Source organism: Hyperolius riggenbachi, chromosome 4, assembly GCF_040937935.1.
Source record: "Hyperolius riggenbachi isolate aHypRig1 chromosome 4, aHypRig1.pri, whole genome shotgun sequence".
Lineage (NCBI taxonomy): Eukaryota > Metazoa > Chordata > Amphibia > Anura > Hyperoliidae > Hyperolius > Hyperolius riggenbachi.
The window spans coordinates 218583627-218727805 of NC_090649.1; the positions used below are offsets into that span (position 1 = coordinate 218583627).

Genomic DNA, 144179 nt, shown 5'->3' on the forward strand with positions numbered 1-144179 from the left:
ATTGATTTTATGTGAAAATGTACGCAAATTTGCATGGAAAATTCGCATAGTGAAAACGCATGCGACTTTCCTATTCATTACATTGCATACACAAGGCGGTGTGCGAATTCCGATGGCTCTGCTGTGCAGATTTTTTCTGTACAAAAAAACACTCTGTTGTCCTCACAAGTGGAAACAGGCTAATTAACTTGTATTGGTTATGCGAATCTGTGTGCAGAAAACGCATGCAGATTCGCGATAATGGAAATGGGCCCTAAAGAGAGCCAAAGGTGGGTTTCTGCAATTCATATAGGACAAAGAGGCACATTCTGCATATTATCACCAGTCTCTGTGTCCTAATACTGTGCCCCAGCCTCCCCCCCCCCCCCATGCTCTGCTGTCCCCCTTATAAAAACCGTCACGCTAGCAACACACAGATTGTCGCTTGATGGCTGTTTACATTAATGCTGCCAATCTCCGCGGCTCCCCGCCGCCTGTATATCACGGCTCCCCGCTTTGTCCATAGTCCATACCTGACTTGAGTCCTGGGATGGGCTGTCTGAGGGAAGAGGAGGCGTGGCCTGTGAGATGGAAAGGCTGCCAGGCTTAATACAGTCAGAAGAAGGTGGAGCTATGCAAATCATTTGGTCTGTCCTATGTGGCATTGAGCTGGCCAACTTTGATTATGAGGAGCCTTATTTTCTAACGATTATAAGATTAACGGTACATATTTAGGTGCAGAACTTTGCTAACGAATCTATGTAACCAGACTATTGTAAAATTATAGTCTTTGTGTGTGGGGGGGGTATGTTGTTATCACCATAAGTTGAATGATAAATGCGATTTTGACTATAAAATGAAACCTATTGGTTTATTTACATGTGGATGTGTGAGGAGGTCCAGTGGCGTACCTAGGTCATTTGGCACCCGGTGCTGGGCATTAAAAGACACCCCCCCCCCAAAAAAAATGGGCGTGGCCACAACCAGATGAGGGCGGAGCTAACTGTAATTTAAAGTATTCGCTAGTATAGTTGCCCCAGTATAGCTAGCTTAGTTGCCCCCAGTATAGCTAGTACAGTTGCCCCCAGTGAAACTAGTTGCCCCCAATGAAGTTAGTATAGTTGCCCCCAGTATAGCTAGTATATAGTTGCACAAAGAAAAGCTAGTATATAGTTGCCCCCAGTATAGCTAGTGTATAGTTGCCCCCAGAATAGCTAGTGTATAGTTGCCCCCAGAATAGCTAGTGTATAGTTGTCCCCAGAATAGCTAGTGTATAGTTGCCCCCAGAATAGCTAGTGTACAGTTGCCCCAGTATAGCTAGTGTATAGTTGCCCCCAGTATAGCTAGTGTATAGTTGCCCCCAGTATAGCTAGTATATAGTTGCCCCCAGTATAGCTAGTATATAGTTGTCCCCAGTATAGCTAGTATATAGTTGCCCCCAGTATAGCTAGTATATAGTTGCCCCCAGAATAGCAAGTATATAGTTGCCCCCAGTATAGCTAGTATATAGTTGCCCCCAGTATAGCTAGTATATAGTTGCCCCAGTAGCATAGTTGCCCCCGGTATGGGGGAAGCTTGGAAGGAGGGGTGGCGGGGAGGGGGGCCAGACCCCCCACCTCCCTCACCTGGGTCCCCTCCTTCTGGCGCTTCCCCCCTCCTAATTAGCAGCAGCATATGCGGGCAGGAGCGGACAGTCTGTGTGTGTGAAGAGGAGCGGGAAAGGCGCATAGCAGAAGCGTGGTACTTGGCGGCAGGCGGCTGGTCACCGGCCAGCGTCATGCAGCAGCAAGCTGTGTGTGCTGCTGCTGTGCAGCGTCCATTGTGTGCCCCCTGACTGACGGATGGCCGCCGAGTACCACGCTCCGTGCCTGGCCATTTCATGCCGCTGCTCCCCTCCATGCTCCATCCATGCTGCCAGGCCGGTCCACACGCTGGCTGCTCAACGCAGACCCGCGCACTCCACTTCCGCTCCGGCAGCCCCAGCATGCAACAGGGGCTGGAAGCCGGAATTTAGGCGGAAGTCCCGATGCGGAGGCGGGGCCGAGTCTCCAAGACTCCAGCAAGCAAGCCAATTGCAGGAGGGGAGCGAGCGTGTGCCTGCTGCCCTGCCTCGACAACATGTAAAGAGGCTGCAATTTACCTCCGGCTCCGCTCCGTGTCATTAGTCAGCCAGCCAGGTGTTTTAAATTATATTTGGCTATTATGCTGGCTGACGTTTTTGACACCCCCCTCAGCTGTGTCACCCGGTGCGGGACGCTCCCCTGCGCCCTATTAAAGGGACGCCACTGAGGAGGTCTCAACTGTTCCTGATGACAGGTGTACTATCTCTGATATATACAGGGCCGGATTTAGGGGCAGGCCCCCGAGGCCTGGAACTAGGGCGACAGAATCTGCTACATTTCGAAGGGCGGGTGACAGGTTAACTGCACCTGTCATCTGCCATAAGAGCTGCTCGCCCACTCTGGAAATCCGCAGCCGCCCTGCTCTGACTGTCCGTCTGAGCCTGTCTGTGTGAACAGAGCAGCTCTGCGATTGCCAGCTAGGAGCAGTGCACACTGTGAGGCTGGGCTGCAGCTTCCTCCACGCAGATTCTTTCTCCCGGGTTTGCCCCGGGCAGCGGTGACTTCCTATACAGCCGGTAACACTCTCTAACTTCTTTCAATCGATGTGATGTCAGCCAGCCAGGAGTGTGGAGTGGATGTGAAGGTCTGGTGTCTCCCGGTGCAGCTGGGGCTGATTTATTATGGATGAGAATCCTAGTGTGCAGGCAGCGTGCAGCTCCAGAGTCCACTCCAGACCTTCTTCCCCCTCCTTGAAAAAAGTTTATCTGCTGTGCACAGCGATCACCTCACTCCCAGCGTGTGTGATGCCAGAGGGTCTGACAGCAGGGGAGATAAAGGCTGCTGTAAGTAGACACCATTGAAATTATTGTACCGTATGACTGATGTTCACTGTGCCGACCCCCCCACCCCGGAAACAAATGTCCTAATTTCTTAAGATAACTATACCTAGGGGGCTTCTTACCAGTCCCCATCCTCTCTTTGTTGTGATACATAAGGCTGTCACACTGGGATTCTAATGCTCTTGATCTGCCTCTGTCCACTCTGTAAGCTTCGATTCAGATGTGTACAGAAGCCACAGCCCTGTAGTCCAGCTCCTTGATCGCTGTACAGCCTGTACTTTCGCAGTTTGGCACTATGAATTCCCCAACTGGCCCTGTCGTGATTCACTGGGACCAATCACACATAGCTGGGAGTGTTCTGCACATGTGCAATTTGCGCCACATTATTTGCGCAGAACTTTCCCAGCCATGGGATTTCAATTCTAAGGTGTATGTGGCAAGCCTGGGACCACACGTGCAGTGGCGCAAGACTGGGCTCGATCACAGACTCCACTGCAGGATAATATAGGGGATCAGGAGGACGGCAATTAAGAAGATGGATTCAAGGTGGCTGGAGGAAGCCCCAGGTAAGTATAAAACCTTATACTTTGGCTTCAATTCACTAAGCTTATCAAACACTTTATCAAGCGTTTGATAATTTTTCTCATGGGTAAAATCTAATTTTGAATTCACTAAGGTGTTATAGATTTATTGAACATTTTATCGATAAAACGTTCAATAAATCTATAACACCTTAGTGAATTTTAAATTTACCCATGAGGAAAATTATCAAACGTTTGATAAAGTGTTTGATAAGCTTAGTGAATTGAGGCCTATATCTCAGGTTTCTTTTAAAGTGTACCTGAGACAGGAGAAAAGTTCTATTTTACTAACCTGGGGCTTCTTCCATTCCCTCATAGCCTTACGGGTCCCTTGGTTTCTCCTTATCTGTTACACTGTGCTGCTGTCCCCATCCAAAAGCTTGCCCACTAGACCAGTTGTGGGCTACTGCGTATGTGCAGCCCTTGTCATGCACCTCCTCAGTTGTGCTCCTGTGGACGGGAGTATTCTGCGCATGAGTAGAATACTGCCAGCCATTGGAGTACGATCAAGGAAGTGTGTAGCTTTGGCTGTGCATATGTAGTACCCCACTAGCGATTTTTAAGAGGGAAATAGCGTTAATGTTGGGGGCGGTTGGTGACAGTGGGCCTAGGGTGTAAAAAAGTACAAATCCGGCCCTGGATATATATATATACCATCTCATCCCACAAAAGTCCTGCCTGGCTTGTAATAATTCTTAATCTTCAGTATTGAGGGCAGAGGTATGTACACCCAGGTTGTCGGGGACCACATCCACCATTTTTTTATACGGTCAAAGAATAGACTTAGTAGAGTATACCAGCGTAGTGGTTATAGGCATACTGTAAGGGCCCGTTTCCACTTGTGCAATGCGTGTTTGTTAGCGAAAATGCAGAAACGTACGCAGAAGCGAATTTGCACACGTTTTCGCGTATGTTAGTAAGTATGTGAATTTTAACCATGTCAGTACCTGTGAGCTTTTAGGGCCCGTTTCCACTACAGCGAATCTGCATGCGTTTTATGTATGCTGATTTGCATACCTAATAATAAATGTAAACGCACACAGGCACTGATATAGCTAAATTCGCATCCTTATACAGGAATGCGAATTCGCAAGAACATTTGCATACAAATTTGCATGCGCATGTGAACTCGTTTATTCGTTTTCCACATAGAAGTTGCACCGCACTAGTTGAAACGGCTCTTACATTGATTTTATGCGAAAATGTATGCAAATTTGCATGGAAAATTCGCATAGCGAAAACGCATGCGAATTTCCTAATAATTACATTGCATGTGCAAGGCGGTGTGCGAATTCTGATGGCTCTGCTGTGCAGATTTTTACTGTACAGAAAAACACTCTGTTGTCCTGACAAGAGGAAACAGGATAATTAACTTGTATTGGTTATGCAAATCTGCGTGCAGAAAACACATGCAGATTCGTGATAATGGAAACGGGCCCTAAAGAGAACCAAAGGTGGGTTTCTGCAATTCATATAGGACAAAGGCACATTCTGCATACTATCACCAGCCTCTGTGTCCGTATAATGTGCCCCCAGCTGCCCCCCGTGCTCTGCTGTCCCCCCTTATAAAAACGTCACGCTAGCGACACACAGATTGTCGCCAGCTGGCTGTTTACATTGATGCTGCCTCTCTTCACGGCTCCCGCACCGCCTGTATATCGCGGCTCCCTGCCTTGTCCATAGTCTGTACCCGACTTGAGTTTGTAGAAATGCAAAAACGCATGCAGATGCGATTTGCGTACGTTTTCGCATATGTTAGCAAGTATGCAAATTTAAACATGTCAGTGCCTGTGTGCTTTTAGGGCCTGTTTCCACTACAGCAAATCTGCATGCGTTTTATGCATGCAGATTCGCATACCTAATAATAAATGTAAAAGCACACAGGTACTAATGTGGTTAAATTCGCATCCTTATACAGGAAGCGAAAACGCATGCGAATTCGCAAGAACATTTGCATACCAATTTGCATGCGCATGTGAATTCGTTTATGCGTTTTCCACATAGAAATCGCACCACACTAGTCCAAAAAGGCCCTTACATTGATTTTATGTGAAAATGTACGCAAATTTGCATGGAAAATTCGCATAGCGAAAACGCATGCGAATTTCCTATTCATTACATTGCATACACAAGGCGGTGTGCGAATTCCAATGGCTCTGCTGTGCAGATTTTTTCTGTACAAAAAAACACTCTGTTGTCCTCACAAGTGGAAACAGGCTAATTAACTTGTATTGGTTATACGAATCTGTGTGCAGAAAACGCATGCAGATTCGCGATAATGGAAATGGGCCCTAAAGAGAGCCAAAGGTGGGTTTCTGCAATTCATATAGGACAAAGAGGCACATTCTGCATATTATCACCAGCCTCTGTGTCCTAATACTGTGCCCCAGCCTCCCCCCCCCCATGCTCTGCTGTCCTCCTTATAAAAACCGTCACGCTAGCAACACACAGATTGTCGCTTGATGGCTGTTTACATTAATGCTGCCAATCTCTGCGGCTCCCCGCCGCCTGTATATCACGGCTCCCCGCCTTGTCCATAGTCCATACCTGACTTGAGTCCTGGGATGGGCTGTCTGAGGGAAGAGGAGGCGTGGCCTGTGAGATGGAAAGGCTGCCAGGCTTAATACAGTCAGAAGAAGGTGGAGCTATGCAAATCATTTGGTCTGTCCTATGTGGCATTGAGCTGGCCAACTTTGATTATGAGGAGCCTTATTTTCTAACGATTATAAGATTAACGGTACATATTTAGGTGCAGAACTTTGCTAACGAATCTATGTAGCCAGACTATTGTAAAATTATAATCTTTGTGTGTGTGTGTGTGTGTGTGGGGGGGGGGGGGGGTATGTAGTTGTCATTTTGACTATAAAATGAAAGCTATTGGTTTATATACATGTGGATGTGTGAGGAGGTCTCAGCTGTTCCTGATGACAGGTGTACTATCTCTGATATATATATACCATCTCATCCTACAAAAGTGCTGCCTGGCTTGTAATAATTCTTAATCTTCAGTATTGAGGGCAGAGGTATGTACACCCAGGTTGTCGGGACCACATCCACCATTTTTTTTATACGGTCAAAGAATAGACTTAGTAGAGTATACCAGCGTAGTGGTTATAGGCATACTGTAAGGGCCCGTTTCCACTTGTGCAATGCGTGTTTGTTAGCGAAAATGCAGAAACGTACGCAGAAGCGAATTTGCACACGTTTTCGCGTATGTTAGTAAGTATGTGAATTTTAACCATGTCAGTACCTGTGTGCTTTTAGGGCCCGTTTCCACTACAGCGAATCTGCATGCGTTTTATGTATGCTGATTTGCATACCTAATAATAAATGTAAACGCACACAGGCACTGATATAGCTAAATTCGCATCCTTATATAGAAATGCGAATTCGCAAGACCATTTGCATACAAATTTGCATGCGCATGTGAATTCGTTTATTCGTTTTCCACATAGAAATTGCACCGCACTAGTCGAAACGGCCCTTACATTGATTTTATGCGAAAATGTATGCAAATTTGCATGGAAAATTCGCATAGCGAAAACGCATTCGAATTTCCTAATAATTACATTGCATGTGCAAGGCGGTGTGCGAATTCTGATGGCTCTGCTGTGCAGATTTTTCCTGTACAGAAAAACACTCTGTTGTTCTGACAAGTGGAAACAGGCTAATTAACGTGTATTGGTTATGCGAATCTGTGTGCAGAAAACGCATGCAGATTCGCGATAATGGAAACGGGCCCTAAAGAGAACCAAAGGTGGGTTTCTGCAATTCATATAGGACAAAGAGGCACATTCTGCATACTATCACTAGCCTCTGTGTCCTTATAATGTGCCCCCAGCTGCCCCCTGTGCTCTGCTGTCCCCCCTTATAAAAACGTCACGCTAGCGACACACAGATTGTCGCCAGCTGGCTGTTTACATTGATGCTGCCTCTCTTCACGGCTCCCGCACCGCCTGTATATCGCGGCTCCCTGCCTTGTCCATAGTCTGTACCCGACTTGAGTTTGTAGAAATGCAAAAATGCATGCAGATGCGATTTCCGCACGTTTTCGCATACGTTAGCAAGTATGCAAATTTAAACATGTCAGTGCCTGTGTGCTTTTAGGGCCCGTTTCCACTACAGTGAATCTGCATGCGTTTTATGTATGCAGATTTGCATACCTAATAATAAATGTAAAAGCACACAGGCACTAATGTAGTTAAATTCGCATCCTTATACAGGAATGCGAAAACGCATGCGAATTCGCATGAAAATTTGCATACAAATTTGCATGCGCATGTGAATTCTTTTATGCTTTTTCCACATAGAAATCGCACTGCACTAGTCCAAAAAGGCCCTTATATTGAATTTATGCGAAAACGTACGCAAATTTGCATGGAAAATTCGCATAGCGAAAACGCATGTGAGTTTCCTATTAATTCCGATGGCTCTGCTGTGCAGATTTTTCTTGTACAGAAAAACGCTCTGTTGTCCTGATAAGTGGAAACAGACTTGTATTGGTTATGCGAATCTGCGTGCAGAAATCTGCAGCAAAAACGCACGCAGAAGCGAATTTGTGCACGTTTTCGCGTATGTTAGTAAGTATGTGAATTTTTTAACCATGTCAGTACCTGTGTGCTTTTAGGGCCCGTTTCCACTACAGCGAATCTGCATGTGTTTTATGTATGCTGATTTGCCTACCTAATAATAAATGTAAACGCACACAGGCACTGATATAGCTAAATTCGCATCCTTATACAGGAAGCGAAAACGCATGCGAATTCGCAAGAACATTTGCATACCAATTTGCATGCGCATGTGAATTCGTTTATGCGTTTTCCACATAGAAATCGCACCGCACTAGTCCAAAAAGGCCCTTACATTGATTTTATGTGAAAATGTACGCAAATTTGCATGGAAAATTCGCATAGCGAAAACGCATGCGAATTTCCCATTCATTACATTGCATACACAAGGCGGTGTGCGAATTCCGATGGCTCTGCTGTGCAGATTTTTTCTGTACAAAAAAACACTCTGTTGTCCTCACAAGTGGAAACAGGCTAATTAACTTGTATTGGCTATGCGAATCTGTGTGCAGAAAACGCATGCAGATTCGCGATAATGGAAATGGGCCCTAAAGAGAGCCAAAGGTGGGTTTCTGCAATTCATATAGGACAAAGAGGCACATTCTGCATATTATCACCAGCCTCTGTGTCCTAATACTGTGCCCCCCCCTTCCCCCCCCCCCACATGCTCTGCTGTCCCCCTTATAAAAATGATCACGCTAGCAACACACAGATTGTCGCTTGATGGCTGTTTACATTAATGCTGCCAATCTCCGCGGCTCCCAGCCGCCTGTATATCACGGCTCCCCGCCTTGTCCATAGTCCATACCTGACTTGAGTCCTGGGATGGGCTGTCTGAGGGAAGAGGAGGCGTGACCTGTGAGATGGAAAGGCTGCCAGGCTTAATACAGCCAGAAGAAGGTGGAGCTATGCAAATCATTTGGTCTGTCCTATGTGGCATTGAGCTGGCCAACTTTGATTATGAGGAGCCTTATTTTCTAACGATTATAAGATTAACGGTACATATTTAGGTGCAGAACTTTGCTAACGAATCTATGTAGCCAGACTATTGTAAAATTATAGTCTTTGTGTTGGGGGGGGGGGGGGGGGGGGGTATGTTGTTGTCACCATAAGTTGAATGATAAATGTGATTTTGACTATAAAATGAAACCTATTGGTATTTATACATGTGGATGTGTGAGGAGGTCTCAGCTGTTCCTGGTGACAGGTGTACTATCTCGGATATATATATACCATCTCATCCTACAAAAGTCCTGCCTGGCTTGTAATAATTCTTAATCTTCAGTACTGAGGGCAGAGGTATGTACACCCAGGTTGTCGGGGATTTTTTTATACGGTCAAAGAATAGACTTAGTAGAGTATACCAGCGTAGTGGTTATAGGCATACTGTAAGGGCCCGTTTCCACTTGTGCAATGCGTGTTTGTTAGCGAAAATGCAGAAACGTACGCAGAAGCGAATTTGCACACGTTTTCGCGTATGTTAGTAAGTATGTGAATTTTAACCATGTCAGTACCTGTGTGCTTTTAGGGCCCGTTTCCACTACAGCGAATCTGCATGCGTTTTATGTATGCTGATTTGCATACCTAATAATAAATGGAAACGCACACAGGCACTGATATAGCTAAATTTGCATCCTTATACCGGAATGCGAAAACGCATGCGAATTTGCAAGAACATTTGCATACAAATTTGTATGCGCATGTGAATTCGTTTATGCTTTTTCCACATAGAAATCGCACTGCACTAGTCCAAAAAGGCCCTTATATTGATTTTATGCGAAAATGTATGTGAATTTGCATGGAAAATTCGCATAGTGAAAACGCATGCGAATTTTCTAATAATTACATTGCATGTTCAAGGCGGTGTGCGAATTCTGATGGCTCTGCTGTGCAGATTTTTCCTGTACAGAAAAACACTCTGTTGTCCTGACAAGAGGAAACAGGCTAATTAACTTGTATTGGTTATGCAAATCTGTGTGCAGAAAACACATGCAGATTTGCGATAATGGAAACGGGCCCTAAAGAGAACCAAAGGTGGGTTTCTGCAATTCATATAGGACAAAAGCACATTCTGCATACTATCACCAGCCTCTGTGTCCTTATAATGTGCCCCCAGCTGCCCCCCGTGCTCTGCTGTCCCCCCTTATAAAAACGTCACGCTAGCGCAGTGGTTCCCAACCCATGTGCCGCGACACATAGATGTGTCGCGGCAGCTCCGGGTATGTGTCATGGCTCTCAGGGAGGGGAGCAGCACAGTGGAGGGAGAGCTGTGGGCAGCGGCGGAGAAGGGGGCTATCTCCCCCCCTTCTCTCACCTTAGGGTGCTCTGTCTCCCTCGCTCTCCCCTCCGATAATAACTGTGGCGGCGCTTGGCAGTGGGCGGGACTTACCTTCCGTGTCGCTCAAAGCGCCGGCCGGAAGTTCTGGTTCTGCAGCCGCTGCTCTGGTCTGGATCAGGCCAGAGTAGTGGCAAATCATTCCGCGCTGGCGTCGAGACGAGACCAGACGGGACAGAGACACGGAAGGTATGTTCCGCCCCTCTGCCAGCCACCGCACTTCGTTCCGGAGGAGAGAGCGAGGGAGGGAGAGCACCCTGAGGTGCCGCTCTCCTTCCCTCGCTCTCTCCTCCTGGGGGGGGGGGGGGGCACCTGGCTACATATACTGGGCACATATATCCCTGGCTGCATATACTGGGGACATATACCCCTGACTACATATACCGGGGACATATACACCTGCCTACATATACTGGGGACATATACACCTGCCTACACATACTGGGGTCATATACTCCCGACTACATATACCGGGGACATATACACCTGCCTACATATACCGGGGACATATACATCTGCCTACATATACTGGGGACATATACCCCTGCCTACATATACTGGGGACATATACCTCTGGCTTCATATACTGGGGACATATACCCCTGGCTACATATACTGGGGACATATACCTCTGGCTACATATACTGGGGACATATACTGGAGACATATATACCTGCCTACATATACTGGGGACATATACACCTGACTACATATAGTGGGGACATATACCTCTGGCTACATATACTGAGGACATATAGCCCTGCCTACATATACTGGGGACATATACACCTGACTACATATACTGGGGACATATACCTCTGGCTACATATACTGAGGACATATACCCCTGCCTACATATACTGGGGACATATACCCCTGCCTACATATACTGGGGACATATACCCCTGCCTACATATACTGGGGACATATACCCCTGCCTACATATACTGGGGACATATACACCTGCCTACATATACTGGGGACAACTGGCTGTTTGTCATTATATGCATTTACTGGTGAAAAGCTGTCTCTTATTATGTGCATTTACTGGTGAAAAGCTGTCTCTTATTATGTGCATTTACTGGTGAAAAGAGGTCTCTTATTATGTGCATTTACTGGTGAAAAGCTGTCTCTTATGTGCATTTACTGGTGAAAAGCTGTCTCTTATTATGTGCATTTACTGGTGAAAAGCTGTCTCTTATTATGTGCATTTACTGGGGAAACGCTGTCTCTCATTACGTGCATTTACTGGTGAAAGGCTGTCTGTCATTACCTGCATTTACTGGTGAAACGCTGTCTCTTATGTGCATTTAGTGGGGAAACGCTGTCTCTCATTACATGCATTTAGTCTGTGTCACGGAGATCTGAACGTTTGGTTTGATGTGTCACGACTCCAAAAAGGTTGGGAACCACTGCTATATGTTATTCCAGGTAATGTACTATGTGTGTGCCAAATTTCATTCAAGTCCGTTCAGCCATTGCTGCGCGATCAAGTAACAAACACCCAAACTTTCACTTTTATAATATTAGCAAGATCTCTACTTCTAACTCTCAGAAAGGGCTTTTGCCAGTTCAAAAGATGGCGACAGAGATTACACTGCGTCTGACGTCTTTTCAGCAGGTTGCTCGCTTTCGTGTGTTCGCAGCAGCAAAGCATGATAGTAGTGGGAAGGAAGTCCGAGTCTGATATCCGCTGCCCAGGCTCTGTACCAGGAGGAAATTTCCAGTGTAGCGCCGCCAGCTTCCTCCATCCAGCTGTCAGCTGGCAGCATGGAGCTCCTCCCCCGGGCCGCCCCCCTCACGTGTTGCCGGCTGTGTGTAGGTGCAGTGTCTGTCGGCCAGTACTGTGAATGAGAGCTGCCCCGCCATGCTGCTGTCCGCCGTGGTACACACCTACTCCCTGCGCTACATGCTGCCCGCTGCCCTCATGCTGGGCTCAGCACCCACCTACCTGCTGGCCTGGGGCTGCTGGAGGGCCATGAGCACCGTGTTTCCCGAGCGCCTGTACAGGAAGGTGGACGATCGGCTGTATGTCATCTACCAGAGCATGGTGCTGTTCTTCTTCCAGCACTACACCGGGGTGCAGGTCAGGGAGATGCTGCTGGGATGGAGGGAGGGGGTGGGGGGACACTGCTGCTGTGCATAAGGAGAAAGGTGTGTGCAGTATTGTATGGCCCTTCTCTGATGTGCTCATCATTGTGCTATATAATAAGCCAAGGCTTTGTTACAAACTATTCCTTTCCAGGTGTGGAAAGCTGAATCTATTTTCAAAACTGCCACTAGACTTTATACCTCTAGTTTTATTTAATTCACAAAAAAGTAAGGCAGAACATACATGCTCCTAGTAGTGGGTGTGAGCATGCCTCAGTGACCTTGAGGAGTAGATGCTGGCTGGCTGGAGAATGTCTTGCCATGCTGCAGTCATGCTGTGAAGTTTTATGACAGGTGGACCTTCTGACTGTTGAATGGGGCTCATTCTTTCATTGCACGCAACAATAATTGTTGTTTTTCCTAAATTCTCGATGTATCTTCTCATCCCTTATAAGTAATTGTAGACAGCGTTGTATCATATGGGTTGAAGCGACTTAAAGTTTTATAAACTGAACAGAAAAAAAGGAGCTAGTTAATAAAACCTAGCAGAATTTTCCTATGGACTTTCATGCTGGCTCACCTCAACCAAACTAGCACCAAAAAAAGTCATAACTATTCTCTTGCCTAATGGGTATCTGAACCTCAAATGAAAAAAGGACATTAATAGGTTCTTAGTGGAGTGTTGCAGTGTGATGTAATGGCCGCTTTCTGCACTGCAATGATACCCCTATGCAGTGTTCACAGTTGCATTGAGGTAAAACAGTGTGCGGCATCCCTACATACCACCAGCACTGCATTCCTGCAATAAGGTACATATTGATGCGACATGTTAACAGTGTTAGCATCAATACATATACAACCAGGGAATCTTCATGTGCTTATATTCACTTTATTCTAGACCTGCAAAATCCATTACCGAAACAGTGGTACACAAACATTTAAAACATCCTAAAAACATGATCTGACACTGGAGCTGCTACTATGTGCAATCCCACTGTCCCTGTGATGGTTTGTACCGTCTCAATCGCCCAGCCTCAGCCTATGCAAATTGATCGGTTACCCAATCACTATTGGACATATGTGGGCCCTCCACCGGCGCACACCACGAGGCCTCCGCATGCAATCTGTATAGTGCACTGTAACTGACCGCCGGCCGGCTAGCTGATGGACTTCTCTAACACAGTTCATCAAAAGACAAACACGACACTTCTGGCAATTCCTCTGGGAGACACCATTCCTGTTGCAACAGCCAACAGCCCTCTCACTTGCTGTATGTACCGCCTTGTTAGTGTCCTGTGTGACGTCATTACCCGGCAACTTGTCATATGTTTTATCCACCCCACAGGGCTGCACAATGAACAGATGAACTTTTGAATAGGGTTTACTCACAACCTTCACGCAGCCCCGTGGGCGGGGCGAAACGCGTCAGCAGGCGGGGCCTGACTGACACATGTGAGCGCTCACAATCCCGGGACGCCGGGCCACGGCAGGAACCTACGCGAGACTACGGGATGCAGCCGGTGCAGAGAGACGCCGAGGGGTGATGCAAAATTGCGTCGGGCATCCGCAACTCCAGGAGCCCTGAGCGAAGCTCCCTCGGAAGAGCGCATTACTGCGTGAAGGTTGTGAGTAAACCCTATTCAAAAGTTCATCTGTTCATTGTGCAGCCCTGTGGGGTGGATAAAACATATGACAAGTTGCCGGGTAATGACGTCACACAGGACACTAACAAGGCGGTACATACAGCAAGTGAGAGGGCTGTTGGCTGTTGCAACAGGAATGGTGTCTCCCAGAGGAATTGCCAGAAGTGTCGTGTTTGTCTTTTGATGAACTGTGTTAGAGAAGTCCATCAGCTAGCCGGCCGGCGGTCAGTTACAGTGCACTATACAGATTGCATGCGGAGGCCTCGTGGTGTGCGCCGGTGGAGGGCCCACATATGTCCAATAGTGATTGGGTAACCGATCAATTTGCATAGGCTGAGGCTGGGCGATTGAGACGGTACAAACCATCACAGGGACAGTGGGATTGCACATAGTAGCAGCTCCAGTGTCAGATCATGTTTTTAGGATGTTTTAAATGTTCGTGTACCACTGTTTCGGTAATGGATTTTGCAGGTCTAGAATAAAGTGAATATAAGCACATGAAGATTCCCTGGTTGTATATGTATTGATGCTATAATAGTCTGGTACCAGAGTATCTCCTCATACGAGTTGTGCTAATTATAAACATGTGGCCGCCTAAATGGTTTTGGAGTAAATAATATTGTATGTTAACAGTGTTCTTCCCAGAATTTTTTTTCAAACTGGGTGGCATGAAAATGTAGCCAGGTGGTGTGGTAAAGTTGCAGAGTGGGGCGAGATGAGAATGCAGGGTCGGTGCTTCTCTGCACAACTCTTACAGCAGAGGAGGTGGTGAGCCGATGACAGCCGGGTGCTCACAAAAACCAGCCAGGTGGAGCACCCGGCTAAAAGAGTCTGGAGAGAACACTAACGTAGATAATATGCAGTGCTGCTTTCCTGTTCTGTTCCCACAGTTTCAGGGAACGTAAACCAACTTACACTTTAACCCTAGCCTAGTAGTAAGCACACAGGCCTGTAAATGTATTTTTCAAGTGCTTTCTTGAGAGCGTATGTCTTTGCTATTGCTCTGATTCAAATTGCAACTACGCTGAGAGGAAACTTCTCTGTACTGAATGGGAACTTTGCACAAGACTTAACATTCTTAATGCTTTCTACCTGTTAGCTTGATTGATTAATCAGCTGTCGGGTAATTTGTTGATTTTAACTTTTTTTTTCTTCACAGGCTTGCTTTATCTTTGGGTATGATTTTCTAATGTTAAAAATGCCCAGGTGACTGAAGCGTTAAGGGGAACCTGAGGTGACAGGGATATGGAGGTGGCCATATTTATTTCCTTGTAAACAATGCCAGTTGCCTGGCAGCCCTGTTGATCTTAGTACCTTATCTGCTTCATGCTTGTTCCGGGCTAAAGTATTGGAGTCTAGAACCGGCAGGATAGCCAGGCAATTGGTATTGTTTAAAAGGGAATAAATATGGCAGCCTCCATATCACTCTCACCTCAGGTTCCCTTTAATACAATATGAAATACATATGGGACAGCCTTTTTTTTTCTATTTGCACACTGAGGATTGGAGTGACAGCCTATATCATTTTTTTTTTTAATGATAGATGTATGTTAATTGCCTGTTTCAAGCAGTGGTCACAGGACATCTGTCGTCACCAGCCAGCTAATCCACTTCTGGCTGCAGAGGGGAGCCTTGCAGCACCTCCATCTAATGAATCTGTACCCTCTCCATTCCAGCCTGACAGTGGATTGTTCTTCCCAGCTCCTGATATCAGGCCTAGTCCAAATAGGAGCATAATGGCTGTCATTTTCAGAAATAATCAGAGACTTTGATCACTGCTGGCCCAATGCCTCGCCAGGTAGTATAAATATTATGTGGGCGCATTTGGGTTGCCAGCTGGGTGTGGTCCGGCATGCTGTCCGGCTCCTCATATCAAAATACAGGACTAATGCTGGGAATACACGGGTCGATCCGGCGGCCAATTAGCCGCTGGATCGACCGCAGCCACGTCCCAGCTCGTCCGCGCGGATCGATTACCGCTCGATTCCCTGCCATTGTCTGCCCGGCGGGGATCGAGCGGGCGCGGGTCGAGCAGCATGATCGGACCAGCTGAATATTAGCTAGCCGGATCAGCTGCTCGATACACGGTACAGAAACGTACCATGTATCCCCAGCAGTACTCCCACACTTTGATCCGTTTTGGTACCACTCTGCACCGCTTAGTTACATATTATGCTGGCACACATGCAATGCAGAACAGACCAGTTCATGCATTTCTCATAGAAACCTGTGGAGGAAATGCATCTGCTCCAGACCACAATGGGCAATCGGAGCGGACATTTCACTGTTCACTCTGGTTGGTAGTTCTAAATCCAGTGTGGATGTGAAACAAGTCTTAGGTAATTTGGATGCTGTAGTTGACGATACCAAAGCGCAACTAAAAGTGCTGCTGAGCCATTTAGGGTACCTGGAGTCGGAGTTGGTGGTTTCATAAACTGAGGAGTCGGATGATTTTTGTACCGCCTCCACAGTCCTGTGTCCCAGGCCTTAAAGTATTGGAGGCAGATGATCAGCAGGACAGCCAGGCAATTTGCATTGTTCATAAGGAAATGCTTATGGCAGCCTCTAGATTTCCCTCAGTTCATGTGTACTTTACATGAGTTAAAGTGCAAGGAGCACTAGTGCATTTTTGTTCTACAATGAACTCCCAATTAGGGAGGTTTCAAAATGCAGTATGCCGTTGTGGGGGCATGGGTTAGGGAGGCCAGCATTGCTTGTCTACAGGGGCTGCTCTTATAGCTCACCATCCCTGTGGAGGTAGCCGTCACCATCTGCAGCTGGCCACACTTCAAAGAACCCAGGCTTCCAGCCGCAATGCATGTTGGGAGCTGTAGTCCGGCAGGAGATGTACACAGATCTACATACTACAGCTCCCAGCATGCATTGTCAGAGCAACCTCCTTCCTAACTGCCTGCCCATAATGCTCTTCAGACTGAATGAAAGTGAATGGTTCATTTGAGGTTACCGGGAATTGGTGTTGTTTTTTTTTCTTCTCTCCCTAAAAAACTTTTGAATATATATTTCATTTAAAATTTGATTCTATCTTAGCATATGGAAACTGTGCCTGAACAGTGCTTTAAAGTGTAGCTGTCATGCATAAAATCAAAAATCAATTCTTTATTTTTATCTGGTACACAAGTAATAAGGATGGTAACCAGGCAATCCAAAAGTTAAAATCACTTTTACAGTACTTTTCTTGTTGATAAATGATCATTCCCCAGCTTACCTAACTCTTATTTGGTACACAAAAAGGAAGTTGCAGGGCATGCTGTTTTTTTTTTTTTTTTTTACTTCTCTATTTCCTCTCAGACTTAACTAATGCAGCCTAATTGACTGAAGCCTCTTTCCCTCCTGGTTTCCCCTCCCACACCTCTGTTCCTCTTTGATTGGCCAATATTTCTCATGCTGAGACAATGCACTTTCTATTGTGAAGGGCGGGCAAATCAGGCAGAGGAGAGTATGGCAGGAAATTACATCAGGATTGGCTTCAAAATAGCCACACTTAAAATGGGAAATGCTAAGAAGGATTTTCTCTTTTTTTACAGTAGAAAAATCACTAAAAGCAAATCGTGGAAAGTGCAATACATATGTTGAGTAAGTAGAGCAAGTATTTATCTACTTATATATGTGTTTTTTTTTTTTCTGAGATAGTATGGTTGACAGCTCCTCTTTAAATACTGCAACACATATAGAACTTGCATTAGTATTCCTGAGTAATTTTTATCTGGACTGTCAGTCTCCTTTGTATGCCAATATAGAACTTGAGCAAGAAGGTAAACAGCATTGTGCAGAAATACTCCCACCAGTGCCAAAGCAAATTATGACTGTTTGCTGCTGACATTATACAGTAGTATCTGTTGATGGTAAACTTTAAGGATCCTGTTCATGTAGTTCACTGCATCAACAATATACTATATCAGAATTGGACATGCATTGTATATTCCTGCAGGCACTAGGTTGGGACCTAAAGACTGAGTTTACTATAGCCAGAGGTTTACTCAGAGTATACTATAATGAGATTCTACAGTGCTGGAGAGCAATCCACGTGTCCTTGTTTCCTGCCACTGAAATACTGGGTACACAGTTGTGGGTAGAGCTACTGATTTTCCTTTCAGGAGAGATTCCCCTGTATATTTCACTGAAGAAAGGAGCTTGTTTTGATAGTGGGGGGCTGGTTCAGATGGGTGGCTGTTGGCATCAGTCCACGTCTTTTAGCAACACAATCCACCGAGTCCCACATTAAAATTAATGGGGGGGGGGGGGTTCATTTCATATCATGTGTGTCCTTTGATTGCACAAGTACTATGACCAATTCAGGTTTCTGGAGGCACTGAAGTTTCTGAAGGTGCAAGTGCCAAGTGAGGAGCTGGTCCTTACAAAAGAAACAATTTAGCAGTGTCTACATGTTATGCAGGCATAATATAAAAATCATATTAAAAAAGAAGTCATGCACAATGGCTAGTATTAGGCTTTTGTAGGGCAGGGTGGAGAGAGGTGTTAAACTTGCTCTCTTTTGGCTACTTAATTTTAGTGCCAGGAAGCAGCTTCGCAACTCGCAACAAATGTCCAAGCATACCAGTAATTTCTTAAATGGTACCACCAATTATTATTTTTTTTTTTTTACCTGTAACGTAATGCTCTCTGTTAATGCTGCCAGGATCTGTGGGCGGAACAGTTAAAGGGTACCAGAGATGGGGCCACAAGAATAAAATATACATACCTGGGGCTTCTTCCAACCCCCTCCCTCTTATCACTCACACGCTGTCCTCTTCTGACTGCCCGTTCACCCACTACTGGCCCCGGAAAATCTGTTAGTCGGGGCCAGTTGGCACATGCGCAGTCCAGCCAGGCGGGTTCCCCTGTCTCGCTTCTGGCATCGTGAACACAGCAGGAGCATGCGCGGCCCAGTCTGTGCATGCACAGTTGGTCCTAGCCTGGAGGACTTTCCCAGGCCAATTGCAGACGAATGGGAAAACAGAAGAGGACAGCGTGGGAGCAATCAGGCCATAGAAGGCTGGAGGAATCCCCAAGTCTCTGATATCTAATGATTTGCGGGTGAGCTTTGAACACTACCACCCAGGACTGTGGATTTGGTACAAAAATCATCCAACTCCTCAGTTTATGAAACCACCAACTCTAACTCCAGGTACCCAAAAATGTATCTGACTCCACAGCCCTGCTACCACCTTCTAGTCCTGGCTGCTTTAAAGGACACCTGAAGGTAAAGGTATATGGAAACTGCCATACCTATTTCCTTTTAAAGGAACTCAGAGCTGAACTATATAAAATATAAATATATATATATTATACACACACACATATATACATATATATATATATATATATATATATATATATATATATATATATACATACACATATACATGCCTGGGGCTTCCTCCAGCCCCATACACTTGGATCACTCCCACGCCCCCGTCCTCCGCTGTCTGCAGCTTCGGGAACCGGGTCCCGCAACTGTCATCAGTCGGCTCCAGTCTACGCACAAGAAGTGCGCCTTCTACGTATCTCTCCAGCAGCTGCCTGGCAGTCGTGCTGATTCTCTGCCTCGAATACTTTTAGCCACAGACCTGGAACAAGCATGCAGCAGATCAGGTGTTTCTGACATTGTCGGATCTGACAAGATTAGCTGCACATTTGTTTCAGGTGTGATCCAGACACTACTTCAGCCAAATAGATCAGCAGAGCTGCCACGCAACTGGTATTGTTTAAAAGGAAATAAATATGGCACCCGCCATATCCCTCTCCTTACAGCTGTCCTTTAACACAGCCTTACTTTACAGTCTTGGTCAAATGTATATTTTTTTCACTCTCTACATCTGGTGTAGTGACAATGACGTTTAGACATTGCTTTGTGGTGGAGCACCTGCCTGCAGTATATTGTTAAGCATTTACTTTGCATAGCAATTATTGCTGGTTGTAAAATATTTCTATGCAGGGTGGATAGCTTCAAGTTTTCTGTTTTAACCATGTCAAAGTTTAGTCATTTGATAGTTAAAAAAAAAAAAACCTTATCACCTATTACCAAGGGTTGCGTTTATTGTCCAATTCACTTTGCCTAACAAAAGTTACTACCAAATCCTGTGTATACATTGTACCGATAAGGATTGTAATAGGCTGCATTACACTGACATGCCTGTGACTAAAATTAGTCCATATGAAAAATATGTATTTTCACATACCTACAGAAATGATTTCTTCTTGCCAGTATAATGGGTCACTGCAGTAAAAATACAGATGAAGAACGAACATTTACCGTACTTCTCACTTTACACATATATTGCACATAGAAAATGGACAACGTGTTTCTCGGGTCTGTATCAGCAAACACATGCCAAAGTGGCTGTGATAACTAATACGCGTGCCTCTTACTAAACTACCAACCAAAGAGAGAGACCATCCGGGATTATTCCCACAGTCCGAACAGGGACAGATAATCCCCCCCCCCCCCCTTATGTCCCAAAGGTGGTTGCTATCCATAGCAACTAGAAAGTGTGAGTATTACGGTATTCCTTTTTGAAACTTCCTTTGCATCAATTATCTACACTATTGGCTCCTGGTTGCCTTTGCGCTTTTTTTTGGTCTTGGGTTCTCCCTGGTACCGCCCCACCACAAGCAGATATAAAAGAACAATGCTAATCAAAATTTTATGAAAAACTGCAGTAGTAAATAGTTAAGGCAGAAGCAATAAACATATAATTGACAGACAATAATGCAGTATACAATGATCTTAGTTTTGCTGCTAGCACCAAGCTAATAAATGTGCAAGTGCTTATCTCACAAAGCTCTTGGTGATACCGGTGAGGCTAGCCAGTCTTGTTGGTAAGCCGCTGACATTCTAAACTCTGTTATACTTTTTTCCTGGCAGCACACCAACTACAGATTTCCCTCTACTGTACATAGGCTCACACTGGGCTCTTTTTATAAAAACAAAACAAAAAAACCCCACTCAATTCTGGTAGGGTTTGAGCAAATTACCGCATGCGGTAATGACATTTAGCAATTTTGGTACATTTTCAGTCATGAGTTACCGGATGTGGTACATTACAGGACTGTGGAGTCGGTACAAAAATCTTCCGACTCCTCAGTTTATGAAACCACGACTCCAACTCCTACACCAGGTACCCAAAATGACTCCGACTCCTTAGTCTAATACTTAAAGGGGCACTACAGTGAAAAACTGTAACATTTTAAATATGTGCAAACATAGACAAAGTACATTTTTTTTTCCAGAGTAAAATGAGCCATAAATGTACTTTTCTCCTATAATGCTGTCCCTTACAGTAGGCAGTAGAAATCTGACAGAAGTGACAGGTTTTGAACTAGTCCATCTCTTCATAGGGGATTCTCAGTAAGGCTTTTATTCTCTATAAAGATATTCCCTAAAAAGGTTTTAAACAATGATGCTGGCCAGCTTCCCTGCTTGCTGCACAGTTTTTTGGCAGTTGGGCAGACCAACTGCCATTCACTAAGTGCTTTTGAAAATAAATATATCCCTGAGAATTCCCTATAAAGAGATGGACTGGTCCAAAACCTGTCACTTCTGTCTGATTTCTGCTTCCTACTGTAAGTGACAGTAACATAGGAGAAAAGTCATTTATGGCTCATTTTACTCTGGAAAATAAGTAATTCTTATTTGTATATGTTTGCACATATTTTAAATTTTACAGTTTTTTTTTTTTTTTTTTTTTTTTTTTCTGTAGTGCCCCTTTAACCACTTCCCGACCGCCGTATTGACAATTGGCGGCCGGGAAGTGCACCCCGCAAGGACCGCCGTATTGACAATTGGCGGCGGTCCTTGTAGGGGCATGGGCGGAGCGATCGCGTCATCAGTGATGCGATCCTCCGCCTGGCGCCGCTCACCCGCCGCAACATCCCGCCGGCTATACGGAAGCGCCGGCGGGATGTTAACCCCGCGATCGCCGCATACAAAGTGTATAATACACTTTGTAATGTTTACAAAGTGTATTATACAGGCTGCCTCCTGCCCTGGTGGTCCCAGTGTCCGAGGGACCACCAGGGCAGGCTGCAGCCACCCTAGTCTGCACCAAGCACACTGATCCCCCCCCCCCTGCCCCAGATCGCCCACAGCACCCATCAGACCCCCCCCCTGCCCACCCCCCAGACCCCTGTTTGCACCCAATCACCCCCCTAATCACCCATCAATCACTCCCTGTCACTATCTGTCAACGCTATTTTTTTTTTTTATCCCCCACCCTGCCCCCTCCTGATCACCCCCCCACCCCTCAGATTCTCCCCAGACCCCCCCCCCCCCCCCAGACCACCCCCCCTGTTTACTGTATGCATCTATCCCCCTGATCACCCGTCAATCACCCATCAATCACCCCCTGTCACTGCCACCCATCAGCCAGCCCCTAACCTGCCCCTTGCGGGCAATCTGATCACCCCCCCACACCAATAGATCGCCCGCAGATCCGACATCAGATCACCTCCCAAATCCATTGTTTACATCTATTCTCTCCTCTAAACACCCACTAATTACCCATCAATCACCCATCAATCACCCCCTATCACCACCTGTCACTTTTACCTATCAGATCAGACCCTAATCTGCCCCTTGCGGGCACCCAATCACCCGCCCACACGCTCAGATTGCCCTCTGACCCCCCCTTATCAATTCACCAGTGCATTAATTACATCTGTTCTTCCCTGTAATAACCCACTAATCACCTGTCAATCACCTGCCAATCACCTATCACCCATCAATCACCCCCTGTCACTGCCACCCAACAATCAGCCCCTAACCTGCCCCTTGCGGGCAATCTGATCACCCACCCACACCAATAGATCGCCCGCAGATCCGACATCAGATCACCACCCAAGCGCAGCGTTTACATCTATTCTCTCCTCTAAACACCCACTAATTACCCATCAATCACCCCCTATCACCACCTGTCACTGTTACCCATCAGATCAGACCCTAATCTGCCCCTTGCGGGCACCCAATCGCCCGCCTACACGCTCAGATTGCCCTCAGACCCCCCCTTATCAATTCGCCAGTGCAATATTTACATCTGTTCTCCCCTGTAATAACCCACTGATTACCTGTCAATCACCTATCAATCACCCCCTGTCACTGCCACCCATCAATCACCCCCTGTCACTGCCACCCATCAATCACCCCCTGTCACTGCCACCCATCAATCACCCGCTATCACTGCCACCTATCAATCAGCCCCTAACCTGCCCCTTGCGGGCAAACTGATCACCCACCCACACCAATAGATCGCCCGCAGATCCGACATCAGATCACCACCCAAGCGCAGTGTTTCCATCTATTCTCTACCCTAAACACCCACTAATTACCCATCAATCACCCCCTGTCACTGCTACCTATCAGATTAGACCCCTATCTGCCCCTAGGGCACTCAATCACCCGCCCACACCCTCAGAATGCCCTCAGACCCCAGCCCTGATCACCTCGCCAGTGCATTGCTTGCATCTATTCCCCCCTCTAATCACACCTTGAGACACCCATCAATCACCTCCTGTCACCCCCTAGCACACCTACCCATCAGATCAGGCCCCAATTTGCCCAGTGTGGGCTCCTGATCACTCGGCCAATCCCTCAGATCCCCCTCAGACCCCCTTCCGATCACCTCCCCAGTGCATTGATTGCATCTATTTTCCCCTCTAACCACCCCCTGAGACACCCATCAATCACCTCCTGTCACCCCCCTAGCACTCCTATCCATCAGATCAGGCCCAATACAACCTGTCATCTAAAAGGCCACCCTGCTTATGACCGGTTCCACAAAATTCGCCCCCTCATAGACCACCTGTCATCAAAATTTGCAGATGCTTATACCCCTGAACAGTCATTTTGAGACATTTGGTTTCCAGACTACTCACGGTTTTGGGCCTGTAAAATGCCAGGGCGGTATAGGAACCCCACAAGTGACCCCATTTTAGAAAAAAAGACACCCCAAGGTATTCTGTTAGGTGTATGACGAGTTCATAGAAGATTTTATTTTTTGTCAAAAGTTAGCGGAAATTAATTTTTATTGGTTTTTTTTCACAAAGTGTCATTTTTCACTAACTTGTGACAAAAAAATAAAATCTTCTATGAACTCGCCATACACCTAACGGAATACCTTGGGGTGTCTTCTTTCTAAAATGGGGTCACTTGTGGGGTTCCTATACTGCCCTGGCATTTTAGGGGCCCTAAACCGCGAGGAGTAGTCTAGAAAACAAATGCTTAGAAATTGACCTGTGAATAGGACGTTGGGCCCCTTAGCGCACCTAGGCTGCAAAAAATTGTCACAAATGTGGTACCGCCGTACTCAGGAAAAGTAGTATAATGTGTTTTGGGGTGTATTTTTACACATACCCATGCTGGATGGGAGAAATTTCTATGTAAATGGACAATTGTGTGTAAAAAAATCAAACAATTGTCATTTACAGAGATATTTCTCCCACTTAGCATGGGTATGTGTAAAAATACACCCCAAAATGCATTATACTACTTCTCCTGAGTACGGCGGTACCACATGTGTGGCACTTTTTTACACCCTAAGTACGCTAAGGGGCCCAAAGTCCAATGAGTACCTTTAGGATTTCACAGGTCATTTTGCGACATTTGGTTTCAAGACTACTCCTCATGGTTTAGGGCCCCTAAAATGCCAGGGCAGTATAGGAACCCCACAAATGACCCCATTCTAGAAAGAAGACACCCAAAGGTATTCAGTACGGAGTATGGCGAGTTCATAGAAGATTTTATTTTTTGTCACAAGTTAGCGGAAAATGACACTTTGTGAAAAAAAACTATTAAAATCAATTTCCGCTAACTTGTGACAAAAAAATAAAAACTTCTATGAACTCACCATACTCCTAACGGAATACCTTGGGGTGTCTTCTTTCTAAAATGGGGTCATTAGTGGGGTTCCTATACTGCCCTGGCATTTTAGGGGCCCTAAACCGTGAGGAGTAGTCTTGAAACAAAAATGACCTGTGAAATCCTAAAGGTACTCATTGGACTTTGGGCCCCTTAGTGCAGTTAGGGTGCAAAAAAGTGCCACACATGTGGTATCGCCGTACTCGGGAGAAGTAGTATAATGTGTTTTGGGGTGTATTTTTACACATACCCATGCTGGGTGGGAGAAATACCTCTGTAAATGACAATCTTTTGATTTTTTTACACACAATTGTCCATTTACAGAGGTATTTCTCCCACCCAGCATGGGTATGTGTAAAAATACACCCCAAAACACATTGTACTACTTCTCCCGAGTATGGCGATACCACATGTGTGGCACTTTTTTGCACCCTAACTGCGCTAAAGGGCCCAAAGTCCAATGAGTACCTTTAGAATTTCACAGGTCATTTTGAGAAATTTCGTTTCAAGACTACTCCTCACGGTTTAGGGCCCCTAAAATGCCAGGGCAGTATAGGAACCCCACAAATGACCCCATTTTAGAAAGACACCCCAAGGTATTCCGTTAGGAGTATGGTGAGTTCATAGAAGATTTTATTTTTTGTCAAAAGTTAGCGGAAATTGATTTTAATTGTGTTTTTTCACAAAGTGTCATTTTCCGCTAACTTTTGACAAAAAATAAAATCTTCTATGAACTCACCATACTCCTAACGGAATACCTTGGGGTGTCTTCTTTCTAAAATGGGGTCATATGTGGGGTTCCTATACTGCCCTGGCATTTTAGGGGCCCTAAACCGTGAGGAGTAGTCTTGAAACGAAATTTCTCAAAATGACCTGTGAAATTCTAAAGGTACTCATTGGACTTTGGGCCCTTTAGCGCAGTTAGGGTGCAAAAAAGTGCCACACATGTGGTATCGCCGTACTCAGGAGAAGTAGTATAATGTGTTTTGTGGTGTATTTTTACACATACCCATGCTGAGTGGGAGAAAGATCTCTGTAAATGGACAATTGTGTGTAAAAAAATTAACAAATTGTCATTTACAGAGATATTTCTCCCACCCAGCATGGGTATGTGTAAAAATACACCCCAAAACACATTATACTACTTCTCCTGAGTACGGCAATACCACATGTGTGGCACTTTTTTGCAGCCTAACTGCACTAAGGGGTCCAAAGTCCAATGAGCACCTTTAGGCTTTACAGGGGTGCTTACAATTTAGCACCCCCCAAAATGTCAGGACAGTAAACACACCCCACAAATGACCCCATTTTGGAAAGTAGACCCTTCAAGGTATTCAGAGAGGGGCATGGTGAGTCCGTGGCAGATTTCATTTTTTTTTGTCGCAAGTTAGAAGAAATGGAAACTTTTTTTTTTTTCACAAAGTGTCATTTTCCCGCTTACTTGTGACAAAAAATAATATCTTCTATGAACTCACTATGCCTCTCAGTGAATACTTTGGGATGTCTTCTTTCCAAAATGGGGTCATTTGGGGGGTATTTATACTATCCTGGAATTCTAGCCCCTCATGAAACATGACAGGGGGTCAGAAAAGTCATAGATGCTTGAAAATGGGAAAATTCACTTTTTGCACCATAGTTTGTAAATGCTATAACTTTTACTCAAACCAATAAATATACACTGAATGGGTTTTTTTTTAATCAAAAACATGTTTGTCCACATTTTTCGCGCTGCATGTATACAGAAATTTTACTTTATTTGAAAACTGTCAGCACAGAAAGTTAAAAAAATCATTTTTTTGCCAAAATTCATGTCTTTTTTGCTGAATATAATAAAAAGTAAAAATCGCAGGAGCAATCAAATAGCACCAAAAGAAAGCTTTATTAGTGACAAGAAAAGGAGCCAAAATTCATTTAGGTGGTAGGTTGTATGAGCGAGCATGTTCGGAAATGCAAAAAAAATTTTTTTTTCAGAATTGCTAAAAGTAGAGAAAAATACAGCATGAGGTATTTTACCAACAAAAGAATATTTAATGCACATAGCTACCAGAATTGAGGCCTAAAGCTTCACATTTTCACTACCCACCCTCCTTCTCTTTTGAGGTAAAAGCTGTATTCATTTTTTTCAGTGTAACAATACAAGCTGTGCTATCTTTATTAGTGATAGGCATTGCTGCCATTTACAAAGAAACTTTTTTTCAGCTTACTCATTGGCTGATATATTCTTTCAGGAAAGTTAAGCCTTAAAGGGAACCTTAACTGAACGGGGGGTAAAGAGTTTTACTTACCTGGGGCTATTACCAGCCCCCTACAGCAGTCCTGTGCCCTCGGAGCCGCTCTGGAATCCTCCGGTCCCCTGCTGTCACTTAGTTTCGTTTCTGACGACTCACCAGTCGGCCGGCCGCCATGCGCATTATTGGACGCATTCCCTACTGCAATTAGCGCTGTTGTGGACCGCAACGCGTACAAAAATACGCGTTGCAGCATATCTACGCGTGCAGAACGTGTATTTTTGTACGTGTTGCGATCCGCAACAGCGCTAATTGCAGTAGGGAATGCGTCCAATAATGTGCATGGTGGCCGGCCGACTGGTGAGTCGTCAAAAACGAAACTAAGTGGCAGCGGGGAACCGGAGGATTCCAGAGCGGCTCCGAGGGCACAGGACTGCTGTAGGGGGCTGCTAATAGCCCCAGGTAAGTGAAACTCTTTACCCCCCCGTTCAGTTAAGGTTCCCTTTAAGTCGCTGTACAGACACGCTGCTCTGTCAGCTTAGCAGCAGGTTCTTTTCTATGGAGAAAGGCACCTTGCTACATGAATTTCTTTAAAAGTTCTTACCAGAAGAGTGTCATTCATTGCTGATCCAGCGTGATGAAATAAGTGACCAAACATTTTTTGCTTTGTAGCACTGCTAGAAGTGGTGACTGGGAAAGATGCACAGCTGAAGAGACCCATCTACCTTAACCCTGGGTCCTATGTTAGTGCTATGTTAGTCTATTATTATTAAGCAGAAGCATTCCCACTATTTATGTGCTATAGCTATAGTTGTGGTATCTCCAATAATGTACACAGCGTAGGCCACATTATGCTCTGGAGTTCAGTTGAGCATTGCTATAGATTATGTAATAATATGTTACTGTGGCAGCATTGCCTCTGCTATCCTTTTGCTTGTCTGGACATATAGCATTAGATGTCATTTTTATTTTGTGGAGTGCAGTAATGGCTCACCTCGTGATATTTGTAAACTACATTATTAAAGGAATTTAACAGACTGCAGTAAAAGGTTGCATTAATCAATACTAAATGAAATGTTCTGAAGTAGCAGACTTTTTTGACTTAAAGTAATTTTAAACAGTTTTGCTGAAATGTCTCTACAAAGGAGAGCAAGGCAGAAAGTTTGTATGCGAGCACTGCAAAAGGAAAGTGCTTATTCCTCACTTGAGCTGTAAAACTAGAAGTGAAACTCATTTTTATTTATTTTTTTTGCCTGATAACTCCTTTAAGTGTGTGAAGAAACTTGCAGACATGAAGTTTCATAAGTATATTTTCAGGTTTTCCTCATTTAAAAAAGTGATTTCTAGTTAGGAGTACTTTTTTTAGATCCCAGGATAACATTATTTTAAAATGGGCATGTATGGCTGCACCATACACCTCATATTTTATATTTTTATTCAACACCTGCCTAATTTTGTTTAAACAATTATTGCGCACTTTCTGTAAATCCAATAAACTTAATTTCACTCCTTAAATATCACTGTGTGTGTCTTCTATATAATATATTTAACTGACATTTTTTATCGTAACAACTCAGCTGAGCTCGGGGTAACCTGCGCAGGAGGATTTCTCAGGCCCTGCTGGGTCGCAAATTTTTTTTTTCTGCACTTAGCTAGCTGCGTATAGTACGCGATCGCCACCGATTCGCCGCTACCCGCCTTGCTCCCCCCAGACCCTTTGCGCAGTCTGGCCAATCAGTGCCAGGCAGCGTTGAGGGGTGGATCGGGACTCCCTCTGACGTCATGACGTCGGTGACGTCATCGCGATCGTCGCCATGGAGACGGGGAAGCCAAGCAGGAAATCCCGTTCTAAACGGGATTTCCTGCTTGCGCAGATCGCCGGAGGGGGGGGGGGTGGGGGATGCCGCGTTTCAGCGGCTATCATGTAGCTAGCGCTAGGCTAGCTACATGATTTAAAAAAAAAAAAAAAAAAAAAAAAAAAATGCTGCGCCGCCCCTTGCCGACATCATTGGAACGGCAAGGGGGTTAACAAGGTTGTCCAAACTTTCGCATCCCACTGTATATGGAGAATAAGGCTCCTTTTACACTTCATCCATTGCGTTGAAGCGGACAATATAATTGCAATGCGATTTTATTTCTATGGTATGTTTTTATATCAGGGCTGTGGTGTGGCAGTGTCTTTGGTAATAACGCACTGCACTGCTGAAGCCTATGACAGCCGATCACAGTGATTGGCTGTTGGGGGGGGGGGGGGGGGAGAGGGAGCTAAGGGGGGGAAAAAACACATTTTATTACAAAAATAATAAAAATATTTACAATAAAATAAACAAACCTCCTGGGAGCGATCTTTCCCCACCAACAGACAGCTCTGTCATTGGGCAGAATATGGGGGGGGGGGGGGGGGGGGAGAATCACTTGTGTGCTGAGTTGTGCGGGCCCTTAAAGCTGCAGTGGCCCATTTAGAGTAAAATGGCTTGGTCTTTAGGGGGGTTTAACACTGCAGCCCTCAAGTGGTTAAAGTGGTCCTGAACTCAAGTTCCTTTTTGCTGTAAAAGATGAGCAACATCATAATGACTTTTAAAGAGAAGCATTTCTTTGTTACAGCTGATTCAAATCCTGCAATAAATCTGCAGTGTTTACTTCCTGCTTTCATGGAAGCAAACAGTTAACAATCTGTGTTTACAAATTGTTTGCTCTGCCGAAGCAGCCACCTGATCAAATTACAGTTGTAATTAGTCACAGATGAGGGGGAATTAGGCTAAAAACTCTCTAAAGACACGCAAGGTGCATGTCTCTGTGTTTTCCTTCTGTCCTGTGTAAGAGATCAGGTCTTGAAAGGGACAGCACACATTATGCAGCAACCAACCCGACCAAGCACATCACAAGTTGAAAGTGCTTAACCGCTTCTGGACCAGTGCGGTTGAAATCTACGTCCTGCTTGTGGCTGCGCAGCTCTGACTGCTCTGACGTAGATTTCAACAATATGGCTTACATTGATGGACAGGTTCAGGAGCCAATGAAAGGGGCTCCTGACCAGCGGACAGACGGCAGAGAGAGGGACCTGCGGCGGATCAGTGCGGTGAATCGTCGGTAAGTTCTGTTTTACGGTGCCAACAGTCTCTGGTCCATAAGGGGCCAGAGATTGCTGGTACTGAAGTAGTTAAGGGAAGCCTGAACTTTATTTAAAAAAAAAACAAAAACGTTTCACTTACCTGGGGCTTCTGCCAGTCTCCTGCAGCCACCCTGTGCCCGCTGTCACAGAACAGTCCTTTGGTCTGGAGCAGTGCTTTTCGGCGCTGCTAGATTTGGGCGCAGCCATAGACTATAATAGGAATCGGTCTATAGCGGCGCTCAGTGAGTAATGTCTGCGCCATTAGAAGACTGAGCCGAGGTTGCTTAAAAATCACAATAATTTGGCCTCCAGCAATAGCTGGAAGCCGAATTATTTCATTCCCTACCATCCATGGCGGCCTGGAGGGGGAATAGTAATTAACACGGCCCGGACTTGTGCAGAAGCAGGATCAGCCTTATACCGGCTGTATCCTGCGCCGATTTCAAATGTACTCTTCCGGTCTCCCGCGGCGGCTAAGTTTTGTTATCGAAAACTTACAAGTCAATGGCCACTGCTGTGCACATCCTCATTCGTGCTCTCATCGCCGGGAGCATCCTACGCAGTGCGAGAAAACCTCATACTCTGCAACAGGAGCATGAACGAGGTCTTGCGCTGGCCAGGGCCGCACAGGTGCAGTGGCCATGGACTTGCAAGTCGGCAATAACAAAACTTAGCTGCGGCGGGGGACCGGAAGAGGATCGCTCCGTGACTGCAAGTTCAGGTTTCCTTTTAAGGTGGATGCACCTGGTCTTTCAAATCTCAGTTTAAGTATGAACTTTGCATAGAATTATTCATGTTTACTGAGATGTTTACAATTGCGATTCTAATGTATTTTTGTTATATTAGCAGTTGAAAGAGTAACAGTAGTAAAAATAATATAATGAACAAAATTGCACTTTTTTTTTTTTTTTCACAATCATTTTATAAATTATTTACTCAGTGTTTGCTCATTGTAAAATCTTCCCTCACCCCGATTTAATGCTTGGCAGTTGGAAACAGCCATTATTTCCCACAATGCAACAGTTATTCAGTAAACTGTCATGGTCATGACATAACCCCGTGGGAGGGGTTTCACCACAATATCAGCCATACAGATGTCCCTGATTTATTTGAGAGAAGGTAGATTTCTCTTGGGAAAGGGGCTATTGGCTCCTGATTACCCTGGGTTAAAGTTCCTCTTTAAGTTCTTTTATTTGTTTTTATTTATTTTATTTTTTTTATGTCATTTTTATAAGTTCCTCTTTAAGTTCAACATTGGCTGTTTGTCTTTTGTAGTTGTGAGCTGCCTTTTGCTGGTATGTCTGTTTTATAGCAGATTCTATACATGGAGATTGTTCATAGATTGAGTTGGTGAGGTCAATAGCACTTTAGTTCAGTTACACTTGCATTGACTTGTATGGTTTTATTACTAGTCACTATTTGTAGTGTGTATCTCTAGCACTATGTTATCAATATATCTTCCTTTCACATTTTCTGGTTGGTTGAATGCTGTATTGATTTGGCTTTTGTTTGTGTTGTAGAATAATGCCTTGAAAAAGAGACCCAGCGTGATCTTTTAAACGCTGACTTGTTTTGCTTTGCTATCAGAGCTGAAGAGGTGAATAAGTGGAAAATTGGTTATGGCAGGTCATAACCAAAATCAGTGTCAGTTCTTCCTCATTGTTTGGGTACTTTTGTTAAAGAGACTCCGTAACAAAAATTTCATCCGGTTTTCTTCCATCCTACAAGTTCCAAAATCTATTCTAATGTGCTCTGGCTTACTGCAGCACGTTCTACTATCACCATCTCTAATAAATCAACTTATCTCTCTCTCTTGTCAGACTTGTCAGCCTGTGTCTGGAAGGCTGCCAAGTTCTTCAGTGTTGTGGTTCTGTGATGCATCTCCCCCCTCCAGGCCCCTCTCTGCACACTGCCTGTGTGTTATTTAGATTAGTGCAGCTTCTCTCTGTTCTATTATCTTTTACAAGCTGGATAAATCCTCCTCTGAGCTGGCTGGGCTTTCACATACTGAGGAATTACATACAGGCAGAGCTGTCTGCACTCTGCAGGAAGAAACAGCCTGACACTTCAGTGGAAGATAGCTGCAGGGGGAAAGAAACACACAAATGATCTCTTGAGATTAAAAAGGAAGCCTGTATACAGCCTGCTTGTGTATGGATGTATTTTCTATGTGTGGACATACTGTACATCAACCTACTTCCTGTTTTGGTGGCCATTTTGTTTGTTTATAAACAAACTTTTAAAAACTGTTTTTAACCACTTTTAATGCGGCGGGGAGCAGCAAAATTGTGACAGAGGGTAATAGAAGATGTCCCCTAACGCACTGGTATGTTTACTTTTGTGCGATTTTAACAATACAGATTCTCTTTAATATATGGATCGTTATGTAACGGGCCCTGAACAGTGGCGTGCCCTGAAAGCCCACAACCCGAACCTGATGATGTTGTGTATTCTGTGCTTAAATGGTGACTACACTTGCCCCAAGTACTTCCAAACACTGCCGAGGAGTCCAGAAGCCGCGTAACGTAAGTGGGGGACATCAGTAGAACGGGTGCCTTAGTGAGGGTTGGAAAGGCTTGAAGTTCCAGGGCTTTCCCTTTTCTATTTTTTTTTTATTCAACACCACTTCATAATTGCCTTTTGCCTAAATTCTGTGCAGATTTATAGTATAAATGTGTAGAGATATTTGAATGTTTGTATATCAGTATGTGCTACTTGTACATTAATTGCATGTAAAAAGAACATTGCATGTTCTATTCATTCATGTAATGCATTATGTATCCTTAATACAACGGCATCTGCAGGTTTTAACCACTTCGCATCCAGACCTTGTTTCCCACTTATGGACCAAAGCAGTTTTGAGGGCCCGTTTCCACTGGTGCGGTGCGAATCGCCGCAGTAAAAATTTGCATGCGGATGCGAATTTCGCATGTGGGTGTATGCGAATTTTCGTGCGAATTCGCATGAAAATTTGCATGAATGACGCTGTATGCGAATTTAACCGTGGCGGTGTGCATTTCCATTGATTTCCATGCGAATTTGCATGAAAATTCGCATACCAAAGCCGCAGGCAATTTCCCTATTAAATACATTAGCAGCGATTAGCAATGCATTCCACACGCAGGCGAATTCTGAGGGCTCTGCCGTGCAGAAAAATCCTGCACAGAAAAACGCTCAAGAAAACTGACAAGTGGAAACAGGCCCACCCACTTGTATTGGCTGTGCGAATCTGCATGCAGGAAACGCATGCAGATTCGCGATAGTGGAAACGGGCCCTGACAGATTAGCTGTGTCCTTATTTAATCAGAAATAACTTTATCCCTACTTATGACACAGAAATGAAATTTATATTGTTTTTTCAAGACAAACTCGGCTTTCATTGCATGTCATTTTTTCCTTCGAACAATTTTGTTTTCTATGAATTTTAATGAGAACACAAGGAAAAAAAATATAAACACATTTCTCAGTTTTACCAATTCCAGTTTAAAAATAAAAAGTGCTACTGTAGATAAAAAACACAAATTTTGTTTGGCTGTTTTTACCGCTTATCACAAAACTTAGATTATGTTCCTGCCACAATTTATGGTGCAGATATTTGATTCTGAAATAATGCTACAGTGTATTTTTCACTATGAACTGAGAAAATAAAAGTATTTTTAATCGTAAAAATCAATGTCATTAGCTCAGGAAATGTGTATTCACATTCCATTCACCAATTAGCGCTGCATCAGATAGTTCCAGAAATGTGCACAGGAGTAAGCCCAATCCTACACAGCACTGCTTCTTCTACAAGACTTATATCTACTGACTTGTGGCTTAGATGACGTCAGAGGATGTAGATATACTGTAGTGGTGGATAAAGTTTAGAGACACTGAAGCAAAAAAAAAAATGATTAATTGGTTGTAGAGTACTGATAATTACTAGAACATTAGTAGCAAAGAAAATATTCTCATATTTTTATTTTCACTTATAGTTTTTTTTTTTTATAATATTGCATCACTCTCTAATATTTGCAGTTTACACAGTACTCAGCATTGTAAATGATTTTACAGAGCAGGCTAGTGAACTATCGAACTGTTCTGTGCAGAAAAGAAAACAGTACAGTGCCAGACACTTGAGATAATAAGCTTCAGAAGACAGAGCTCTCTGCGTCTTTGAAAGACGTGGAGCTCAATGGCTTTTTTTTTTTTTTTTTTTACTTACCTGGTGCTTTCTCCAGCCCCTCGCAGCTGTCTGTCCTACGCAGACAGCTCGTTTCACAGCCACCGGCCCAGGGTCCCCGCACAGTGCAGAGAATGATCTCAGGGTCGTCCTTACTGCGCCTGTGTGACGCGCCACTGTCAATCAAGCCCATGAACGACATGGCTTGATTGACAGCGGCACTTCATGCAGGCACAGTAAGGATGAGCTTGTCCTCTGCACCATGCGGGGACCCTGGGCCGGCGGCTGTGAAACGAGCTGTCTGCGTAGGACAGACAGCTGTGAGGCGCTGGAGAAAGCCCCAGGTAAGTAAATCAGATTTGGTATCATTGTGCCTGATGATTCCTTTAAAGCATACCTGAAGTGAGAGGCAAATGGAGGCCGACATATTTATTTCCTTTTAAACATCGCACATTGCCTGACTGTCCTGCTGGTCCTCTGCCTTTAATACTTTTAGCAATCTACCATGAACAAGCAGATCAGATGTTTCTGACTGAGGTCTGACTAGATTAGCCACATGCTTGTTTCAGGTGTGTGACTCACACTACTGCAGCCAAAGAGACCAGCAGGATTGTCAGACAACTGGTATTGTTTACTTAAAGCGAAATAATTGTAAGCCTTCATGTTCCTCTCAGTTCAGGTGTACTTTAAATCATAAATTTACTTGCAAAACTTGTTTGAGATGTATATTGTTAATCTTGAGGTGATATTTGGGTCATATCTGATGTTAGTGGGATCCCACGTGGCTAGTGAACTGGCAGTGGATTACATACATATGGTTAACCTTTTCGGGACCGCGTGCATTAGATTCTACGCCGCACTTGTGGCTGTTCTAGCCTGATGCGGCGCGACGCGATCGTGCGCACCCGGAGGGGAAGATTAAGCTGTCATATGACAGCCGACATCTCCCCCGAGTGATCAGCAGCCATCGCGTATGGCTGCTGATCACGTGATCCCTACGATCGCCATCGGATCGTAGTGATCAGTTTGACAGCTGCGGCGGCAGGGAGGAAAAGAAGAGGATCCACTCACCTCCCTGCCGTTCGAGCGACGATCGGCACCCCCCTCCGGCCGGCATCTCCGCTCCATCTGACGTCAGTGCCGGGTCCCGGCTTGATGACGTCATCAAGCCCGACCCGGAACTGATCGTCAGACAGAACGGAGATGCCGGCCGGAGAAGAGGGTCCCGTGCGGCTCATCGCTGGAGCCTGGAAGGTAAGTGAAGGCTGCTGGCAGAAGGGGGGGCACTGGCCACCATTGGGGGACACCAATTCAGCCAGCCACACACGCGATCCGGCCGCCTACCCCCCCCCCCCAACGCGCGCACCCCCCTCCCGCGCAAAATGCCTTGGTCCTTAAGGGGGGGTAGGCGGCTGGTCCCGAAAAGGTTAATTGTGTGTTGTTTTATATACATACCGTATACACAATTCAAGACTAGATTTTCAGAATTGCCTGTGATTTGACTTCCAACCCAGAATCCCTTAGTAAATCCACCAGCTGTCTTCATAGTATGCATAGAATGCTGCTTTACAAGTACAGACAGTCCCCTACTGACAAGTGACCCGAGGACAACAACGTTTCATGCATACAAAGAAAGATCTCTCTATGTACAAATTATACAGTACTGTTTAGGTATTACATATTTTTGTTTTTACATGTCACAGCATTGTATAAACTTTTGCAGCAGGTTAGAAAAAACAAAACAATTAAAATCACAGTGAAAATAACTACAATAACATTGATTAATGCTAAAGCAGCGCAGCTTAATGAGCAGTAGTGAGTGCTAAGCATGCCTTACATAGCAGAGCACGCTGCCATGTGAGGAGTGTGCCTTCCTTAGTTATGCGCATTGCTTCCTTGGCAATGTGCTTAACATTAACTGTGGGTGGTCATTGTTATGTAAATTAATACATTAGCGGCCGCGAGCAGGGCCGGCCCTAGACTTTTTGCCGCCTGAGGCAAATTTTGAAAAAATTGCCACCACCCCCTCCTCCCCACCAGGGGGGCACTCTGGGGGGCCGCCGAGCTGGAGGGGTAGCTGGCAGGACAGGGGTATTGGGCCTAGCGGCGGGGAGGGGGGTCCGACCCTCGCCTGGGTCCCCCGATCTGCGCTCCTCTCCAGCCTTAAATAGAAGCAGCCGCTATTTGTAAGAGGCACGGGCGGGGAGGACTCACCTCTTCCCAGCGTGCGCTCCACTGACGTCACTTCCTGCAGCGTTGCAGGAAGTGACGTCAGTGGAGCGCACGCTGGAACGAGGAAGAGGTGAGTCCTCCCCGCCTGTGCCTCTTACGAGTAGCGGCTGCTTCTATTTAAGGCTGGAGGGGAGCGCAGATCGGGGGACCCAGGCGAGGGTCGGACCCCCCTCCCCGCCGCTAGGCCCAATACCCCCGTCCTGCCAGCTACCCCTCCAGCTCGGCGGCAGGCTCCCCGCACCCACGGACGGACGGGTGCCGCCCCTGGAAATTTGCCGCCTGAGGCAAAAGTTTCACCCCGCCTCATGAGCGGGCCGGCCCTGGCCGCGAGTGAAGTATCACTTCCACAATACTTCACAGAAGCAGGACCACTCGCAGTTAATGTTACGCGCATTGCTAAGGAAGCAATGGTGTAACTAAGGAAGGCACAGTCCTTACATGGCAGTGAGCGCTGCTATGCAAGACTTGCATAGCGCGCACCACTGCTCATTAAGCTGCCCTATATGTCCAAATCCAGAGTTGTCCCAAAGTAAATCCCATATTTGTATTTCACTATTTACAACACATGGCTTGACTCAGAAACAACCTCCCGAAACAGATGCTTACCTGAGGAAAATGTATGCGTGCTCTAACACCAAGTTTTAACCCTAACAAGTCTGGCTCTGCAAATCTGGCTCAATTGGCTATTCATGAGGCAATGCTCATGCAAATATGCATTTGCTTTCGCACGCCAAACTATGCAGGGTCAAAAAACGAATACCGCAAAGCGGTCGCCCTGCGGGAATTAGTTCATGCCACATTAGCGCTATCCAGGAGCACCAGGGGGAGGCTTCCCAATGCCCCCATACAACCGGGGGACCGCGGGGTCCCAGGCACTCTCACCGCCTGGGAACCACAGTAGCCTAAGGAGAAGGAAGGCTCTGGGTCCTATTGAGCCTTTTCCCTCCTTAGCCAGTCCCCATTGAAGCGCTGGCTCCCTGGGAGCAGTATTCAACCAATTTTATCAAATGCTGCTCTCTGCTCCCAAAAGGAGGCTTCAGAAGTCTTCAGGAGCCCGAGTGCTCCTGAAGACGGGCTGCTCTGTACTGCGCATGCGCGAGCCAACTTGCGCGTGCGCAGTATGGAGCCTTCTGAAGGACTCAGTTTCCAAAGACTTCGAAAGTCCCCCGATCCGGGGGATTCAAACCGGGGAGCTGCTGCAATGAGGGGATCGAGAGAGGAAAGGGAAAGCTCTATGGGATCCAGAGCCTTCCCTCTCTTTAGGTAAGTATCTTTTTTTTTTTTTTTTTTTTTTTTGTGTGTGTGTGATTCCAATTGACTTTAAATCATCATCTCTACACAAACTGCTACTTTATTGTTATAAATCACCTTTTGCTCCGGCACCAGCAAACTCATCAGCAAGAGTTTGCAAACACGACTCCTCACACAGCAAGCAGGAGATAGACTTTTCTCAGGCTTCTTCAATGTTTACAGAGTTTATTCAGGAAACAGGTTTACAGATAGATACAGGTCATCACATCCTAGCAAGCAAAGCAGATCTTCATGTTTCTTGGCGTTACAGCTCTTGCCTAACTCCCTGCGGAAGTTACGCAGGTATTCTTATATCTACTCTATGTTACACTAGACTACCTATGTACAGCATACATCATATCAGGTTACAGAAAGGAATGAACATACTTAGAGGTCCCAGTCAGTATTGAAGCATAGCAGGAATCAGAGAGCTCCCTTTGTCAGCTCGTCCGGCTATTAATACCGACTAGGAAAGAGTTAAATGTGATCTCATCTTCGCCACGACTATTGGCTGAGCCCCCTCGTGGTGCCATAATACACACCTACTCGATTAATATTCAATGAGGCTTCTGCCCCACTTACAAGGAATTTGTTGTTTAGTAAATATGGCTGATGTTTACTGTTCTAGTGGTGTACATACACAGCTCAGGGAGACCTGTGGCCTTGTCCATAGAACAGCTTCTTGGTATGTTCTGGTTCTGCTGACAGAACTGCAGATTTTCTCTCTTAAGAGAAAATCCCCTTAAAGGGCAGGTCTGCTCCCCAAGCCTTTTTGACTTAATCAGTCCAAATAACTGAGGCCTACTTAAATTATAACAATCCCCCCCTAAAAAGTCTTGACCTGCAGATCCCCGCTTCTGAACCCTACAGTACCTGGTTTTGTTTCTTTATGTTTCACTTTTCGATGTCCGTGCTCACACAACTTCTCTGCTCTAGGCGGTTATCCCTGGGAGAGAGGGCAAGACCTCGTGGTCTTCCTGTAACCAGGCTCTCTGGGGATGCCCTACTTCTATGTCCCTCTATACCACATGCTCAGCATTTGCGTCACTTGCGTATCACTCACAAACTTGCATGACCACAGAAAAGTGAAACTCGTTTGTCTGTTACACAACGGAGCAGTGCCAGGTGCCTTCTAAAAGAGCGCCTTTATACAATCAGCTCAATCACCGGTACTGCTACACCTATACCCGTAACCCTGTACATCCCTTAATTTAAAAATATTGGTTCATGAGATTGTTTGAGGCACCAATCTCTTGACCAGGTTAATTTGTTTTACGTAATTTTAACACAACTTCACCTGGATAATGATGCCTAAAGTTGTCATCCCCATCCAGACAACCAGTGGGTGTAGGAAGAACTTTTGAACTGCAGAGGCCCAGTCCGAGTGTCCCTGGAACATCACCGGAAACCTTTTCCACCAGGTCAGACTGGAACTCACCTGCTTATTTTTGTGTTCTGCCTCGTTAAGATCACCTGGATCATGGTGAAATCTTACCTCTAACTTAGTGTACTGTTTGTTTAACCGTTGTAACAAAGTGTGGTCGTCTTGGATCAAACCCTGTTCCCCTTTGTCCCATGTCGTGTTCTCTTTCAGGAGTGGAACTTCCCGTGAAACTTTGAATTTTAGAGTTCTCTTAACCATTTGAGAAATAACGTCATCAAACCTGGATGACTGGATCCATATGGGATCTCCGCTCACCCAATATGTTCCCCTTGACAGATCCCCCTTATCGGAACAATTATGAACATGTACCTTGAATGTGTCCTTAGACATGATGCTAAAAAAACAAACCTTTCCTTCAGCCACCGGAACTATCGGTTTGGCTTCAGGGCGGATCTTTTGAATGGTAGCCTCGCATTCTGTGTTATTGAGCCAGCAGGCTTCTTCACTAAATTTGGCTTGCCCCGGCCACCACAGGTACCTCTGTGAGAATTGCCCGCATGAGGACAACTCTACTCGTTTCACCTCCCCGTCTAGCACCAAAAAAGGTTGACCTCTCAGGTCATGGTGTAAGACACGTGTTGAGGTGAGAACTAAGGAAGTGGCGGTGCCTAAAGGAATGTTGCACCGTTTCCATTTGTTCACCCAAACATCTCGAAGCTTCCATGCAAAAGATCCTTCTCCAGAAAAATCGATATACCTCCTTGTCCAATCTCAGTTGTACAGGATCTTTTAGCATCTCTCTGACAAAATATGTCCCCAACTGTCCTGATTATGTCCTGAGGCACAATATGCACCTGAGGTCGGGAAGACTGTACTCTCTGCAATCTTTCAATTAAAAGTACCTCTTCACTTACCCAACTAGTATGAGGATAAGTGGCTGCATATGGACTGTGTAATATCGTCCCCTGTTGTGACCCGTGTAATTTGAATGGGGTTCCCTGTGTTGGCTTTCCCTCCCCCGGGACCGCTCTCCCCACCCTCTCGGTCACCTGGAAATGTGGCTCGATCTCGATTTTTACTTCTTGTTTCGAGAACCACCACCCCTCGGCTTTCCAGCCTTTACGTGTGTATAGTTGTTTCAGAGGCACTCTCTGTTGGTAGTTCCAGAGTGTGATGATGTCCCCAGCGTCTCTCCGGCAGGAGAATTGACGCCTCCTGCTCGTTCCTCTCCAATCTGGAACCATCTCACTCTGGATAACCAAGACAAGGTACCCCTGAATCACACACTCCACCTTTCGCATGTACCCATTGTACTGCAATGTACCCTTTAACAAAACTTTGGATCGGTGCATCGTTTCTGGGAGTGTGGCATTCAATAGCGGATTTACACTGCCATTCAATTCCCACTGCCCGCACACCTGACCCTTCATTCCTTTCACCCACATTGTGCCATGAAATTTGTTTTCTCCTGGCACAAGTGCTCTTTCCTTCCATCCCTGCTTGGTCCATCTGTGCCAAGCGGAGGGAGGTGTGAAAAGATCAGTACCTTTGTCACCCAACATCAACATGTTTGGGCCTTGTATTCTCATTAACCCCTTATTATTCATGAGAATGTCCTCTCTTCGTTCTCCTAGGACAAAATGGCAACCTAGGATCACCATCAGCACGGTACTCTTCATTAGGAAAGCACCTCCTTGGGAAAGAAAAACATTAGCACTTTGCATTATGCTTTGCTCAGACAGTTTTGTTAGTCTCTTTCCGATCTCCGAAATCTCGTTTTTTAGTCTCTTTTCAATTTCAGGAATCTCACTTTTTAGTCTCTTTCCAATCTCAGGAATCTCGTGTTTTAGTCTCTTTCCAATTTCAGGAATCTCGTGTTTTAGTCTCTTTCCAATTTCAGGAATCTCGCTGTTCTCCAACCTCAGATTGGCATCTGGAACCTTTCGCTTATCCGACTGACATCTCCATCTTTGCTGCCAGCACTGCAACTGTCTCCAGTCCATATTGCCAAACTCCTGAAATCGAAATACAAACAAATCAATTCTTATTAATGATTTGGGATTCGCCCTGCGGCTTGTACTCTGTACACTTTAAATTGATCAATATATACCGTAATTGATCTCGTTGCTTTATGGTTCTCATGAACTCTGTTTACTCTTTTTGGTAGATTGGAGTTAAACCTCTCTCCCCTACCTAAGTACTATCCGAAGTACTTACCTGTGTAAAATATGCTCCCGCGGACTTCACCTTTGGAAGCTCTCACCTCATTGCAAGCTCCCTCCTCATCCCCCCCTATCAGTACATGCGCGGCCGTCGCATGCACAGATTACGGATGCCACACCTGTTGTTGTTTTGCAGGTGAGCCTGTAATGCTCTTACTCATTTTCGCATTTACTTATCTAGAACCTCATTGCGATACCAGCTCTGCTAGAAGTTCTGTGTGTTGTACCCTCTGATCAATGTTTGCCGTGCCACTACCCCCAGACAACAAAAAAATGGCTGCCTCCCTGTAGGAAGGAGCACTCTGCACTTAAACTACACAGGGTGCAGGGCTAAGCATTCCAGCCTCAAATGCCTGTATGCAGATCCCTGAATGCCCCCTTGGTAGGTAGTCAAATGGCAAACACTGTACTGATACACTGTCACTCTGTAAATGGCAATTGCTGCATCCCTATAATTGCCCCTTGAACTGCTTCCAGTTCTGTTCTGTGCTAAACTGAATCAGAGCTGGAGAAAAGAAGAGAAAGAAAGGAAAAAATATATTTTTGACCAATCGGTGGGCGAGGAAAAACACGCTAACAGCCCAGCAATGACATCTTTGTCAATCTCTGGTCCTGTCCCTGACACAAAAAACCCCCGAAGCAAACACTCTGCAGTTGCAGTGAGTACACCTGGATTGGTCAACTCCTTTCTTTCTCTCTTTTCCTTTCCCCCTCTCCAACTATGCACTGTCCCCCTATCTCTATGGGGAACACATGCTGCACCGCACTTTAAGGTGCCTCACTTAAAGGAATAATCCCATAAGCAACCCCATACAGATACTTCCATGATCTGCGCAGCACTTGCACTTGCAAATCACTCCCTAGGGACTATCTGACTTATACGTGTTTTCCTAGCTGGGAAACACTTCCTATCCGTGAGCCTGCAACTTGCTTGGCTCACGTATGCGGACACTCCCTGTGCCCAGACTTCTTCTGAGGAAATCATCTGGAAGCCGAGAAACTCAGTAGAATCTCTCTTCTGTCCCCACTCTGGACCCCCCTCCCACCAGCTGCTTCCGTGCACGGCGCCTTGTGCACAGCTGTGACGTGGGACGTGGAATCCCCCCCCCCCCCCCAGCACATCCTCCCCCACGCCATCGGGGCGTGCCTATCAGTGGGCGCTTCCCGCCCCCTCCCCTCCTGATGCATCATGAAGATGGGAGTGGCTTTCTCAGAATTGCGACGCCATGTTGAGTCATGACATGCCAGCCAAGATGGCTGCTATGTCAGTCCCCCATAGCAACCTCTTAATCCTATGCACCTGTAGAAAAAAAACAACTCAAACAGAACAAACATTTTATGCATAGTTACACAAAGCATCATAACTTGAGACAAACCCCGTCACAGCTGTAATCCTAAATGCTATCAGACCTAAGGAACCCCAGTGATGAGGAATCTCTCTCTCTACACAAACATCTGCTTATCTCAGACATGGCTCAGAACTACTAGAGCGTGCTGTGAACATTTAACCTTTTAGCAGCACTGACAGGGACTATCTTGCAGAACATCTCAGAAACACCCCTATGGACAGGGGAAAAAACATGCTGCCCGAAAAGAACACGCCAGAGTACCGTAGCACTTCACCCATTATCTCAGCTGTAGCTATAACCTGCATCCTACTGTGAGCAGAACCAGAACATACCAAGAAGCTGTTCTATGGACAAGGCCACAGGTCTCCCTGACCTGTGCATGTACACCACTAGAACAGTAAACATCAGCCATATTTACTAAACACCAAATTCCTTGTAAGTGGGGCAGAAGCCTCATTGAATATTAATCGAGTAGGTGTGTATTATGACACCACGAGGGGGCTCAGTCAATAGTCGTGGCGAAGATGAGATCACATTTAACTCTTTCCTAGTCGGTATTAATAGCCGGACGAGCTGACAAAGGGAGCTCTCTGATTCCTGCTATGCTTCAATACTGACTGGGACCTCTAAGTATGTTCATTCCTTTCTGTAATCCGATATGATGTATGCTGTACATAGGTAGTCTAGTGTAACATAGAGTAGATATAAGAATACCTGACTAACTTCCGCAGGGAGTTAGGGAAGAGCTGTAACGCCAAGAAACATGAAGATCTGCTTTGCTTGCTAGGATATGATGAACTGTATCTATCTGTATACCTGTTTCCTGAATAAACTCTGTAAACATTGAAGAAGCCTGAGAAAAGTCTATCTCCTGCTTGCTGTGTGAGGAGTCATGTTTGCAAACTCCTGCTGATGAGTTTGCTGGTGCAAAAGGTGATTTATAACAATAAAGTAGCAGTTTGTGTAGAGATGATGATTTAAAGTCAATTGGAATCACACACACAAAAAAACAAAAAAAAAAAAAACACAGATACTTACCTAAAGAGAGGGAAGGCTCTGGATCCCATAGAGCTTTCCCTTTCCTCTCTCGATCCCCTCATTGCAGCAGCTCCCCGGTTTGAATCCCCCGGATCGGGGGACTTTCGAAGTCTTTGGAAACTGAGTCCTTCAGAAGGCTCCATACTGCGCACGCGCAAGTTGGCTCGCGCATGCGCAGTACAGAGCAGCCCATCTTCAGGAGCACTCGGGCTCCTGAAGACTTCTGAAGCCTCCTTTTGGGAGCAGAGAGCAGCATTTGATAAAATTGGTTGAATACTGCTCCCAGGCAGCCAGCGCTTCAATGGGGACTGGCTAAGGAGGGAAAAGGCTCAATAGGACCCAGAGCCTTCCTTCTCCTTAGGTAAGTATCTGGCCCTTATTTTTTTAAATTTTGATTCCCAATGACTTTAAAAAGAGTAAACAGTTGTTTGACAACAAATGGCTTCAACCACTAACCATGAGTGAAATGAAAGTTTGTTTTATTCATATTCTTTAGTTAAAATGATTCACAAATCAAATTATGCTAGGCTATATAAACTTATAAGCACAACTGTATAATACAGACATCTTCCGCAGAACTTATATTACCTTTAGCAAGGCATCCTCAGTTTCAAAATATATTTCTAGGCAGGCCCCTACTTAGAAACAGGTTCTGTTTCGGGAGGTTGTTTTGCAATGGACGTTAAGGTAAGTGCCTGTTTTTAATATTGGCCACGCTTGGGGGGGGTCGCCTGCGCCACCCAGCCCTCCCTCCGGGGTGCTACTGTGGTTCCCAGGCGGTGAGTGCCTGGGACCCCGCAGTCCCCCGGTTGTATGGGGGCATTGGGAAGCCTCCCCATGGTGCTCCTGGATAGTGCTAATGTGGCATGAACTAATTCCCGCAGGGCGACCGCTTTGCGGTATTCGTTTTTTGACCCTGCATAGTTTGGCGTGCAAAAGCAAATGCATATTTGCATGAGCATTGCCTCATGAATAGCCAATTGAGCCAGATTTGCAGAGCCAGACTTGTTAGGGTTAAAACTTGGTGTTAGAGCACGCATCTGCTTCGGGAGGTTGTTTCTGAGTCAAGCCATGTGTTGTAAATAGTGAAATACAAATAAGGTATTTACTTTGGGACAACTCTGGATTTGGACATATAGGGCAGCTTAATGAGCAGTGGTGCGCGCTATGCAAGTCTTGCATAGCAGCGCTCACTGCCATGTAAGGACTGTGCCTTCCTTAGTTACACCATTGCTTCCTTAGCAATGCGCGTAACATTAACTGCGAGTGGTCCTGCTTCTGTGAAGTATTGTGGAAGTGATACTTCACTCGCGGCCAGGGCCGGCCCGCTCATGAGGCGGGGTGAAACTTTTGCCTCAGGCGGCAAATTTCCAGGGGCGGCACCCGTCCGTCCGTGGGTGCGGGGAGCCTGCCGCCGAGCTGGAGGGGTAGCTGGCAGGGAGGGGGGTCGGACCCCCCCCCCTCCCTCGCCTGGGTCCCTCAATCTGCGCTCCCCTCCAGCCTTAAATAGAAGCAGCCGCTACTCGTAAGAGGCACGGGCGGGGAGGACTCGCCTCTTCCTCGTTCCAGCGTGCGCTCCACTGATGGCACTTCCTGCAACGCTGGCCGACCCCCCCCCCCCCCCCCCCCCTGCTAAGCCCAATACCCCCGTCCTGCCAGCTACCCCTCCAGCTCGGCGGCCCCCCAGAGCGCCCCCGCCCACGAGGGGGGGTGCGGCGGTGGCAATTTTTTAAAAATTTGTTTTCAAAATTTTAAGTTAACCATTAAAAGGAGTTGCTTTTACAATACTTTTTTTTTCTACCTGCTACACAAATTTACCCAAATTACCCTGATCAAAAGTTTGAAGTTGTGGGTAAGGCTGTTTATCTTCTCAGACAATAAAGCTGCCCACTCTTCCCGGCAAAAAGCCTCCAGTTCCTGTAAATTCTTGGGCTGTCTTGCATGAACTGCACATTTGTGGTCTCCCCAGAGTGGCTCAATGATATTGAGGTCAGAAGACTGAGATGCAGTGATGAGCAAATCCGATCCGGATGCTACTCGGATAGTAGCTATCCGGATTTCTCCCAGTAATGCATTGCGGCCTGGGCGGGGGGTTTAATCCTTACCCATCATGACGTCTTCTTCGTCCGTCCTTCGGCGCCTCCCACGATGCGTTCCACTCTGGCGTCACGTGACTACACACTTCTTCCTCCAACCCGGAAGGAGGAAGTGTTTTTTAGTAACGTGACGCCGGAGTGGAGCGCATCGTGGGAGGCGCCGAAGGACGGACGAAGAAGTCATGATGGGTAAGGATAAAACCTCCCGCCCAGGCCGCAATGCATTACTGGGAGAAATCCGGATAGCTACTATCCGAGTAGCATCCGGATCGGATTTGCTCATCACTGCTGAGATGGCCACTCCAGAGCCTTCACTTTATTTTGCTGTAGCCAATGACTCTTTAGGTGTGAACAAGCCTTTACGCTTTTTATGCAAAATCTGAAAACTCACCTCTTCAGGCAAGCATACTCTTACCTAGGCCACTGACCACCATTTTTACCACATCATACACTGCTTCTCTTTACCTACCTTCCTATTCCTTAACCTTTAGACTGAAAGGCCTTTTGGCCAGGGCTCTATTCCCCTTTTATCTCACAATGCAGTGTAATGTGTGCGCAAAACTCCCACCCCTGTGTAAAAATCTGTAGTTGATTTGTTCACTGCATCAGCGGTAATCTACCACTGTCTTAAAGAGGAACTCCAGTGAATATAATGTAATAAAAAAATGGCTCCATGTTTACAATAATTATGTATAAATTATTTAGTGTTTGCACAGTGTGGTTTGGTTTCAACGGGAACCCATACTTTGCCACTTTTTAAATTAGGGCTGGTTCACATGGACGCTTGGCAAGCGTCTGGGACTCATCGGTTAAACGTTCCCATTCAAGGGAATGGGAACGTTTAACGGGGCGCGGTTACCGTCAACTGCGCAAACGTGGCTTTCCGATCCCAATTTACCATGTCGTTTCAGGCGACACTGGAAGCCTCATTCGGCTTTTAGGGTCGATTCACCGCCACGTCATGTTCCCTTGTGGGGACAGAAAAACACTGATTGCAACGGGATACCGACGATCGCCGCAGAAAGCCCAGCGCTTCCCCCGAATGTGACAATGCAGAATGGAAGGCCGGAGGACACCGCCAAGTGTCCATGTGAACTGGCCCTTAGTTTGAACACTGTTGATCGGCATTCTCAATTCCTTGGATATTTTATTGTATCCCTTTCCTGTTTTATACTATTTCCACTATTTTTCCAACAGATCCTTTGACATTTCTCTTGCTTTTCCCATGATTTGGAATCCTAAAAACATCAGTACAGCACTGGAAGATGCAAGGATCTGTCAGGAGTCCAGAAACTCATTGACCTTTTATTCACACCCACTAATTACAAGCAAATAGATCACTGATGAACATGGTTGGTTACCTTTATCAGCCATTAAAACCAGTTTGTGTCAAGTTATTGGCCCAAATCCCCAGGGGCTGTAAACTTTTGATCAGTGTAATTTGAGTTGCTTGTGTAGTGATGAGTTTAAAAAAAGTTAACACAGTTGTTTGACAGTAAATGGCTTAAAGCGGACCCAAACCAAACATTTTTTTAATTCAAAATATTTTGTTGCACCACTCTGACACATAAAAAGATAAATAAACACTCCTTCAAGCCTATGAGCATTTCAGTGCATGCTTTTCACCCTTCTCTTTTCATAGCTAGGATTATACTGGGGGCAGCCATTAGCAATTCCTCCATTGCCAGACACCATCTACTCCACCAGTTTGCCGGAAAAATCCCGGCAATTTGAAAGGAAGGGAGGGGTTCCTCCAATAAATGTAAAATATTTTATATTTGTCATCATCTAGCTGAAAAAAGGCTGCTATTTATTATTCTAATTTAGAAAATAGATTTTATTTCTGAAATCTTGTATTTTTAATTTGTGTCCGCTTTAAGCCAACAACTATCTTAGATAAAAAGGAGAAAAGGGCACCTCCCTGAATACAACAAAATAATGAGGCCTGAGCAAGGAGACTGATGCATGAAACCAAGAGTAAATACAAAACTTCACTTTATTAATGCCGATATCAAAAAGAAATTTAAAAACAGTTAAAAGCAGGGCAACACCATACCCAGTCCAAAAAGCCCCTTATATGTTAAAATAATCATAATCGTAAGCCCACCTGAGTGAATATCTAGACTGCACAATATTATATTACATATGAGAGATTATCAAAACTTGCGTGTGTCTGATGTGGGTCAACAGGACGGTATGAGAAATCGTTGAATTCAATTTTGAATATGTTAGAACTGTGACACCACATAGAAAGACGCTGTTGTAAAAGACAGTCCCCCAGCAGCTTCGGCGGAACTAGTCGGGACGGGCGCAGGAGCGCCCATGCAGCCGTCCCCAGTCCAGTCACACCTTTTTACTTGGTAAGCCTTGCCGCTTTTCTCCTGGTCTTCCGCTTTTTTCACTATGTCTCACTTTTTCACCCATCACTTATGTTATACTTGATCCTTTACAGCACTTGTTTCTCCATAATACATTGTTTGCATCAAACACCATTATCTATCCTCCATGAGGTCTTATTGTTCTCACAAGCAGTTTTGCATTGCACTTACCATGTATGCATAAGATAGGAGACTTATTGTTATAACTGCATTGTCTTTTACAACAGCGTCTTTCTATGTGGTGTCACAGTTCTAACATATTCAAAATTGAATTCAACGATTTCTCATACCGTCCTGTTGACCCACATCAGACACACGCAAGTTTTGATAATCTCTCATATGTAATATAATATTGTGCAGTCTAGATATTCACTCAGGTGGGCTTACGATTATGATTATTTTAACATATAAGGGGCTTTTTGGACTGGGTATGGTGTTGCCCTGCTTTTAACTGTTTTTAAATTTCTTTTTGATATCGGCATTAATAAAGTGAAGTTTTGTATTTACTCTTGGTTTCATGCATCAGTCTCCTTGCTCAGGCCTCATTATTTTGTTGTATTCAGGGAGGTGCCCTTTTCTCCTTTTTATCTAAGATAGTCATTTAATAGGTCGAGGACCTTGCCTTCCCTCCCTACTAAACACACTTGTGTATTTATTTGCATATTTTGTGCATTAATATGCTTGCTCGCCTTTTGCTTGTTTAATTAAGCCAACAACTAACCACAAGTGAACGCTCCAATTTATGTACAAAATCCATGTTTTCCCAGAACGTCATTTCGGACAGCACCCCTGGATGAGACTTGTCTCCCTCCCCACTGTGGACAGAAAACTGTTAAAAGAAGAATTTGCATAAGCAATAGGCAGCCACATATAAGATACTACACCTGCCACAGTACCTCAGTTTAGTTTCCTGTCCCGGACGGGATGCATGGGAGAGGTCTCCAGGAGTACCATCCATGTCAGGCGGCAGGGGCAGCGTTTTCCAGGGCTCCAAGCAGCGCTGTTCAGTGAACAGTCGGAGCCCTGCAGCGTGGAGGAGGCTTCTCCATTGGAGGCAGCAACTTTATGCGCGCAGGTGCGTGCATTGGAGAGAGTTCACTTCCGGTTGAACCGGAAGTAGTCACGCGCTGGCGTCCCGCGTGATCTGAAGTCTGAGACGGGCGGCAGGGGCCGCGGCGGTGATTAGGAATCAGTATACAGCTGATTCCTTAAAGAGTAACTGTCAGGCTGCAGAAGCTAATTTAAACCTCTAGTCTCCTGTGTTAAACAGTTTAGAAGGAAGCCAAAAAGACATTACTGAAGATAAAGATCTCTCTTACCTTTGATGTATGCTTATCAGCAATGCTTAGACCTAAGCAAGCCGCAAGCCGCATAACATACTGCAAAGCATTCTGGGGCCCTCCCCTCGGCTGCTAAGGAGAAGACGGGATCAAGTTTCAGCAGCTTCTAAAACTCAGTCCAGCCACAGCACAGATAAATCTCGGGGCAGCGTACACTGCAGGAGTCCGCTATTGTTCCTAGCCACATGGCTCATTAATATTCACTGCAAACTAGTGTTATTCAGTATGAGCTGTTCTGTGATCAGAAGCAGGCAGGACATGACGACACATTTGGCTTCACAAACATGGAACCTGCCATGAGCTGTCAGGAGCATCATTCTCTGCATATACTATATACAAATTCTGTGAAATCCAAACGTGGACAGTGAAATGCATATGTAATGTAAGTACAGCCAATCTTTAGCTACTGATATATGTGTTTATTTTCTCTGAGACCCTATACCTAACAGCTCCTCTTTAAAGAAAACCTGAACTGAAAATGAAAAGTCAAAATAAACATACACAAGTCATACATGCCTCCTGTATAGTATACTCCTCGATCTATTGTTCCTCTCCTGCATCCTGTTTGTCCACTGTGATCAATGGAATTCTCCGTCCTCCATTTTGAAAATGGCCATTACCCCATAACAGCTTCCTGGTCAGCACACAGTTACATCGCTCACTTGAGCCATAGGGAAACATGGACACATCAGTTCTCCTCTCAGCTGTAACTGACAGCAACTGATATATAACTGACAGCAACTGATAAATTTCAGTTCTGACAAAATATTGTCAGAACTGGAAGGGATTATTGTCAGAAGAAAATGGTGAGCTTCTGAGAGGAACTGATGGCAAGGTAACTTTGTAATGTTCATTTGACGTTACCTCGTGTTTATTTTAAATAATTTTACTCAGTACAGGTTCTCTTTAAGGTAAGAAGCTGATTAAGCATATGCTTAGCCGGCAGGGGCCGCATGCATGCAGTGTAAGTTTACTTTAAGATTAATGATGCATTGATGATCTAAGCTGAAAATCCCCCTAAAATACTTGACTCCTTAGTGCTGCCTAGTTGTGGGTCCATAATACTTGTTGAATAACATGAGATTTTTTTTTTTAATTTACCATAGATAATGTTGTATGGAGAATTGCCAAAGAAGGAGAATATTTTATACATATCCAATCATCAGTGTACTGGTAAGTATATTCTATGGTGTGTAATATGTTCCGATACCATTGCATATCTCCAGAATCAAAGGTAGTGGGACTGCTGTGTAGCACATTGAGAGTAGATTTCCTTTTTACTGGTACTCTTACAAGACAAGATCTTTACCTGAATTTCTAAATGAAACGTTTAGGACTAGCTCAAACAGATTGCTTGCCTCTTGGTTGTTGGATATGCAACTGAATAGAGCAGTCCATAAAGGCGGCTTGGGCCAATGGCTGATAATTACCCTCAATGTTGAAAAATATGACATGTACTATGTAGTGTGCAATAGTTACCTGCTTAGATATTCGTAAATGGGGTGCAGTGTTGTACAACGACCCGCAGCTGCATTCAGCTGTCTGTGACTCGTTAGCATGCAGAAGTAGACAGATGGAGAAATGGCATATAAACAATCATGAACCCTCTGCACCCATGACACACATGAAGCTGGAACACTAGCAGCATTAAAGTGGATAAACTTTTACTCATTGCATAATGGTGTCCCTTTCCTATAGTTCATAGGGCATTCCTCAAGCCAAATACTTTTTTGTTTTAATACTTTAATTCCCTATAAACTAAACAAGCCTCGCCCACAGCTTTTTAGAGTGCCAAGGCATTTTCAGACAATAGCAAGGGCTTACAGGAGCTGTCTGGGCAGGAAGGGGGGGGGGGGGCACTAGCCATTTATTTCAAAGGCAGAGGGGAGGAGGAGAGGGGACTGAATTTACACACAAGAAAGCGGATAGCATCTCCAGCCCTTAGCCTGTGACAATAGGACAAACAGAACATGGCTGCCCTTGTATCACAGGAATAAATAATCATACACTTTTAAACTTGTGCAGCTAGATATGCTGTGTAAACTATCTAAACTTTAGATAAGCTATATAGACAAGTTACTTGTTATAGTTAGTTTTTCATCTCGGATCCGCTTTAAAAACAAATAGGTTTTAAAATTATGCAATTCAAGAAAGGGGATGTTGGGTTCCAAAATGGATAGCATGCATGTATTACTCTTACAATAGCGGTGAGGTATCCCGTTAACGGTAAGGGTCCCTACTCTACCTATACCAGTCAGCATGCAAGCCAACATTTTATGCTCATAACCTGGGATTCCTGCTGAGGCCTGTCAGATGCAACCATTCTACACATGCACATAAGTCAGTCTAAAATTTCCCCAGAGCAACAAGCTGCACTACTTACACCATTTGATAAATGGGCTGTACTGGCACAGGGGACAGGAGAGCTACAGCCTCATGGGTGCAGAGGGTTCATGATTGTTTATATGTACATTTGACTGCTCCCCTCAGCACCTGCTATTCCATTTAAAATCCTGGTCCTTAAGCAGGATGAGCATAGCCCCTCCTTTCTTAGGTGGAGAAATGGCCCTAAGTGGGGTAACCGAAGCCCTTCTTTCATTAGATTCAGCCTTCTCCTGTTGTTGGTAGCACTGAGGTCCCACTGACTTTACTTCCCCAGTTCCAAGCTTCCTGCAAGGGAATTAGATCTCTCTTCATGCTGTGCATTTGTGTCAGTGTAATAGGTGAGAATGGAGCTTAATCAGGGTACTTTCTCAGATGAAATTCTCAGTTTCTGTTCAAATTGTTCTGTAGGTCGCACTATGTTCTACGGTAGCTGAGTTTTGAGCCCTGCATGACACTGGCACAATTTAAAACCTCTCCATTGCGTGTGCCAGAGCTATGAAGCTACTCCTTTCTGTAAACGGATCCATGGGCATTTCCTAGACCAAGAATAGCCCATTCACATCAAGGCAGTGATTATGCTTTGCACAATCTCAAGGCCAAAAAAGAGGCAAAGCCATTGACTTTTCTGTAGGACTGTCATGCAGACTGCATTGTGGTCAGAAGTTACAGGTCTGTTTCATTTATAATGGCATTTGCACTGTTATATTACACAGCCATCAGAAAGAAATGACACGCATGTGACCGTTATGCTTATTGCTAGTCTAGAATGTTCATTATTACATTATACTGAATGTGTTAATCTCCCTGGCTTTCATTTACATTATTTTTGTTGTTGTTGTTGTTGTGTTTTGTTTTTTTATAGTATTGCAGTTCTTTAGTGGTGTGTGCTAAAATACTTCTGTTTGTGTCTTTCTGCAGTTGACTGGATTATTGCAGACATGATGGCCGTACAGCAGAAAGCCTTGGGTCATGTCAGATATGTTCTGAAAGATGGACTCAAATACCTTCCTCTGTATGGCTGGTATTTTTCACAGGTATTAACTGATTTTGCTGTGTGAAGAAATTTTAAGTGAAATTCCATCTTTATTTTTTCAGCAATAAGCCTTCCTTTTAATTTAGTAATGGTCACGTCTAGGAGAACTCACGGAGAAGCATGTGATATGTATTATCAGCTGATAGATTAGATAGGCTGTGATCACATCCAGCTTTAGCACATGGCCATGACTAGCAAATAAGAGATTTGCATATCTATCACCTGGCTAAAGGTGGCCATACACTGGTCGATTTGCCATCAGATTCGACCAACAGATAGATCCCTCTCTGATCGAATCTCATCAGAGAGGGATCGTATGGCCACCTTTACTGCAAACAGATTGTGAATCGATTTCAGCCTGAAACCGATCACAATCTGTGGAGCTGCCCCCCCCATACATTACCTTTTCCGGACGGCGCAAGTCTCCTGGTCCCAGCTGTCTTCTTCTCCGCTCCGGGCTCAAGACCGTTCCTGCAGCTACTGAACTTCCTGTCCAGGGCGCTCTATTGTTTAAACTTCCTGCCGGGACAGGAAGTTCTGTGTAGCTGCAGGAATGGTCTTGAGCCCGGAGCGGAGAAGAAGACAGCTGGGACCAGGGGATTCGCGCCGGCCGGAACAGGTAATGTATACCCGCTGTATTGCGTCGGGCATTCGAATGCTGCTAACGACGCACTCCCGACCTGCCGGCGATTGAGAAAATCTTCTGCACGGACGGATCGACGGGAAACATCGATTTCGGACGGAAATCGATCGTTCTGTCAGCGGTGTGTGCGGCGATTTCACAGCTGATTCTATCACTGTGATCGAATCGTCCGTATATCGGCGGGAAAATCGTTAGGTGTATGGGCCCCTTAAACCAGTCATATGCTTCTCCATGAGTTCTCCTAAACGTGACCATCAAAAACACGGAAAATCTGAGAACATTATGCCGTAGACCCAGAAAAGGCATGCAGGAACAGCACTACTTGGGATTGTAGGACATTTATAACAATATTTTATTATAAACTGTACAGGTATATGATATCTTCCATTAAAATATTCTAAGGGGTACTCTTGAGAAGGGCCCCTTAAATGTTTTAAGGGGCACTCTCCTTCCTCGAGAAGGAGGTTGACACTGTGGAACTAGTAGGGGCTACAGGGTAACCCCACGACTGATCTCTGGCTCATCTTCATTTGGGTCTATCCAACTCACAGATGCCACGGTTGCACTATATTTTAGTATTTTGCACTGGCACTTTCACTATAGCAATCATGTGTAGTGTATTTCATTGATATGTAATATTCTTCTTGCACTTTGCATATTTTCAGAACCCTGGTTCTTCTGAATGGGTCCATTATGGTACCCATTTCAGTATACTAATTACATGGTATAATTTAAAGTTGGATATGCATAATACTGTGGACCATGTATGTGATTTATTATATACTGCTGGCTGAGTCAGTCACAGCCTTTTAGGGTTTCATTTTAAACATTTTAATGGAAGACATAATATGCCTGTGCAGTTTTTAATTGAGTTATGTTATAATTTTCCTACAATCCTGAGTAGTGCTGTACCTTGAGGCATACCTTTTTGTTTTGTTTAGTAAATTCCCAGTGCCCTAGCACACTCTAATTGATATCTACAAATGGGTGCAGACACTTGTTTTGTTAAAAGCATGTGGATCACACATCTGACTGGAATAGCCACATGCTTGTTTTAAGTGTGCAATTCACACACATCTGGCAGCCCTGCTGATCTCTGGCTGCAGTAAACTGGTATTGTTTAAGGCCTCTTTCACAGTGCGACGTTAAAGTTGCACGTTAGAAAATGTTTTAACGTGGACTAACGCACAGCAATATTAAGTCTGTGCAACATTCACAGTGCACACGTTGCGTTGTGTGTCACGTGTAGCAATATTTAGAAAGTGCTGCATGCTGTGTGTTTAGCAATAAATCTGCTTCATTGTGTGTGTTGCACATGCTCAGTAATGGTTTTTTTTATTTTTTTTTTATATGTAACGCATGCGTCGTTTTCATTCAATCACTGTGCGACGAAAACGGCGCACCAAAGGCAGGGCTAAAGAATGTACTATAACGTCCAAGCTATAGTCTTTCAATGTGTTGCATTAGGGGCACGTTATGCTACCTTAACGTCGCATCAAACGCACCGTCCCACTGTGAAAGAGGCCTAAAAGGAAATAAATATGGCAGCCTCCATATGTCTCAACTCGGGTTCCTTTATGAGCAAACTCTTGGGACACGTGTACACAGGCTGGCAGCCTTAAATGGCCATCTCAGATAAGTTTAATATAGTGTGTGTAGCCACTTTTAGCATTAACTGACAAACCTACAAGCTGTGTACACCATTGTTATAACTGCGTATGACCGTGTAATTACGTAGAAGTACATCATTTTGTATTTGTTTAACATTGTATTTTAAAACCCTTTTTTGCCAGCATGGGGGAGTTTATGTCAAGAGGAGTGCCAAATTTAATGAAAAAAATATGAAAAACAAGTTACAGTCTCAGATGAAGGCAAAAACTCAGGTAACAAATTCAACTTTGCTTATACAAATTACATGTTTGAACTGACTTTATATTCTGTCCTTTGGGGAATCATTTAGTATGTAGAGTAGAAAATGTATTTAGTAAGTAGTGTATATACTCGAGTATAAGCCGACCAGAGTATAAGCCGTTCCCCCAACTTTTACCTTGAAATCCGCGGAAAAAATTATTGACTCGTGTATAAGCCGGGGATAGGAAATGCAGCAGCCACTGGTGACTTTTAGAGTGGACGTCTTGCAGTGGATAGAAGGAAAACAGGGAAATGCCCCCTCTCATCTGTCAGCTGACTGTCAGGGCAATGCAGCTAATTAGTAAATACAGGATGTTAACAATATGTCTACTTCCATGAAAGCAGGCAGTAGACACACTGCAGATGTATTGCAGGATTTGTATTAGATATAAACAAAGAAATATTTTTTCTTTAAAGGTTATTATGCTTTTGCTTAACTTTTTAGAGCTAAGATGAACTTCTGTGTTCATAGTCAAAATAGTATGCCACTACACAAATTAAGGGGCTCACTAGAGCTCAGGAATACACAGGGTGCCAGGGAAAGGTCATATCTGCTTTGAAGCTAGTTACATATACTGTAAATTTACTAATAATAAAATGTAAGTCCCCACGAGCACCCCACAGGAAGAGTGGAGCTTGATTGTCAACCACTGTCGGAGCAGAGCAGCATGTACTGTGAGCAGCTTGTAGTCTTCTGAGGAGGTGAGGCTGCATTGCTCTCACCTGCTGGCTGCTACCCGGGCATCGGTCGGCATGTACTGTGCTTCTCCTACCGGTTCGCTGGTTCTCCGCTGCCCTCTCACGCCAATTTCCCCCGCTGTCAGTGGATCGGAGTCCTCTCTAACCTCACCGCTATGGCGCCTATATGGCATTGCAGGAGTCACAGCAATGCAACTGGGAGGAACAGCAGAGGACTCCTTGCCGTGTAAAAAGTTTCCGGAACTCCGATCCACTGACAGCAGGGAAAATTGGCTTGAGAGGGCAGCGGAGAACCGGCGGGAGAAGCACAGTACATGCCGACTGATGCCCGGGCAGCAGCCAGCAGGTGAGAGCAGTGCAGCCTCACCTCACCTCCTCAGAACACTACAAGCTGCTCACAGTACATGCTGCTCTGCTCCGACAGTGGCTTACAATCAAGCTCCACTCTTCCTGTGGCGGGTGGGGGTGCTCGCGGTGGGTTTTATTTTAGTTACTCAAGTATATGACTCTAGTATAAACCGAGAGCCCCACTTTTGGGCCACTTTTTTGGGCCCAAAAACTCGGGTTTCTACTTGAGTATATACGGTAGCAGAAATCTTCATTAATAGACTTCTGCCTCCATTAGAAAGGTCTGTGTTGTGCATTATCGCCTCAGACCCATAATCCATTATTTTCTGTATGATAGCCTTAGAGAAGGAGCATGTGGATTTTTTTACTGCGTGCTTTTATTTTAAAGGCAGTGTCATTAAAATAAGTATGCCCTAGTAGGTTAGGGTTAAATACCCTCTGGAATTATTGCTTGTGTTTACATAGTCATATATATGTAATGTTCATATTTTAACGTTTACTTAGAAAAGTGTGAAGAAGTCTGTAAGTGGCCCCTGAGGTAAATGTGCTATGTATTGTGAATGTAAAGTGACATTGTGAAAACAGTGTCCTCTGTAATCTCAGTGCATGAAACTGGAATTACATTCTATAGTGTATGACTGTGCCACAGGGAAGATTACGGCATAGCTGAACTCAAGTTTGCATTTCCACTCTATCTTCTTAGCAAGACTCAGCTGTAAAAAGCCTGTCACTACTTTTTTTATTTGTCCAACATAGATAACAAGTTAACATTCACATCCACTAACAAAAGATGAGCATTTTTCCGTTATTAAAAGGCACAATTATTTATAAGGTCATGGCATAGGTCAGTTTGTGTGTTACTTGCGTTCAGTATGGAGTCTGGCGGGCACTCAGGCACACCCACTTGATTCTTGTATTTGACAAAAATTTTCCTACTGTAGTTCTTTGGCAATGTTCCTTGTTGTTTTAATGATTTGGTATTCCTATTCCATGTTTTTTTTGTGTGCTGCCCCAGTACTGCGCAGGCGCAAGGCCATGCACCTGTGTGGCGCTACCACCCAGCCCAGTGTCGTTAATTAGCAAACAGGCCTAACGTCTAATATACACTCACCTAAAGGATTATTAGGAACACCATACTAATACGAATTTGACCCTCTTTAGCCTCCAGAACTGCCTTAATTCTACGTGGCATTGATTGAACAAGTTGCTGAAAGCATTCTTTAGAAATGTTGGCCCATATTGATAGAATAGCATCTTGCAGTTGATGGAGATTTGTGGGATGCACATCCAGGGCACGAAGCTCCCGTTCCATCACGTCCCAAAGATGCTCTATTGGGTTGAGATCTGGTGATTGTTTGGGCCATTTTAGTACAGTGAACTCATTGTCATGTTCAAGAAACCAATTTGAAATGATTCAAGCTTTGTGACATGGTGCAGTATCCTGCTAGAAGTAGTCATCAGAGGATGGGTACATGGTGGTCATGAAGGAATGGACATGGTCAGAAACCATGCTCGGGTTGCCCGTGACATTTAAATGATGCCCAATTGGCACTAATGGGCCTAAAGTGTGCCAAGAAAACATCCCCCACACCATTACACCACCACCAGCCTGCACAGTGGTAAGGCATGATGGATCCATGTTCTCATTCTGTTTACACCAAATTCTGACTCTATTGAGACTCATCAGACCAGGCAACATTTTTCCAGTCTTCAACTGTCCAATTTTGGTGAGCTCATGCAAATTGTAGCCTCTTTTTCCTATTTGGAGTGGAGATGAGTGGTACACGGTGGGGTCTTTTGCTGTTGTAGCCCATCCATCTCAAGGTTGTGCTTGAGGTGGCTTCACAAATGCTTTGGTGCATACCTTGGTTGTAACGAGTGGTTATTTCAGTCAACGTTGCTCTTCTATCAGCTTGAATCAGTCGGCCCATTCTCCTCTGACCTCTAGCATCAACAAGGCATTTTAGCCCACAGGACTGCCGCATACTGGATGTTTTTTCCCTTTTCACCCCATTCTTTGTAAACCCTAGAAATGGTTGTGCGTGAAAATCACAGTAACTGAGCAGATTGTGAAATACTCAGACTGGCACCAACAACCATGCCACGCTCAAAATTGCTTAAATCGCCTTACTTTCATATTCTGACATTCAGTTTGGAGTTCAGGAGATTGTCTTGACAAGGACCACACACCTAAATGCATTGAAGCAACTGCTATGTGATTGGTTGATTAGATAACTGCATTAATGAGAAATTGAACAGGTGTTCCTAATAATCCTTTAGGTGAATGTGTGTGTGTATATTATATATATATATATATATATATATATATATATATATATATATATATATATATATATATATTACACAAGTTATGAAATATTAAATTAAAACTCTTGGCTGAATGCAAAAATTAACCAGTATGGAGAAACCACCAACTCTTCTTTTCAGGTAGACTCCTTCTGGTCCTTTTCTTTCGTCTTTTTTAGGTGGCCACTAATGATCCAATCTTTTTCATCCAATCTTACCATTTCTATGTAATGTAAGGTAACTGCCTGAAGTATCCATTCAGTATATTCACTCAATTTACCCTTCTACTACATAGATACGGTAAGATTGGATGAAAAAGATTGGATCATTAGTGGCCACCATTAGCAGATATTTTCTTCTGTGTTCTGACAGTAGTGGAGATATTCCAGTCATGTATTCCAAGATACGATTAGTCTTGCTCCTTTTTGTAACGGATTCACCTGTGGCAAGTCAAAGGGTGTAATGAGAGACCAAATAGACCAGGCGAGCATTGTTTGTGAGCATTGCTTCTTGTCACAGGTTGTGGTAGTTTGTGAGACCTCTTTCACATTACATAACGTGTGCATGAACCGGATTTCATGCATGTGTTATGACCTGCGGCGTAATGTCAGGGAGTTGCGGCGGTAGTTCTAATTCACCTGACGGGAAAACGCTGGCACTGGAAGATTAAAAGCTCCCAGATGCATGACAATGTAACGCTCTGGAACGCTTTGTCTAATGTGAAAATTAACATGAAAGTCAAATAGACTTTCATGTAACCTTTCTAAACGCATCCTAGGAGCGATCCGTTAAAACGCACGGATCAGCTCCCAGTGTGAAAGGGCCCTGAGCATTGCGGTACTTAGTGAGCATTGCATCTTGACACAGATTATGGTAGTTTGTGAGCAGTGTTTTCCCCAGATTTTTTTTTTTTTGTAGCTGAGTGGCATGAAAAATTAGCTGAGCGGGACAGGGAAATACAGAGGCCATCGGTTCCAGAGGGGCAAACTGGGTAATTGCCCAGGGCCCCAGATCTGGCTGATGGGCCTTCATGTGCTCCCTCAATACCCTTGCAGAGTATTAGTATGCTCCTCTGTTATGATTGCGTTTGTGCTGCTGTGTGCGTATTCATTCACACAAAGAGAAACATACAAACCAGTGTTCTCCCCAGGCTCTTTTAGCTGGGTGCACCACCCGGCTAGTTTTGGTGAGCCATCGGCTTACCTCCTTCTCTGCTGTAAGCCGAGTTATGCAGAGAAGTGCCGGCCCTGCATTCTCTTAACTCGCCCTACCAGCCTACTTTTTCATGCCGCCCCTGGTAGAAAAAAAATTCTGGGGAGAACACTGCATACAAAAACAGACATGTGCACACACAGACACACGCCTCAGACTAGAAAAGCTTACCTCTGGGATGGCAGCAGCATGAGGAGAGGAGGCAGGGCCGGACAGAAAGGCAAACAAATAGGCGGGATTCACATACTTGTAGCTCTCCAGTCTGTGTCCGCAGCAGAAGGAGTGTTTGAGAAAAATTGTCGAATGTACCAGTGAATGCTGCTGGTGCCCCCTAAAGTTTGCCACCTTAATTACAGTACATGATTCAAGTTTGCATGATGGTAATTTTTTTTTTACTTAGAAACTTATATTACTGGTATCTACTCCTCTAGAGCTTTAGTATAGGGATATATATTTACATAATGCATAAGATACTTGATATTTCTAAAGAATATGCATGTTATTAAGTAAAACCTTTTTTGTTTCGTAACCGCAAAATAAGAAATTCCTATGTATTTCTGAGTAAAGCCTTTGACCACAAAATGTGTCAGGACAATTTGCTCTGTACACATTTTACTCATCAGTCTGTTCACCTGTATATACTTAACCTACTACACTAATGATGATCCCAGCCATTTGTTTCACCTAAACACACGATGAACGCTGTCTATTTTTCTCATATTGACTTTCTATGCATGGCTTGCTTCTGCAATTGCAGTCTGTGAGATGAATAGGGATGGTGCCTCAATTTACATATTTTTGCAAAACTTGGAGCAGGCTCCCAAAGTTATACCTCCTGGCACTCCCAGCATCGCAAATACACACATTTACACAAACGATGGTTAGCAACCGTCACAGCAGATCCGATGTTTAAGATCCCCGACCACTCTGCACAAAGTACCGGGAATCACTTGACTTCCTGTTTGTGCCCGTCATGTGACGCCTGCTCGTATCCGCCTTGTAGGAAGATGGATAGCGGAGCATTAGTTGTCGAGGGTTGTCGGATGAGTATTCATTCTTTTATATAGTTCTGTAAATTCCAATCAATGAATCGACACCCTCAAATGGACTGTTGATTACAGAGAGAATGGCAAGGCCTGGTGGAGACAGGGCTCCTTACAAAATGTGGCAGTAGGTACAGCACTAGTATAGTGTTTGTTGCCCGCCTCTTGCATAAACTCCCAGCCTGCTCAGCGTTACTTCAGTTGGGATGTTTTGTCACATGACCAAATATTTATAAGGTGATTTCTAGCTACAAATACTTCATTTGCCAAAGGAGACATTTGGCCAAATCTCCTTAATTATGTGCCTGAATTAAGACCTTAAAGGACAGTTGTAGTGAGAAGAATATGGAGGCTGTGATATATATTTCCTCTTAAACAATACCAGTTGCTGGCAGCCCTGCTGGTCTATTTGGCTTCTGTAGTGTCTGACTCGCACACCAGAAGCAAGCATGCAGCTAATCTTGTCAGATCTGACAATAATATCAGAAACACCTGATCTGCTGCATGCTTGTTCAGGGTCTATGGCTAAAAGTATTAGATGCAGAGGTTTAACAGGCAACTGATATTGCTTAAATGGAAATAAATATTTTAGCTTCTATATAGCTCTCACTAGTTGTCCTTTAAAGTGAAAATGAAGAAAAAAACACTTGTGATATGATAAAACCCCTCTGTCTCTTTGCGTCCGGTCCCTGTGTGTGTGTGTCTCCCTGCGTTTGTGTTACTGCGCATGTGCCGCAGGGACAGCCTGGGACGGGAGCAGGACGGGCCAGGGGGCCTTCCGGGTGAGCGGGTGTGCACGCGGCTGCCGGGTAGGCGCGCTGACAGACCTAAAGCCCGTTTTTTAAACGGGCTAAGGTCACTAGTGATATGATTTGTATGTGTAGTGCAGATAGAACAATAGTAGCATAGAAAAGTTTCATACTTTTATTTTCAGTCATATAGCTTTTTTTTATAACTTTGCATCATTCTGTCATATTTGCAATTACAAACCACATTCTGTATTTTAAACTATGAAACAGAGCAGAGCTAATGACCCTTTGAAATCTCCTGCAGTAAAACCTTATCTAAAGCGGCCTCTCCCTGTTTCTTTGATCTATAAGTGCTTCAGAAATAAGGAACATCTCAGACCCAAGTTGGGTCAGAGAGCTCAGAGCAGCTCTTTTGCATAGATAACTAGAGTTTCTTAACTCATCTTGTTCTGGAAACAATATGAGATCCTGTTCTTTGCTACTGATGTTCTAATTCTTAGCTGTATACACATACAATTCATTATATCATAAGTTTATTTTCACCTCACATTGCCACCAGGGCCTGAGCCCACTAGCGCAGTTGTGCACTGTTGTCTGCTTTTTAGCAACACATCAATGTTACAGATGCTAAAAAACGGACACAACTGTGTTAGTGGGCTCAGGGTACATGAGGTTAAAAAAAAAAAAAAAAACAGAATGAGGCATGGTGCCTACATGTTCATGTAATGGTACACAACAAATGAGGACAGGGTCCTCCAACCCCCCCCCCCCCCCCTCTTCTGTGTACCATTACATGAACATGTATGTACCATTTTCTTTTCTTACCTAATGCATCCTTTAAGAATTTTGAATTTATTCTCCTTTACTCCAGCTGTAGATATTTTAGCTCCCATGTGGTAGTATAGCTATAATATACAATACAATAACATTTCTATAGCGCTTTTCTCCCATAGGACTCAAAGCGCTTAGGCTCTCTCAGATTCAGTAATTAGTAGGATGAAGTATTCACACAACAAAAGTTATATTTCTGCAAATGCCAGACTGAACAGGTGGGTTTTCAGTCTGGATTTAAACACATCCAGGGATGGGGCTGTCCTGATCTGTTGAGGTAAGGAGTTCCAAAACGTAGGGGCAGCATGACAGAAGGCTCTGGGACCAAAAGTTTCCAAGTGGACTCTGGGTATGACTAGATTATTAGAACCTGTGGATCTGAGAATGCGGGGATTGCTACGCAGCTGTAACATATCTTTCAAGTATCCAGGGCCTAGATTATTCAGGGATTTAAATGTCAGTAGGCCGATCTTGAATAGGACCCTCCATTCTATAGGTAGCCAGTGAAGGGAATGCAGGACTGGCATTATGTGGCAGTGACGGGGTTGGTTGGTTAGCAGTCTGGCAGCAGTATTCTGTATCAGCTGTAGGCGGTACAAGACCTTTTTTGGAAGGCCAGTGTAGAGAGCATTGCAGTAGTCCAGTCGGGATGTGATGAAGGCGTGGACTAAGGTTGGCAGATCTTCTGGGGGTATGAGGTGCTTGATTTTTGCAATGTTCTTCAGGTGAAAATAGGATGATTTCACCACAGCAGAGATTTGAGTTCTGAAGTTTAAATCCCCATCAATTAGAACTCCCAGGCTACGCACATGATCAGAGCTGCGTAGATCCGTGCCTCCTATTCCCAGTGGTGAAGACTGCAAGTTAAAGAGACTCCGTAACAAAAATTGCATCCTGTTTTTTATCATCCTACAAGTTCCAAAAGCTAGTCTAATGTGTTCTGGCTTACTGCAGCATGTTCTACTATCACCATCTCTGTAATAAATCAACTTATCTCTCTCTTGTCAGACTTGTCAGCCTGTGTCTGGAAGGCTGCCAAGTTCTTCAGTGTTGTGGTTCTGCTATGAACTCCCCCTTCCAGGCCCCTCTATGCACACTGCCTGTGTATTATTTAGATTAGAGCAGCTTCTCTCTTCTCTCTTATCTTTTACAAGCTGGATAAATCGTCCTCTGAGCTGGCTGGGCTTTCACATAGTGAGGAATTACAGACAAGGGCAAAGCTGTTTGCAGGAAGAAACGAGCAGCCTGAAACTTCAGTGCATGAGAACTGCAGGGGGAAAGAAACACACAAATGATCACTTGAGATTCAAAAGGAATGCTGTATACAGCCTGCTTGTGTATGGATGTATTTTCTATGTGTGGACATACTGTACATCAACCTACTTCCTGTTTCGGTGGCCATTTTGTTTGTTTACAAACAAACTTTTTAAAACTGTTTTTAACCACTTTTAATGCGGCGAGGAGCGGCGAAATTTTGACAGAGAGTAATAGGAGATGTCCCCTAACACACTGGTATGTTTACTTTTGTGCGATTTTACCAATACAGATTCTCTTTAAGTTGTTTTGTTATCATGCTCTGCCCTCCAATCAGAAGGACTTCAGTTTTGTCTGCATTTAGTTTCAGCCAGTTGTCATTCATCCATTGCTGTAGTTCATGTAAGCAGGCGTTTATAGTTAGAGTTGGGTCTGTCACACCAGGCTTGAAGGAAAGATATCGTTGGGTGTCGTCTGCATAGCAGTGGTATGTCAGGCCATGTTTTTGGATTAGTTTTCCCAACGGTAGCATGTAAATCGTGAAAAGCAGGGGAGAGGGGATTGAGCCCTGGGGCACCCCATACTTAAGTGTTACAGGGGTGGACAGGAAGGGCCCCATAGACACTTTGTGGGTTCTGCCACTCAAGGAGGATTGGAACCACTGAAGTACTATGCCATCAATGCCGCAGTATTCCTGTAGCCTGTTTATCAAGATGTCATGGTCAACTGTGTCAAAGGCTGCAGAAAGGTCTAGCAGTATGAGGATCGAGCACTCTCCTCTGTCTCTTGCCATGAGCAGGTGGTTGCATATTTGGATGAGGGCAGTTTCAGTGCTGTGGTGTTTCCTGAAGCCAGACTGGAATGGGTCATAACTGTTATTTTGTAGGATTCTGGCTTCTAGCTGGAGGTATACAGCTTTTTCAATTAGCTTGCCCAGAAAGGGGAGGTTAGAGACAGGTCTGTAGCTGGTCATTGCATCTGGGTCCAGGGAGGGTTTTTTGAGGAGAGGCCTGATGATTGCTTCCTTCAGTAAAGCAGGAAATATCCCTGATTGTAAGGAACAGTTAACAATTTTGAGGAATACCGGTACGAACAGGTCGGGGCAGTTCAACATGAACTGTGTTGGGCCAGGATCCAGGTCACAGGTAGTTAGGCGGACGTGAAGGAGGATGCTTGATGTGACTTCTTCATCAATTTCTTTGAAGTTTGACCAAGGTGTTACGTTGTCTCTGCTAATGGTCTTCGGCGCTATATTAGGCTCAGATGCTGTAAGTTGGATGGCGGACCTTATAGCGGAGACTTTGTCTGTGAAGAAATGGGCAAATTGGTCACAGAGGTCCTTTGAAGACTCGATATTAAGTTTTTGACATGCTGGGTTGCAGAGTTTTTCCACTGTGCGGAACAGTTGGGCTGGTTTGTTAACTGCATTTGCAATCTCTTGTGATAGAAAGGATGATTTTTTTCCCGTGATTACCTTTTGGTAGCTCTTCAAGTGGAAGATTAAGGCATGTTTGTCTTCTGGGGACTGAGATTTGCGCCACAGCCTCTCAAGTTTTCGGCCTTGTCTTTTCAGCTCTTTTATAGCGTTATCAAACCACTGTGCATGATGGTGTGGAGTAAGATATTTGGTGCGCAGAGAAGCAATGGTCTCAAAGGTGGAGGACACACATTTGTTGTATTTAAACACCAGAGTATCAGGGTCCAAGCTGGAGTCAGTCAATTCATCAAAGCTAAGGTTATCTCGGATATGTTGAGGTGTTAGCCCTTTTAAGCGGCGATATTTTATTTGATTCTTGACCTGGTGTTTGACGGCTGGTATTGAGAGGGAGAAGTGGATAGTGTGATGGTCTGACCAGGCAACAGGATTAATTTCCACATTGGCTATTGACAGCCCAGTATGGAATATAAGGTCCAGAGTGTGACCTTTCCTGTGAGTAGCAGAGCTGATTGATTGGAGGAAGCCCAGTTCATGTAAGGCACGAGGTAGCTCTTTTCCAAATTGTGAAGAGGAGTCGTCCACCCATGTATTGAAATCTCCAAGAACAATCCATCTGGGGTGTTCCAGTGTTAGGTTGCATAGGAGGTCTACAAGTTCCTCAAGGAAGTCTGAGTATTTTTCTGGTGGGCGGTAGATCAGCAATATGTTAATGTTTTCCTCAGCTGAAAGTTGCACCCCCAAGCATTCAAACGAGTTGGTAGGACCTACAGTAAGTGGTCTGATTTTCAAAGCTGATCTAAAGCAAAGTGCAACCCCTCCTCCCCTGCGTTCTTTCCTGTTGCAGTATATATAATATCTATTTACTGGAGTAAGCTCATAGTTTATTTGCAAAATCTGCAATAACAAAGGTTGCTAAGAGCACTTGTAGTTGGCTGCCTTTCCTCATATAAATTCACAGTAATTCCGATAGTCAAAGATTTGCTGAGCCAGAAGACTTTTCCCATGACTTTCCCTACAGATTGTAACCGAGTTTTGACTTTATTTTTTGTCATATGGATCTCTTAGCTTTGTTAGGTTTATGAACATCACTTGACCACATTTGACAAATCCCAGTTGCTTTATCTTCCCTAATAATAGTATTGGAATTAGTTGGCGTTGCAGAGCTAGACTTGAGAAACTGGATATTGTGTAGTACTTGGTGGCCTTGGGATTTCTTGGAGGCAAAGGGCTTTATATTTGGCACACGTGTCTCATGAAGTTATGGTGTTAACTTCAGTAGTGTCGCTAAAATATGTTCCATTATAATTATTACAAAATATTATTGTAATTTATAAATCATAAAAACTGTCATAAATGATATCTCGCCAAGGATTCCATAAATATTACCCTTCTTAAACTATTTCTTCACTTTTACTTGAAGCTGACTGCTTTTCTTTTTCATGTTTTTTTTGATGTAGCTACATAATTTATCAGAGGACAGATTTTTTTTTTTTCCCACCAAAAAAGCACTCTTCCATTAAAAACGTTTCAAAAAGTAGGTGAAAAAGTACTGTAAAATTATTTAGAGTATTTTTTTTAGATTGCTTGCGGTTTTAACGGCATTTTCACAGGGTATGAAAATATCACCTAGGGAAAAAAAAACTAAAAAGGAAAGTTGATTGCATATGGGCCCCAGTCTTTACATTTTGATCACATGAGTAATTGGTATATTACTTTAATAGCAGTTTAGTCTCTGTATTTCTGCTGGAGAGCACAGAGTATGTTTCACGGCTTTTGAATTCAGAAATTCAAATGTAGAGGTTGAATGTATTTCTGTATAAGGGCCCGTTTCCACTATTGCGAATTTGCATGCATTTGCCGCTTGTGAATTCGTATAGGCAATACAAGTGGATGGGGCTGTTTCCACTTGTCAGGATTTCTTTGCGGTTTTGTGTGCAGGAAAAATCTGCACGGCAGAGCCATCAGAATTCGCTCGCTGCAATTCGCATACAATATATTTAATAGGAAATTTGCATGCGGTTTCGGTATACGAATTTTACCGTGAATTTGCATACGATTTCGCATAAAAGCACACAGGCACTGACATGGCTAAATTCGCATACATACACACACATGCGAAATCGTATGCGAATTCGCAGTAAAATTCACATACAAACGCTAACAAATTCACATCCGCATGCAAATTCATTACCGCAGTTTCTGCGACAATTCCGCACCGCACAAGTGGGAACGGGCCCTAACTCAAACTAAAAAAAATAGTTTGCATACACTTTAAAAAGTATCCCACCAATTTTTTTTTTTAGTGTATTGGGTGGAGGCTAAATAGCTTTTTAAAAACCATACACCCCTTTTCAGAGCTATTGTAAATATTTGAGTAGCAGCTTGCATTCCCTTCCACTTACTGTAAAGTCTGTGTTGCATGCAGAAGTGCAGTATGCTAAGACTATTGGAGATTACCTGAGGATATTACTGGGACTGTATTTTTCTCTCCATAGTTGGAGGGAGATTTTTACACACAGTTCTTGCCAGGAGATATCCTAATCCACTCCCACTGAGGAATGGTAAACTAAGATCAATGTATCCTGGAGAGCTTAACATACAAATCACCAAGTCATAATAAAACGTTGCACTTTCTGCCTAGCGGAATTAAGTGTTTCTAAACGTGTGTAATACTCATAAATCTGGGTATAAGTCTGTTTATTCAAGCAGCTTGGTAGAGTTAATCTTTGGATGAAAAGAGCTGCCCTTTCCAGAGATTAGTTTGAACAAGTCTGCTTTCATCAAGCTTTCAGCTCAGATATGTCAAAGTTTGCTAAAAGTATGCAATAGTAATTGGATAGAGTTATCATTTGTCAACTATTAAAATGGACCTTGCATGTTCAGGCATACTGTATTAGGCCACATTACTACAATAATACAATGTAATAGTATTACTGAACCCAAGCTCTCTCACAGATAAGCAGACTGTTCTAGTCCTGCTTTGTTGGACTGTGTATAAAATGGACATCTCCTCCTATCTGGTGTTGAGCAGACTACGGGCTCTTTGCAGTTGAGAAATTGGGGGACTAGCATTACTTTAAATTTGACCCATTCCCTGACCCCTCTTTCCTGCTTGTTAAAGGTAGTTGTAACAACTTGTTAAATGGAGTTGTAAATTCCCAAAAATAAAATGAGGCCAAAAATAGTGACCCAAAAATATATGTAAACTCCCCCTTTTTTTGACGAAATAGGTCTCTATATGCCCCACCTTTTTTTTTTTTTCTTTTTACCCGATCTGGGTGCATTTTTCCTAGTTGCAGGTACCACCAGCAGGATTGTAGGGGATTTTTTTGTCTTTTTAAATTTTAGCTACAGTAACAAGCTTATCTATTCTAGCGTGAAAATAACCAACACGTTTCCTATTTCAGATAAGGTAAGGACACTATGACCAGATCATAATTGAATCCTCTCCAGCCCTTTGAAGAGTTTACACAGGGATGTAAGCCTGTTGTCTAGGTGATGTTTGCTGTGGGAAGGACAGTAAGCTGTGGCAGTAGGGAGGCAAAATGAACACTGAGATGGGTTGAAATAAAACAGGGCAGAAGTGATGTCACTTATGGCATCACAGAGAAATCGTAAAGATGGAAACCAGCAGAAATATTTCATATCTCATTCTCCTTAACCTGACATGGAACACTAAAAACAGGATGGGTAAGCTAAATAAGTAATTTTTTTCTTGGATACTTTTTTTTTTAATTAATTTTTTTAAATAATTAAATTAGTTAATATGGTGTTTTATCCAACTTTAAGCATGGTATAAATAATTATACGGAGGACTGCATAGTGGGTTGCAGCAAACCACTGATATTGGACTGTTTGGCAGTGGTAAAGACTGCCATAAATTGCTTGCAGTGGTGACAGTGTAATGGTAAGATGCCAGTTCACTGATACTCTGATGCTACATTTCACTTGCTTGACTCTCAAAGGGAACACGCCATCTGTCTTCCAGCCAAATAAGACATTATTATTTCGTATTTATATAGTGCCAACATCTTTTGCGGGACTGTACAGAGTATATTTTGTCACCTAATTAGCCTTCAGAGGGGCTCACAATCGAATCCCTACCAATCATATTTCTATGTATTGTGTAGTGTATGTATCGTAGTCTAGGGCCAACTTAGGGGGAAGCAAATTCATTTTCTGTATGTTTGTGGGGTATGGGAGGAAACCCGAGTGCCTGGAGGAAACACATGCAGACGCGAGGAGAACATACAAACTCCTTGTAGATGTTAACCTGGCTGGGATCCAAATCAGGGACCCAGCGCAGCAAGGCGAGAGCGCTAACCACTACGCCATCGTGCTGCCCCACATGGCTCAGTCTCCCTTGCGTAGGATGAAATGACTCCAGACACGCAGTGTTGTCATTTCTTGTTCAGGAATTGTTTGCAAAATGTGTGCTACTTTTTGTAAACCGTTAAAATTGACATAATCAACCTAATTGAGTATCAGGTTTTTAAAGTGTAAATTACTAAAATAACTCCTTTTTTTCTGCATTCTGGTATTTTAATCAGTCCAGGAAAGTCAATCACATTCTCAAGATGGCATTGCCTACAGTCTCTGATTATGTTTCATCAAAGATTGTAGCTTCACTGAGCTGATAATCATCACACTTTTTTTTTCCTGTTTACAGATGTATCTTGTGATTTTCCCAGAAGGAACACGTTACAACCCCAATATACCGAAGGTCATTTCCGATAGCCAGGCTTTTGCCATGAAAGAAGGTAAAACAATATTGAACAATCCTCATGAAATCCTGATCTGTGTTACAAAATTCCTAATCTAGCAGTTTTCAATTTTATCTCAGTGACCTTTTTGTGTCATGTCATAGCGCATTTCTTTGTTTACATAAATTTTATCCAGCACTTTGACCTGAGATGAGTTTACCAGTGACACGTTGATTCCTTTGCAGGAGGGGTGTAGTAGTGTTCAGCTACTTCCTCTGATGCACAGCTCAGATCCTCTGTTTTACATTCACTCCTGTGTGTTTCCGAACATTATTCTGTCACCACATAAGACAGAACACTGCCTTCAACTTGCAGGAGGAGAGACTGATCTAGGTCCAGGGTTCGAATCTCGGCTCCGCCTGTTCAGGAAGCTGCACCTATTCAGTAGGAGACCTTAGGCAAGTCTCCCTAACACTGTTACTGCCTATAGAGCGCGTCCTGGTGGCTGCAGCTCTGGCGCTTTGAGTCAGCCAGGAGAAAAGCACAATATAAATGTTGTTTGTCTTGTCTGTAAGGGGCAGAGGGCAGCATGTTTTGGTAATGATTGCCCATAACCAACAGTGAACCCCCCCCCCCCCCCATTTCGATGATCATTAGTGATTGGAATACTCAAAGCCATCTAGTCATTGTGCTATCCCTGAGAGTATACACCACAATTGTATCTATCATTTGGATGGCATGGTGGCTAAAGCTCCATATACGCGCTAATGAAACCCGCCCAAGGTGGCCGATAATGAATGCCACGGCTGAGAATCCATCATTTGTACAGCAGCCTCCGCACTGGTGCCTCTATCAGCCTGTGATGTGTCCTGGCAGTTCACTTCAGCTTACAACATTGTTCTTGCCACTTAATCCACCCGCCGTGTGACATCATTCCCGTGCTGCTCAATACCCCGCGTAGAAAAGAACACATTGCTCTCTTGCGAGCGAGTGATGTGTCTGCACAACCTCAACCCTGCACTGTTGCCCGAGGAATTGTCTCTATCCTTGTTGACGATATTGAGCAAGCCTGTAAACAGGCCTTAAGGGCCCGTTTCCACTTGCGCGGTTTCCGTGCCGAAAACAGACTTTCCCTGCAGGCAAATCGCGCAGGGAAACTGCTTGCGCTAGCGATTCGGCCGGCATTTCCATCCTAATTGATGCGGGGAGCTGTGAATCTTATAGCCGTGCGTAGCACAGCTGATGGGATTAGTCTGCGTAACCGCAGACCCAGAAGTGCCACCGTGTGGCTGAAGTGGAAACTGGCCCTTATTGGTGTGCATGTGGTTATACGTTCTCCCCGTGTTTGAACTTTCTCCAGGCAGACAGGAGGATCCATGAGTGACTGCGAGAGCACGGGACAGCTGCAGGGGGCTGAAAGAAGCCCCAGGTGAGTAAAACTGATTTTTTTTCTATGCCAGGCTTAAGTATCCCTTTAAAGAGAACCAGAGACGTAGCACCCTCATGTATTTTATTACATTTATCAGTGGGACCATGACAGTAAACACCTACCCTGCTTTTAGTTTCATTCTTATCTGCTTAATTAGTCCATTAGCAGCTGTGATAAAAATCCCCGACTGGCTCCGTCTAGGTTTGACCTGGAATCATTATAGCTGAGTCACTCTTCTGTGGAGTCTTTTCAAGCCCAAGCCTGCCACCTCCTGGCTCATATTTCCTGCTTTGCATACTGAGAGCTGTGATGACATGGGAGGGGCTGCTGCTGCTGAGAGAGGAGCTCTGAAACAGAGCAATATGATCTGTGTGCTCTGTGTGCCTCTGCATAAATAATGATGACTGCAGTTTCATTCCTATGAGAGACACTTCCTACAGGCAGCTGCACATCCTATCAAAATGATAGCACACAGATAAAAGGCTGCAGCAGCCTAGTCTCATATAGCCTAGACAGCACATCCAGAACAACTCATAACCCGGAAGCAGAAGATATATGAATCGGCGGCCAGATTTGATTTTTCCTGGAGCAATAATGGATAAAAAAACACTAAAAAAGGCACACCGGAGCAGCGAAATTATCAGGTTGAGCATTTATTCCTTACAAGCTATCAACTGATATGTTTATTTTGTGTGAAACGTTCATCTCTGGTTCCCTTTAAGGGGACCTGAACTCAGAACTTCCTCTCTGATCTAAAAGATATGCAACAGCATAATAAATGTTAAGGAAACACATATCTTTGTTACAGCTGATATAAATCTGCAGTCTGTCTACTTCCTGCTTTTATGGAAGCAGACATATTTCTAACATCCTGTGTTTACCAATTAACTGTCTGCCGTGGTAGGCAGCTGACACAGGCAAGGGGTCAAATTACAACTTGTGCTTAGTCACAGATGAGGGGGAGTTACAGGCAAAACTCTCTAAATACATACAGAGTGCATTTCTGTATGCTTCCCTTCTGTCCTGTGCAAGAGTTCAGGTCCACATTAATGGAGCTTTCCCTGGGGTGACTGGCCATTTTCTACAATAATCCCGTTGATTAATTGGGCTTTGTTACTGTCTAAATTCCATGCTGCAGTATAGTCTGTGTAAAACACCTTGAGGGGAGAAGTACCTATGATATATTAATACCTCTCTCCTTATTTATGTGAAATACCTGGTAGCTCAGTTGGAAAAAGTCTGCATTGGATCATAATTTTAATGAGGACTGGTATATAGTAAAGGTGGTGATCTAAGACCTAACCAGCCTTGCTGGTGTAGGAAAGCAGAAACCGCCTTCCAGACACATCAGAAAACATTAATTTTGCCAACTCTAAAGTTTTCTTTGTATGTTTACTATATACGTGCATAGATTGTTTATGGTGGTGCGGCCAAACGCTATCTTGTTCCATGCAAGTCTTTGTTGTGGCACTCTCTGTTTATTTGGCTAAAGAACACACATTTTTCTAGCAATTGTTGTTGGTGTCTGGTACACTTTTCTGCACAGTCTTTCATATTCTAAAATAAGCGTAAAGTAGATTTCAGACTGGATAACATAGTCCATGTACAGATGTGCTCAAAATTATGTTAAAATTTTGCATCTCAGAAGCATTGATCTAGTGTAGTTGTGACAAATCCTCAAAAGATATGGAAGCAAATGAGTCTGTAAGCCGGCCCGTTTATCTTATGGCTTAACACGAAGTAGGAAGCATACAAGCTTATCCTCAAACAACCTTCAAGTGACAGTAATAAATTGGTAACTCAGTCATCATCTAGAACAAAAACATGACTGCGTCTGCTTAACATTACTGATTTCCTATCTAGGTGGAATAAGCTCTTGAGGTTCTTAAACACCATTCCCACGATTGTACATGCTCTGTGGTCATACTATAGTGAATATTTATAGGCTTACGTGACTTTGTATGCTTTCATTTACTGCCTTTATCTCTGTTCATATTTGTAACTTTAAATCGTTATTAGATGAAAGCTTTTCATAATTGTTATGATTCTGAATTCATGCCAGGTAACTGGATGTTTAAAAAGGGGACCTGTTGTATCTCAGCCGGTTCTCTTGAATTTACCCTAAACCGTCAGTAAGAGTGATAGTGGGCAGACACATTACTGTCTGGGAAGCTGCCCAGGTGGTCACTGCATCTCAGTGCTGGAAGGTTTTATGGCAGCCTTCAGTGAGGTTAGAAGTTTCCCCTGACTCAGGTGAGAGGCAGTTAGTTTCCTATAGTTTCAGACAGTTTGTATACCTGCCTGGGTATAAGCAAACAGCTTGGGAACCACTGAGCGTTGAAGGCACTGCTGTAGTTTCAGTTTGAGTATTGTTTTGATTTAAAGGGGAACTCCAGTGAAAATAATGTAAGAAAAAAGTGCTTAATTTTTACAATTAATAATGTATAAATGATTTAGTCAGTGTTTTCCCATTGTAAAATCTTTCCTCTTCCTGATTTACATTCTGACATTTACCACATGGTGACATTTTTACTGCTAACAGGTGATGTCACTGGAAGGAGATGCTGCTTGCTTTTTTGGCAGTTGGACCCAGCTGTAAACGGCTGTTATTTCCCACCATGCAATGAGGTTCACAGACAGGAAACACTGTGGGAGGGGTTTCACCACAATATCAGCCATGCAGATCCCCCAGATGATCAGTTTGTGATAAGGAATAGATTTCTCATGTAAAAGGGGGTATCAGCTACTGATTGGGATAAAGTTCAATTCTTGGTCACGGTTCCTCTTTAAGTATTTCTTTTGTAGTTGAATTGCATTTGGCCATGGGCAGTAAAGAGGTTACATTGAATGTGGTTGCGTCCGTGTCGCATCTCCATCACGTGGAAAATGCTGACAACTTTTTAAGGACTCGATCCCACTGGACATGTTGGCATGTTTGTGTGAAAGCATGCAAACACATATTAGCATTCACACACATTCTCAAATTTTTGAAGGTTTCTGTAGGAAATACAAACGTTTGTCTAACAATAATAATAAAATTTTTTTCCAATTAAGCACCTGAGCAGGAAGTGCTAACACATAGCAGAAGCAGATTTGGGTTGTGGCATGCACCACAGTGTGAGCTGTGTTAGCAGTTTTTTTCAGTTATCAACCATATCTGGGAACAGCATCGCTGGCTCCTGTATGATAAACTGCAAATACAGTGCATACTGTTTATTATGTAGTTATTGCAAAAATCTCAATTCAACAGAACATTTGGTAATCGCATCAATACATTTTATATCTTAGGGCTCCCAGTATTAAAGCATGTACTGACTCCACGTGTGAAGGCTACTCATCTGGCAATTGAGACCATGCAGGACTACCTGGATGCAGTATATGACATTACTGTAGCATACGAAGGAACCATAACTCCGAGTGGACAGCGAAGAGAGGCACCATCTATGGCAGGTACAGCTATCTACTGTTTTTCTGTGTTTTTTTTCTGTCTGCTTTGCAGATCATAAACGGATACATTTTCTGTTTTAGGCTAATGGATGATCATATACAAGCAGGCATAAGCAGTGTTGTAACTAGCAAATTAGTTTTTGCTTTTTTTTTTTTTTGGCACAATGGATTTCAAAACACTCAAATCACTGTGCCATAATTACCCTACAGTTGGTGGTCAGACCAACCCCCGTCCATTCGGATTACTAAACCCCATTAGGACAGTTAGTTCTTGCTCTGTTATTTGAAAATTAGGTGTAAGCAGTGTCTGGACTCTTTATGGCCACTTACCTCGGCTTTTTAAGTGGAGATCTGCAATAAAAGGGCCAGATGGGGTATTGAGTGAACAGTGGAGTAGATCACCACTTTTATAACAATGGGGGGTAAAAAAATGGACACTTGGGAGAAATAACAGCATGTTTTCTGGCAAACAGGAAGTTTGCCCCCTTCTAAATATTGCTTTAGTAAGTTGATGACATGAGCTGCCATAGTAAGTTACTGATGACAGATGCATCTGTATGGTTGCTTATTTTTTCTTATAACCTGCAATGAATTTAACGTATCAATAGTCAAAGCTGCTTGCCTTGTGACAGGTTGCCATATGACCGTCCGGAAACTCCCTCTGACTAGTGAGGGTCACGTCGAGGAGAACTCAGAGATGCATGTGATTTTGTTTTATCAGCTGATAGATTTGCAAAGTTCTGATTTGCTGTGATCACATCCTGCTTTGGCACATGATCATAACTAGCGAATCAGAGATTTGCTTATCACCTGACCAAACTGACTTCATGCTTCTCAATGAGTTCTCCTAGACATGACCATCGGTACCTTTGACACACCTGTGTCTGAGATCCTGTTAAACACACCATGAAATAACGGTTTTATATCCACACAAAACAAAGAAATCATTTGATTACTTTTGCCATTAATTTTTGCTTTTTATAGAGCTGAACTGAACTCATTAGGTTTTTCACATCAACAATAGAATTTACCTTTTAAAAGGAACTCTTGGTGAGAGACTTATAGAGGCTGCCATTTTACCTTCTGTTCAAAGGGAACCTGAGGTGAGAGACACATGGATGCTGCCATATGTTTTTCTTTTTAAACCGTACCAGTTGCCTGGCAGTCCTGCTGATCTCTTAAGGGAACACTTAAGGCAACCAAAAAAAAAAAAGTTTTACTCACCTGGGGCTTCTACCAGCCCCCTGCAGCTGTCCGGTACCCACACAGTCTCGCTCCGATGCTCATGTCCCCCGCCGGCAACAACTTCAATTTTCGGTGACAGGTGCGGGAACACGAGTGATTCTTCGCATTCCTGGCCGCAATAGCAGTATAGAGGGCGCTGTAAGCACCCATATCTTTTATGCAGCACAATTGTTAGAAGACTTTTGCTGTGAAACAAGTAGAAATAACAAAACAAAACAAAAAACTTTGTTCAAAAAGCTGAAAAGACTGCTGAGAAGTCATTCCAACAGTTGGATTGTAGTGTAGTTGGCTCCAGTAGTGTTTGAATCACACATGCAGCTAATCCAGTCAGACACACCAGATCTGCATGCTTGTTCAGGGTCTATGCCTAAAAGTTTTAGCCAGAGGATCAGCAGGACAGCCAGGCCATGTGCATTGATCGGCCACTACTTATTTGGAAAGTGGTGCCCCAATAAGAGGGTTTGGTTTTTCGTAATGTGAAGTTGTCACAGTCAATTCTGTAAAGTTTTGAGATTCAAAATGGTAAATATTAGTATAATACATTATTATTGATATATTTAATCCCAGCATCTTCCGTGGCACTGATGAGCAAACCAGATTCATTATTTTAGTTAAAAGCATAAGTGATTGTTTGGAAAGGTTCTGTATGCAGTTATAGACTTGTAACAAAAATCATTATACTGTACAGACACAAGGAGTTACCATATATACTCATGTATAAGCTAACCCGTGTATAAGCTGAGGTACCCACTTTCCTCCCACAAATCAAGACAAAGGGATTGACCCGCATATAAGCCAAGGATGCGAAATGAAGGGTCTCCTGAGTTTCAATAATCAAAGTAAATGCAACAACCACGTCTTTGTATATGCAACAATCAGTATGAAGAAGCCAGCGCCATACGGCCAGTAATTATGCTACTACATACTGCTTCTGCCACTGGGGATGTGTATAATACTCCTGTGTGGACAGTAGGAGTGCTCTGTTGGGGAGCTCAATTAGCTAATCAGGTCCTGAGTGGTGCAGTGCTGTTCTTGAAGTATCACTGGCCAGTGGTAATGGTGATCTGCATAGACATCGGGGAGGGGGGAGCATGGAAAAGGAAAGCGTACTCAGACTAGTGTGGTGATTCCTAGCAAGCTTGCGAGTAAAATATCTCAGCTGTATCAATGGCTTACTGAGGCCACTTCCTGTGGGCTGGTGTAACTGCGCAGTCAATCCACAAGGTGAATATAGCACGTGTCACTAGCAGGCATGAAAGTGCTGTGTGCACAAGAAGGCTCACACAGAACAGCTGTCTCTCTCTCTCTTACATGTGTTGCCCAGCCACAACAATATCATTGGAGGAGCACTCCTTCTGGGCTCTCTCCTATGCCTTGACTGGAGGAGTGCTCCTTCTCTCTCTCCTCTATCTTGATGGGAGGAGCGTTCCTCCTCCGGTTCGAAGCGATGCTCTTAATCCACGTTCTGTTCCTCCGTGCAGCCATGCCACGTGGATGTGTAACAACTCCAGACATGTTCTCCCGTGGTGGCCCAATCATACAGGGCAGACATTCGATCCTCGCCGGCACAGGCTACAATGCGCCCTTACTATTCCACTCCTTCTCCACTGTCCAGTCACTAGGGGGCACAGAAACAGGTAAGACCGGACACAGAGATGACAGTTGTCAGTTGGGGACTCGAGTATAAGCCAAAGGGGGAACTTTTGAGCAGATTTTTTTGTGCTCAAATGTGGCTTTTACGCGAGTATATACACTATGTGAGATGTTCCTCACAGCAGGATGAACTTGTAAACAGCATATTTCATAAATGGGTATGTTCTGTAATAATGGTGGAAAACGCTGGGTTAGACCATGGGTCTTCAGCGGTGTTGCTCTGATTTTATGGTGGTTCGTTTTAATCTGTTTTGTGTTCTCTAATGCAAGCTTCTCACAGAAAATTTGCTTTGTGTAGTCGGCTGTAAATCCTTTGCTGAAATTATTTCAAAGTGGCTTCTTCTAAATAAGGCGCATCACTGTGTGTTTCTGTGCCAGAAATCTTCCAGGACAAGCAGTTCACAGCATGACATTAAATTCCCTATGAATTATTATCCCTATTAAACTGCCATATAAAATATATTGTCTGCAAACTGTATTTAGTTTTTTATTCTGCTCAAAAAAAGTCTGGTTGAGTGTTTCATTGCCAATTTGACCATTTGTTTGGGTTCAAGCTTAAGTTTATTGATGTGTTGAAGTATTTGATTTTCTGTATGCAAGAAAAGATGAGTTCCTGAAATCCTGCTTCCATGTTGTATAAGTGAGATCTCACAAGGGACACTGGATGATAATCAATCACATGTATGGTCTGGATTTTCAGTCCGTTCCACTTACATTCAAGCATTGTTTGCAGTAATTGGGCTGACAGGCCCTATTAAAATATCACTATTAATCTATTGGCAGCCATGAGCATTTGCAGCATAATCAACAACATCCTCCAAAGATTCTGTGTCATTTATGTAGTTCAAGAACATTGTGTAGAAGTGGCAACTGTTGAAGAAGTTTAAAGTAACCCTTTACTACATAGTGAATACTTGCTTCATGCTATAAATGAAGCAGGTGTCATCAGCACTTGTATTCAGAGATGAGCACCCAAACATTTCAGCTGTGGATGCTTAGTTTGGCAGGCAGCTGCTGCAGAGAGTCTTTTGTGCATCATCAGTGCCACAATCTGTTCATGCTGAAGTCCAAATTGAATGTGGAAGGGGAGGATTGGTTAGTTTTCCGTAGATCAGAACAATAAAACTATCCGGCTGGGGAAGATTAGTGTCTGTTCTTAGAACTCTAATGTTCCCCAGCCAGTTAAGAATAGGCGGTGGGAAGGTGTAAATGTTGAGGGAGGGTTGGCAGACATGAGGAAGGGGTTAAAATAGTGAGAGTTAGGTGTTTGGTAGTAGAACAGAAGAGGTTAGGATTAAGCTCCGTACACACGTACCAGGACTGTCACCCGGCTGGGATCTTGGCTCCAACCCTCAGGCAACAGTTCAAGGCAGAGTCTGTACAGACATGTCAGTAACCTAAAGGGGAGGAGGGCAGATAGCACACAATGGTGCTGGCACTATAAGTAGAGCAACAGTGCACTCAGCCTGCATTTGTCAGTCAATACAGCAGGTGGAAAGATTGCGCATTGAGGAGGGTCAGGGGATTTGCTGTACTGTACACACACTAAATTCTCAGCTGCAGCAGACTGGCTACTTCAGCCTAGAACCATCTAGCGTGTATACAAGGCTTTTGATATTAGAATGAGTTTTTTCGTAAGGGGATCAGTTAAAGCAAACCTGAAGCGGATCGCTCAGAAACAGCCTCATCAGTCCAGCGACAGACTGTACACACGCTGTACCGCCTGCTGAAAACACGCCCAGCAGGAGATGACGACGGACCTGTCGTTGCCGTCCATCAGGCGTGTGTACCGACCTTAAGTCCTGTGTTTAACCCTTTGAATGCTGTTCTAGTAAAAAAAAAAAAAAAAAAAAAAAGTGGTGGTTGTATATAATATGCTGTAAATAATCTATTAGAGCAAAGAAGAAATGCTGGGATTCATACCGCTTTAAATGACTTGTTTTCAATGTTCCACTAGCGTGGGCAGTATGTAATGAGTTGGTCATTGATCCGTCCAGACGTGAGGATATACAGGTCGTTCGGTTCGTCGTGCCGTGCGGGTGGTCGTTTGCACATTGTGCACTTGTTGAATGTGTGTATGTAGACTATTCTATTTCTTAGCTGTACTACACATACAATTCATTATCTCATAACTTTATTTTCAGGTTTGCTTTAAGTTTACTTAATTTGCAAGGGAGATATTTTGAAACTACCAACAAAACATTACCAAACCTGATATTTACCGCCACTGGCAATCTTATGAGCACAACGCTCAGAATCTACCCTGCCACACTTCTACTTACCCCAATAAAAACATACTTTGGGTGTCAAATTTGCCAGAGCCCCGATAACTGTCCTTTGCTTCTGAAATTGACTAACAAATCATGTAGTGGTTTCAATGACTTCTAGCTAATCCTGTAATCCATTCAAGGCTGAAACAGCTAGTATGTTTTCCAAACAGCAGAGTCTGCTGGTGTGTTTTAAAGGGTCAACACGCTGTTCAGCCCTTCTGTGTTTAAACTGGCATTTCATGGCAAAGGGGAAAAAAACTATGGGCTAGAAAGCTGTATAACAAAAATGACTGAAAGAAATACTCCATCTTTAGCGCTTCTGTTTCCGAGGCCTTTTTTACACTTGCAGGTTAAATCTGCATCACATTACCCTATTTTTCTTCAAAGGGCTTCAAAAGCAATGAAAGTCTATGGAGACTTAATACAGTGCCATGGAAGTATTCGAGCCCCTGCAAGGGTAACAACGCGTTACCGCAAGCACCACGCTTAATGCACGGTGCTTGGGGTAATGACTCTATGGGCGACGCACATACTGTAAACGACGGAGTGCCTTGCAGTGCACTTGTGGACCAACGGGAAACCCAGTGATGTACTTCCTGCCCAGCAGGGGGCAGTGCTATGCATATGCCCATGTTGGCGCACTCTGACACAGGTTCATATGACTGTCGTTTTTTGCGTTGCAGTGGGATGTGACCGGAGCATCACATCCCTACCGCATCGCAAAAAAGTGTAAAACCAACCTTAAAGTGAACCTCCGGACTAAAAATCTACTCAGCAGAACTGAAAAGGCTTGGTGTCTCTTTAAGTTTCACAGCATCAGAACTTTGTATTTCTTACCAAAGTATAATTTTTAGCTGCATTTTTAGCTAAGCTCCACCCATCAAAGAAAAAAAGCCCGGGCTTTTTTCCCCTGATGCTGTGCAGAGCATGATGGGATTTCCTATGTTGTTCACGTTGCCTAGCAACTGGGATGGGTGATGAGGACACAGGACAGTTGGAACTGTGTCTCATGATCCCTGTCACCTCCTTTCAACCAAAAAGATGGCTGCCATCATGAAATCACAAACCTTTGCCTGTTCTTTTAAAACAGGGTGGGTAAGAGATTATATTACCTATTTATTTTAATTAACATAACTAATGTAACTTAATAACAGTATGTTTATTTAGGCTGAAGTTCCTCTTTAAGCTATGGCACCTTTCTGTAAAGGTTCTTACAGTCCTGATGGTGTGGTTGGATGTGCAAGTCCTGCTGGCATTCTGGCCTCTTTATGCACACAAGGATTTGGCCAGGTCTAGTGTCTTCATTTAAGACGGGAGAGCAGAATAATCAGTTGTTTCCCTCACCCTAGGGCTGTAGTAACCGGAACATATGTGCCTCTGTGAGATGGTCACCTAGTTCAGAGTTCCCCAACCCTGTCCTCAGGGCCCACCAACAGTACATGTTTTGCAGAAAACCACAAACATGCACAGGTGAGGTAATTAGTGTCTCAGCAGAGCTGATTAACTACCTCTGTGGATTTCCACAAAACGTACACTGTTGGTGGGCCTTGAGGACAGGGTTGGGGAACAGTGACCTAGTTAATCCATACATCGGGGTAATACTGTAGACCAGATTTGTCGTGATCTAGCATGGATGAAGGAAAGCTCCACCTTATTGCCTCTGAGATGTAAACCTCCCCAGCACTGGAAAAATACAAAGGCTTTGATAAAAGGAAATAGGTTTATTTTTAACTTCAGCGGTTCTGCGAATGTATTTTTAATCAAATAACATTAATATTTTGGTTTCATGCAGAAAGCTGCAGTATTTCTTCTCTGCATTTTTTATGGTTCATTATAATCATTATACTCAGCTTTTCTGTGGAGATTCTTTATTCCTATTTCCTTGTTTGTAAACTAAAACATGTTTCGCTTGCAAACTTCCTGTGTTGAACATTTATTGTGGAATGGTTTCCAAAAAATGCTGCTGCTGTGTTTTTGCCCCAGTAAACTGTGGGAAAAGACACGTCTATAATCTCTGACTTCCTTGCTCTCTGTGGTTCTTCCTGTGAGTCCACATTTTGCGTCTTGGTTTAATTTCAGCTTTAGGGCTGGGGCCTAGTACAAACTTGAAAACGATAATGTTTTAAGGAGCGAAGTATTTACGAGGGAATGTGATTTTGCCTGCAACTAAATCGGTTAAATGCTGCTGCATGCAGTGCTTTGAGATTTCACAGACATCGCAAGTGCTGGCGATCGGCTCCACCGCATAGGTTGAATGCTCCTAAAAGCGTGCCAGTGAGCCCCACCCTTAGTATGAGAGACAGAGGCACACCATCAGGAGTTAACGTTCTATTTATACCAAATGGATGGCTATATTCATGTATATTTTTGTAATGCACTTTTTTTCCCCAAGAAAACATAAGTGCATTTCAGTGACAGAATTAACAAATTTTTTTAGTTGGCCCTTATGAAATGCACTGCAAAGGGAATTTTAGTGGACCTTTTATGCGCTACATTGAATAGCAATTTTCATTTTTGCATGTTTTCTACAATAGTTCTATTGTGGTACAAACAACCTTAGGCCCCGTTCACATCACAAACGCGGATGGCCATGCGTGCGGAACGCAACGCATGCGAACGCACGCCATCTGCGTTTGTGTGCGTTGCGTGGCTGATCCCATCACTGAAAAGTAAATAGGACAGCCACGCGGTTTTCCAAAAAATGCGGCATGCCGCACAGGTCCGGAACGCATGCAGTGTGAACATCAGACAGTGCACTCTATGCACTGTCTGATGTCGTGCGTGTCGGCCTCCCGCACGCGTTTCCAAAACGCGGCTGGAAACGCGTGCAGTGTGAACGGGGCCTTACCTGTGTGGCTGCACTTTTGTCTTCCTGTTTACTAACCTCCTTGGCGGTTAATTTTTTCTGCAAAAATTGCAGAATTCCAATTTTTTTTTATTTTTTTTTTAATGTTTCATGTAAAGCTACCAGAGTGGTAGCTACATGAAACACCACTAGAGGGCGCATGTGGCCCTCTAGTCAGATCGTCGCCGGCATCTATAGCAAACAGGGGAACGCGTATATAACGCGTTCCCCTGTTTGGCTTCTCCTGTCGCCATGGCGACGATCGGGATGACGTCATGGACGTCAGCCGACGTCCTGACGTCAGGCACACCCGATCCAGCCCATAGCGCTGCCCGGAACTCATTGATCCGGGCAGCGCAGGGCTCTGGCGGGGGGGGGGGCCCTCTTCAGCCGCTGCGTGCGGCCGATCGCCGCAGAGCGGCGGCGATCAAGCTGTGCGCGCGGCTAGCAAAGTGCTGGCTGCGCGCACAGCAATTTACAGAACGAAAATCGCCCCACCGGGGGCTGAGATCTCCCCCTGCGCGGCATAGCCCGAGCTCAGCTCGGGCTTACCGCCAGGGAGGTTAAGCTCTTAAATTCAGAGACTTGTTTAGAGAACAGCCATCATTATTTAAACTTGCCTGAATGATGGGTTCCATAGGCAGGTATGTAGGGCTGCCTGATCACTTTAGTATTACTTGTGTAGCATTATATGGGGTTTCTTGTAGGGGTGGAGTTCCAGCACAGAGCCCACTGATATATATGCAATGAAATAATTAAATAAAACTTGACTGAAAATAAAGCTTTCCTAGAAAATATCACAAGCAAAGATGATGCAGACCCCGCCACACTCTGCCTAGCCACATGGCAGGGAAAGCTGAAGACAAGACCTCACACCTGGTACACCACTCCAGGAACAGCAGTCAGAAAAAGCAGTATATTGAGTAGTGGTGTTAAAACTGCTGCCATGCGGACGTATTTAAAGAGACTCCGTAACAAAAATTGCATCCTGTTTTTTATCATCCTACAACTTCCAAAAGCTATTCTAATGTGTTCTGGCTTACTGCAGCACGTTTTACTATCACCATCTCTGTAATAAATCAACTTATCTCTCTCTTGTCAGACTTGTCAGCCTGTGTCTGGAAGGCTGCCAAGTTCTTCAGTGTTGTGGTTCTGTGATGCATCTCCCCCCTCCTGGCCCCTCTATGCACACTGCCTGTGAGTTATTTAGATTAGTACAGCTTCTCTCTGCTCTATTATCTTTTACAAGCTGGATAAATCCTCCTCTGAGCTGGCTGGGCTTTCACATACTGAGGAATTACATACAGGCACAGCTGTCTGCACTCTGCAGGAAGAAACAGCCTGACACTTCAGTGGAAGATAGCTGCAGGGGGAAAGAAACACACAAATGATCTCTTGAGATTAAAAAGGAAGGCTGTATACAGCCTGCTTGTGTATGAATGTATTTTCTATGTGTGGACATACTGTACATCAACCTACTTCCTGTTTTGGTGGCCATTTTGTTTGTTTATAAACAAACTTTTCAAAACTGTTTTTAACCACTTTTAATGCGGCGAGGAGCGGCGAAATTGTGACAGAGGGTAATAGGAGATGTCCCCTAACGCACTGGTATGTTTACTTTTGTGCGATGTTAACAATACAGATTCTCTTTAAAGTCGTCCCTTACATACAGTGATTGTGCTGGTTGGCAATTGTTGTTCTGGGTGGTGCATGAGTGAAGTTAGGCTTAATCTGTATTCATTTTATAATTTCTTATGTAAAATTGCCTCCCTGGATCTTCCACAGATCTCGAGAGGTATTTCAGAGACAGAGAACACAGCTGTGTTTTCAGTACAAGTGATTCTCACTTACAGTTCTTTCAATGTGTGATGTACAGTACATTTAAAAATAACTTTCTATGAGGAGGAAAGTAATAGGGGGTCCCTTCATTTCCTAGAGGTCATCCTCTTTATTTAGACAAAGCTCCTGGATGGGGTTTCAGTCTTTTGCTAACTATTTTGTGCTATGTATCCTATCTGCCTATCTGCTTCAGATCTGTTGATCTGCATAGTAAACAACTGTGGATAGGTATTATGCAGTGCGTGATACATAGAAATTCATCTGGACAGAGATTTGAAGTTTACAAGCGACCTTCAACCACAACAATATTTGTAAACCGCTTTTCTTCCAAAGGCCTCAAAATGCATAGATATGTTACACCTTAGTACGAAGTAGCCTTATGGAAAGTAAATACAAAATAAAAAGCCACAGAGCTTTTTCCTCTGTAGCAAACCCCTCCATGGTTGGAATCGTGTTTTCATTGGGCGGGGTAAGGAGTTCCAAATGGAAGGGGCAGAATGACAGAACCCTCTAGCTCCAAAGTTTCATTTTAACATGTACGATACAATCCTGATTGTACAATCTTTTAAAGGGAAAACACATCTGTGTAGTATACAAGTCCACAGATAAAGAATGTTAACATATTTATGAAAATCCTTCTAATACATTGAAGTGGTAAGGGCTCTTTCACATCAGGGCTTGCGTTGAACGCTCAAAGCATACGTTTTGCTGTATGCGTTTTAATATGCGTTGCACTGCAGTGAGTGTGCGTTTTTAATCCGTTTTCAATGCGTTACAGCACATAGGAAAACGCAGGTAATTTTCTTTTCTTTTAGTTCTCAACTCTCTACATTGTTCCTCTGTTGCATTCTGGGACTGATTGCCTGCGTTAACGGATTAAAAACGCGCATTATGTGCGTTTTACATTGACTAACATTGTAACGCATAAAGCTAGCGTCGGCCAAAAAACTGCGCCTGGGTGCAGTGCAACGCAACGCACAAAAAGGTTGCGTTATATGTGAAAGCTAAAATGAAAGTCTATGGACTTTCATTTTACCTTGGGTAACGCAAACTTTACCCGTTGCGTTGAAACGCAGAAAATCTGCCCTAATGTGAAAGAGCCCTAAGAGAAGTTTGGACAGTAAAGATTGTATGGTTAGATAGTTCCTGTACTGATCAGTGTACACACATGTAGGCTCAATTTGGAGGGGAGAAGGAGCAGACTTTCTTTTTTGGGTTCATACAAACAAAATGTTCAAGAAAAGCAAACTTGGCGGTTCTCTCTTTACCCAAGTATGAGCAAAGGTGTAAGCAGGCACCTTCAATCAGTTTTTGGATCAGTTTTGGCAACATTAAGTAAATGTCCATACCTAGCTTGACACTGTAAAGGATATTGGGTATAGTTGGGAATAACATTGAATTGAAAACTCTGCACTGTCTTAAAGGGAACCTAAACTGAGAAGGATGTGTATTTTCCCTTTTAAAATAATACCAGTTGCCTGACTCTCCTGCTGATCCTGTGTCTCTAATACTTTTAGCCACAGCCCCTGAACAAGCATGCAGATCAGGTGCTCTGACTGAAGTCAGACTGGATTAGCTGCATGCTTGTTTCAGCTGTGTGATTCAGCCACTACTGCAGCCAAAGAAATCAACAGGACTGACAAGCAACTGGTATTGTTTAAAAGGAAACATCCGTATCTCTGTTAAATAAAACCTGAACTGAAAATTAAGTCAAAATAAAAATACACACGTCGTGCTTACCTCCTGTGTAGTCTACTCATCAATCTTTCTCCTCTCCCACTTCCTGTTTGTCCACTGTGATCAATGGAATTCTCCGTCCTCCATTTTGAAAATGGCCATTACCCCATAACAGCTTTCTGGTCAGCACACTGTTAACTGTAACCTCGCCCACTTGAGCCATAGGGAAACATAGACATTACCGGCCACATCAGTTGTCCACTCAGCTATAACTGACAGCAACTGATATATTTCAGTTATGAATGTTGTCAGAACTGGAAGGGATCATTGTCAGATGAAAATGGTGAGCTTCTGAGAGGAACTGATGGCAAGGTAACTATTTAATGTTCATTTGAAGTTACCGCATGTGTTCAGAGCAGGGACAAGGTCCTTCAGCACCCAAGGCTGAGACACCAAAGTGCGCCCCTCCATCCCTCCCATCCCAGCCGTCACACACTGATTGCTATTAGACTAAGAGGGCCACAGGGCCCGCAATCTCCCCAACACCTTAATATCTAGTTATCTGGCTTGCAGTCACTGCTATGTATCCCCTTTTCTTCTTTCTTTCTGCTTCAAACACAATTAGGAATGACAGCTGAATGAATTGTGCGCCCCCTCCTACACTGCGCCCTGAGGCTGGAGCCTCTCCAGCCTATGCCTCGGCCCGGCCCTGCATGTGTTTATTTTAAATTTTACTCAGTACAGGTTCCCTTTAACCTCCCTGATGTTCAGTTTCTGTTGGATTTCTGTGCAAAAAGTGATCCAATTAATTTTCACAACCCTTTTTCCTGTAACTTATCAAAATGTGTCAAGCAAGGGTCTAGCATACATTTTGAGTACAATAAAAGCTTGAAACACAAAATCAAATCAAAACTAAAATTTCAAAATTACTCCCTAAAATCTCTCTTAATTTACATTTCCGAGCTGCTCAACCTGCACCAATGCAAATGTAACGGTGGCCATACATCTAGCGATGATGAGCAGATTCCACCAAGAGACAAATCTCTCTCTGATCGAATCTGATTAGAGAGAGATCTGTCGGCTGCCCATACACTGCAGGCTGATTCCGGATCAATTTCAGCATGATAGCTCTTGGGAATTGGCAGCATCCGTTGCCTCGCCGATGTCACCCCCAGTTTATAATTTATACATTATCTGTCCTGTGTCGCCCACCGTGCGGTGCTTGTATGTCTTCGGAATTCCCATGCAGGTTATTGTATAGAATTCAATACAAAAGTAAATAATTAATTTGTCGCCAGATGTTGATGACGCTACATTACTCTGGCATCATCAACGCAGCTCCCCGGGGAACATGTCACTATCGGACATAGGCGATAAGGAATCAGCACACTGATGGTGAGTATGAGTGCCTCCAGTATAGGTGCCACAGTGCAGGATGGCTAGTATAGGTTAGAGTTGGGCCGAACGGTTCGCCGGCGAACGTGGTTCGCGCGAACTTAGGTGGTTCGCGTGCGGGTACCGCACGCGAACGTTTTGCGGAAGAAGTTCGGTTCGCCCCATAATGCACCTGAGGGTCAACTTTGACCCTCTACATCACAGTCAGCAGGCCCAGTGTAGCCAATTAGGCTACACTAGCCCCTGGAGCCCCACCCCCCTTATATAAGGCAGGCAGCGGCGGCCATTAGGGCCACTCGTGTGCCTGCATTAGTGAGAGTAGGGCGAGCTGCTGCAGTCTCTCATATAGGGAAAGATTAGTTAGGCTTAACTTCTTCCTGGCTGCATACCTGTTCTGTTCAGTGAGCCCTCAGCCCACTGCATACCTGTACTGTGATCCTGCCACTGCATACCTGTTCAGTGATCCTGCCACTGCATACCTGTTCTGTGAACCCACCCACCACCACTGCATACCTGTTCAGTGATCCTGCCACTGCATACCTGTTCTGTGAACCCACCCACCACTGCATACCTGTTCAGTGATCCTGCTGCCACTGCATACCTGTTCTGTGAACCCACCCACCACTGCATACCTGTTCAGTGATCCTGCCACTGCATACCTGTTCTGTGAACCCACCACTGCATACCTGTTCTGTGAACCCACCCACCACTGCATACCTGTTCAGTGATCCTGCTGCCACTGCATACCTGTTCTGTGAACCCACCACTGCATACCTGTTCTGTGAACCCACCACTGCATACCTGTTCAGTGAACCCGCCACTGCATACCTGTTCTGTTCAGTGGACCCGCCACTGTATACCTGTTCTGTTCAGTGGAGTTTGGTGTGTCAGTGTGAAGCAGTACCTTAATTACACTACCTGATTGATGTATACACATGCAAGATGTTTTAAAGCACTTTAGGCCTGTCATTTAGCATTCAATGTGATTTCTGCCCTTAAAACGCTGCTTTTCGTCAAATCCAGATTTTTCCCGGGGACTTTTGGCGTGTATCCCACTCCGCCATGCCCCCCTCCAGGTGTTAGACCCCTTGAAACATCTTTTCCATCACTTTTGTGGCCAGCATAATTATTTTTTTTTTTTCAAAGTTCGCATCCCCATTGAAGTCTATTGCGGTTCGCGAACTTTAACGCGAACCGAACCTTCCGCGGAAGTTCGCGAACCCGGTTCGCGAACCTAAAATCGGAGGTTCGGCCCAACTCTAGTATAGGTGCCACAGTGCAGGATAGTTAGTATAGGTGCCACAGTGCCAGATAGTTAGTATAGGTGCCACAGTGCAGGGTGGCTAGTATAGGTGCCACAGTGCAGGATGGCTAGTATAGGTGCCACAGTGCAGGATAGCTAATCTAAGCTATAAGAGCCCCAGTACAGGAGTACAGGATCCCCCTGCAGCGCCCCCCCCCCCCCCCCCCCCCCCCGCCTCCAGTGATCGCTTCTCTCCCTCTCCTAGTCTCCCTTACACCCTCCCTCTTCAGCCAGTGCTGATACTCATTGCCCTCCCCACTCCCTTGGCGATCTACCCTGGAGCGATTACCACCCCCCCCCTTTTCCCTTCTTGATCCTCTCCCTCCCTCTGCAGCCATGGCGGGCAGCCAGTGCTGATACTCAGTGCCTCTCACCCACGCAGATCCCATCACCAGTTCCAATACTGTCTACATTATCAGGGCGCTGCTTGATGTCATCAGGCGATGCCCCATTGCTGTAGACAGAGAGGATCTGAACTGGTGATAGGTTCTGCACGGGCGAAAAGCACTGTGAGTATCAGCACCGGCTGCCCATCCGCTATTGCTGCGGAGGGAGAGGATCGAGAAGGGGGGGGGGGGGGGGTAATTGCTCCAAGGGGAACGATTGCCATGGGAACTGGTGCTCCAATAGCTAGCTGACATGATATAGCACACATGTAGCTAGCTAACTTGTGAGGGGGAGACATAATGCGGTAGAAAATATCCTGAGCGGCGTGCCTGACACTTTGTCAGGCATACTGCTTTCTGCAAAATTTTCTTGCATATCGCCCAGGAGGTTAAAACACATAATTTACAGACATTGGAGATTATTGGATAGCAGGCTGGCCTAATTTACTTTTATTAGTATACAGTATTTATATAGCGCTGACCTCTTTCACAGCACTTTACACACCATATATCATTTTGTCACTAACTGTTCCCTTAGAGGGGCTCACAATCTAATACCTACCATAGTCACAAGTCCATTGTAGTCTAGTGCCAATATAGGGGGAAGACAATTATATGTATGTTTTATGGGATGCGGGAGGAAACCGGGGAGCCAGAGGGGAATTTCACACAGACATGGTGAGAACATACAAACTCCATGCAGATAGTGCCCTAGCTGGGATTGGAACTGGAGACCCAGCACTGCAAGGCGAGAGAGCTAAACACTCCGCCACTGTGCTACCCATTTACTTGGGAAACGGCCAGAATGCAAAGTAAGGGCTTGAGCAGGTAGGCTGTATCTCTTATACTGTATAGTTATGATTTCGTTTTGGACTTTGCGGTCTGCCTTAATAACGTGTATAAAGTACATGCCTGGCATTGCATTGGATTCATATGCTTTATAATATTGTGTCATGGAAAATGTTGTAAATCATAACTGAACCATGTAAGAGTGGGGTGTTATGTGATTGGTTCAAAAATGTTTACAGTGATGAGCAGAGTAGGATTAATTATATCAGTGTAATGTAAAGAAATGATTGAAACAATCTCAGGCTGAAACAAATATGATAGCAATGTATGGGAAATGTGTAAATATCCTGTATCTAATAACTGATAAGAGCTTCAGTCCCATAATGGTTTATATAAATTAAAGCTATACTTAGCCTACAATGCCACTTATGGCATATTTGTCATTGGCCAGCGCATTCATATAATAATTAAACTGCTGTTGTAGATGTAAGACTGTCTACTAAGACAAAACAGCGATTGCATTGCACTAGAGTTTTACTGGCAATGACTACCCAGCAAACTCATGGTGAACCAGAACACATTAGTGTGTAAGGGGCTACAATGGTCCAAAAAGCCCCCTTACTAAAATGCTATGGAAAACAAGTTTGCTTTCTTAAAACAAAATATTTGTGATAATTCAGGAGAATATTATTGCGATAATTCAGGAGAATAGTATTGCCATAATTGGAGTGAGCTCTGAGATGTTTCCCAGTGCATCACTGCTGAAATATATCAAATCAAATATTCACTGATGAAATATGCAAATCAAATATGCACTGATAAGGATCAGTCAATCAAAAACAGTCCGTATGCATGTTGGATTATTGTGGCTCTGTACAAATAAGCGGACATCATTGCATTCCAGCTGATCCAGCAGTGATGCACTGGGAGACATCTCGGCCCTCACTCCAACCTGAATTATCTCAAATACTTTGTTTTAAGAAAGCAAACTTTTGTTTTCCATAGCATTTTAGTAAGGGGCTTTTTGAACCATTTTAGCCCCTTACACACTCCAATGAGTTCTGGTTCACCATGAGCTTGCTGGTTAGTCTGTACCTCTGGGTGTTTCAAGTCCTACTCCATAGAGCCACATCAATCCAAGCCATGCACTGATGAGGATCAATCAATCCGAAACAGTCTGTATGCAGGTTGGATTATTGTGGCTCTGTACAAATAACCTGACACATCATTGCATTCCAGCGGATCTGGACTTGTGGCTAGTTCACAAGGACAACAATGGATAATATGCAGATTTCAGCAGTGATGCACTGGGAGACATCTCCGAGCTCACTCCAACCTGAATTATTGCAAATTCTTTCTGTTTTAGGAAAGCAAACTTTTGTTTACTATGGCAATGCAAACCAAAAACTGGAGTATAAAATGTTATAGTTTTAATCTAGAAAAACATCTCCCATATTGGCTTCTTCCTGACACAGGACACAACTTTACTACTGCATCTTCCTTCTACTGGCATCCACCATGCGCTCGGCTGCTTGACTCTTCTACTACACTTCCCATGCCACAAATGCATTCCACCATCTGCCTAGCAAACAAATTACACAATCCAACTCTTATGTATAAAGCTCTCTCTGACTGGGCCTTTCCATCCTTTATTTACTCATTTCTAGACCGCATCCCAAACTCCTTGGTTTTGTCAACAATTTTCTCCTGTTACCACTTTGCTCATCCCTCTCTCACATGCACGATGTCTTGAGTCTCATTCACACCTTTAGAAGCTACTTCCATGGTCCATTTTTCCACTCGCCTACCAATGACATTATCAGTTTCAATCTAATTCCCTGATCACTAAATGGCAGGATTGCAGCGGAAACGAATGACAATGGCGTGGCAGTCGGGCGAAACGAGGTAAACAAAGCGGGTACGCATATTTACGCCCCTGATTGTGAAGCATTGTGCAGAAGGGTAAATACACGATACAGCGGTCGTGTAAAGGTTAAACAAAATATAGTAAATGACTACATTTTACAGTTTCCAAACTAAACCGAAAGATCTGCTCTGTGTACCATATGATTGCCCAGTGGACTCCTTCCTGCAACAACATGCATACATTGTCAAGCTAGTAGGAATTTTTCTCCTACTCATAAGCGAACTCCGTAATCTTTTGCATATTGACATTGATCTATAATCGCATTCACTGACAGAGACCAGTGTGCTGATCAGTAATCTGAAAACCACCCAATTTGTTTTAAAATGGATATGTCTCAGGAAAGGCAGAGGCCGCCATATTGTTTTTCTTAGCTGATTCCTCTACTATATGCCTACATGTTCCCGCTGGTGTGTAGAGTGCATTTGCAGCACTCTCCAATGCTACCAGGTGGTGCCACTTTGCACTACAGGGATGGGTGAACGCGTCTTTAGAATGGCAATTATGAAGCTGGTCAGATGGGTCAGTGTTGGGACTTGCATGGCACTTAAGGATCAGCTGCTCTCCAATCTCTCTGTAGCCCTGGCACCCGCAGACAGAGCCTGAACATCAACAGAATATCAAGGTAGTTCCGGATCTTGAACTAGTCCTCAGACCCACATGTTTGTTTCTCTGGCCAGAAGCAAAAGAAAATGTAGCTAATTAGCATAACCAGTAAATAACGCGCATATTCTGGGGCGGATGTCTACAAAATATGCAGCAACGGTGAGTCATGAGTGCTAGTTTGAAAAGCTTGATTTTGACCATAACAAGAACACTTAATAATTGATTAATGCTGGGCATACACGGGTTGTTCTTGCGTCTCGATTAGCCGCCGTATCGACTCCCGCCGCGTGCACCTAGATCGATTCCCGCTCGTCCCTGCGGGCGCTTCCTTCTCTTCCACTCGTTTTCCACTATTGTCCGCCCGCGGGGATCGAGCGCGGAATCGATCCGCCGGGTCATCGGACACGTTGGATATTAGCAATCGAGCCATCAGCGGCTCGATTGATTAAAAAAAAAAAAAAAAAAACGACCCGTGTATGCCTAGCATTATGCACTATTCCATAATAGTGGAAAAGATGTAATTTTACAGAGAGATCGGGAATGTAGTATATCATAGCGGCTAATTAGAAATCTGAATGGAAAAATCTAATGTTACTAATTTTACCACAAATCTAGAAGGACACAACATATTTACTTTTACAAAGTCCTTAAACACTTGAAGACCGTAGGCTTACACCGCCTAGTGACCAGGCTATGTTTTACAAAATGGTACTCTGCAGCTTTAATGACTCACTGCATAGCCATACAACTGCGCACACAAATGAATCTTGTCCCCTTTTCTGCCCACCAAAAGAGCTTTCTGTTGGTGGGCTCTGATCGCTGCTGGAGGCTTTGGGGTTTTTACTAATAAAATGTAGTGGTGTTGTTTTTTTTTTTTTACACTGTACCCCCGCCTCCCCTTTACCGCCAGCCAAGCAGCATATGAGAGCAGATCGCTCTTGAGCCTCTCCAGGGGACAGCCGAGTGGCACAGCTGTCCCCAGTGTAGCGGTGCCGTAGATAGCAGTGCTGTACAATGTAAATAGACGGCGCTAACAGTCGCGACTGGTAGACTGATGACTGAGCAGAGGCTCCACTGCAAACCACGCCCCCAGGACTTAACCCCACTTGGTGTTACGTGGTCCTGGGGGAACCACCACGTTTTTAGGTGCTTAATTTCGTCAATCCACTCGGACGAGTGTGGGTGTGCTTGTGTATTTATCCCAAGCATGACCTTATTTATACCAATTTACAGAATAAGATAGTGACATCAGCAACAACAGCATCCACTGCTTGTTTGCATTTTCTGCAATAAATATATTAAAATGATCTGACTGGCTACCTCCTGTAGCTCCATTTCTAGCAAAAGTAGCAGAATCTACCCTACACCATTCAATTTTTATATAAATTGATCAGAAAAATCCAACACTCCCGATCTTTTATCGAATAAAAACAAGAAATTCGAACAGATTTCTCAAATGAATGAAAAAATAACTTTACATTTTCTGTGCAACCGATCATATTTATCCAATTGGTGTAACATTTGGATTTTTTAATTCTATTGTGTGTCTACCTTAAGGGACCATTTCCACTATTGCAAATTCTCATGCGTTTTTGCATAGCAATACAAGTGAATGGGACTGTTTCCACTTGTCAGGATTCCTTTGCGTTTTTCTGTGCTGAAAAAATTTGCACGGCAGAGCCATCACAATTCGCATACCGATATGCGAATCGCATACAATGTATTTAATAGGAAATTCGCATGCGGTTTGGGTATGCGAATTTTCATGCGAATTCGCATGCAAATTCACATAGAAACACTGAAAAATCACACCAGCACTGCCATGGTTAAATTCGCATACATCGTCATCCATGCGAACTCGCATTCGCACGCGAATTTTTCCCGTGACGATTCCCACCGCACAAGTGGAAATGCAGCCTTACACTTTTTGGCCATCAATGCAAAGTCAGCTCAGTCTTCCCTCCCCATTGAAAAGTGTACTGCATTTAAAGGGAAACTGAAGTAAAAGGTATACGAAGGCTGCCATATTTATTTCCTTTTAATCAATACCAGTTGCCTGGCAGCCCTGCTGGTCTATTTCTCTGCAGTAGTATCTGAATGACACCAGAAACAAGCATGCAGCTAGTCTTGTCAGATCTGACTTTAAAGTCTGAAACACCGGATCTGCTGCACGCTTTGGGGGCTATGGCTAATATTATTAGAGGCAGAGGATCAGCAGGGCTGCCAGGCAACTGGTATTGCTTAAAAAGAAATAAACATGGCAGCCTCCATATACCCCTCTCTTCAGTTCCCCTTTAACTTTCTCTAAACCATCCCTAGTGTCGTTATAAAATGGTTAAATATGCCGTATTACACACTGAGCAGGGAGGAACTGCTAAACTGTGCTGCTCACTGCTCTTAACTGCAAAGGGAGAAAATGGACTTGGTCAGGTGACCAGATCTGTGCTGGGGGAGCAATTCCTACCCCCTTACATCTACTATATGCTGCACGACGGATACTATTTATGTTCATTGCAAAAAAGTAATGATGTGCGCTGCACTAAAGCTTTATGCATTGCCAATTAATTAAATACAGCAAGACCCCTGGTATCAAGCACTGGCGGCAATCGCCTGATGCTGGATACACTTGCTTGCCAGTTGCTTGAGCAACTGGCCATAAAAAGCACAAACCTCCCCCTGTGCAGCATAAAATACTTATTAAGGCTGTGGGGGGCACCTTCTACCCATCCTGTAGCTCCTATCGGCTTTCCGGCATCCTCAGTGTACGGTACCTGGTATGTCACCTGACCTGTGTGGAGTCGCGTACATGCCGGAAGCGGTGCACGGACGCCAGAAAGCCGATGCAAGCTACAGAATGGGTAGAAGACACTGCCTGGAGACTAAGTATTTTATGCCCTGCAAAACCCCCACTAAGCACTGTCCCCTCGGGCATGCTGGTTAGTTGCCTGAGTTCCGGATAATGGGGACTTTGCTGTAATAGACGTAAGACAGCACCCATGTATAGGTATAATGGAGTGTGACAGGATCTGCACTTATTGATGCAATTTAGAGATTTTCAAAAGCCAGCAAAACTGGAGCAACATTGCTTTTAAATAATAAAAAAAATCTCTTTATTGAGAGTTAATTTAAATAAGAATTTAAAATAATCTTGTTATAGAACCATCTGGTGTTTGGTATAGCTGATCCACAGTGTGCTGATCAGCTTGAGAAAGCACACGTCCCCAAATCCGCAACCTTTTGTTATCTTATCGCATTAGGACTACCCAATAAAGCACACATTTTTATTTAGAAGTGGTGCTGCTCATGTTTTTGTACTAATTTATTAATCTATGCAATTTTAGAAGAATGGTGACCAAACGTCTACTTATGTTAGCCCATTTTATAAATATGCAGTGATGCACTGAAAAACAAAAGGCAGCTCAGCATATCTTTAGATTTGCATTGGATCACATAATCCTAGAAGTTTGCCAGTAGTTGGCTATCAGAGGCTGTGGATAGTGTTTGGGAGATCTCCCTTTTCTCCTACCCCTTTGTACTTTCTGCAAATTCTCTATACATGTGTTATTTTCTGTGCAGAGGAGAAAAAGACACTTCCCATAGTGAAGTATCTCCTGTGCAGCAAGTTCAGCTGAAGCAAGTGGACAGCATCAGAACAGACACTAGGGCTATCATTCATATAGCACTTCCGCATGCGGAAATGCTTAAAACAGCTGACTTTACCGACCACTCGGCAAAGTCAGCATTCATAAAGCCTCTTTCCGCATGGAAAAATGACACTACCGAGCAGAGTGATAAATCACCGCCTTGTGCGGTGATTATCGGTACAAATGTAGCAAAATGTTCATTCATAAAGATCACCGCAAGCGGTGTGAGGTCGGGAAGTTCCGCTCCCTCTGATGTGGCGATATCAATGTAAATGAATGGAGACACACAGACCCCCCAGGCAGCTGCAGCAGAGCGGAACACGGAGAAATGTATCAACTCGGCAGCTTCCGTGTCTCCGCAAGCCTACCGCCTGTCTACCGCCAGCTTAGCTCAGGGAATCTCCGCACTGCTTCCGCACACGGATACATCTTTATGAATGCCCGACCAAAAGTCTAAAAATCCGCCAGCGGTGTTTTCCCGCACTGATTCTCTTTACCGACAGCCTGTTCATGAATGATAGCGTAGATGTTTCCAGTCCAGCCATGCAAGTGGATTGTGTGAACATCCTCTTTCTTTATGGCCTTTCACAGCTTTAGGAAATTGTACCATCACTTTGTGTGTCATGAAACTGGCGGTATAAGCATTTGCTTTACTGAAAAAGCTTTAAAGACGTGGCGAGCCATGTTACATTAAATATATGTATAGCTAGGAAGACATAACTGTAACTAACACATTATTGGATGTCTGAATAGAATGAAGTCTGTAACTACTGTTTTTGTTTTCTTTATGTAGAATTTCTGTGCAAGGAATGCCCAAGAATTCATATTGCTATAGACCGTATCAGCGTGAAAGATATACCCAAGGAACAGACTTTCCTGAGGAGATGGCTGCATGAGCGATTTGAAAATAAAGATCGGTATGTAAATGTGTGGTCGTTGAAGACTTCCCATACTCTGGAACATTTTTGCAAACTAGAGCTATGGTTGAGCTTCCATAACAGATTTCTTACATATTTTTTGTTGGCATGTCTCAGAATATTTTGAAGTAATCTTGTTTCAACAGTCAACCAGCAGAGCATGGCAACACTACTGACATATTATAGAGTTTTCAGGAAGCAAGATGGCAGCCCCATGATGCAGATAATAAATTATGAATCCCACAGCAGATCTGCAAGCTAGATGATGATGAACAGTACAGTTTATAAATGAGCCTCTCTGGTCATACAGGGCCCCATCCACACGCCCAAGTCCAAGCAAATACAGATGACCACAGCTCAACTGTTGCAAGGATTGTTGCCTCACTTGAGAAAGGCCCCCCCCAAACAAACAAAAATGCACATTTTCTTTGTGGCACTCTGTATTTTGAAGCCCTTGTGACATATGACATGTAGTTTGTTTTTGCACAGACAATACATTTCAAAGCTCTGGTCAGATAGGGTAGATGGCAGTGTACATTTATGGCACAATGTTATTTAGGGAACAGGGGTAGTAGAATTAGACTGTCAAATAAACTCAAGTGAAGCAATGTTTAGTGTTTCCTTCAATGGTAATATTTTAAATCCACACTTTATTACCACTCTATATTTATTTGTAATTCTATGAAGAGTTCTGGAAAAGTCTGGCTGTACAAATGTAAAATTATACTAGAATGATTGTGTTGGATTTGGATGCATTAAGTATCACTTAAACAGTGTATGGATATGTAGAAACAGTGAAAAACGATGCCAGTCAAGTGCAGCTGCTTCCTGCAACAGAAGCCTACAAAGTAAAGAAGTCATCTGAAGAAAGGAGAAAACGCCTCTTACCACCTCCCCAGCAAGTCTCTAAATGATGTGCAGGAATTGGGTAGTGGCAGGTTCCATATGTAATGTGGACTACAAGCTTCAATTAATAAAGGTCTACTTAAAATAAGCTTGCAGGCATAGGTTTTATGCTTCTCTTTCAGAGGGACTTCTAACAGAATTCTGTGGACAATGCAGATCTTTCTTGCACAGTTGTCCAACCATGTTCAGCTCAGCCTTCTTAAAAAGCTGGAGTCTGACACCACTCATTTTTTTTTAAATAGCTTGATTATTGGCACGCCTTTAGGACTCTTTCACAGTGGGAAGTTAAAGTCGCACGTTACAAAAAATTATAATGCAAATTTACCGGTTTTATCTGAGCTGTTAGTCATAATGTTCACAAAAGGCCACCTTAGCTTTTGCAACTTCACCTAGAAACATTCTGAAGCCAGAGATGGAAAAGACCATTGGTTTTATAAATATGAGGAGTAGAATAGAGGAAAAAAAAGAATACATTTATATACATTTTTGAGAGAACTCAAATAACCACAATTTTTAAAAGGGGTTACATCAATAAAAGGAGAAATATTAAATAGTGAAGCAACTTCATCTGCTTTACCAGATAAACCCTAGGGTACCCTAGGGCAGTGATGGCTAACCTTGGCACTCCAGCTGTGGTGGAACTACAAGTAAGTCCCATGAGGCATAGCAAATACTCTGACAGCTCTAAGCATAACTCAGGGAGGTAGATGCATGATGGGATTTGTAGTTTTGTCACAGCTGGAGTGCCAAGGTTAGCCATCACTGCCCTAGGGTATCTTTGATATAAAAACCTAGGGTTGTGGATTTATTTTTCAATCCTAACGTTTGTCTGCAAGCTTGTTTGATGAAAACCATTTGAATGGCGTCGGGTCCTGGGGCACTGTTGTGCCGGGGAACGCACGGTGGGATGCGCGCGCATCCGCCGGCAATAGGCTCCGCCCACCCGCGATGTCAACCCGCCGGCCAATCGGAAGTGCCGGCGGGTTGTTAACCCGACGATCGCCGCATCAGAAGCGTATAATACGCTTTGTAATGTTTTCAAAGTGTATTATACAGGCTGCCTCCTGCCCTGGTGGTCCCAGTGTCCGAGGGACCACCAGGGCAGGCTGCAGCCACCCTAGTCTGCACCCAAACACACTGATCTGCCCCCTGATCGCCCACAGCACCCCTCAGACCCCACCCCCCTGCCCACCCCCCAGACCACTGTTTGCACCCAATCACTCCCCTAATCACCCATCAATCACTCCCTGTTACTATCTGTCAACGCTATTTTTTTTTTTTAGTCCCTAAGCTGCCCCCCTGGGACTCCTGATCACCCCCACCCCTCAGATTCTCCCCAGACCCCCCTCCCCCTGTGTACTGTATGCATTTATCCCCCCTGATCACCTGTCAATCACCCATCAAATACCCCCTGTCACTGCCACCCATCAATCAGCCCCTAACCTGCCCCTTGCGGGCAATCTGATTACCCACCCACACCATTAGATCGCCTGCAGACCGACTTCAGATCACCTCCCAAGTGCACTGTTTACATCTGTTCTCTCCTCTAAACACCCACTAATTACCCATCAATCACCCCTGTCACCACCTGTCACTGCTACCCATCAGATTAGACCCCTATCTGCCCCTAGGGCACCCAATAACCCGCCCACACCCTCAGAACGCCCTCAGACCCCAGCCCTGATCACCTCGCCAGTGCATTGCTTGCATCTATTCCCCCCACTAATCACACCTTGAGACACCCATCAATCACCTCCTGTCACCACCTGTCACCCCCTAGCACACCTACCCATCAAATCAGGCCCTAATTTTCCCCGTGTGGGCTCCTGACCACTCGGCCAAACCCTCAGATCCCCCTCAGACCCCCTTCCGATCACCTCCCCAGTGCATTGATTGCATCTATTTTCCCCTCTAACCACCCCCTGAGACACCCATCAATCACCTCCTGTCACCCCCCCCTAGCACTCCTATCCATCAGATCAGGCCCAGTACAACCTGTTATGTAAGAGGCCACCCTGCTTATGACCGGTTCCAGAAAATTCGCCCCTTCATAGACCACCTGCCATCAAAATTTGCAGATGCTTATACCCCTGAACAGTCATTTTGAGACATTTGGTTTCCAGACTACTCACGGTTTTGGGCCCGTAAAATGCCAGGGCAGTATAGGAACTCCACAAGTGACCCCTTTTTAGAAAAAGACACCCCAAGGTATTCTGTTAGGTGTATGACGCGTTCATAGACTATTTTATTTTTTGGCAAGAGTTAGCGGAAATTGATTTTTATTGTTTTTTCACAAAGTTTCATTTTTCACTAACTTGTGACAAAAAAAGATCTTCTATGAACTCACCATACTTCTAACAGAAAACCTTGGGGTGTCTTCTTTCTAAAATGGGGTCACTTGTGGGGTTCCTATACTGCCCTGGCATTTTAGGGGCCCTAAGCCGTGAGGAGTAGTCTAGAATCCAAATGCCTCAAAATTACCTGTGAATAGGACGTTAGGCCCCTTAGCGCACCTAGGTTGCAAAAAAGTGTCACACATGTGGTATCGCCGTACTCAGGAGAAGTAGTATAATGTGTTTTGGGGTGTATGTTTACACATACCCATGCTGGGTGGGAGAAATCTCTCTGTAAATGGACAATTGTGTGTAAAAAAAAATAAATAAAAAATGTGTCATTTACGGAGATATTTCTCCCACCCAGCATGGGTATGTGTAAAAATACACCTCAAAACACATTATACTACTTCTCCTGAGTACAGCAGTACCACATGTGTGGCACTTTTTTGCAGCCTAACTGCGCTAAGGGGCCCTAAGTCCAATGAGCACCTTTAGGCTTTACAGGGGTGCTTACAATTTAGCACCCCCCAAAATGCCAGGAAAGTAAACACACCCCATAAACTTACCTCATGTGTAGTCTACTCATCAACCTCTTTCTCCTCTCCTGCGTCCTGTTTGGCCACTGTGATCAAGGGAATTCTCCGTCCTCCATTTTGAAAATAGCCATTACCCCATAACAGCTTCCTGGTCAGCACACAGTTAAACTGTAATATCGCCCACTTGAGCCATAGGGAAACATGGACACATCAGTTCTCCTCTCAGCTGTAACTGACAGCAACTGATATATAACTGAGAGCAACTGATATATTTCAGTTCTGACAAAATGTTGTCAGAACTGGAAGGGATTATTGTCAGAAGAAAATGGTGAGCGTCTGAGAGGAACTGATAGCAAGGTAACTATGTAATGTTCATTTGAAGTTACCTCGAGTGTTTATTTTAAATAATTTTACTCAGTACAGGTTCTCTTTAAGGGGTTTTATGACTGCAGTCCTTAAGTGGTTAATATGTACTTTGAGTCCTCATTACAGAACCGCTTGGGAGGTGGTTAGAGCAGTATTGTATATATAAAACTATAAAGGCGGTAGATTTTTTTCCCACAGATTTTCAATTAGTAAACTTTGAGCATCTCCATTTTTTTAGGGTTTTTTTGTTGTCTATTCTTCCTCTTGCAGGAACTAGCCAAAGTTGAGTGCCATTTCTATTAATGCAGTGTTGTCCACACATTGATAGTCTGTCTAGTAATCGGAGATCACCCCTTGATCGTCACCAACTTTTGCATTGTTTTCCACTGCGTATGCATATCCTTATATAATATAGTTACATTCCATCTAGGGATATTTTATGTTCTCTGTATGCTCTGAGAGTTTATGATTAACAGGCTTGGGAGAAACCGGCTGCACCCTTGCAATTCTTCCTTGCAAGGAAAACTGAAGTGAGATGTATTTTGTGTCCTTTTGTTAGCATTGGGGAAGGTTATCAACATTCTTTCTGAGTTGTGCTAACACCCACTTCAGTGACCTCATTCTCTTCTTTATAATCCATGGAGTGATATTTCATTAGTTTTTTAGCTCTTTTTCAATAAGTTGTCCTTTTTAAGATTTCCCTCCCCTTTTAGCCTTACCACCCTTATGCAAATGAACTATGCGAACTAAATTTATTGCATTGTCATGGGTTTTTTCTTAAACAAGGAATTCTAGCCTCTTCCTGGTAGGTTGTGCAGGGCTATTAGAACACACCTAAGCTCTGTGTGTACCATCAGCTGGCACGCCGTGCAGAGCACATTACATTCTTGCATTGTTTTTCAAAACAAAATTATAGCTGAAAATACATTGCTGAATATTTCTCAATGTTTAGGCGTAAAGTTGCTGCATGTGTTTTATCTTAATTACTTGCATTGAGCCAGTACACTGGCTGTATACTGTGGGGTAAAGGCTATGTACTGGGGTGGGGGTCTGGGTATATACCTGGGGGGCGGATCTGGAAATGTACTAGGGAGATCACTTGAATGTTCAGCTTTCACAGCAACTTTCTACCCCTTTCCCTGCATATAACACTCTAAATTAAACAGTAGTTCAGGGACCGCTCTCAAATTCAAATGTAAAGAACTACTGTTTCCTGTACATAAGATTAATGAAGGTCAACAGACACTTCTCGGACCACTTAGTTACAAAGTAGGTAACTGACATATCTGCTAAGTCTTGTATTTAAAAAAAATGATATCCGTAAAACAGATCCCATTGTGAAAATCTGTGCATTGATGTAAGATGTGATCTTTCACCTGGATGCATATTTTTGGAATTAAAGTCCCCGACCAGCCAAAAATTTAACCAGGTGGCCACCACCACCACTCATAGACAAGCAATTATAGTTTAGGATTCTAAGCATGCTTGAAATATAAGCCATAAAAAAAAGACCTAGCTGCAGGAACACAATGAAGAGCAATGGCCGGCACTGGGGAACTTGGGGTAATGTTCACTGCTCAACACCCCTCCTTCCGAGTGCCCCCCCCTCCACCACGTTGCTGCTGCTGATTTGCCTCCTCTACTCCTGGCCTCCCTCCCCCAGAAAGTTGGATCCCCATTCCCCTTGTGGGCTGTGGCAATGCTGTGCATCATTCAGATCTTAGATCAGAGATGAAGGCAGCTAAAGTTGTGCAGTAACAGAGAAAGTATACAGGAAGTGATCTCTGTTTATTTCCTGTAGAGGGCGGTGCTGTTACTGTACAACTTTACTGTAGCTGCCTTCTGCCTTTTCTCCTGATCTGAGATCTGAATCCTACACAGCATTAGCCGCAGCCCACAGGGGGAATGGGGATTCGACTTTCTGGATGAGGGGGCCAGGAGTAGAGGAGGTAAATCAGCGGTGGCAACAGCGATGGGGGATAATCTGAAAATGTACACTGGCTGTATACTGTGGGGTAAAGTCTATATACTGGGGTGGGGGGGTCTGGGTATATACCTGGGGGGCGGATCTGGATATGTACTAGGGAGATCTGGCTATATATTACAGTGTTCTCCCCAGGCTCTTTTAGCCGGGTGCTCCACCCAGCTAGATTTGGTGACCACCCGGCTGTCATCAGCTCAGCTCCTCACCTCCTCCTATGCTGTAAGCAGAGTTGCCCTGCATTTTCATCTCGCCCCACCCGGCTACTTTTTCATGCTACCCGGCTACTTTTTCATGCCACCCGGCTGGAAACAAATTCTGGGGATAACACTGTATTATGGGGGATCTGTCTACCCCCACAAAATATAAGACCTCCCCGAAAATAAGCCCTAGCACATAGTTTGAAAAGAAAAATATAGGACACTGTCTTATTTTCAGGGAAACACTGTATGTAGGTCCCAAATCCTAGGTTTCCTAGGTAGGTCCCAAATCCTAGGTTTCCTGTATGAGGCATGGCCAAGCTGACACCCCTCCTAAACAGGAAAAGGGTGCAGGTGTAGCTAAGCTATCCTATATATAAATATATTAATCTTCAGTGCAATTCCTGGTGTGTGTGTGTGTCAATCAGATGTACAAGCAGCTATCTGTTGGTTGTGACTATCCACTTATCTGGGATCAGATGTGCTAAGCCTGGTGGGAAAATTCAAGCAGAAGTCAGGAAGCTCTGGTATATGGTATCTTTGGTTGGTGTTAGGGTTTAGGCTTCATCAGTTAGAAATAGGCAAGCACATTGGGCTTAGGTTAGCATGAACAATGTCTTCGGTAAAAAAGTGATTTTTGAACATTCTTTAACCACTTCAGCCCTCAGTCGTGTTTCACTTTATGCATCCAAGCAATTTTCACCTCCCATTCATTCACCACTTAACAGGAAGAATAAGAAAAATATGGAAAAAATGCATTCTTTCTCAGTTTTCGGCCATTATAGTTAAAATAATACATGCCTCCATAATTAAAACCCACGTATTGTATTTGCCTAATAGTCCCGGGTATTACAACGTTTAGATTATGTCCCTATCACAATGTATGGTGACAATATTTTATTTGGAAATAAAAGTGCATTTTTTCCGTTTTGCATCCATCACTATTTACAAGCTTATAATAAAAAAAAAAAAATAGAAATGTTTTCTTTTTTTACATGGATATTTTAAAAATTTAGACCCTTAGGTAAATATTTACGGTTTTTATTGTAATTTTTTTTAGTTTTGTTTTTTTTAATTAACCCTTTCTGGACCAGCACCCTCTGCCCCCTTAAGGACCAGAGGGTGCTGGTCCAGCAAACCGCCGCTTCCCGACGAATCGCCGCAAGTTACCGTCGCTCCCGCCGGACACGCCGCTCTGTCCACGCCGCAGGCTGCTCTCTCTGCCGTCGCTATGACGGCAGAGCGCTGTGCCCCGGTCAGGAGCCGCTTTCATTGGCTCCTGACCCTGTCATTCCATGTAAGCCAATGGGAACGGCTTACATGAATGACAGGGCCAGGAGCCAATGAAAACGGCTCCTGCCCGGCTCACAGTGCTCTGCCGTCATAGAGGCGGCAGGGCATCACATTGCGGCGGGGGCAGAGCGGACCGAGCAACGGGGACGGGCGGGGGTGCGCGGTCAATGGGACGTAGAGCTTACGTCCGGTCAGGACCGCAGCGCCCCCTGCCCGCCGTAGATTCATACTCACTCGGTCCGCAGGTAGTTAAACATTATATTTGGGTATTTTTGGGAGGGTGGGATGTAAATCGAAATTTTTAAATGTAAATATGTTTATTTTTTTAAAATGTAGATGTAGTTTTACTATTTGACCACAAGATGGCAATGATGAGTTTGTTTACATTACGTCACTCTAAGCGTAACATGTACGCTTAGAGGGATGTAGGGGGGGACTAAGGAGGCAGAAATAGCGAGGATTCAGAGAGAAGCCGTCGCTTTTTCTGCCGGGGGAAAAGGATCAGTGATCGGGTACCGTGTCCCGATTCACTGATTCCCTGGCTAACGAACCGCAAGCGCGCATGCGTGATTGGCCGCGGGAGCGCACATGCGGCCTTTTGGATGTATATTATATGGCGACAGCGCGATGGGAGAGCATTCTTGGCCGGGTAGCACATACGCAACGCAGCGCGACTCAGCCAGGCTATCGGGCTGTCCTGTGGGGGACAGAAGCCACTCAGAGAGAAAGCGAGGACTGCCAGGCAACTGGTATTGTTTTAAAAAGGAAATACATAAGCCAGTCACTATAGCACTCTCACCTCAGGTTCCTTTTAAAGGCAATCTGAAATAAAGAACACTTTCTCTTGGGGGTACTTACCTCAGGAGTGGGAAGCCTCTGGATCCTAATGAGGTTTCCCCTGTCCTCCTAAGCCTTGGTGATCCAGTACTGGCAGCCCCCGAACAGCACACGTCTGTATTTACCAGCTGCACAAGCGCAGTATTCGGGCTCGGCTGTTTCCACGTGAGCCTATCAGAAAGCCTCTATTGTGCCTGCGCGGGAGCGCAGATGGTAAATATTGCTGCAGGTGCTACTGTGTGCACTACCGACAAGCTTGTAGGTGGATTTGTCAGGGGCTGCCAGCACTGGATCCCTGAAGCTGAAGAGTATGGAGTAAACCTCATTAGGATCCAGAGGCTTCCTCCTCCTGAGTTAAGCACACCCTAGGGGCTCTCTTTTTGTTACAGATTCCCTTTGAGAACTGTAGATTTTAGCAGATATGATATACTCTACTAACCAAAACTACCAGAGCCAAGCCCAAGCACGATTTTCCTACCAGAATTTATACGGACTTAGATAACTGATTCTCATACCTTTTTGTAATAAACAATAAAAAGTGTTTTTAGCTTGGATAAACACATGTTGTATTTGCAGGTTATTAACAGAGTTCTACGAAGCCACAGATCCTGAGAATCGCAATAAGTTTCCTGGAGAAGGTCACATTGCCAAGCTCAGCATGAAAAAAACTGTGCCATCTTTGTTACTTTTAACTGGTGTGACCGCTGGCATGTTATGCACAGAAACTGGAAGAAAAGTTTATATCAACACATGGATATATGGAACTTTAATTGGCTGTCTATGGGTCAGCCTCAAGGCCTAAGAAGACTTGGTCTCAAATCAGCTGCACATTATACCAAAAGTTTTTGTTTTTTTTGTTTATTTTTGTTTTTCCCCTTTGTTCCATAATGGAAGACATTGCAATTGTTGCCTTATCCCCATGCCAATGCAGACTGATACCAGTGTGTTATTTTCATGCAAGTAATCATTGGTATTTGGTAAAAATTCCATTTTCTAACTGAAAAGAGTAAGGGTAGTCTATTATGATGTTCCCAACTATATTTTATATTCTTGGAATAAATGTTTTTGCTACTTGCCAATATTGTGTGCACCACCCATGTCAACGTTCACATTGTTCCCGTGCAGCGCAAGCAAATGTGCCAATATATGTTGAACTAAGTATGCTGGAAATGACACCAGTGGCCCCATAAATAATCAGGTTTAAACATTGTACATTGTAAAATATCATTAAGACAATTCATTTGGTGGTTGTATTATCAGATGGCTAAAATTTCGTTATATCCTGTTGTTCTGCAGCTTCCTGAGAAGGCTATAGACAATTGCTCTGATGACACACAAAGTCATATTTTTCAACTTAGAGACACTGAGGCTAAAACAAAAATTATGATATCATCATTTGTGTAGTACAGCTAAGAAATAAAACATTAGGAGCAGAGACATAAGTCTAATATTGTTTCCAGTACAGGAAGAGTTAAACTTCAGTTATCTATGCAAAAGAGCCATTGAGCTCCACAACTTTCAAAGTCGCAGAGAGCTCTGTCTTCTGAAGCTTATCTCAAGTGTCTGGCACTGTATTGTTGTTTTTCTGCAGAGAACAGTTCAAAAGTTCACTGGCCTGCTCTGTAAAATCATTTAGGATGCTGAGTAGTGTGTAAACTGCAAATGTCAGAGAATGGTGCAATGTTGTTAAAAAAAAACTATACAACTGAAAATAAAAAAACATGGCACTATTTTCTTTGCTACTAATGTTCTAGTAATTATCCGTACTACACATACATTTCATTGTCATAATTTTTTTTTTTTTTTTGCTTCAGTGTCTCTTTAAATGGGTTTTTTAATGGTCATTTGAATTCACTAATTAACATGTCCAATTCTCAGTCTTGTATATATGTCTGTACTGTTGGTCTCCTATGTTCAAAGGCTTGGAAAATAAAAGGAAACCTGGAGTGAGAGGAATATAGACTGCCATTTTCATCACTCCATAAACTATGCCAGTTGCCTGGCTGTCATGCTGAGATTTTGGCTTTAGGCTGCTTTCACAGTGGGACGTTACAGGCGCACGTTAGAGCAGCCTGTAACGCAGCCCAACTCACAGCAATGAAAAATCAATGGGCTGTTCACAGTGCCCACGTTGCGTTACAGTGTAACGCTGGACGTTGAAAGTGCAGCATGCTGTGCGTTATAGGTGGTTTTAGCTGTGTTAGACTGTTTGCACATGCTCAGTAAGGTGAGAGTCCGCTATTGTTCCTAGCCACATGGCTAATTAATATTCACTGCACTGTAGTGTTGTCCAGATCATGAACAATTTGGATCTTTGGATCTTTTTTGTGAGTCAATCATCCGGATCATCATAATGAAAGATTCGGTTCACAGTGGATGTCTGGAAGAAACTGGAACTGCAGCTTCTGTGCACAAGCACAATCTTTTTGCTGCATCTCTCCCTTCCCCATTAGCACTCTCAATGTGCCTTCATTCTCCTGCGCCTCTCACTCTGCTGCACTCCTGCTTCCCTAGTAAAATGATTAAGCAATTCGGTTCAAAGATCTGAATCTTTTCAATGATCCGATTCGAATCATTGAAAAGATCCGGACTTCCCAGGATAGCACCAAGAGCCTCATAACGTGGCTCAATCTGACGTCCAACTTCAACACCACCATGCGTTACGTTCGGGGCACGTTATGCGACATAACATCCATTAAAACACAACGTCTTGGTGTGAAAGAGGCCTTAGTTGTTAGTCACATACCTGCAACAAGCATGCAGCCAGTGAAGTCGGACCAGAGTCAATGCATCTAATGTGCATACTCATTCTGGGCCTGTGTCTTATTGTGACTTGTAATATTGGAGACAGCATCAGTACAGAAGTCGGGCAACTGGCATTATTTGAGAATGGCGTTGGCAGCCTCAGTAGTACTCTCACTTCAGGTTCTCTTTACAGGAAGTTTGTAATGAGGAATATGGAAACTTGCATCTTTTCCCCATCTTTTGGCTGCAGTAGTGTCTGAGTGACACACTTGCAAGGTCAAGGTAAGGCCTGTCTGTAGTCAGAACATCACAATTTCTAATTTATTCCATATCAGTGATGCAAAGTATCAGTGATAGGATAATAGACAGCCTCACATCTAACATTTTTAAAAAGCAGTAAATAGGTGGCAATATACATATCCTCATTGATAAAGGTTTCTTCAAAGTATAAGTTGTAACAAGTTTTGGATATTATATTTACTTGGCTCTGAAACTTAAGTCAACTACTCACCAGACCTGACTCCCTGTATGTTATTTTTTGTACACATTGGCAGATAAGTATTTATACTGCAGCCACTGTGGGTGGAAAACTTCATACTGATGTTTTCAGCAAGTCTCCAGCTGGTCACTAGTGATCATCTTCTGTAACCCAAGCCTTTCATTCTCCGATGTGTCTACATTGTCCGTGCCGGTCTGTCCCGTTACTTCAGCCAGTGGAACTAAAGGAAAGTTATGCTGGGAATACACAATGATTTTTTCAGCAGATTTACTGGCCAGTTGATTTTTAGATTTCTGATCAATTTCCATTTACTTCTATGAGAAAATCAATCAGAAAAGTTATTGGGCCATCTATCTGCCCAAAAAACTCATTGTGTATTCCTAGCATAAAGAGGGATAACATTCCTATCAATCCATGCTGCTTCCATTATTTTCCCAATACATCTTTTACTAGAAGCAGTGGGGTGTGGTTGTTGGAAGAAACTTCTAAGGATTGTTGTTGGAATGATGTGGTGAAATGGACCTGCAGATATGAGTTCACGCTAGGTGCTTTGCTATATGCAAAAGCGCTGCCAATACTATTGTATGGGCATGTTCACACCCCAGTGTTGTAACGGACCACGTTATACAAACACACATTCTGCAGTGAGTTTCTGAATAAAGTGTATGATAGGGCAGATGTTACAAGCAGTTCTCCATGCTATGATAAATGATGTGCTGAGTGTGTGTTGCGTTAAACTTGCATTGTAGTGCATAGTGTGGCCTCTAATTGAGGAAGACTTGAGACATTCAAGAGCCATACTGGAAAGGGGAGTATGAGGAGTTGCGCTTTAATGTTTGTTTAGGTCCATATTTGTTTCCTGTCCGGATATTTTTGTTTGAAATAGACAAACCTGAAAATTAATTCATTAATTAAATCATGTTTTGGATGTAGACCTACAGACCACAGAAACATGTTTATTTATGAGCCTTCTTGTATTTGTGTTGCACGTTTTGTGTAATTATACAATTTATGCCTCATTTGCAAAGGTTTTCTTGGGCTAGAGATTGTTTGTTTTACAGCAGTGATCCAGAAAACCTGGCCTGAGTTTATTAAACTTTGTTGGGTGCAATGCTCTCCTCCATATGAGATTCTAGCAGGGATTTCAGAAAGGCTACCTATTAGGCAGTGGATGTTAAACTCCTTAGCGGTAACCCCGAGTCAGGCTTAGGATGGAAATCCACAGTTCAGAGCGGTAACCCCGAGCTGGACCCATGGGAGGTGTGCAATGTGCAGGGTTTTCGTAGATCTATCTAGCTTTATTTTGGGGTCTGAAAGCTTCTGAAAAAATTGCACCATTTTTAGACAATAAAATCTGGAAGTAATCAGACCGCCAGGGAGGTTAATGTTTGCCACCTAATAGCAAGCAAGCAGTTTTCGGTCTACTGTTTCAAGATTACTTCCCTCCAAAGATCTCAGCCTAGGAGAATTTTTGTAAATCGTCCTCTTTCCGCATCCACATTTCTGTATGAACATTATACAGAATTCTGTGACGTTAATTTGCAAATGACTGATGCGCATACTATATTTGTGCCTTTTTAATCTTGTTTGCACTCATAATTTACATTTTAAAACTTGTATGTAGTGTTCTATATGGGCAATAATTGTTTTTCCTAGAGAGGAACATTGTTATATTTTATTTGCAAATATGGTCAGATTCTGTCTGTAGTCACCTGCTCAGGCAGCTAAATGTCACTTTAAAGTAGGTTAGATGGCCCAAATGATAGCTAGTTTTGCTGTAATGAAGGAACTATAAAGGGCCTGCATGTGGTGCTAGTACCTGACTCTGTGTAGTACCTCCCAGTTTTGTAGCATGTGGGAGAAAGATCTGTAGCTTCAGCTGTAGCCTAGAGATCTGAAGGTGCCCATACCATACATCAGGCCAGGTATGGGCAGATTGACTGAGACAGATCTCTCTAGGAATCTGTCCAGGGAGGAATCTATTGTCTGCCCATACAACACAGAGCGATTTTCAATTGGTTGGCCTAGCGCTGCTGCCTCTGATGCCTATCACCCGCACCACCTATGTGATGTCACACGTGGTAATTTTGCATTGGTGGCACCGTCCGGCCGAAGCAGGGCTTTTTGGCGCCCGCGCCACATAGCACTGAACCTTGGCGCGACTTACCGCTAAAATTCAATCAAATCATCAATTGGGCTGGCATGTTGTGGCACAGATGTTCCTCTAATTTGATAACCTTATCAAATTGGATGTTCAATCTGCCCACAAAATCACTAGATGTATGGCCACCTTAGGGGCCCTTTGAGGTCTGATGATCCTTTGGCGTCTTCACCATGGCCAGATTTTTGGGCTCATTGAGCGTCTTTATCTCTCTATATGTTAGAAAACATGCACATTTTACTGCTGTCCTGCATTCGTTTTATCTGCTTCCAAAAGCTGATTACTGTTCATACATTAACAAGTTTACATTGCTATATATAGTGTTCACATGTGTATACAACGTCCATAAAAACTGTTTTAGTAAGATTCAACTTCACATCATAACAGAGCTATGCACTATAAAAGTTTATTACATTTCTGGGTATTAATAATGACTGTTATGTAAAGTGTACCTGAATGGCAGAAAGTACCCTTAGGGCAGTGATGGCTAACCTTAGCACTCCAGCTGTGACAAAACTACAAATCCCATCATGCCTCTGCCTCCCTGAGTTATGCTTAGAGCTGTCAGAGTATTTCAATGCCTCATGGGACTTGTAGTTCCACCACAGCTGGAGTGCCAAGGTTAGCCATCGCTGCCTTAGGGGGGTACTTAGCTTGGGAGGGGGAAGCCTCTCTATCATCCTTCTCAGAGGGGATCCAGCCCTGGTATCCCAAAGATTCGCTTGTCGCCTCTTGTGGGTAGCCTTGTGAAGGTGCAGTATCCTCTTCCCCTTGGGCTCCGGCAGAAATAGCTGAGCCTGTTCTGGTCCCTTCTACTGCGCAGACGCAAACCGGCTGCACAGTACAGCAGACCCAGTCGTGCTTGGCTATTTCTGTCAGAGCAGGAAGCTGATTCTGCACAGACAGGTATGTGTAAATATGGTGGCTGTTTTGCTAGGGAGCCAGGGCTGGATCAAGGCTGCAGAGGAGGAACTGGGTAAGCCTCATTAGGATCCGAAAGCTTTGACCTCCGGAGGTAAGTAGCTGATTTATTTTTTCTTTAATTAAACTAACAATTGTTCTTTAAAGGGATACTGTAGGGGGGTCGGGGGAAAATGAGTTGAACTTACCCGGGGCTTCTAATGGTCCCCTGCAGACATCCTGTGCCCGTGCAGCCACTCACCGATGCTCCGGCCCCGCCTCCGGTTCACTTCTGAAATTTCAGACTTTAAAGCTTGAAAACCACTGCGCCTGCGTTGCCGTGTCCTTGCTTCCCCTGATGTCACCAGGAGCGCACAGCGCAGGCACAGACCATACTGGGCCTGCGCAGTACGCTCCTAGTGACATCAGTGGGAGCAAGGACACGGCAACGCAGGCGCAGTGGTTCTCAGACAAAGTCTGAAATTCCAGAAGTGAACCGGAGGCGGGGCTGGAGCATTGGGGAGTGGCTGCATGGGCACAGGATGTCTGTGGGGGACCATTAGAAGCCCCGGGTAAGTTCAACTCATTTTTCCCCTGACCCCCTACAGTATCCCTTTAAGCCTGAAGGTTATCTGGTCTCTTTACAGGAGATTCCCTCTAGGTGTTGTGGTTTTCGTCCTGCAACTCAAATCTTCTAGGAAGCACACTAGCTTCCTCCAAAAATTGGCCCTAACGTGGTTAGGGATGGTCAGTGGGATGCAAACAATTCCAAGTTGATGCAGAGTTATGCAATTTTTTTTTTATGCAGCTTGAAAATGGACCAACCAAAACCAAGGTAGAATTAGATGTGTACCGGTAAATTTTTTTCAAGCTGCATACATTTGCATATAACATTTGTATAATGTAGCATCAGTATTTTTGCATCTTACTGACCTTTCCTAAGAGGGATGTTAGACTGGAAGCCTTATCGAGGGACACAGTTATGTGACTTGTGCAAAGATCTCTGTAAAGCACTGTGGAAAAAGTTAGTGCTATATAAATTATTCATTTGAAATTAAAGTGATTGTTTGAAATTTAGTCAGGTTGTCTGCTTCCAGAAATTCCTGATTCCAAAAAAAAATAAAAAAAATTGGTGGCACCGTTCTGTTTGTGTAAACTAGTTACACATTGGGCATGAGTTACAAAGCTTTTTCATCTGTTTTCCTGTTTTCACCTTATCTATGCTAACTTTTTTAAGCTTCCGAAGAGCAAAATTATAATATAATTATAGTAAGAAAAGTAATATTGAAATGAAGTTAATCAGGAACATCTTACTTTGAGTGATTCTTTTGCTTGTAAATGTGCTGAAAGGTTATTTTTATCAATTAGGTGATAAATAAGTCATTTATGAGAAGTTTTGTGAATAGAGCCCAATGTCCTCAATTCACTAAGCAATTCCATATTTGGTAATGCAGAAAACAGCTGAGTTTATTGATCACCTTGCCAAATGCCCATTCACTAAACCTATTGCTGCACTGAAAAGTAAAATTATCGTCTAAAGGTAAATTACCAACCTGTGCGGTATAAACCTCAAATGTCAAGTAGTTGTGATTCAGAAAGATTAAACTATTTGGTAAATCAAGTAAAAGTGTTTGGTATGCCAGCTCTGACCAGCCAGTAACTTACAATGTCCATGCGGTAAAAGTTGATAGATGTAGCAGACAGCCAATAGAGAGAGCCACACAGCCCTGCTTCTCACCCCATTTAATTTGATGCACTGACGGGTGGGACTTATTATATTATTGATTGTATTTATATAGCGCCAACATATTATGCAGCGCTGCACAATAGATAAAAGGGTTAACATACAAGGTAGGACATACAGGAAACTCGCAACAAAACAAGATCATGCAAATGATTTGATAATACATTGTCATAGGTCAAAATAGAGACTGTTCTAGTCCACAAGAGGGGTGATTGTCAGTAAGATTGCATAATCAAGCTGGAAACACTAAGGGAGAGTGCCCTGCAAGAGGCTTACAATCTAAAGGGTGGGGGTGGATACAATAGGTGTATCTGTTGAGAGGGTGTCTAACAGAACATATTATGGTGCTGGTGTAGGGGGGTATGCGAGCATGAAAGGGTGAGTCTTGAGAGCTTGTGTGAAGGTATTAAAGGTGGGGGCGAGTCTGGTGGCTGAAGGGAGCGAGTTCCAGAGAGCAGCTTATTGCGGGTGGACCTGGCATTCCAGAGGCCACAGGAAACAGGGAGCAAATGCCTAGGGGTAGGATGGATAGGAATAAGGTTATGCCGAGGGGGTGTGTGGGTAGAGTGTGGGGGGGAGGGAAGGGAGGTGCATGGCTGTTGAGGGCCAAAAGGGAGTCTAAGGTCAGAAGGGGAGAGAGTGCGGGGAAACAGAAGGGGGACAAGGTGTAGAAGGAGGTGGAGGTAGAGCATGTGGTGATGGGGGAGAGCGAGATGGGGAGGGAGATAGCTTGGAAATGGTAGAGGGGTCAGGGAGTGAATAGGAGGGAACATTTTGTACTGATGGGATAAGGTAGGATGGGGTGTGGAGAGTGGAAGCATAGACAGGGGGACAGCAGTTAGACCAAGATGAGATAAATGTCACCAATGATGTGGCTGAAGGGGTTCAGCAAAGTTGCATCAGTAATCAATCTGGTAAGGAGCAGTCCATAGGAGATCAGCAGAACATCAATGATGGCAAAAAAAAATAAAAAATCCAGCTGTGTGTGATTGGTAGATGGGGTGTCTGGTTGGTAATGAGGTAACTTGTCTGGAGGTCAGTGATGGATCAGTTGGTGGGGAGTTCAGCAGTGGAGCAGCCAGCGAAGATCAGCAGTGGTGCGGTTGGTGAGGCACGGTGAAACCATCAGTAGTTTGGTAAACGGGTGTGCAGTGCTTAAATTTAGCTGGCTGTATGTTTAGCTGGTGTTTGTTCAATATGGTATTGAAGGTACTTCTATGCAGTGTGTAGAAAATCAACAGCCCAGAGTGTTGTGCTAGTTCACTTCTGTTCCCTTCTGGCTCAACTCTGGTATAATTCTGTTTGTCTAAAGTACCCTTAAAATTAATACCCCTTAAATTTATACACTGCTGACCAAGGTCATGCTGACTATATGATCTGCTAATATATCCCTGACTAGATTGATGCTAACAAGCAGACTTATTGCAGCTGGGAATATACTAGACTTGAATAGGACAGAGCAGGAAAATGAGACCTTAAAAAGGGCTTTTCTGTATTCCTACCCAACTTCTACCGTATGTGTGAAATCCTAGTAATTTGGGGGGAAAAGTGTAAAATACCAAATGCTTTATTTTACCGAACTGCCATTAGTGCAGTGTTCCCCAACCCTGTCCTCAAGGCCCACCAACAGTGCCTGTTTCGTGGAAAGCCACAGAGGTAGTTAATCAGCTCTGCTGAGACACTAATGAACTCACCTGTGCCATGTTTGTAGTTTTCTGCAAAACATGTACTGTTGGTGGGCCTTGAGGACAGGGTTGGGGAGCTCTGCTTAGTGAATTGAGGCCATCGTTGTCTGAAATAATCTTTTTATAGGCCAGTGACTGTTTGATCTGTCCATGATCACTGTCTAGACTTGCTGCTTGGTTTCCTACTGAGTAGCACAATTCTGGGTACTTATCCGTTAGCCGGGCGCATCCGGCAGGTGGCGCTAATTACTATTCCCCCTCCAGGCCGACATGGATAGTAGGGAAAGATGTAACTCTGGTGGAGTTTTGTCGCCACCTAGAGGATGCGCCCGGCTGACGGATAAGTACCCAATTCTGTATTATGGTGAGAGGGAGGGTGAGCAAAAATGTCCTGATCTGAACCACAGCAGGGAAGCATAATGGCAGTCAGTCAAATTGGTGAGTTACACATCAACATTTGGGAATTGTTTTCATTTCTCTCCCCCGAAATCGCCGGCAAAACGCTCTAGTGTGAATGGGGCCTTACTCTCACAACTGCTTGCCACTGTCTGGTAACTGCTAACTGTTGCCTGTTAGCATGGAACTGCTTGCTGAGCTCACAGTTCATCTGCCTGTGGAAAAAAGATCAAAAGAGCGTGGCTTTGAAAATGCAAACAAGGCAAACTGTTCTTCCAGAATCAGGGCCTCAGGGTTCCTCTTCCACGAACGGTCAATAGGCAGTGAAAAGACTGTCAAACTCTCATAGCTGCTTGCTGCTGCCTGGCAACTGCTCACTGAGCATGCAGTTCAGCCGGCTGTGGAGAGGGCCCCTAAGGGCTATTTTCTATGGGCAGTTGAACTGTGTGCTCAGCAAGCAGTTTACCAGGCAGCAGTAAGCAGTTGTGAGAGTTTGAGAGGCTTTTCACTGCCTATTGACTGTTCGTGGAAGAGGACGCTGTTGGAAAAATGGATTTGACCGTGCTATTCACATGATCTCACTGAAGAAACAGCTTGGTTATGTTAGGTGTTAATTAATGCTCTGTAATTTCAGCATTGCATTGAAATATCATTTATTAATCTGGAAATACAAAGTGACAAAGCAGTGAAGACCCAGTGGACCATGATAAAAATCAAAGCTTCATTTAACTATATGTACTATATTTACTTTGCTAGAAATTAAGCAACATGCACTGAAGATTACGGTACATCTTTCTTTAATTTCTGAATCAATTTAAAATAATTCTTGTTTGTATTTTTTACATTTTTCAACTGGTTTACAGCCTAACATTAATGGATTTCATGTGAAATTTATTTAGACTGCTTTGAACTTTAATTGAATTGCAAAGTGCCATAATTTTAATCTGTGCTTCTGTCACTTGACTAGCTAAAATTATTTTGCTGTTAATGTCTGATAAAGTTTGTATAGAAAATAAACAAATGACATTGTATTTCTGGGACTTTTATTTGTACTTTCTATAACTTTGAACACCTTCATTGTGAAAACCCCAGTTTAGGCTGATTCTTTTAATGCATGTCTGTAATCCTATTGCAGTACACAAATCATTGTGCATTGCACATGTGGTTCTTTGTGCATTAAAGTGCGTCTGAGATGGGGACTTATAGGACAACTGCAATGAGAGGGCTATGAAGGCTGCCATATTTATTTTGTTTTAAACAATACCAGTTGCCTGGCTACCCTGCTGATCCTCTGCCTCTAATTCTTTTAGCCATAGACTGAACAAGCATATGCAGATCATGTGTTTTTGAGCGGCATGCTTGTTTCTGGTGTGATTCAGACACTACTACAGCCAAATAGACTAGTAGGGCTGCCAGGCAACTGGTAATGTCCAATCATCAAATGATGATAGCTGCAGTCACCCCATGCTCCAACAGACAGGTGACCGTCGCCAAATGAACACATCAATTCACTGTTAGGCCTAGTGCACACCAAAAACTGCAAGCAGATCCGCAAAACGCTGGCGGTTTTTGAAGAATTTTTTCTTATGAAGCGGTTTTGTGTAGCGTTTTTGTGTAGCAGATTACAGATATTGTTACAGTAAAGCTGTTACTGAACAGCTACTGTAACAAAAACGCCTGGAAAACCGCTCAGATCTGGTGTTTTATCAAGCGTTTTGCGTTTTTCCTATACTTAACATTGGAGGCAGAAACCCCTCCGAAATCCAAACCATGCTGCAGCCCGGGAGTATGCATTTCTGCAAAACGCCAACCGCTCTGGTGTGCACCAGCCCATTGAAATGCATTACCCAAGCGTTTCCTCAGGCGCAAGCGTTCCTAAAAAGCAACGGAACTGCTCTGGCGTGCACTAGGCCTTAGAGAGGCAGGAACAGATAAATGATCATGTAAGTGATCTTATCTATAAAAGTTTTGCCCTTAGCTCAGTCTCCATCTGCTCCTGAGGACGGCGCAACGCCGAAACCGGTAGAGCTGTGGAGACTGGGAAACACTACAACTTATCTGATCGATAAAAGCACTGGATGTGCATTATATGCCGTTTTATAGTGACCGTCCTTTGTAATAAGGGCCCTCGATGTGAGTTCCTTTGTGGTTTTATTTGGATTTTTAATAAATGTGAATGCATTTTAGTACGCGCTAACAGTGAATTGATGTGTTCATTTGGTGACGGTCGCCTGTCTGTTGGAGCACAGGGTGACTGCAGCGATTACCATTTGATGTTTTTTGGATATTCAGCGCTGAGGATAATCGTGCAAATACCTGTTGACCAGAGTGGATTTTGGTGACCTTGGCAGCTATTGGCAGACCCACAGCCAGTTGGTATTTAAAAAGGACAGCGCTGAATGGTTTTAAACATTACCAGTTGCCTAATTTTTTCAAAGGAAATAAATATGGCAACCTCCATATCCCTTTAGTTACAGTGTAAGAAAAAAAATATACATACCTGGGACTTCCTCCAGCCCCCTCCAGGCTTATTGCTCCCTCACCGCCGTCCTCCGCCTCCTCCTTCATCCACAACTGGCACTGGAAAATCCTCTAGTCGGTGCAATCCGGTCGCGTGCGCTCCCGTATACCTCCTGTTGTCGGAAGGGCACACGCCGAGAAGTCCCCATCTCAGGGTTACTTAAAGGCCTCTTTTCCACTAACAATTGAACTGCTCAGCAAGCAGTTACCAGGCAGCAGCAAGCAGTGTGAGAGTTTGAGAGGCATATCAACTGCCTGTGGAAAAGAGGCCTAAACGGGGTTATATTTCTGCCTGGCTGGGTCTGCATTTCTGACACTTGCTCCTAATTGACCCACCCACCAGCTGAATTCCAAACAAGGCTGTAGTCTACATGCACTTCTGTTCTGAGCATATTGTTCTTGTGAAACATGTATTCTGTTCACCATTTTGCTTCTACTCATTACTTGGCAAATGGATTGCAATTAGACTTCACATTACTTTTCTAATTAGCTGGGCTTTACAATTTTGTTCTTAATCATGGTCATCACTTGTTACAGTGGATGTATTGCTATCCCAGCTTACAGGACAGCAATCTTTAAAGGGGCAGTTTAGTGAAAATTATTATTTACATTAATCACATATCAGTTATTTAATATGGAGAGCATATCTTTCTCCATAGACCTTGTGTTAAAAAAAAGTAGATGCTATCACTTAATTTTGCTTTGGCAGAGAGCTGAGCTGGCTCATTAGCATACTATGCGACGTGCTTCAGCCTGCTTATAGGCTAGCAGACACTCCAGCTTATTTATAACGCTGACTCACACACTACAGAGAGCTGAGCTGCGTCACTATGCGATGGACTGGACACTGATAGCAGACACTCCAGCTGATAACGCTGACTCACTACAGAGAGCTGCTGTTCTCTGTAACTAGCTAAGTAAATAAACAAACAGGCTGCTACATAAGTAACTAATTAGCAGCCTGCTTTATCTATTCACTTAGCTAGAACTCAGAACAGCAGCTCTCTGTAGTGTGTGTCAGTGTTATAAATCAGCTGGAGTGTCTGCTATAAGCAGGAAGCCCATCGCATGGTATGCTAATGAGCCAGCTCAGCTCTCTGCCAAAGCAAAATTAAGTGAAAGCATCTACTTTTTTTTAACACAAGGTCTATGGAGAAAGATATGCTCTCCATATTAAATAACTGATATGTGATTAATGTAAATAATTTCACTTAACTGCCCCTTTAACCAGTTTGCATTCTGGGGGTTTTAACCACTTGCCGACCGCACGCTTATACCGTGCGTCGGCAAAGTGGCAGCTGCAGGACCAGCGACGCAGTATTGCGTCGCCAGCTGCAGGCTGATTAATCAGGAAGCAGCCGCTTGCGCGAGCGGCTGCTTCCTGTCAATTCACTGGTACAAACAATGATAAAAAGAGTGGCACTCGCTGAACACAGGGATAAGGGTGCCCAAGCCTCAAAAGATCCTCACACCATCAGATCCAATCCATATAGTAAAAAGTGTTGGAGGCTGGCACTTCCAAAGTAGAAAAAGCTCTTTAATGAAGCATTAAAAACAGTGGTAACACAGCGACAGCCCGCTGTTTCAGGTATTAGCCTTTCTTCAAGCCGTTTCAACCACAAATGAGATGACATATACATTCAACATATATAGTGTCAGCCCACCCAAATGTCCAATCAATTCAAATCTCCCACAGCCAATCACATTACCTGTGCCATTCAGAGGACCTGAGTGAAGACTACATTGCCAACATGCAAAATAGCCTGTAAAGCAAAATACTGCGGAGTGTATCAGCGCTCCACGCCGACAAAGAACCACCTCCGCATTCCTATTCGCTGCAGCAAGGTCAGGTGACTAAGGATCTGTCAGCGTCACTCCGTACGCGTTGTGTGGAGTCCATCCATGGCTCAGCGCATACTCAGTGCGCATAAAGCATTGAATGAGACGTCAACAGTCTCCCGCCCACAAGGGCGTACGCTAGTGACGTCACATGTAAACAAAGCAGCCGCTTTCAACAGTGGCGGTGTATGGTATCCACAGCAGCGCGTCCCTGGCAACGCTCGCTCACCAATAGCAAAATTATAGCAACACTTACCCAATCCGCTGCAGCGAATCAAAGTTAGCAATCTCTCCACCCAGATTCCCCAAGCCAAGGCAATATGAAAGCTCTGTAATAAAGAGCAAAATAACACATTAAAGCAAGCATCATGTCAAGGCATTATTATATACAAAACCCCAGATCATATTCTCTGTTTAGTCCGCCTTCCCCCAATACACCCAATCTCCTGATCCACCCCGCCTCCCTTTTAAGTAATTCCTTAAGTCTACTATGTCTTCCCCTCCACGTAATAGGTACCCCATCAATAATTTGTACTTTAAGTTGTGACACACTGTGGTGCATGCTAGTGAAATGTGCTGAGACAGCCTGTTTCATGTCTCCATTTCTAATTGCACTTTTATGAGAACAAATCCTATCTCTGATTTTTTGGGTAGTCATACCTATGTAACCCAAGCCACATGGGCACTTGAGATAGTAGACCACATAGCTTGACTCACAGGTATATAGATCTTTAATTTTAAACTTAATACCCTTAGAGGGATGTGTGAACTCTGACCCTTTGGTTATATGTCCACAGAGGTGACAGCTCAAGCAGGGAAATGTCCCCACTCTTTTATTAGACTCCTCAGTTGTTGCTGTATGGTAAAAAACCTTATCCCTAATCGTGGGGGCTTTTTTATATGAAAACAGTGGAGGATTTCTAAACTCAGGGATATTGGGAAAACCATGACTCAAAAGGTGCCAATGGCGTCTAATGCTTTTCTCAACGTCACTACTGCTAGTATTAAAGGTGGATACAAAAGGGAGCCGGAACTGTTTATTGGGTTTTCTCTTAGGACGTGGCCCTTGTTGTAGAATCTGTTGTGGGTAGCCTCTCTGTTTAAATTTATACTCCATAGCTTCTTGTCGCTCCTGTAAGGAGTCAGGGGAAGAGACAATCCTACTTAGTCTGGCCAGCTGCCCCCTAGGGATAGCATCTTTCACATGGGAAGGGTGGAAGCTTTCGTAGTGTAATAGAGAGTTCCGGTCTGTATCCTTGATAAAAAGGTCAGAAACAAGTGACCGTCCCTCTCTAATGATGGTGGTATCCAAAAAAGTAACACGTTCTATACTTGAATGACATGTAAGTTTGATCTCTCTGCTGCATTGGGACAGCTCCCCTAGAAAGGTTTCAAGGGTCGAATGTGGTCCCACCCACACACAAAAAATGTCATCTATATATCTGAGCCAACATCTAGCGTGTTGTTGAAAATGGCGATTAGAATAAATAAAAGCCTCTTCATACAGACCCATGTAGAGGTTCGCATAGGACGGGGCCACATTCGACCCCATCGCCGTGCCCCGCAGCTGCAGAAAGAATTCCTCCTGAAAAGAGAAGTAGTTGTAGCGTAATACAATATTAAGCAAATCAATGGCAAATGCACGCTGTTGTTTAGATAGATCTGATCTTGTCATAAGGAACCAATCGATAGCCTCCACACCTCCATCATGTGGGATGGAGGTGTAGAGGCTCTCCACATCCAATGTAACCAGAAGCAGGCTTTCCTCACCCAAATCCAGTTCCCCAATCTTCTGCAGGAACATATTAGTGTCCCTCACATAGGAATCTAATGTCACCACCAAGGGTTGCAACAGTTTATCCAAAAACTGCGCAATAGGGACAAAAATCGAACCCGTGCCGGCCACAATGGGTCTCCCTGGTGGACGGCACGGATCCTTGTGTATCTTCGGTAATGTGTAAAATTTTGGTGTAGTGGGGTTCTCCTGTACTAGAAACCTAGCTAGCCCCTCATCAATGATTCCCTCACTTACAGCCTTTTCAATAATGCTTTTAATTTTCTTTTGTATATGGACCACAGGGTCCTCGGAAATTTTGCCATACACTTCTGTATGAGCCAATTGGCCCCTAATTTCTTCCTCATAGTAACTACTGTCCAGTATCACAACGGCTCCGCCTTTATCGGCCGGCCGTATGGTCAATTCAGTTCTCTTCTTCAAACCGTCCAAGGCCATTCGTTCATCTCTCGTGAGGTTGAATTGTACTCTTTTCGTTTGTTGTTCCATCTCTAATTTCCCAACATCTTCCATAACACGGGTACAAAAGTTATCGATCACCAGATTGCCTGCTGGGGAAAAAGAACTCTTATTCCTCAGTCCAAGATCTTTAAGGCAAAGCATAGACTCTTCCACTGTCCCATGGGGGTTATCAAAATGTGGCAAATTCCCCAAAAAATATTTGAGCTTAATCGTCCTAAAGAATCGAAACAATTCCTGGTCTAATTCAAAAAAATTGGGTAAATTGGTAGGGCTAAAGTTCAGTCCATAGTTAAGCACTCTCTCCTCTGTTGGTGTTAAGTCATGACCAGAGATGTTAACTACCAATTGTGGTGACTCGATCAGGGTCTCTTGCGTAGTTCCATCTGACTCTTTACTGAATCTTTTCGTGCGTTTGGACCGGGCCCTGCTCCCACCCCGCCTACTGCTCCTCTTGGTGTAGGTGAGGTCTCCCGTGAAGACAAAAAATCTGAGGTAGAAGACCCCTGATTACCTCCCTGTGGAGGACATGAACCCCCTCCCTGTGGGGGACGGGGACGTGGCAATCTCCCTCTGGGTTTATTAGGTTTATTAGGTCTCCTCAGGGTATTTGCCGGGACCATCTTTTGCCATGAATATACATAACCCTCAGTATAGTCGTGAATGTCACGATGGAACTTCAGATGTTTAGTTTCTTCAATGGTCTTAGTGTGCGCTGCCAACTTCGCCGACAACTGATCCACAAACGCTTGCATCTCCTCTGCTGACAACAAAGCAGTTAATTGGGTGATGATAGCTAGACTTTTCTGTTCCAGGATTGGAAGTTCGCGATGAATCCTCTCAATCGTGAGAATCATGGTGTCAAACGCTGCCTTATTCCAAATCCTCTCAAAAATCGAACAAAACTCTGGGTCTCCACCAAATAACATAGGTGAAACTTGAGAGCGTACTGCCCGTGGTATTCTCCTTGAACGGCAGTATTCTGCAAGAGTTCTAGCATGCATATCCAGTTCCACCCATTTCTTTTTGGTGGCCTCCAAGTCACGTTTAAGTGGTTTAATGTCAGGTGTCTGCAAAAAGGCAGTCGCCTCACCAGCCTTTGCCAAGACATTAGCTGCATGCTCCTCAGTATATGAAAAAGTATCCGGTAAACCTCCAGATCCACAATCCCCGGTGGTGCTCATCCTCTACGGTGTGATCCACTGGTACAAACAATGATAAAAAGAGTGGCACTCGCTGAACACAGGGATAAGGGTGCCCAAGCCTCAAAAGATCCTCACACCATCAGATCCAATCCATATAGTAAAAAGTGTTGGAGGCTGGCACTTCCAAAGTAGAAAAAGCTCTTTAATGAAGCATTAAAAACAGTGGTAACACAGCGACAGCCCGCTGTTTCAGGTATTAGCCTTTCTTCAAGCCGTTTCAACCACAAATGAGATGACATATACATTCAACATATATAGTGTCAGCCCACCCAAATGTCCAATCAATTCAAATCTCCCACAGCCAATCACATTACCTGTGCCATTCAGAGGACCTGAGTGAAGACTACATCGCCAACATGCAAAATAGCCTGTAAAGCAAAATACTGCGGAGTGTATCAGCGCTCCACGCCGACAAAGAACCACCTCCGCATTCCTATTCGCTGCAGCAAGGTCAGGTGACTAAGGATCTGTCAGCGTCACCCTGTACGCGTTGTGTGGAGTCCATCCATGGCTCAGCGCATACTCAGTGCGCATAAAGCATTGAATGAGACGTCAACAGTCTCCCGCCCAACAGTCTCTCCTGCCTTGGCTTGGGGAATCTGGGTGGAGAGATTGCTAACTTTGATTCGCTGCAGCGGATTGGGTAAGTGTTGCTATAATTTTGCTATTGGTGAGCGAGCGTTGCCAGGGACGCGCTGCTGTGGATACCATACACCGCCGCTGTTGAAAGCGACTGCTTTGTTTACATGTGACGTCACTAGCGTACGCCCTTGTGGGCGGGAGACTAACTGAAAATAAAAATATGAGGACCTCTTCTTTGCTACTAATGTTTTATTAATTATCCATACTACACATAAGTCATTATATCCTAGGGGTTTTTTTTCGCTTCAGTGTCACTTTAAATTTGGTAAAACTAACTGGAAATTCGAGGACACGAGCAGGTTTTTTTCATGGTTCCAGTTAAGGATTTCATTAACTATACAAAGATTGATTTCAAAATATGACAAAAGAATACATCAACAATTTTACATACGGCTTGTGGTAAATCCTGCACTACATGCTACACAAAAAAAAAAATCTCATAATGAAAACCAACTTAGCGAAGGTATTCAAGGAGCAGTCAATGTTCACCATCTAGCATTAGGCGGGCTTGTCATCCTATTGTTCCAGGTGCAGAGCTAAAGGCACACACGGGCTGCTGACGCTTATCGGGAATCAGGACAGTATATCGCTGAGCCAATGCAGTGCAGACATGAAGTTAGCTGTACAGCTGACAGTGTTCTGTTGCTATGGTGGGAGGGAGAGGGACATCACACAGCGGGTGGAGTGAGTGCTGTGCACAAAGCAGTCTGCCTTCGCTGAGTTGATACTTTGGGAAGATTGCTAGCCAAGCGGCGCCCACTCATTGAGGATTACTGTACACACGCTGTATTATCAGCTGAGGTGGTACTTATCAGCCGCCTAAGCTGACTTCATGCTTGTGTATGGAACGTAAAAGATACATCTGGGATTTTTATAAAAATAAGATTTACTTACCTGGGGCTTCCTCCAGCCCCTGGAAGCCTATGTGTCCTTTGCCGCAGCTCCGCTCAAAGTCAGTCTCCCAGGGTCCCCTCGATAGCAGCCGCCAACTGGGCCAGGTTGGCGGCCTCTGCGCTCTTGTAGTCGGGAACATTCTGCGCAGGTGCAGAAGTACTGCGCAAAACTGTGCAAAACTCTCTTTGCTACACACCTCACACTTACCTCCCTTGTAGTCTAATCAATCTTTCTCCTCTCCTGCATCCTGTTTGTCCATTGTGATCAATGGAATTCTCATTCTTCTGTTTTGAAAATGGCCATTACCCCATAACAGCTTCCTGGTCAGCACACTGTTAAACTGTAATATCGCTCACTTGAGCCATAGGGAAACATGGACATTACCTTGCTTATCAGTTGTCCTTTCAGTTATAACTGACATTTCAGTTGTGACGAAATATTGTCAGAACTGGAAGGGATCGTTGTTAGAAGAAAATTGGTGAGCTGAGAGGAACTGATGGTGAGGTAAGTATGTAATAATCATTTGCAGGTACATCATGTGTTTATTTTAAATAATTTTACTCGGTTATTGTTCACTTAAATGCTGAATCACTTCTTGTTGGAATAACAATGTGTCCTGTCCTAGTCAGCCATTTTAAACACACTTAACTATTTAATGGTAAAAATTCAGAAAACTGAGCACCCGCAGCACAGTTTTTTTTTTAAAGATTCTTTATTTTTGAATTTTTCAAAAAGATAACAAATAGTAATAGCTGTTTACTGTATCTTTTCTGCACATTACAAACGTTCCATATATACAAAGAAAACAAACAGTATATAAACATATTACACGGTCCCGCAGCACAGTTGGCAACATAAACTGATTCCACATATCCATAGTAGAGATGTGAGGTAACATTTTGCAGAACTTTTTTTTTTTCTTTGTTGTACTTCAGTGAGCAGAAACTTCCTTGTGCTGAATTGGATCTTTGCACAAGATTAGAGATATTCAATGAGATACACAGTAATTCTCTTTCTACTGATTTCTAATTGTCCAGCATAGAATTTGTATTAAATTTGCACGCGAGCTGGAACTATTTGCGTATCCTTAACTATCTCACCTCAAGACTAATCAAATTAGGAAGAGTAACGATTGATAGCTGATAGGTAATCCATTAGGTTCTGAAACTGATTTTGACCAGTGGCATAGCAATAGGGGATACAGAGGTTGTGACTGCACTGGGGCCCCTGGACCAGAGGGGGCCCTCCTTCAGCCACTGTATTAGCTCATCATTGATGGTGGTAGTAATTATCACCTCTATATGTGTTTTGAATAGTGGTAATCCTTAGCAAACTGTTCTTCTCACTGGCGGACATACGGCTGTGCCACAGCACGAGGGCTCCTTAAGTTCTGTTTCTTAACCACTTGAGGACTGCAGGGCTAAACCCCCCTAGTGTCCAGGCCATTTTTAGCAAAATTGGCCACTGCAGCTTTAAGGCCAAGCTGCAGGGCCGCACAACTCAGCACACAAGTGATTCCCCCCCTTTTCTCCCCACCAACAGAGCTCTCTGTTGGTGGGGTCTGATCGCTCCCCCATGTTTATTTTTTTTTTATAAATATTTGTGTTGTCACTTTTTTTAAAAAAAAAACCCTCTTCCTTTAAATCCCTTCCCTCCCTCGCTCCCTCCCCACAGCCGGCCAATTACGGCGATCGGCTTTCATAGGCTTCTGCCTATGAGAGCCGATCGCTCTCTTGTCCCCCATGGGGACAACCGTGTCACACGACTGTCCCCAGTGCAGCGCTGCTGCTCATCGCAGCGCTGCACCTAGTAAATAGACGGCGTGATCGCCGTCTAACAGTCTCCCGAGCGTGGAGCTCCGCCCTCCGAGCATGAGATGCGCGCGCACCATGCGCGCGATCTCATGTAAAACAGAGCCCCAGGACTTTACGCCAATTGGCGTTAGGCGGTCCTGGGGCTGCCGCCGCGGCCACGCCTAGTGGCGTGACGCGGGCGGCAGAAGGTTAAGGGGCCCATTGAGTTTCGCCAGGTTTCCCCCTCCCCGGGGGGGGGGGCCCGAATCCTATCCTCCCACTCCCTCACCTCGACGGGTCCCCCTCCTATTATGAGTGGCGGGAGAGTGGCATGTACAGCAAGGCTCCGGCGGGGTACAGCAGACTCTAGATGTCCAGCTGCCTCCCGGTCTTTGCTGTCTCCTCTGTATGCCGCTCACACTGCTTCCTGGTTTAGTGCGAGCATCATACAGAGGAGACGGCGTGGACTGGGAGGCAGCTGGACCTCTGTCGTTTGCTTTACCCCGCCGGAGCCTTGCTCTCCCGCCGCTCATAAAAGAAGTGACCCCCAGTTGAGGAGTCGAGGTGTCTGCCCACCCTGCCACCTGACTGTCTGCCTACCCTGCCTATCTACCTGGCTATCTATTTGCCTCCCCTCCCGCCTGACTATCTGCCCACCCTCCTAACCCCACCCAGCTATCCATCTTATCTGTCATAGTCAGTCTAATGTCCTACCATATTATTATTATTCTGTATTTATAGAGCACTGACCTCTTCTGCAGCACTTTAAAGAGTACATAGTCATGTCACTGGCTGTCCTCAGAGAAACATACAATCAAATCTCTGCTATATGTATAGTAAGTAGGGCATCATTTTTGTATTAGGAGAGGGGGCTTCATTCAAAGTATCCTGTTGATGTCTACTGTCAGTGAATTACTAACTGCTGCTAACTTCATGTACTTTTGGCCCTGCTCATGGCACATCATTACCGCGCCTACTTTCCAGTGCACGGACAAGCTATGCGTGCCACATGTCGCCTACCCCTGCGGTAGATCTAGCTCGTGCATACCACCCGCAAAAAAAATAAATAAATCTTGGAGCCACCCCCTGTTTATAATCCACTACCTTGTCTTCCCAGTGCACCTCCTGCCTCCTAGCTCACTCACCCTCTGTACTAGGTTCCAGCCAGGTAGTCTACATTGCAGACTGCACCATCTTTGCCTAGATTGATTTGCATTTTCTCCAGTCAGCTCCACACTTCAGTCAGAAACCTCTGATTTGCATGCTTTTTCAGGGTCTACGGCTAAATGTACTAGAGGCAGAGAATCAGCAGGACAGCCGGGCAATATGCATTGTTTAAACGGAAATAAATGTCAGCCTCCATATCCCTCTCACCTCAGGTGTGCTTTCAAATAGAAAAGACAGAGCCTGTCATGTCATGCTCTGTCTTGATGCAGGATTGGGGTTATGTTTTGCTTTTGTTCAGTAACCTGTATATTGCAGATGTTACATGTATGCATCAAGGTATATTTCTGGGCCTCAGGGAAGGTTGCCATAGACTGTATTAGTAAATATATGCAATGTGTAACCACACCCAATTTAGTTATGGCCACACCCACTTTTAGTTTCCTAGTAGGGGCCCACAATTGGTATTTTGCACAGGGGCCCACTGCTGGCTGTGTCCGCCACTGGTTCTTCTCCCTACTACGTCTCTGACACTGTGGCTGTCCTTTGCAGCTTTTGGTGCTCAATATCAATTGTTTTATATAGAGTGCTTGACGGGGCCCCATGTAATACTTGCATTGGTGCCCCTTAACTACTAATTGTCGCTGGCAATTTCTAGAAAGCTTGATTCGCTGCTGAAAGTGCTTTAGCAGACCCCTGGCCTAAAAGGAATCTGCGGTGAAAGGCATACGGATGCTGGCATATTTATTTTCTTTTAAACAGGTGGGTGAGGGGGGGTGTTTAATCTTACCCATCAGACGTCTTCTTTGATCTGTCCCTCGGCACCTCCCATGATGCGTTCCAGGCCGCGGTCACGTGATTACAAACCCTCCTTCCGGGTTGGAGGAAGTGTTTGTAGTCATATGATCAGCTTGGAACGCATTGTGGGAGGCGCCCTGGTACAGATCAAAGAAGACGTCTGATGGGTAAGATTAATCCCCCCCCCTCGCCTACCTACACAGGTGATTTAATTACCTGGATGAAATCCCCCAAAAATCCAGATTTCATCCAGTGATCATCACTAATGAGCACTTCCTTTTGCTGTGCATGGATGGTTTGGAACTTGCACATGCTCAGTTCTGAATCGCTCATCACTGCTAGAGGGAGCCAGTCGAAGGGGGATAGGAAACGGGATGGACCTCAAAGACAATGAGCAGCATCAGGTATGAGGTCATTCAGAACTCCATGGGCTTTATTCAATTTTCTTTCCCCAATTGAAATCAAATTTCAAAGTATCAAATTCCTGAGCTGCACCTTCATGTTTATGTTTTATTGAAGGTATTGAGCATCTATAAGCTTTAGTCTATGATCACAATTCAGCGTTGGCTCCGACAATATAATTGCATTGCTTACATGATGCAATTGTATTATAAAGGTACGTTCACATCACTGCAGTAGTTGAGGTGTGCGATAGAATCCATTGCCTCAGCACGATGCATGCAGTGTGGTACTGCATAATATACGTGTTAAGAGCTGGTTCACACTAGGTCCGGAAATGTATCCGTGACTCAGTTTTTAAAATCTTATCAAAACCAGAGCCACGGTATAGCAATGTTAAAAAAATAGCAGCCGACTTTACTCAAAACAAAAATGGATCTGTCTGCGTGTGCGGGGACCTGGTTTCAAAACCTGAAGGTCCGGGTTTGCTGCATTTTCACGGGCAGCATATGGATCCTGATACACGCAGGGGTAGTGAAGGGCAATAGGAAAACAGATCCCCCTCTACACAGGCATCTTTTGACACAGAAACTGATCCGTTTTCAGTGTCCCAGCCCTGCCTGTGGGTGGGGAGGGGGCCGTCATGCTGGAGGGGGTAGCAGCCAGGACGGAGGGTTTGCAGCAGCGGGGAGGGGGGGTCGCCCCCCTCTCACCTGGGTTCCCCCCTTCCCTGCTCCCTCTCCAGCTTGTTTCTGCTTAAATACTTTGAAGATCAATGTTATAAAGCAAGCGGTGAGTGGGAATTACTCACTTCCTTGCGCTCCACGGCTCGCCCTGTCACTTCCTGTATGTCGCCCAATGAAGTACAGGGGGTGACATTACAGGAAGTGACACGGTGGATCGCAAGGAAGTAAGTAGTTCCCCGCACGCTGCTTGCTTTATAACATTGATTTTTAAAGTATTTTAAGCAGAAACTAGCCGGATGGGAAGGGGGGACCCAGGTGAGGGAAGGGGGAAGACGTCCCCCACCACTGCCTCCCTTCCTGCCTGCTCTCCCCTCCAGCATGGCGGCCCCCCATGGCCAGGGCTGGGGACATTTCCACGGACTGGAAACGTCCCTCAAAACGGAGAAAAAAAATGTTTACAAAAATGGATCCATTTAAAACAGATCCGTTCTGCAGGGGACAAGTGTGAACCTACTCTTAAAGTTGTAGTGAACCATACTTTTGCTTCACTACAGCTGTTCATTGTATGTGCACACCACACACTGTGACTTTTCTTGTCCATTGTGATCCTACTTTTGCTGCTTTTTTCACAGCTATTTTAACATCCAGCAAGAGTATTTCCCATATTTGAAAATGTGACTGGGAGACATTGTGTGTGATGCTCCAATGGTTATGATAAGCAGGGGATGCTATCTTCATTGTACATTTACATAAGTAATCTGGAGCAAGGCTTCGTATTGCCTGTCATATACAACCATTAGCTCTGACAACATGCAGATAATGTGAAACATATTTGCACGTTGGATGTTTTCTCTGGCAGCAGAAGTTGCAGAACTGCATACAGTAAAAATAAATTATCCACATTATTCATTTTGTTCACTTTAAAATAAATGACTGTCATTTTTAAACTGGACATATTGTTTGACTCAGCATGTTGTTGCTTCTTAGTGGAGGGGATGACTTTCAGTGGACTGCATCCTCTGATTGCTAGGTGATTATCTGAACAAAACCTTTGCTTAGCCAACCTAATCATATTTCGTGTTTCAAATTCCAAGGGAACTAATTTACTTTCAAGAAGTGTTTATTATGATTTGTCTCATAAATGTCTTTAGAATACACAATTAAACACAGCCTAATACATTGAACACACGTAACTGTCAAGGGCCTTGATGCATGAAACTGTGCTAAATATACCTCCCGCACAAAGCGTATGAAACTGCACTTCGGCCTCTTTCACAGTAGGACGTTGCGTTTTGATGCAACGTTAAAATCGCAACGCAAATTACAGCGCAATGCCCCCATAAAGTCGCACAGCAATATTAAGTCTGCGACATTCACAGTGCACACCTTGCGTTTGTGTGTAACGTGTAGTGCTTTTACAGAGTGCTGCATGCAGTGCGTTATACACGTTATTAGCAGCGTTGGACTGTTTGCACATGCTCAGTAATGACTTGGAAACATACTTTTCATTGCCTGTATGCTCTACTGTATGCGACGATAATGGGGCATTAAGTTGCGTTGCTACTTTTTTGGGGCATTGCGTTGTAATTTGTGAAACAATAATATCTGCACACATGCCTCATAAGTGTGTGCCAAGGCTGTGAATATATATCAAATATCCAGGAGCACCACTATAGGCTTCAATCAAAGTAGTAGGTGTGCCAAGGTCCTCACCCCGGTACCCAAGGGGTCACAGTATGCACTTCACCAAAAGGACCGGCACCACGCTGTGTATCTATAGCTCTTAAAGTTTATTAATCATGAAAGCAACAACAGACCGCTGTTTCGGCCCTTCCTTAGGCCTTTGTCAAGTTGCAAGGATCATACAGCACATAATGACAAACATGCACTCATATATAGCATTAAAACCGCCCCTCAGGGCCCAGTGACCAATCATGTGAGCGCACAACTGGAGGACCTGATGGGAGACTGACCTGAGCTTGCAAACCAACAGCATACTGCCATTTCAAAAGGTCACTCACCTATCAGAGCAAAGCGGCGAGTTCCCCGCTGCATGGCATCAGGCAAAACTGCGCATCATAGCAAAAACCGCCGCTTCCATCCACGGAAGCGAGCGGTATGACGTCACGGTCACATGACAAGTCATGTGACTTGGTCAGCTGTTCAGTGTCAGCCAATCACATGCGCACCGTGACGTCATACCGCTCGCTTCCGTGGATGGAAGCGGCGGTTTTTGCTATGATGCGCAGTTTTGCCTGATGCCATGCAGCGGGGAACTCGCCGCTTTGCTCTGATAGGTGAGTGACCTTTTGATCAGGCTGTACAGTACCAGACTGATGAAGGGCTGAGGAGTCTGAAACAGCGGGCTGCCGCTGGGTAGCAGCCCCATACTTTCTTACCATTTTTTATGGATTTTTAATTTTACCTAAATAAAGTGCTATGTTTTATATGTAAAAAAAGCAATTTTTTGAGGTGCTGACCAATCTCGGAAACTAAATATACAGCACACACAAAGCACATGAAACTGTGCTAAATATACCGCATGCACAAAGCGCATGAAACTCTGCTAAATGTACCGCATGCACAAAGCGCATGAAACTCTGCTAAATATACCGCACACACACAGCGCATGAAACTGTGCTAAATGTACCGCACACACATTGCATGAAGCTGTGGTAAATATCAGGGCTGTGGAGTGGGAGCAATTTTGGGTGCCTGGAGTCAGGAAAAAATGCTCCGACTCCTAATGAATTTAAACTGTAATTAAAATAGATAATGATCAAATGTTCTATTTCTCAGAAAATAGTCATCATAAATAATTTATACATACAGTAATAGCTGTGCTTAGTCCACAAAAATGAAAAAAACCAATCAAAATAAGTTATTTGTGCTGCTTCAATAAAGCAGTCCCTGTATTTTTAAAGTCAGATGTACACATCTGATTGTGACTGTATATATGATGTGCACACAGGAATCTCTTATATATACTAAATAACATCCATGCTGTAAGAATAAAGCCTGATGTGTAGCCGTGTCACTTATAGAGATGGTCAATGAGATGGAAATAATTTTGTGTTGATGCTGATTTATGCAAATGTACGCACTCTCTTTGCTCATGAAATCAAATAATTTGATATGTTGTAAAAATTTGGTTTGGTGACTACAAATTAAAGGGTACCTGAGAAGGATGAAAAGAAAAGTTTTATACATACCTGGGCCTGCCTCCAGCACCCTTCAGGCCAATCGGTCCCTCGCTGTCCTCCTCCACCACCTGTATCTTCTGCTATGAATCCCGTTAATTCAGCCAGTCAGCTCAGTTTGGCCACATGCCACTCCTACAGCCAGGAGCATTCTGCACCTGCGCAATAGTGCTGCGCAGGTGTAGTACGCTCCCGGCAGCGGAGTGTGTGCATGCGCACTATGCCAGACTGGCTCAAGTACCTGGAGTCATGGCAGAAGATCCAGGTGGCGGAGGTGGATAGCCTGAAGGGAGCTGGAGGAAGCCCCAGGTAGCTATAAAACTTTAATTTCATCTGTCTCAGGTTTACTTTGTTACACAGTAGTACTATACTCTACATATGCACTCTCCACAGAGCTGCAGGGAAACCACTGAGAATGTTGTGCACATTGAACACAGAGGTGTTGTCTATCACCCATAAACCTGGTTCAGATTGTGCATGAAGAATGTGTAATAGAGGATGAATCTCCTCATTCCCCTGCAGAGTACCTGCACATCACTCTTATATGTACCCACAATCACATTGCCTAGGGCCTGATAGATGTTCAGATTGTGCATTAAGAATGTGTAATAGAGGATGAATCTCCTCATTCCCCTGCAGAGTACCTGCACATCATTCATCGGGTGGCCACTAATAATCCAATCTTTTTCATCCAATCTTACCAAATCTATGTAGTAGAAAAGTAAATGAGTGAATATATTGAATGAATACTATAGGCCGTCCCTTATATTACATAGAAATGGTAAGATTGGATGAAAAAGAATGGATCATTAGTAGCCACCTTAACATGTACCCACGGTTACATTGCCTAGGGCCTGATAGATGTTCTTTGTTCCGGTCTGTACCTTTTTTCAAGTACTCTTACCAAGGACTAGTTTTAGTCTATGACTAAAGGGAATAAATATGGCAGTCTCCATATCCTTCTCACTTCAGTTGTCTTTTAAAATTCCTAAGTGTTGGCAGTTAAGAGACGAATTTCATGTTACATACTTCCAATCAATAAGATTGTAATATGCAAATTAGAGGAGTCGGAGTCGGAGTCGGTGGAATCCTAAACTGAGGAGTCGGAGACGGTGGATTTTTGTACTGACTCCACAGCCCTGGTAAAAATACTGCACACACATCACATGAAGCTGTGGTAAATATACTGCACACACATCGCATGAAGCGTAATCTCCCCCCTCGAGTGCGCACGATCGCAGCGGGATGCTTAGTTTTTGCGGACCCTGAGTCTATGTCCAGTCAGAGCGGCAGCACCACCTGCTGGACGTAGATTCGTACTACGTCGGTCCCCATTATTTTAAACTCCCAGCAAGCAAGAAAACACAAAATAATTTTGATAGTACTTTTTTAGCTACTTTTTGGTACTTTTAATTTGCAAAATGCTAAAAAGTTATTTTAAATAGATAAATTATCACTTAGGCGAAAAAGTTTATTGCATATGTGCCCCTGAGAATGTCATCTTATCACTCTAGTCCTTAAAGGTGCATACACAGCTTTGATGGATGTCGCCCTTGGGCAATATCATTGGGCCGGGCTGCACAGATGCGTGTCAGCAGTGTAGCTGATGATGCGCTGTGTTGCTATGTGGGAGGTGGAGGAACGATGGAATGGCATGTGTGAGACATCACAAGGCGGGCAGGGGATCTGTGTATACAAGGGGAACGGCCATTGCTGGGGGTCGTTATCAGCTGCCTCAGCCGACTTAAAGGGAACCCGAGGTGAGAATATTATGGAGGCTGCCATATTTATTTCCTTTTAAGCAATACCACTTGCCTGGCTGCCCTGCTGGTCCTCTGCATCTAATATTTTCAACCATAGACCCTGAACAAGCATGCAGGAGGTTGGGGGTTTCTGACAATATTGTCAGAACTGACGAGATTAGCTGCATGCTTGTTTCTGGTGTAATTCAGTTCACTACTGCAGCCAAATAGATCAGCAGGACTGCCAGGCAACTAGTATTATTTAAAAGGAAATAAATATGGCAGCATTCATATCACTCTCACCTTGGGTTCACTTTAAGTCAGGGGTGTGTACAAGCCTTTAGTTATCACCTCACCTGCAGTAGATAGAGAAAGGAGGAGCACACGCAGACAGGAAGTAGCTCCACCCCTTCTGCTGTCTCCTCTGCCAGAGAGATTACAGCCAGCCCACAGGAGGAACCTGTGGTATATACAGTATGCTTGATGTGTCCCTTACTCCCTCCCTGTGTTACTGCTGTGTATTTCTCTCTGTAGAGTGTCCCCTTTTGAATAAAATACTAAAAAATAAAGCAGACGGCTCAGAATCCTCCATTTTACATTGAAGTCTAGTAACAAAGTTCAGGTCAAGTGATGATTACACACACACTTTAGTGTTGTTTATTTATTTATTGTATTTATAAAGCGCCAACATATTATGCAGCGCTGGACATTAGTTAGGGTTACAGACAATATTTAGGGGTGACATACAGCAATAAGACAATGCAGGAATACATCCACACCAGATCATGCAGCACAGTCTGAGTACAAGGTAATTTTTAGTCAGTCACTGGATGGGAGCATGGAGATTAAGCAAGTCGAGTTCACTCAGGCTGGGTGCACACATAGCAGAAATGCTAGCATAGCATAAAACTTTGTTTTGTTGTTGCAGCCGCAGTGCAGGCAGAAAAATTAGACAGGCATGTACACGCACCAGAAAAATTATTATAGCGGCCACTATGCTAGCTAAAATTCAGGAATCCGCCTGGAGTCCTGAACCCTGTTGGTGGTGGCGGAGAAGGCAGTCAAGCAGCCTGCAGGCAGAGATGCTGTGTGTGGAGACTGACTTAGTCTTGGGGCGGGCAGTAGCCCTCCAGGATCCTTGCCTCATTCATTTTGATAAAGGTGAGGTACTGAACACTTTTGTGACCTAGGTCACTCACTTCTCTTCTCAGTGACAATGCCTCCAGCTGCGCTGAAGGTCCTTTCTGACAGGACGCTTGAGGCAGGGCAAGACAGAAGTTGGATTGCAAATTGTGACAGCTATGGCCACAGGGCAAGCCTGCGCACCCAGTAGTCCAAGGGTTCATTGCTGCTCACAGTGTCTACATCCACACTTAAGGCCAGGTAGCCGGCTACCTGCCGGTCGAGGTGTTGGTGGAGGGTGGATCCGTAAGGGCTAAGGCGAGGCGTTGGACTAAAGAATGTCCGACATCACCATGAGATCGCTAGCGCGTCCTGTCCTTGCCTGCGTGGACATGGGAGGAGGATTACTGGCAGTGGCACTTTTATTCCGTTGTGCTGTGACATCACCCTTAAATGCACTGTAAAGCATAGCTGCCAGCTTGTTCTGCAAGTGCTGCATCCTTTCTGCCTTCTGGTGATTTGGAAACATCTCCGCCACTTTGTGCCTATACTGAGGGTCTAGTAGTGTGGCCACCAAGTACAGCTCATTCCCCTTGAGTTTTTTTATACGGGGGTCCCTCAACAGGCTGGACAGCATGAAAGATGCCATTTGCACAAATTTGGATTCCGACATACTATCCATCTCCTCTTGCTCTTCCTCAGTGATGTCAGGTAAGTTCTCCTCCTCCCCCCAGTCACGAACAATACCATGGGAAAGTTGAGCAGCACAAGCCCCCTGTGACGCCTGCTGCGGTTGTTCTTCCGCCTCCTCCTCCAAAAAAAAAAACATCATCTGACTCCTCTTCCCCACATGACTCTTCCTCCTTCCCCCTCCTCTGTGCTGCTGCAGGTGTTGAGGAAACTCCTGGTTCTGAGAATTGATCCCACAACTCTTCCTCCTGTTCCTGTAACTGTTCCTGTTCACACTCCTCCACCACTCTATGCACGGCACACTCCAGGAAGCATATGGGATCAAGTCGCTGATGGTGCCTTCACTGCTACTCACCAGATTTGTCACTGCCTCAAATGGCCGCATGAGCCTGCAGGCATTTCGCATGAGTGTCCAGTACTTCGGCCAGAATATCCCCATCTCCCCAGAGTGTGTCCTTCTACTGTAGTTGTCCCTGGGGAGCTGGGGCTGTGTAGCTGGAGAGGAGATCGCAGCACCAGTAGAGTTGCACTTCCACTCAGCCGAGGAGGAGGAGAAGGAGGGGAGGTGGCAGCAGGCCTGCCTGCATGCCGTGGAGGTGTCACAACTGGGTCCGCTGCACAGCCATGTACTCTCTGCTTGCCAGCGGTCACCAGGTTGACCCAATGGGTTGTGTAAGTAATGTACCTGCCCTGACCGTGCTTGGCAGACCAGGCATCCGTGGTCAGATGGACCCTAGACCCAACTCTGTGTGCCAGAGATGACACCACTTGCCTTTCAACTTCATTGTACAGTTTGGGTATCACGTTTTTTGAGAAATCATTTCACCTGGTATCTTACACTCCGGTGTCCCAATGGCCACAAATTTTTGGAATGCCTCAGAGTCCACCAGCTTGTATGGTAACAGCGAGTGAGCTAACAGTTCCGCCAAGCCAGCTGTCAGACGCAGGGAAAGGGGGTGACTGGCAGACATTGGCTTCTTCTGCTCAAAGATTTCCCTCACGGACACCTGGCTGCTGCTGTGGGCAGAGGAGCAGGAACCACTCAAGGTGAGAGGTGGAGTGGAGGAGGGTGGCTGTGGTTGTGAACGTGCAAGGGAGAAAGCGGCTGAAGATGAAGCACCTGAAGGAGGAAGAGGAGAAGGAGGGTGGCTTTGCTTTTGTGTGCTGCTTTTCCTCAGGTGGTCTTGCCATTGCAGTTTGTGCCTTTTCTCCATGTGCCTTTATAAGGCAGTTGTTCCTACGTGGGTGTTGGCCTTTCCAGGGCTCAATTTTTGGCGGCAGAGTGAACATATGGCATTGCTCTGATCTGAGGCAGACACACAAATAAATTTCCACACTGCTGAGCCCAGGGGTGTGGGCACTATGGTGGCGTCAGCAGTTGACGTTGAAGGGCATGTTGGCTGGCTGTCCATACATGGCACTGGACACTGCCACCAGCTGTTTCTGACGACGCGCTCCCACTGATTCTTTCAGCAACTCGTCTCCTCCTACTCCTCTCTGACTCCCCCTCTGAACTGTCCCCTTGGTCATCTTGTCTACTAGGATCCCACGTGGCATCCATGGCAGTATCATCATCATCATAATCATCCTCCCCAGCTTCGCTTGCACCAGACACCTCCAAAACTGCACCAACAGCAGGTACTTCATCATCCTCCTCCTCACACCGTACGTCCATAGTGTCGCCTAACTCAGACATATGAGGTGGTGTAACTTGCTTAGTGCCTTCATCTAGTTGTAACAATGATGGCTGTGAATCAGTAAATCCCCCACCAAATAACTCCTGTGAAGTGTCAAATGCTACAGATGTGGTGCTTGTAGTAGCGCTGGTGGCTGCGGAAGATAAGGTGTTCTGTGTTAAATAGTGAACCATGTCCTGACAATCTTGGGAGTTGATGGGACGTGTCTTCTTCTGAGCACCATACTTTTGTCCAGGACCGCACAAAATCACGCCAGCACGACCTCGAACAGACCTGCCAGGTGGCCTGCCTCTGGGTCTGCTTCTGGCTCTGCCTCTGCCTGTTGTTTTGTCCATATCGGGGGAGGGGGGGGGAGTGAAAGGTATGCACTGACTTGACTAATACAATGTGCATTCACACAGGTGCAGTGAAAGGTATGCAGTGACTGGTATTACAATACAATGTGCAGCTGTTACACAGGTGCAGTTGACAGGTATGCACAGACTGGTATATTACACAGCGTGCGGTCACACAGGTACTGTGAACAATTATGCAATGACTAGTATTACGACTGTGCAGCTGTCACACACACAGTTACTGTGAACAGTTGCAGTGACTGGTATATAATATAACACTGTATGCGGTCACATAGGTAGGTGCACTGAACAGGTAGGTATGCAGTGATTATTATTACAAATGTGCAGCTGTCACACACACAGGTATCGTGAACAGGTGCAGTGACTGGTATATAATATAACACTGCATGCGCTCACGTAGGTAGGTGCACTGAACAATCCAGTAGGTATGCAGTGATTGGTATTACAAATGTGCAGCTGTCACACACACAGGTACCATGAACAGGTGCAGTGACTGGTGGTACATAACACTGCGTGCGCTCACGTAGGTAAGTGCACTGAACAGGTAGGTATGCAGTGATTGGTATTACAAATGTGCAGCTGTCACACACACAAATCGTCACTGAATGTGCTGGGCCTGGCAGTGGCACAGTAGGAATTATCAAGGGGCCAAGGGCCAGCTTAGCCTGACTGACAGGGCTGTATATGCAACACAAGTGTCTGTGGGACACACACACACAAAAAATAGATCACAAGAGCAACATTAGCTCTCAAAAGAGCTGTTGAGGGGTGTTTTTTGAAAATACGTATCAGCAAGGAGCAAGCTAACAAGCCTAACACAAGAGCCTAATTAAGCTTTCCCTATGTCTACAGTTGGTTCTCTCCCTTTTGTAATTACTGCAGCCACACGAGTGAGTGAAAAGGCTGACGCTGCCTGCCTTTTATAAGGGGGGGATGGGCTCCAGGAGGGAGTGTAGCCTGTTTGGCTACCATGTGCCTGCTGACTGTGATGTAGAGGGTCACAGTTGACCCTAAAGATGTAGTATAGGGGGCGGGTCGAACTCGCATATAGTTTGCGGTTCACTGCGAACTCGAACCACCGAAGTTCGTAGGAATCGGTTCGCGGTCGAACCATTCAGGCCATCTCTAATTATACCCCCATCCTTCAAGAACCTGCATAAGCCCAAACCAATTCCAGATACATGGCCCAGCTGGCTCAGAAGAGTACAACTGGCCGCGTGAGATTACCGGTGGCGATAACAAGAGAACAGAGAGGATGGAGCTGGAGCCCACAGACCACATGGGGCTGGAGGAAGCCCCAGGTAAGCATAAATACACCAATATTACCAATCTCCGGTACACTTTTAAGATTGGAAATTAGCTTAGTGAGTTGTGGCCATTGTTTTTTAAATAAAAAAAGTTTCTAGCAAAAACAATTTATAGGATTTCAGTCTGATCACACTGAAAGCAGGGCTCCCTGCCCCATTTCTGTGACTTTAATCTTTAAAATGAAATGCCCATGATTTCCTCCAAACTCCCAGACATTTTCACATAAACCTGCTTTCACATAAACAGCTGTACTGCCTGCCAGTATGAGAGAGATTTGAAATAGCTGGAATAAGTGATTCCTTCAGTGTCCATTCCGTTACTGTTGGCATGATGTTACAGCCTGAGGATTTAAAATTCTCATGAACCAGACATAAGGAAGGGGAAGGGGTGGGTGGCAATCAGGCTTATATCTAGCAAAGGGTACAGGTCATAGGAAATTATTTTGCTTCTGATACCACTGTTGTTAGTATGGTGAGCTCAGAAACAAGGGCAGATACAGGTAGGCAATGAATGCCTTTTTTTGTAACCAGAGCTCCTGCACATTAAAAATGCACAAGTACCTGGAGACAGGAAACTCTGACTGAAGCAATAATTAGAGTGCATATGATTTGATTCAAATAGTGTAACTCCAGGGCACAGATCTAAACCTTCATTAGCAGGGACCTCATCACCTCTTCTGTCAGGATATCATGAATGTACTTTGTTTGTTCCTCAATAGTTAGAGCTGCAGAATAGCAGAATCTCTATAATTAAATGATAATAATGTTATTCTCTTATATGCTGTAGTTCAAGACTGAATTAGTGTGCATTGTCATGTTACACTATGCAATGCTGCCACCTTTGGACTGAGCTTGGCATAGTTTTTCTCAAAACAGCATTTTTCTGAGAAACCAATCTTAATCATGAGCGAAGATATAACTTCTATTCTTAAAATTGCAGATTTTTTTAGCGCTGACCAGGGGCGGCCATAGGTTTCACAACGCCTTGAGCAAAACTAGGCTTTGGTGCCCATCCCCAGATTCTGCCCCTCACAACAGGTCATTGAGTGACACTGACGACCCAGTGAAAAACAAGCACATAAGGACACTGGCTCAATAGCGGTAAAACTGGCAGGTGTAGGAAACATGCAACACGGGTCACTATGGACTCCAAACAGCCCTACATGTACAGTGGATTAATAGGCATGGTAGCCACAAAGTATCAATAATATATTTATTCAAATGTATTAGAAAACATACAAAACGCAGATCCAAGGTAATGTATGGACTGTGCAGGCAGGTGTCTTTGCTGATCTCCCACATATACCTAGGTTAATGCCAGGGATGCTCGGATGTGCCTCATCCACGAATTCGGAAATCCGCGTGGTTGCAAAAAAAAAATCCGCATTCGGCCCCGCCGCATGCGGATTTTCGTCCGCGTCCACGCAACCACGCGCATTTTCTGCCGTGAATGGCGTAATCACGCGTGGATTCCCGCCCGGAGGCGGATTTTCTTTTAACGTTAATAACAAAGCCCCCATACATGCTACAATCCCCCAAATTGCATGGATTTTCGAGGTGATAAGGGGCAACATAACTTCAACATAAAAAATTCCCAATTTTTTTTTTTTTCTAGAGAAAATGGATTTTAAAGTGAAATCAACACTTTAAATGGGGCTATTAATTGGTAATAAGTGGTTTTAAAAAGGGATATACGCGTTAAGCAGTCAAAGAGGTGAAGGCGAGTTCCAATGGCACTTGGCGGCGAAGGTACCGCTGGAGGAGGATGAGTGGCTGACGCCAAAAAGGCCCCAGAGAGGTTTTTGTAATTTTTTTTCGTTTTTTTTTGCAGCAATTAGCAATGACATCGCAGCAGAGTTGTCAGTGGACACGGGCAGTGTGAACGCAGAGTGCAGTGGTGGTAGCGACTGAGTCAGGAGAAGGACTATGCGGGCGGTCAGTTCAGCAGCACAGAAGGACCACGGCAACATACTGGTAGTAGTAGTAGCAGCACAGCGTCATAGTGCTGGCCAAAAAATTAAATGCACCCGGTGACCCGGGCAGTGTGAACGCAGACAGAGTACATTGGTGGAAGCGAGTGAGTCAGGAGGAGGAGGACAATGCCGGCGGTCAATTCAGCAGCACAGAAGGACCATGGCAACATACTGGTGGTAGTAGTAGCAGCACAGCGTCATAGTGCTGGTCAAAAAATTAAATGCACCCGGTGACCCGGGCAGTGTGAACGCAGACAGAGTACATTGGTGGAAGCGACTGAGTCAGGAGGAGGAGGACAATGCGGGCGGTCAGATCAGCAGCAGCAGCACAGAAGGACCATGGCAACATACTGGTGGTAGTAGTAGTAGCACAGTGTCATAGTGCTGGCCAAAAAATTAAATGCACCCGGTGACCCGGGCCGTGATAACGCAGACAGAGTGCATTGGTGGTACCGTGGTAGCGACTGAGTCAGGAGGAGGACAAAGCGGGCGTTCAGTTCAGCAGCAGCAGCAGCACAGAAGGACCATGGCAACATACTGGTGGTAGTAGTAGCAGCACAGCGTCATAGTGCTGGCCAAAAAATTAAATGCACCCGGTGACCCGGGCAGTGTGAACGCAGAGTGCAGCAGTGGGAAGCGACTGAGTCAGGAGGAGGAGGACAATGCGGGCGGTCAGTTCAGCAGCAGCAGCACAGAAGGACCATGCCAACATACTGATGGTAGTAGTAGCAGTAGCAGCACAGCGTCATAGTGATGGCCAAAAAATTAAATGCACCCGGTGACCCGGGAAGTGATAACGCAGACAGAGTACATTGGTGGTACCGTGGTAGCGACTGAGTCAGGAGGAGGAGGAGGACAAAGCGGACATTCAGTTCAGCAGCAGCAGCAGCAGCAGCAGCACAGAAGGACCATGGCAACATACTGGTGGTAGTAGTAGCAGCACAGCGTCATAGTGCTGGCCAAAAAATTAAATGCACCCGGTGACCCGGGCAGTGATAACGCAGCCAGAGTGCATTGGTGGTACCGTGGTAGCGACTGAGTCAGGAGGAGGAGGAGGACAAAGCGGGCGTTCAGTTCAGCAGCAGCAGCAGCAGCACAGAAGGACCATGGCAACATACTGGTGGTAGTAGTAGCAGCACAGCGTCATAGTGCTGGCCCAAAAATTAAATGCACCCGGTGACCCGGGCAGTGATAACGCAGACAGAGTACATTGGTGGTACCGTGGTAGCGACTGAGTCAGGAGGAGGAGGAGGACAAAGCGGGCGTTCAGTTCAGCAGCAGCAGCAGCAGCACAGAAGGACCATGGCAACATACTGGTGGTAGTAGTAGTAGCACAGCGTCATAGTGCTGGCCAAAAAATTAAATGCACCCAATGACCCGGGCAGTGTGAACGCAGAGTGTAGTAGTGACTGAGTCAGGAGGACAAAGTGGGCGGTCAGTTCAGCAGCTCAGAAGGAGGGCCATGGCAACTTACTGGTAGTAGTACCATAACACCAAAAAATTAACCAAGGTAGGCACTAGGCAGGTAGTAACTGTCTTTATAAAGGCAGGCATAGTTAACAACAGCACATGCAGCAGCCACTTC

The 144179-nt window shown here is 44.4% G+C and overlaps 1 protein-coding gene across 3 annotated transcripts; it reads left to right on the forward strand.

The window, feature by feature from the left end:
• The first annotated feature begins 12019 nt into the window (after positions 1-12019).
• AGPAT5 (1-acylglycerol-3-phosphate O-acyltransferase 5) lies at positions 12020-112654 on the forward strand. 3 transcript variants are annotated; one of them, XM_068281356.1, is made up of 8 exons: positions 12020-12451; positions 50910-50976; positions 53107-53222; positions 55658-55747; positions 70326-70416; positions 75077-75238; positions 97605-97728; positions 106760-112654. In XM_068281356.1, exons 1-8 carry the CDS (start codon positions 12233-12235, stop codon positions 106983-106985), a joined length of 1095 nt encoding a protein of 364 aa, XP_068137457.1. In that variant the 5' UTR covers positions 12020-12232; the 3' UTR covers positions 106986-112654. The 3 variants fall into 3 exon arrangements, with proteins under 3 accessions (XP_068137457.1, XP_068137458.1, XP_068137459.1); XM_068281357.1 differs by lacking the exon at positions 106760-112654 and adding an exon at positions 98503-98688; XM_068281358.1 differs by lacking the exon at positions 106760-112654 and adding an exon at positions 98518-98688.
• Positions 112655-144179: the final 31525 nt, after the last annotated feature.

Excerpts from the sequence above, each read along its gene's own strand:
- AGPAT5 (XM_068281356.1), top strand. The coding sequence starts at position 12,233 with ATGCTGCTGTCCGCCGTGGTACACACCTACTCCCTGCGCTACATGCTG. Across the intron at positions 50,977-53,106 it reads ATCCAATCATCAGTGTACTG|TTGACTGGATTATTGCAGAC; the intron begins GTAAGTATATTC and ends GTCTTTCTGCAG. Across the intron at positions 75,239-97,604 it reads AGAGGCACCATCTATGGCAG|AATTTCTGTGCAAGGAATGC; the intron begins GTACAGCTATCT and ends TTCTTTATGTAG.